Here is a 144,179-nt window from a genome sequence, read left to right on the forward strand (position 1 = left end):
AGACTAAGGTGTTAGATCACTATCATCATCAGCCAATAATTGAATACAGAGATTTACAATCTTTATTACATACCTTCTTTCCTGTAACCATTGTGTATGAGAGCCACCTTGTGGAAGATAGTAGACTGCAGTTATTTTCTATCTGGTTCCCAAACTGGTCTGAAGAGATGACTGGGCACAAGGGCTGGTGTTCTTAGTTCCAGCTGCTGCTAAGTGTCCATACAATTCACTGCAAAGAGCAGTCTCAAGGCCTTTTAAAAAAAGGCACCTGGAAATGAGTTACCTCTAATAAAGAATGCTACTACATTGGAGGAGAAGAGGGTATAGCAATTGCTGTTGTAGATAATACACCACCAAGAGGGACTAAAGTTAGTAGCGATCAGTACTTTCTAAAGAGGAGATGTGAACACAGTAAGCTGTGCTTCCCGATATGAACAAGTTTGAGAGCCCCTAGTCTAGACAAATGACCACTGGTAAGTTTTGCCTTCTCATAAACTGCATCAGAAATAGAAAAAGCATTACTAACACTATTGCATCTCAATGCAGTCTAGCTTATTTATACATGCATAATGGACTATTTAAATCCAAATGCTACAGCAGATTAACATTTTACTTACTAATTTGCAGCTACTGGTACTGAAGAATATCAGGTAGATGAGAATTAATCATTTAAAAAAAAAAAACAAAGTTGTCATGTTTTAGAATGTCACAAATCCTAAACATTTAGAATGACAAAACGTAACAGTTAATTTTCATTGAAATTCACAAAGCCTCAATTTACAATCATAATTTCACATGAATTTTGACTTCCTCTTCTATTTTAAATCTGAACTATTGCTTTTTCTTCGTTATTGCAAAAGATTTTTGCCAACCTGAGCAGATCTCAGCTTCTGTCACACATTGTAGGTAATATAATCAGTATATCTCACCTCTTTTTGCAGCAGATGATAATGAAATGAACTTAACCTTTACTCTCACACTTCTCTCTATCTGAGATACATTTTGTAAAAAGTATTTCACAGCCTTCTACAGTGGACAAATTCATAAAGTGTGTTGACCTGAGGAGATATTTACACAACTCTACATGTTACTGTAGCATAGCTGGTCTAAGGGGACAAGGAAAGAAACACAAATCTTGAGTTTTAACATTTGATCTTTATTACTTGGCTCAAAGATCACATGAAATTCATTTTGCCTAGAAGATTAAATTGAAGACCAGTCATGTCAGAAAGGTTAGTTTAATCCCATCCAATCACTGCAACATAAAACAAACATACTAGACCATACTTAGAAGTTACCCCCTCTGGATGATGACTCACTTTTCCGAAACAGATGGGAATATGTATACAGCTTTTAGATAGTAATGAGTAATTCTTGCAATATATTTCCAGAACTCTCAATTTTTACAGGAGAGATGGGGGTGATCATTTACTTATTTTTACATTCTAGTATTTTTCTTTTACTAACTAAGATACAGTCAATGACATTTGTAAATTAAAATAGAATTGACAGCTTCAGATTCTCCTTTTTATTTTCAAGTACTGACACAATTTATTCACAAAGTCTATAAAAATATCTACTATACATAAAACATTTAACCATATAGAATTTTACAGCACCTCTGAAAGTTCTGAGATTAAAAACCCATATAGGGAAACATTTCCCTTTTATAACCACGCTTCCTTTACCAGGACGAAGCTCAAAACTACAATAATCCAAACTCTATCTTGGTAAACCTCTGCTTTTCAAAGCACATTAAGAACATAATATTTGGGAATTTGCCTTGGATAACTATGGATAAAAGCTAGACTTCCTCAATTTACCATCATTAAACATAAATAATCCCTACTGTAGGTCGTGTGGCCCAGATCCAGAGGAAACAGGGCACCTTAGAGGATAGGGCTGTTCTTCTGAACTATGAACAAATAGGTTATCAGAAGGGAAACCACTATATAGCATCTCTTCCCTCTCCATAAGCATCTTTAGGGTTTGTTTTGCTGTGCATCAATAAATGTCTTAGCAGTGCTTTGTGCTATAACATTAGACAATAACTATTAATACAGCTAAATAAATATATATTTTTAAATGCATATTACTGGTTGCATGGATTACAGACAAAAAGCTTTTGATGCTAAGGTTCCAAGCAAGTGTTTTGATATCCTATGCATTCGTTTTCTGAAATGAAATCTAGCTATATGGCTTACTTCCAGTACATTGACTATATTGCTAAGACTAGCTTAATAAAACAAATCACAACAGCAGCACATATTAGAGTCCCCTGCCCTGCATAAAACAAAACAAAAAAACAATTTAGCCCTTGCCTGCAAGCTACTTTGACAGAACTCAATTCTCTGCACTGAAATCCAACTAAATGTATTAATGGATAAATGCAAGAGTTGGATTAACAGACATCAAAAAGATACTCCAATAAATTCTATCATCCAACAACACATGTGTGTGTGTGTTCCAAGCCTATATATATATATATATATATATATATAGGCTTGGAACAATGAAGGTAGTGAGTGGCCTTGACATGCATAGAAAATTCTATTACTTTTTAGCATTGGACATAAATGCACTTGCAATTTCACAGAAAGTTTAAAAAGATTTTAAAAACAAAATAGAGATGACATTTAAAAAAAAATCAATTTCCAAATTCACTCAAGTGTTTTTGTACTTATACAATTCTCAGGAGGCTAAAATCCTATTTTAACATTCTCCTCTATTTACTTAATGCTCCCACATAAAAAATCTTATACTTTTAGTGTGAAATTCACTCTATTAGAGCCCATTTAGGGTTTACATTGAAGTTTTCCTGCATTCAAGTGATGCATTGGGTCTTTTGAGGGCCCACTGAATGGGAGTATATTTCACCCTGAATGTGGAAGTTGTGTTCTCTCTTGGAAAGGTTGCTTAACCTGGACAGTACAGATATTCTGAAGGAGATCTGTCATCTTACCCTTTATAATCTCTTTCTAGGATAATTAGACTATTAACAAGCCAGCTATCTGTACTTAAAACCATCCTTCCATAACGATCAACTGTATAATAGTGCACCCCCACCATGGTAAAAATGCCATTTTGCACAGAGAAGATAAAGGAACTTACTGTGATAGCAAAGCCTCTCTCACTGTCAATATAATATAATATATAATATCAAATATTTTTTCTTGGCAAAGGGGAAATCATCCCTATTTCAAAAGACACACATATACGGTGCTTTGCAACACCTGAACTATGCTCAAACATAGATAGGGGATGGAAAAAAAGAGTACTTGAGAAACTTTTTCAGAGCAAGCCTCCAATATGAACTGGTTTTGTATCAAATGGAGCCTACAGAGCATTAAATGCAGAATTTCACATGTATTCAAAAAAAATATATATATACACACACTAAAAAAAAAAGTCATCTAATTCTAGACAGTCATTCACAGTAAAAATAAGAGGTACTCTTAGAAAAGCCATTATTGAAAAAAGTAAAAGTTCAGTTAAAACTTGACATTAAACTGATGAGCAATTAACAATCTTGCATGAGCCACAGGTGAAGAATAAAAACAGTTGAAAAACTGCATATTCACAGAAGAAAAATTAATAGCAACTTCACTGGGTTTCCCACAAATATTTCCAGTCTTGCACATTTCAACTTTCAGCATTAAGGGTCCTCCAGAATCATGGGTTTTCCCACAAGTCATTGAATCACATTCTAAAAGCCTTACAGTCAGAGGGAGTGTGTGCATGTGACACTGCTTGACCTCCTTGGATGTCTTCTCCAGTCTCATGTACCTGAGCTATTTCCTTAGTGCTTCTGTGGCAGGCAGGGGATATTGTCATGGTCCACGGGAGTTATAGATGATTAGGTACTGTCCTCAAGGCTTCCTCTCTCGAGCGATCCACACCTACATTCTGCAAGCCAAAGGCAGAAAGGGGATTTAAGCAAAGTTTCTTGCTGTTTTGCTGTAGGTTTTTACTCAGTCTATGGCACATCACAAAGGGCAAAAGACAGACAGAATTTGCTTTTCTTACACAGCACCTTGGACACATTTTCTCAGAAGACTTAATAAAATGAGACATAAGGCCCAACCTACACCTACACCAGCCAGTATATAGAGTTCAAAAACCATGATTAAAACTTCATGCCAGCTCTTAAGTTCTCTACAAAGCCAACTCTCTAATACCAGATCACAGGCCTTCTTTGCTGCCAATAAAAAAGCATCAGTTAGGACATCCATTATGCCAGCTGTTAAAACACTCTCATACTGTCCACTGAGCATGTGTCTTATTAAGTTTATCTTTAAAGATGCGGTTCCTTCTCCACACTATGCGCTATGCCAGTTTAGCTGGAACTGCACTCCTTGGACGAGCATAACCTCAGATACAGGCTTGCAAAGACTCCATAGGAAAATGAGGTAGCACTATGCACTTAGCAATAACTGTCACACACCTCTGGGCATTAGGCCCTGCTTGACTAAGATGAGGAACATGGGTCAGGTCCCCGAGTTATTCACTTACTCGTCCCCAAAATAGTAACTGTTCAGATTTCAAGTTTTATTAGCTACTAGCAGATTTTATATTAACTGAAATTGAGTGAATTCATTTTTACTGGTTTCTGCCGTCTTAGAGAAAGTGTTTTTCATTGACTATCTTCTCTGGTCTCACAAAACCAAGCACACAGGGCAAGACACTTACATTCAAGGTTATTTGCTGGATAAGCAAAATGTAAATAAAACTGAAGGATCTATCCTCCCCTCCCCACAAGCATACAATTACTGTTAGGGCATACAGATACTATCATTCATATTACGCAGATAGGTGCCAGTGGTTGGCATTTAGATGCGATTTTAAAACCACTTTTTCTACCATCTGACTGCAATACTGTTCCCAAAGCTGTTTGGATAGCATATAGTTTCTATACCACTCTAGTTTCACTCTGAAACCATATAAATTTTAACTGAGAAGTAACAAGTCTACAGAACTTGGGGAAGAAGATGGTTGCAGAAAAGTTTTGCATGCTTAGGGTTCTCTACTGCAGAGCCCTTTCTTTCAACCACTAACAAGAGGAAACCCCAGCTGCAAAGACCAATGATGTCACAGGAAAGACTCCCGCTGGCTTTGCATCAGGCCCATTATCAACGGATGGGAGATATAGCACCTATTGCTGACTTTGCCACAGACCATCTCCCTGTTCTGTGTTTTAACCACAAAATCACTCTCCTATAAACATTGTAAACTACCTTTACTGAAAATTCTGTCTGAACCTGCTTTTATTACTGCACTTCAGATTTTCATGAATTGCAAAAATTTCACCAGAAACACCCCCCCCTCCCCCCATGTTTCTATGTAGTCTCAAAAGATATTTGAACTTCTTTTCTGATTTTGTTTTGGTCTAAAGGGCAATGAGGGGGCAAAGCGATTGCAGTACAACTATTAAAAAATAAGAGCTGGCACTTTTAGTAAGTTTATCAAGCTCCTCCTCTACAGCACACATCCATCCAGGCAATGACTTGATTTAATGAAAAAATAAAAAAGTGAGTTGGAAAATTGATTTTGGGATGATAAGTTGCTTTATTATACTTAATGGGATACTATCAAGTTACTGGAAAACAATTTGTTTTCAAAAATAAGTTTAAACGTGTTTCAGGGTTCTACACCTGCCAATATGCCCAACAACCACAACTGCTAGTCAATTTTTGTGGTTTTATACTCATATTTGCCTTTAAAAAGATATTCTTGTTGATCTGTAAAAACCTACATTAATAAGACGACATACAATGACTTATACACAGCGGAAACGGCTGAACTGACTACACAGAGTACAGTCAAAAGCGCACAGAAAAGTAATTGAAAAACAGAGAAATCCATTTTTTCCTCTACCCTATTTCAGTGACAGAAATCTAGCTCTTACTTGTGAAAACGGTATGTAGAAAAAAGCCTGTGATTTTTCTTAAGTTGAGGGCACCCCCACTTTTTCTTTTTTAAAACCTCTCTATTTTAATTCATTCCCTTTATTTCAAATCAACATTTATAGCATTGGATAGACACAGAAATTATTTTCTCACACACACTGAAATAGCTAAGGTTTCTGAAAAAACTAACGCCGGAGCACTGATGAGTCGTTGCAGGCTTTTTGAGCTCCAGGCAGTGAATCTGTTCCTCTGCCCAGCAGAGAATCAAGACCAGAACCACCTTTCATTTCAGTAAAATTAGGTGACGGTCCTGTTCCTGGAAGACATTTCAGTACGTAATACCATCTTAAAACTGAGGAAGACAATGTGTGAGAGAGTGATAAGTGAGGACTGTTAGCTCCCTGACTCTCCTTGCTGAAACAGTAAACAAGCAGAACCTGAAGAGTTTACAGTCTAATCAGAGATGTGCCAATAGGCTCAAGGGAGTGGTTCCAATAATGTTATTAAAACTTAGGTTAAGACCCCAGACTAGGGCAATATATCTTACAGGAGATCTGAGTCTTGTGAGAGAATTATGGAAACACCACTCTGTGAAAGTTAAGTTACCTGCAAGCCTGAAACCAAACCTTGAAACCTACACTGCCATCAACTAAGCCCATATGGAATCCCTCCAGAGGAAATTCAAGAGGTCATTCTGATGACACTGAAAGCTGAGTTTTCTCTGGGCAGGCAGCAAATTCAGAATGTCTTTCAAACTCTTAATGGGATCAGGAGGTTCCAGGAGTTGAAGTGAGCCTTTATGATCTTTTCAGAGACTCCTTTTTCTTGAAGCAATAATCTCTTGTGCAACAAGCCAGCAGAGGCCAAATTCTGGAGAGAAGAGTGACTGTCCTGTTTTTGGGAGAGACTATAAGGGATTTGGAGTCAGCGCCTGTCTATGGATATTTGGCCTTTAGCAAGCCAATCTTTGAATGGCCACAAAGGAGCAATGATGATGGTATTTGTTCAATCTGTCCATATTTTTCAGAATAACTTGTGCAACACTTGGATCAAAATGACACATTCACCAGGCTCTTGGGACTAAGTTATTGAAGGGTTGTCTACGTGGGCTGCCTGAGAGCCCCAGTATTGGCTGCAGTATATGGAAGGCTGGGCATTTGCTGTTGATTCAAAAAGATGGAAGGCAAGAAGCCAAATTCCAGGAAATCCCAGGGAAAATAAGAGGAGATCAAGAAGTTGTTGGAGAAGACTATATGCCATAATAGATGGAGGCCTAAGAGAAAAAAGAGGGAGACATCTCTATCAGAAAGAGTGCAATGAGGGAGAAAGGATTTGGGAAGGGAGAGAAAGGATGGCGTAAGCTACATTGTTTGGTAATGAGAAGTTCTGGGCATAGTCCTAAGTCTTCCAGGGATTCATCTCAGATACCTATGGCAACCATGTCTGTGAGAGTAGATGGAACCAGGATGGGAGAGAGCTTAATAGTGGTTTTTTACTGGCAGGAATTGTGCAGCTCTTGAGACTGCCAAGATGGGCTTATGCCTGTCTCCAGGATATCCTTGGTTTGCAAGAAAAACAAGTCTGGAAGGAATGAAGTAGGGAGGACAGTATTTTTCAGAAAGAAGCCAGACAAGGAGTTGTTAAATACACTGAATGCAGACATGGCTAGTTTACTACACAAAAATAAAAATAAAAAAATACCAGACTCAATTTGTGAAAAGCTTTTACATCCAAAACCCAAAAGGTAAAATACATAAAAATAAATGAATAGATATTTTAAATCAGTGTGTTGTAGCAGCTTAGGTACTATAACTAGCTGATTTCCCTTGGAGCTCTGTACAAACAACGGTTAAAAATCCATTCTGTCCTCTACTAGGGTTTTCTCTAGTGCTACAATAACTGTAAGCGGTTTTTGAACCACTTACTCCATTGCCACATCCAGGCAGTTATACAGACTGAAAAAGACCTCTTAGAACTACTTACTGACTCTTACCTACACCTGCAGGATATAAGTATTACAGGCATCAGACAGCAGAAGCAGCTTTAAGTTAACTTTGAATATATATTTACTATTGCATGGGATTCTCCTTAGTAATGGGCCACACACACTCTCTCTCTCTCTCTCTCTCTCTCTCTCATTTACTCACTATCTTGTTACTTTTCCACATCTCTGGTTTACATAACTAACTTCCCTGCAAAGCTCTCAAGGATACCTACCCATGGCAGCAGCAGGAACAGAACCCAGGTCACTTGACTCCCAGTCTAATGTCCTACCCAGTGATACATGCTATCACTTGAAACTTCAAATTCTATACTAGGATTTTATCTGTACAATAGACTATTTACATGAGCCAGCTAGCTATCAATTAATCCCTATCACTATAGTATTTTGGAGCTCATAATGGGGTACATGACCTCAACAGAAATTATCAAAAAATGCAAATACTTAATTTCAACAAAATGCAAAATGTTTGTAAAAAATGTACAAGCTGGAGAAATAGACCTATTAACTGAACAAACAGTTTACACAACAAGGGATTTGTGCTATTCTTTTAGATGAAAAGCAATTGCTTAGAAAACAGCCTATTTTCCAAGATTCGATGCAATGAAAACAAAGCTGCCCCTGTTACTTGGACACCTCTAATTTTAATTTGGTCTCTATCCCCAAAAAACAGCAAGGTCGTGCTGCTACTCAACTTTCAAATGAGCTACAGTCTCTTTTTGTACAATGTGTAAAGGATTTTAGACACTGGCATGTTGCACTCTCTTGGTGAATAACTGCTTGACAATCCGTAGTAAACACGCCATCTTTCACACAAACGTTCTATTAATGCTTCGGGAGGTATGTGCACCCATTTTGGCCAGGAAAACCTCCAACCAATCTTTTTTTTTTTTTTTTTTTTTTTAAGTATAAGCTAAAATCTAGGTACAGACTAATCTGAAATGGCCATTGCCCGTTGTATTGTACCCAAGGTAAGCTCTGATAAGATGTATGCACTATTGAAGACTCAAAGGTGAAGACTCAAAGACTATGTGATAACTCAAAGGTCATCCACATATGCGCTAGGAGCAGCATACTACTAGGAGTAAGTGTGGCTGCTGCTTGCCAGACCATGAATAGGGAACTTTAAGATTCTGTGTTTCTTAATTCCTAAACAAAAGAAACCAAATGAAAATTGTTACTATGTGCCCAAAGAACTCTGCCATCTGCCCAATGCAGAAATATATTTTAAGAAAAATCGCACACATTAAACTACTCATATACTTCTCCTCATTATGTTTGAAGTCTGGAATAAAATAAGCTTCAACTTGCTAGCCTCCTCTCCAAATATACATCATTAAAGAGTTTGGTAATCTAGCAGATCTACCAGACTAGCACTATGGATCAGTAGAACTAAATGTTTTGCTAACTATGGAAATGTTATTTTCTGCTACATTTAACAGTCCAATCACTCCCAAGCCCAGGGAAACAAGTACTACTTGTGCCCAGCTTGTGCTTATCACACACAGTATGTTATGCATCGTAGCTTTCATACTTCAACTAAAGTCCAACAGTTACTGGACCTAAAAAAAATCAATTTAAAAATTAAAACTGCAAGATCACAGGATTATAGAAAGCTTTAAAAAAAAAAAAAAAAAAAAAGAACAGCAAACAGCAGCCAATTAAGGTTCAACTGAATTAGTATAATACAGTTTCACTATGCCTAGACAATTTTAGACGTTATGTGCTGTACAATGATTTAAATATTATTTTTGTAATTGATTTTAAAGTGATTGGAATGATTTTTTTTAAAGATGTATTTTAAAGTAATAGGATGAAAACAGCACCACACGTTTGATAGCTGAGCTGGACACGGGTTCACTGGTGAGCAGGGACTGTTACAAGGGCTTCCTCGGGAGGTCTGGAAATGTCTACATTCTGTATAATAATAAAAATACAGAGGAGAATATTTATCATGCAGCAATAAGCAGCAGTAAAATATCAATCAGCTTCCTTCACAAGTACACAGCTGCACTTCAACAAAAGATTTTTCACTCAGAAAATTCAGTGAAGTAACAGCTTTTTAATGCATTAGAACATATAGCAGCACAACTTATATAAAATAACCATCAATCCTACATAAATCTTATTGCTAACACTTCAGTTATTCACATGTAGAGGATTCCTATTATAGGCCCCAATCAGGAAAACTCTTAAGCATGTGCTTAAATCTATTCCTACCCAGGAAAACCACTGAGCACATACTTGATTTCAATAGGAGTTGAGTATATAAACTGGTTTCTCTGAATAGCAATACTTTTCTGAACTAGAGCCGTACACTGCATTTCCATAGCATGATCTTCACTTTACTTGTAATATAGCTAGTTTAGAATACAAAAACTACACCTGATGCGGTGAGTTATGACAAAATCCCTCCTCCAAGACTAAAACGGTACCTATGGGTAGACCTCTGATTATTTTGCAGAAGTTGTACAGTATTGCCCATGTTCAATGCAGCACGCGTTCAAAGGGTAGACAGTTTAGCTGATAAGCCTGATGTTGGCTGCACCCATGCAGCTCAAGTTGGTGGCCTACAACAGTATCACCAAATTCAAACAAAGTACCTGCTAACCTAGTACCCTACCTACTACTTTAAATAAAAACCAAATGATGTGCATTCAGGTTCAATTTGAAAGATCAATTCATTCTTCAAACCAAAGCCATTTCAATTCCAAAAATATATTTTCCATTTTAAAAAAAGGCTTTGGGCATTTGGGTTACATGTTTCTCTCTTTGTTCACTTCCCTGATTCTGTGTTAGGGTGAGCAAATTTCTCTTTTATTTTTATGATAAAAACTGAATTAACTGAAATAAATCTAAAATGAGTTTTTGCAGTGAATCTCTAATTTATAGACTAAGATATGTAGCAAAGGAAACAGATTTTCCTGCCATACAAAGGCATTAAACTTGCTTTCTGAAATAAAATCCAAAACATCAGAGAGAGAACTCAAATGATTATTGAAGTAGTTCCATAAGATTTATTATGGGAAAAAACAAAGATCACTCCTCCTTCATCCTATCCAGATTGAGACTGAAGTCATTACAAATCTGATGCTACTGTACATGACCAGTCAGATCTGCAGTCCAAATTCAGATAGATCATCTTTATTATAGAAAACACAGGAAAGTCAGTTATTCTACTCCTTTATATGTATTTTTGCAATGTAAAAATGACAGTCTTGAATTTTTCTTAGAGTACGTAAAGTATTTTAAAACAGTTTTTTCAACATCTGCTATGCACTATAGCATGCCTTATGTATTGATATGGAATTTATATCTAAGAGGCGCACACAGTACAATTATTAGGAAAGTATCTTGTTTGTAATGGTAATTTTTAAAAATTAAATACTATAGCTGTTCAGCTTTAATAAAGAGTATTTTAAAATTAGATTTTACAGTAGCAGTTACCATTTACACAGATAGCATAAAGGAAATATTTTATACTCTATACCACACTCTAATCCCAACCTAATCAACTTAGCCTTTCATCTTGCCTAGTTAGTTTAACTGTATACTACGAAGTTTACTCAGTGTGGGTCTTTCAGAAGACATCTCAAGTACAGGTCCCGTCTGTGACTCTCTATGGGTAATAAAATCCCCATGGGTCTTCCCTGAAAAAAAATTCAGGTTTACCCTACTATCTTTTGTCAAACTTTTCCACTAGTTTCACTACTGTACAGTTGTTGCCTGACTTCTGCCCTTCTCCCCAAACATGATTACATTTCAGCAGTACCAGATGTGTAGTTTGTCAAGCATTTCAGGTCAAAAGGTGCTACGTAACAGCATTAGGTGCTCAGGTAACCATAATTATAACATTTAGAGCTAATGCAGTGACTCAACAGATTCTCTTCCCAAATAAACGTTTTTAATAAGCTAACATCATAATAAATATTCCCAATAGCAATTTCCTGGAAATACGTGGCATGCTGTAAGACACTGGCAGACTGAGGTTAATCAGCAGCTCTTCATCTGAACTGAAGGAGACAGTCATTTGGATCATCACTGAAAAAGTCATGGCTTGAAAATAAGGATATTCATAAAGGGGCACATAAGGATGTCATTTTGGTGGTAAAGAACATGTTCAATTCGTCAGAATTGTTTAATATTCCATCTGATGGGTGAGGTGAAGTGTTTGCCAGAAAGCATCCCATTATTTACACTCTGTTCCTATTAAGTGGCTTTCAGCATAATATGCAAGCTGCATCAAGAAGAATAGATTAAAAATCTGGTAAAATGTAATACATGAAGGGAAAGAAGTAATGAAAGCAGTGAAGCCTAATCATGGTAAAAAACATCCATAATGAAAGCACTTGACTAGAATCGCTACTGAAACCAATGTTTTGTCAACTAGTGTAACTAAGATAATAAAACTTCTTGCAAAGCCCGGTAGCAAACAGCATGCAATAAACTGATTAGTCACAAAAAAGCCATATATACTCAAATATATAAATCATATTACACACACATCATTTCCATGCACACAAACATACAAAAACTCGTATTTTCACACACGTATGGCCCTGATCAATACCACAAATTCCAACTTCTCACTATAATATAAATTGACTATACTGCACTAATCCATTCGCCTCAACTCTACCCATATTATTCTTTGCAATGGTAGCCAATTTACTTCAAGGGAGACTTAAAGCATAGACACAAAAGCTAGTAGCATAAGCACCAGGCATATCAAGTTTGGGTAAGCTTTTATAATCCATCAATGGCAGAGCCTTTTGGGAGTAATATGGTCGATCCAAACTCATGTTACTATAGAATGCTATGGCACCACACAGCATCTCATACTCTGATTCAGCAAGAATGCAATAAGTTACCACAAGCCTGACTTCCTAACTCTGCTTACACATTACACACATACAAGACACTGGGGGGGTATACGGGTTGACCTTGACTAGCTACATCCACTGAGATATCTCAAGTTAGGTATCTCAGTGTAAACACACCCCTATCTTCTGCAGTGAAAAGATGAAGTCTCAGTTGGCTGGGCTTGCTTTGAGGTGGTCAAGATGACAGATATAAAAACACCCGTTCCTTCTCTGTGCTAGTGTTCCCACCATTGGCTAGCATTGCTAAAAATTCTCAGTATAGAAAAAGCCCTGTAATTGCAGTCAGCCTAAAGCAAGACAGACTTCATTATTCCCTACTATCAACAGTTCTTGCACGTTTTGGAAATGCATGGGGAACTATGCCAATTCCAAACTGGAAAAAGAGCTCAATCAAACTTTTCCTCTAATGTTTAAAATACATTATCATGCACTTGGAAAGTGAAATAGATGCATGATAAGTTAGTTCCTAACAGACTGAATAGCTTATTCATTGCTTTGATCATTACTAAGTCTTTGGCATTTGTGTTTTCTAACATAAAAATATAAAAGGCATTGACTTAGAAACACTATGTACACACAGTTGATATTTCTAAATGCAAGAGCCACAGTTTACCTTTATGTCTGAAATGTAAAATTTCTTTTCACAAACTTATCTAGAAAACAATACCCAGATGAGTAACGTACTGGTTACACAAAGTTGGTGTGTAAAGTTAAATATGCTCAGCAATTGTAGCAAATTAATTCTAAATCTGGATAATAGACTTTTTTTATGATAATCATCTCAGAAAATGCAATGTATTAAGGTATTTGTATTGAACACTTGTCCTACCTCTGGTTTATCTCTATGTGTGTTTACAGCTTCAATGTTCAGGAATATGGATTCCACCTTACAACCTGTTGAGAGAAATTAACCAGATAAGTAACTAATGTTTCTAAAACTGTGTTGCTTTTTAAAAAAAAGTTACAGTATATATGTGATCTAACTTTAAAAGATTATTCCCTGTCCTTCCCTCCACCTCTTGGCTTTCACTTGGAATTCCTTTGCTAAGTTCTGATTGTCCTTGGCCTCACAATGAACCAACCCCAGTGGATTTAGTATTTATCCCAGTTTGGTGATTAATCCAGTTCTCACTTTCTTCTTACTTTTAACAAGACTGGGAAACTAAGTAATTCACTTTGTTCAAAAACCCTCAAAAATGATGATAGGCATACACACAATCATAAAATTTCACATCCACTTCTGTTTTCTGGAATATTTTTAGCCTTAGCATCACATTGTAATGCAGAAGATAAATACTGACCTCAAACTCTTAATAACGGTGAATGTGACCGAATGCATGTATATTTCAGATTTTTAAAAGCCCACATTATTACTAAGGCTGTCACAGGCAAGGCTATTAAATTATTATTAAATTTACCTAACATTTTAACAATTTATATAAATGGAAATCTAAAGCTAACCTCTGGGGAGAAGCCAATTTTTTTTTCCATAGGATGAGCCAGCAAGCTCAGAGAAAGTAGGAAAGCCATATTTGTCTCATGCTGGGTTGGTTTTAACAGATGCCTCCAGCAAAAATTGATCCATTTACAGACTAGTGACTATCCAGTGCATTAAAAAAAAAAAATCTGCACTCTCCATAATTTGGTAGTCTGTCCTCACTCCTCAGCTATGTTTAATAACCAATGGCTGTAGTTCAGGTCTCATATTACTAAGACATCATTATTTTTATGAAATACACTACAAAATATGAATTAGTATATGCTCTGAAACCTCACACAACATTAAAGCAAAGTACCATTTGTGATGCATTATTATGTGTGTTCTAATTAGTCTGTTCACTTACTAATTACAGTGAATCAGAGAAGTTATAATGCATTTTTCCCCAAATGCAAGTCAAGCAGAAATCCACCCTACTTCCAAAAATTAAAGCTACATCAACAGTCAGGATGGTACAAATTTGTACCGTTCCTTAGAGGAGGATCTTTTTTGACTAAGGGTATGTCTACACTACGAAATTAGGTCGAATTTATAGAAGTCGATTTTTTAGAAATTGATTTTATACAGTCGATTGTGTGTACCCCCACTTAAGACCATTAACTCGGCGGAGTGCGTCCACAGTACCGAGGCTAGCGTCGACTTCCGGAGCATTGCACTGTGGGTAGCTATCCCACAGTCTCCACTGCCCATTGGAATTCCGGGTTGAGCTCCGAATGCCTGATGGGGCAAAAACATTGTCGCAGGTGGTTCTGGGTAAAAATTGTCAAACCCCCCCCCCCCCCCCCCTGAAAGCAATAGCAATACATCGTTTCTCGCCTTTTTTCCTGGGTTACCCATGCAGACGACATACCACGGCAAGCATGGAGCCCGCTCAGCTCACCGTCACCGTATGTCTCCTGGGTGCTGCCAGACATGGTACTGCATTGCTACACAGCAGCAGCTCATTGCCTTTTGGCAGCAGACGGTGCATTATGACTGGTAGCCGTCGTCGTCGTCGCCTGGGTGCTCTTTTAGCCGACCTGGGGCACCTGGGCAGATATGTGTGCTCCTGGCTGGCCTTGGTGAGGTCAGCTGGGGGCACCTGGACATAAATGGGAAACAACGATGCCCAGCAGTCGTACTGCACCATCTTCTGGCGAGCAGCCAGAAGACGACAATGGCTAGCAGTCGTACTGCACCGTCTGCTGCCAGCCTAAGATGTATAAGAGAGATGGAGTAGATCAAAACAATAGAGAGACCAGATTTGTTTTGTATTCATTTGTATTCATTTGCTCCCCCCTCCATGAATAGTGGGAGGAGGGATAGCTCAGTGGTTTGAGCATAAGCCATGTTGTCAGTCGCCCTTCCCTCCATCTGAGCAACAGCAGACAATCGTTTCGCGCCTTTTTTCAGCGCAGACGCCATAGCACGGCAAGCATGGAGCCTGCTCAGATCACCGCCGCAATTATGAGCACTGTAAACACCACGCGCATTATCCTGAAGTATATGCAGAACCAGAACCTGCAAAAGCAAAACCAAGGCGAGGAGGCAATGGCAGCGTGGTGACGAGAGTGATGAGGACATGGACACAGACTTCTCTCAAAGTACGGGCCCCGGCAATGTGGACATCATGGTGGTAATGGGGCAGGTTCATGCCGTGGAACGCCGATTCTGGGCCCAGGAAACAAGCAGAGACTGGTGGGACCGCATAGTGTTGCATGTCTGGGACAATTCCCAGTGGCTGCAAAACTTTCGCATGTGTAAGGGCACTTTCATGGAACTTTGTGACTTGCTTTCCCCTGCCCTGAAGCGCAAGAATACCAAGATGAGAGCAGCCCTCACAGTTCACAAGCGAGTGGCGATAGCCCTGTGGAAGCTTGCAACACCAGACAGCTACCGGTCAGTCGGGCATCAATTTGGAGTGGGAAAATCTACTGTGGGGGCTGCTGTGATCCAAGTAGCCAACACAATCAAAGAGCTGCTGATTATCAAGGGTAGTGACTCTGGGAAATGTGCAGGTCATAGTGGATGGCTTTGCTGAAATGGGATTCCCTAACTGTGGTGGGGCGATAGACGGAACCCATATCCCTATCTTGGCACCGGAGCACCAAGCCAGCGAGTACATAAACAGAAAGGGGTACTTTTCAATGGTGCTGCAAGCACTGGTGGATCACAAGGGACGTTTCACCAACATCAACGTGGGATGGCCGGGAAAGGTACATGACGCTCGCATCTTCAGGAACTCCGGTCTGCTTCAAAAGCTGCAGCAAGGGACTTTCTTCCCAGACCAGAAAATAACCGCTGGGGATGTTGAAATGCCTATAGTTATCCTTGGGGACCCAGCCTACCCCTTAATGCCATGGCTCATTAAGCCATACACAGGCAGCCTGAACAGTAGTCAGGAGCTGTTCAACTATAGGCTGAGCAAGTGCAGAATGGTGGTTGAATGACGCCACCTATCTTCTTAGGCCCGCCACTTATTATCTTCAGCCTGCCACCTGTCCTCACATTCATATTGTGCTTTCCTGGACTCTGACACTGTCTGCCTCCACGCATTCTGTGGGGCTCTTTCAGTGTGGGAGGACTGCATGAGCTCAGAGAACATTTCATCGTGAGTGCGTTTTTTTCACCTTCTAATCTTCGCTAGCCTCTAGGAAGGAGAAGATAGTGTGAGCGTTGAAACATTTGCAGCTGGTGGAGGGAAAAAAAGGGAGAGTGGTAGTTAAAAACACACATTTTAGAGGACAACGGGTAGACTCTTTCATGGTAAACCTTGCTGTTAACATTACATAGCACATGTGCTTTCGGTACAAGGTCGCATTTTGCCTCTTATTGAGGGTATGCCGGTTTGGTGTGAGAGACCTTTCATGCAGGGCCGGGCAACAGAATTTGGCTTGCAGGCAGCCATGGTAAGACACAGTCTTTTGGCTTCTTTAACCTTCATTACATGTGGGAATGATTTCAAACAGCAGCGCCCTCATTTCCCATACCAAGCAGCCGTTGGGTTGGCCATTTAAAAGGAGGAGGGGCTGCGGTTTCCAGGTTAACGTGCAGCACAAACCCAACTAAACCCCCTCCACACACACACCCAATTCTCTGGGATGATCGCTTCACCCCTCCCCCCACCGCGTGGCTAACAGCGGGGAACATTTCTGTTCAGCCACAGGCAAACAGCCCAGCAGGAACAGGCACCTCTGAATGTCCCCTTAATAAAAATCACACTATTTCAACCAGGTGACCAGGAATGATATCACTCTCTTGAGGAGAACACAGAGAGATAAAGAACGGATGCTGTTTGAATGCCAGCAAACACCGGGACCATACGCTGCCATGCTTTGTTATGCAATGATTCCAGACTACGTGCTACTGGCCTGGCGTGGTAAAGTGTCCTACCATGGAGGACAGAACAAGGCTGCCCTCCCCAGAAACCTTTTGCAAAGGTTTTGGGAGTACATCCAGGAGAGCTTTATGGTGATGTCCCTGGAGGATTTCCACTCCATCTCCAGACACGTTAACAGACTTTTCCAGTAGCTGTACCTACCGCGAAAGCCAGGGCAAATTAATCATTAAACACGCTTGCTTTTAAACCATGTATAATATTTACAAAGGTACACTCACCAGAGGTCCCTTCTCCGCCTGGCGGGTCCGGGAGGCAGCCTTGGGTGGGTTCGTGGGGTACTGACTCCAGGTCCAGGGTGAAAAACAGTTCCTGGCTGTCAGGGAAAACGGTTTCTCCGCTTCCTTGCTGTGAGCTATCTTCCTCATCCCCAAAACCTGCATCCCTGTTGCGTGCTACTCCATTGACGGAGTCAAAGCACAGGGGTGGTGTAGTGGTGGCTGCACCCCCTACCATGGCATGCAGCTCATCATAGAAGCGGCATGTCTGGGGCTCTGACCCGGAGCGGCCGTTTGTCTCTCTGGTTTTTTGGTAGGCTTGCCTGAGCTCCTTAAGTTTCACGCGGCACTGCTGCGGATCCCTGTTATAGCCTCTGTCCTTCATGCCCTTGGAGATTTTTTCAAATGTTTTGGCATTTCGTCTTTTGGAATGGAGTTCTGATAGTACGGATTTGTCTCCCCATACAGCGATCGGATCCCATACCTCCCGTTCAGTCCATGCTGGAGCTCTTTTGCAACTCCATCATGGTCACCTCTGCTGATGAAATCTGCACTCACCTGCAGATAGCCACGCTGGCCAAACAGGAAATGAGATTCAAAAGTTCGCGGGCCTTTTCCTGTCTACCTGGCCAGTGCATCGGAGTTGAGAGCGCTGTCCAGAGCGGTCACAATGGAGCACTCTGGGATAGCTCCCGGAGGCCAATACTGTCGAATTTGACCACACTACCCCAAATTCGACCCGGCAAGGTCGATTTCAGCGCTAATCCCCTTGTCGGGGGAGGAGTACCGAAATCGATTTGAACAGCCCTTTAAGTTGAAAATAACATCTTCGTCGTGTGGACGAGTGCAGGGTTAAATCAATCAAATGCTGCTAAATTCGACCTAAACTCGTAGTGTAGACCAGGGCTAATATTGAGAAACCCATTTGCAACTAGTAATGAGAGAATACACTCGGCCAGATGGCCATATCCTGCAGAAAAGCCCATTAAAAGGGCCTGGGGTGAACCCTATTAGTTTTTCCACTGGCACTCTCGTCCCCACACACAAGTAGCAAAGGGTTCAAACCCCTGATATTTTACTCCTGTGGGAATTCTGCACCACTGTGCACATGCTGAATACATGTTCCCCACAGAATTTTTTTCTCTGAAGAAAATACATTCTGCTGGAGAGGTGCTGCAGTTACACCTTTTGCCCACCAGGGGCTGCTCTGGCACCCGAACAGAGAGCAACTGATTCTGGGTGGGAGCAGCCCTCTGCCAATAGGGAGGAGACGAGGCTGTGTTCCACACAGCGCCCTACCCATGGGGCCAGGTGAGGAGGCACAGAACATGGAGGGGGATGGACAGAGCGAGGGTGCTGACAGACTGAGGTTCAGAAGGGCTAGTGGGGGGACAGACTGGGGCAGGGGCTGAATGGGAGTGAGGATGCAGGGGTACATGGGGATGGGAGAGGAATGGTGGCTGAGTGAGGGTGCAGACACACACGAGTTTGGGGCAGATGTGCCTGATTGAATGGGAAAAGTTAGGAGTCAGCCAGGGTCTGCATAGGTGAGGCTCCCCAACTCCCTAACAGTCCCTCCCCCCAAAAACCAAACTGCTCCATACTTCTCCCACCCATACCCAACAGCCCTCCAGGTTCACTCCCAGGCTTCTTTCCAGCAATTACTTCCCTCTTCCTTAGCTCCTCCATTACTCCTGACTCCCCCAAGCCTTTGCATTGCTTCTGAGGGGTGCAGGAAATACATTTCTGTATTGTAGTTTAAATGAATTATTACTTAAAGTTCTGTACTAATATAACTAGTAAGGAATCTATTTGTCAAAAACATTTTCTGGATTTTTGTTGTCTCTATTGTTACAGACATACTTGTTGACAGGTATTTTTAAATAAATTACCAAAATAATTGAAACTGGCTTGATTATATTGTGTTATTTTGACAAATAAAATACGCAGAATTTTAAAATATTGTGCACAGAATTTTTAATTTTGTTGGCACAAAATCCCCCCAGGAGTAATATGTGCAGCTGCTGGGGAACTGTTCGATTCTAAAACTATTTCCACAGAGGTTTCTGAGCCTTCTGCTCCCCTGCCATTAACTGAGAGATTCTCTCAAAGCCCCAGACTCCCTGCCTTGTCTCCTTAAGGGGGGTTCCAAAAGCGCAGAATTTTGTATAGAAGTTAATATAGCATCAGATGGTTAACTTTTAAGCAGATTCCTCGGAGTGGGTTGTAGGGGAGTGTTAAGATAATAAGCATAGCCCATCTGTCCATCCCCACTAGTCACTAGGGATGAACACACTGCCAAGTAGGATTCTTGGGGAATGATCTGACACATAGCAAGTACTTATGGGAACTAACATAGTACAATTACACACATAAGAAAGGGACTAAGACATGTTAAGTTCAAAGCACTAGGTAATGACAACTTACTAGGGGACAAAGGTTTCCCAAACACATGAAACACACATGGTTATTAAATATCTCATGCTTTTTCACATCTTGTCTCATGGAATCCAAGTGACATATCAATATTAGTTTCCCAGAAATGTTAACAAATTAAAATGTTTATATATTTTAACTTCTGAAGACAAATGTCATGGTTTCAGTTGGTGAAATTACTAAAAAGTAGGTTATGCTGCACCTATCAATCACACAAATACAAAAATCCATCCTCATAAGCACAGCCTTCCTCCTATTTTAGTCAATAGGAGCTAGAGGGGGTCTCATTGTTAATTCTGTTTTCCTATCTGGTATCTTAAAATACTGTTAATAACATTCAGGTCCAATGTCTAAATACAGACTACAAAGTACTCAAAATCACTAAACAGTTCAGTACAATTTCTATATGAAACACTAGAATAATTTGGGACTGGTAACTTGTACAAGATGCTTCCCTTCTCCTTTAAGATATTTTTAAATACCAGAACTCCCAGCACATCTGCCTTGCAACTTGTTATAAATGATTTTGGACACCAGGTGTCACTAAAGTGAAGAGTTCTCTTAGCTTGTTTAAAAAGCAAGAATATTTTAGATCATTGTTATGAAGTCTATAAAAATCTCTTTTTTTTCCAGATATGAATTCCCCTGATTTTTAACAACTATTTCCTTAATCTTACTTAGATCTGAACAGAAGCCAATTTGGGTTTGTTTTTGTTTAAACTGGATATATATATTGTTTAGCCTTTGCCATTTGAATTCCATCGTGTAGTTAAATTGTCAAATGGATTTTTTGGTAACTCGTTCCCAGATAAATTGTGAGAAATTTTTCTCCATCTACAATTAATCTTCTGAACAGTGATTAGCCATCACTGTGTACAATTAAACAATTATTCTAAGGACAATGTAATGAAGCACATTAAAATAAGACATGGCTGAATCAGGGTTGAGATGCACTTAATCTTAATAGTGATGAGTTTATGAACTGTGTCTGAAAAACCACTCTAGAATTTATTGAATTTTATTTCTTGTATTCTGTAGACTTCTGGTAAATCTAAGAGTTTAGATTTGCTGAAAAACAATCTAACAGTAATAATTGTTAAAGAAGAGTTTTACAAAAAGTGGGGACACAGCCAGGAAAAAAGAAAAATAAAATTTTTTAAAGAGAGACCATAAATAAATACCTCAGAAAAAGCAACCAGCAGACTCTTTGGGGGTAAAGTTTGACAATTACCAAACTCCCATTTTATGAGCAACCTTCAGAATTTCACTTGCTTATTTTTAATTAGCAGGGATATTAAATCAGTGCACAAAGGACCCAACCAGCATTGGGGTCCCCTAGAGCTGGCACAGTACAGACATAGTCAAGGTGTGCTTGCTGGTGAAGTTGGTGAAATATCATCTGGACTAAATTAATGAAATACACACAAGAAAGTGTACACACACACACACACACAAATTGGTATTTTCATATCTTCATTATTACACACTTTTCTGGTGTAATCAAAACACACAAATACATATATGCACACTCCCATTAATTTGGAAGGGAGTTATATGCATATATAAGGACAGAATTTGGCCCTCAGCATTTATAGATTTAACTATTTATTTTTCCAATAAAGGAAATTTGTAAAGATGTTTCACGAAAATGTGTTTTGACTAAATAATTTTATTGATATTGGGAAAGAAAATTAAATAAGGACTTTTCCCTAAAGTTATACTGGAAAGGACTTCACTTTATGTATCTTTATTTTAATAAAATCAAGGGTGGAATTTGATAATAGCATGTTTACAAAAAAAATGTTTTAACTTACCATAAGCCACTGGGGTTAGCTTTAAGACACTATGGAGTGGGCACTTGAGATAAGGCAGTTGTTCTGAGAAATTGAAAAACAAAAATACATATGAAACACTGGGAACAAGAAAATTCACTAAGCTGTAATGTTTGTTATATTAAAACTATTTAAAAAGCTTTTCTTCCTAAGTGACACTGAGACCTGTTTTTTGGTTGAGCAAAAAAATATTTGTGTATTCAAAGACAGGAATTGTTAAATATAAATCACACACCAGGCATGCAGAAAGGTAGGTCAGCCATGAAAAAAAATTCAACTTGCCTATTCACCCAGGGGAAGTAAATTATCACGTTAGAATTTGCTGTGACATTAACATCGCATCAAGGGAAGGGTGAGCTTTGTGCCTGGGCTGCATAAGTTGCCAAGACCATTTGCAAGGCTAAGGTGGACCCATTGTATTAAAACATCAATACTGATTAAGGGCATATACCTGCAGTCTTGTCCAGAAAGTAAGCAAGCAGACAGCGCATAACTGCTTGGTGACATATAACAAGCACATTTTCCTGCCTTTCCAGCTCCATGATTACTGGCTCCAATCTCTGAACGAGATCTTCATATGACTGGAAAACAAAAGCATATTGAGCAGTCAGAGGCTCACTTAGGCAGGAATTACTGCACAGTCAGAAGGAACAACTAATGCTAGTTGTTTTATAAACATTTTATTAAGACAGGATATTGACCAGAAAGGAGGTCCTACATCTATATAGTGCACTCCACGAAAGAAAAATAAAAAAAGTTTACAATTTTTTTTACTCTGTAGAGGAAGTGGTTTACTCATTTGCCATCATCTCTGAAGCCAAATTATCCCTCAACCCTCTCAAATATAGAATTTTACCATTAATATTTATCTGAAAATTCCCTCTATTTGCATGAACTTCTATACTTTGATGTACTCTTACTCATACTTTTTTGGTTAGTTTGTTTTTTAACTTCAGTTTCCCATTCATGGGCTATCCTGTGCTGGTAATTTATGGCCTGATCCTTCCAATGGGAAATACCAAACCTTTCGTTATTAATTTGGTTGCTAGGTTCTCTTCCATCTTACATTTTTTGACTCCAATTCAGAAAAGCACCTTTTTTCAGGACAGCATTTAAGCATGCCAACTTGAAGTCAATGCAACTTTAGCATGTGGTTAAATGCTGTACTGATCAGAGATTAACACTAACCACACACTAAGGAAGACTGACCAAAGTCAACGCATGTTTTTGTTTCTTTGTTATTTTCCTAGTTTCTGGATTACGCCTGCTCAATTAAACTAAAAATTAAAAATTAAAAAACCCTAAGCTTTGTCTCATCTTAGGCAATCTCTACACCAGCACTTTTGTCAGGAAAACTTTTGTTGGTCGGGGTATGAAAAAAACACACACCCCCATCCCCGGGCCCTGACCAACATAAATTTCACCGACAGAAGCGCCGACACAGCTACTGCTGCTTGTTGGGGGTGATTTAATTATCGTCAGCACAGAGCAGCTACACGGGAGAACTTACAGTGACGCAGCTGCAGCAGTACAGCTGTGCCACTGTTAAGGTCTCTAGTGTAGACATAGCCGTAGTCAGTTAACACCATAACCCTTCCTGTTTGGGTCATCTTAGCCACAATTATTTAACTTCTGCAAGAAGATCCTGAGGATGATAACATTTATGTAGCTGCTCTATATTGGCCTTTAAAAAAAAAAAAAAAAAAAAGGTTAGAGTCTGACCTTGATACAAAAGTGCCCCATGCCTAAATGATTATTTAAACAAAAACATATACCTTTTAAACCTGTAAGTTACCAGTGAGTAGTGACTAAGGCCCCATCTACAATGGCAAGTTTGTGCGCAGTAAAAATTTGAGCACTGTAATTCCTGAGGTGTACACACCACCAAGCCACTTAGTGCACAGAAACTGCGCAGATGCAACGCTCTAAAAAAAAAACAAAAACACCTCGATGAGAGGTGTAGCGCTTTCTGCGCCATGGCTACTGTGCTGCTGTGCCAGTGTAGACACCGTGGTGATTACAGCGTTGCGATTGGCCTCCAGGAGGTGTCCCGCAATCCCTGTTCTCATCTCACATCGGTTTGAACTTTACTGCCCTGCCCTCAGGTGACCAACCATCAGCCCCACCCCATACATTCCTTTGCAAATTTGAAAGTCCCCTTCCTGTTTGCTCGGTGATGCATGCAGTGGTCTCAGCGCATCTTTCCAGGTGGCCATGCCTGCTCCATGCACCAGGCGATCCCCCGCTTGGAGCAATGCTGAGCTGCTGGACCTCACTGGCATTTGGAGAGAGGAGGCTGTCCAGTCCCAGCTGCACTCCTGCTGTCGGCATTATGATACCTATGGACAGATTTCTAGATGCATGACAGAAAAGGGCCATGACCGGGACACATTGCAGTGCAGAATCAAAGTGAAGGAGCTGCGAAATGCCTACCACAAGGTGTGGGAGGCAAACCGCCACTCCGGTGCTGCGCCCACAAGCTGCCGATTCTACAAAGAGCTGGACGCAATACTCGGTGGTGACCCCACCTCCACTGTGAAGTCCCCTGTGGATACTTCGTTGGCTTCACTGCCAGTCAAGAGTGGACCGAACCAGGAGGAGGCAATCTTGGATGAAGCGGAGGTGGGGGAACCAGAGGCAGAGGATGACTCGGAGGCCAGAGATGCATGCAGTCAGGAGCTCTTTTCTACTCCGGAGGAGCCTAGCCAATCAGATCTTGGCAAAGCGCAAACAGGAGATGAGGCCCCTGATAAGTGGATCTGATTTGGTGAATTGCTGAAGCAAGTTGTTGGGGGCAGGAGGGTTGCAGAAAGCAGCTTGTCTCCCACCTCATGACTAGTTTGAGCAGTGGAACAGGCTGTTGATACACTCCTTCACTTCACGGGAATCTCCCTCAGAGATCTCCAGGAAACTCTCGTGGGAAATCCGCTCCCGCAGGTTCCTCGGCAGAGCTGCTTTGTTTCTTGCCCCATTAACTGTAACTTTCCTGCGCCACTGTGCCATCACGGGGGGGAAGGGGGCAGAAGGGGGGGAGGTATTGTTGCACACAGGCTAGCCGCACAGGTGTCAGAGGGCAGAAGCCACAGGCTTGGAGAAGACCCTCCCTTGATTCCCTGTTCACCTTCAGCAGTAAGATATCTTCCATAATGATCACCTCCTGTGGAAAGTGTGGGGACAGGAATGATTATCAGGCTCCCCCAACAGTGCTGGCTCTCCCCAAGTGCCCAAGAGCCACATGCCCAGTGTACAGCAGGGTCCGGGAAGAGTGATTTACCCTGCCCCTGCGGCTACTCACCATTTTGGGGGTCTTGTGACTTATGTGTGCTTGCCTGGGGTCAGCCAGTTAGTGACAGGTGTGAGTGTAGTGGCTGTGTTTTAAAGCACTGAAACGTTGTTGTCTGTGTTGCAAACAATACTGCTTCTGTAAAATGTTGCATTTAAACTTCACAGAGATGACTTTGGGAGCACAGCCTCCTTCTTTGTTATTGGCGGCAGAACGGTTGCAAAGAATTAGAAAGCGTCAAAGAGGAACTAAGGAGGACTTTATGCGTGAGCTTATGATGCACTCCACTGTCGAGAAAAAGGAATTGAAGCAGTGGCGGAACAGCGAGAAGAGGGAACGAAAGGAGAATGCGGCACACTAGAAAGAAGCCACAGAGCGGCTCTTAACAGTTATGGAATGGCCAAGCGGACACGCTCGAGGCAATACTAGCTCTTCAAACCGAGCAGCTCCGCACCTGCCCTCCCCTGCAGCCGCTGTCGCAAAACTCTTTCCCACACGCCCCACAGACACACCGCCAACATACTCTTATCAACCTCCTGGCTCCACTCTCTACCCGCAGCATTCCACTCCTCCCTCCTCACAGTCCAGCAGTGTGGACTCCCAATACTCACTGCACTCAACACCCATCCATCCACAGTTTGGCCCTGCTGAAGTACAGCACTCGCTGCATCGTACTCCAAAGGAGAAGGTTGGGTATGATCCCTGGACATACACAAATCAGTAGCCGTCCTAGGACCTCTCCCTCCTCTTGAGACCTTCCATTCCCCCATCCCCGCTGATAAATTTTTTTGTTTGATTCTCTCCTTTGGTTGTTGTCTTTCAATAAAAGAATTGTGTTGGTTTGAAAGCAATCTTTATTCTATTAAGTGAAAGCAAAAAGAGCACTGCAAAGCAGCATACAATAATGTTAAAGCCCTGTGGCGGGGCAACGACTCACAGGCACAGTGCCTCCTGCTGGTCGTCCAGGGAATTAGCGTTTCCAGCCTCCGGAGTGCCCTCTGCCGGCCAGTGTCCCGCTTGCCGCTGGGCCCGAGTCCCTCCTGGACCCCGGTGCCCCTTTCAGGCTGGGGTGCTGCCCCCTGACAGTACCCCCACAGATCTGGGTCTCCCCTCCCTGGGGAACCCCCACCCTCTATCCCCACCTCGCCTCAGACTATGGCTACTGCCAGTCTCGATCTAGCCCCTGTTCACTAGGACAGACTGCAGTGTAAATGCCACTCATCACTGGCAAGGGGGGCTTGGACCTGCTGCCTCTGCCTACCCTTGAGCTGCCCCTCTGCAATGAAAGTACTCTTTTCTGGCCTTTAACAAGGCCTGCAACCTGGGGGAGTTTCTAGGCTGGAGCTCCCCAGCTCCTCTGGCCTTCCCCCAGCCCTGCTCCAATCTTGGTAGCCTCTCAGCTTCCAGGCAGCCAGGCCCTTTCCTCTCTACTGCTAGAGAGAGAGAGAGAGAGAGAGAGAGACAGACACTCTGTGTGCTCCTGGCCCACTGCCCTCTTATAAAGGCCAGCTGGGCCCTGATTGGGGCGTAGCCGCATCTGTGGCTGGTTCCCCAATCAGCCGAGGCTTTCTTCACAGCCGCAGCCCTCACCAGGGCTGCTTTTAACCTCCGTTCCTCAGGAGTGGGGCAGCCGCCCCACTACAAGCTCCTTCTTGCATCATGTGCACCAATCACCTCCTAGCATTACAAGTACTGCAATCCCAAGCATAGCAACAAATATTAGTGGCTTTCAGCTTCAAATTGCTGCCTCAAAGCATCCCTGATCCTTATGGCCCTGCACTGTGCCCCTCTAATAGCCCTGGTCTCTGGCTGTTCAAACTCAGCCTCCAGGCACTGAGCCTCTGCGGTCCAGCCCTGAGTGAAGCTTTCACCCTTCCCTTCACAAATATTATGGAACTTACAGCACACGGCTATAAGCATAGGAATATTGTCATCGGCCATGTCCAGCTTCCCATACAGTCATCACCAGCGGGCTTTTAAACGGCCGAATGCACATTCCACAGTCATTCTGCACTTGCTTGGCCTGTTGTTGAACCGCTCCTTGCTGCGGTCAAGTTGCCCTGCGTATGGCTTCATGAGCCACGGCATTAAGGGGTAGGCGGGGTCTCCCACGATCACAATGGGCATTTCAGCTTCCCCTATGGTGATCTTCTGGTCCAGGAAGAAAGTCCCTGCTTGCAGCTTCCTGAACAGGCCAGTGTTCCGAAAGATGCGTGTGTCATGCACCTTTCCAGACCAGCCTGCGTTAATGTCTGTGAAACGCCCACGGTGATCCACAAGTGCTTAGAAAACCATTTAGAAATACCCCTTGCGATTAATGTACTCGGTGGCTAGGTGGTCTGGTGCCAGAATTGGAATGTGCATGCCATCTATCATCCCTCCGCAGTTAGGGAAACCCATTTGTGCAAAGCCATCCACAATCTCAGCACGTTGCCCAGAGTCACGGTCTTTCGGAGCAGGATGCAATTAATGGCCCTGCACACTTCCATCAATATGACTCCAACGGTCAACTCTCCCATTCCAAACTGGTTAGCACCCGATGGGTAGCAGTCTGGAGTAGCCAGCTTCCACAGTGCAATCGCCACGTGCTTCTCCAGTGACAGGGCAGCTCTCATTCTCATGTCCTTGCGCCACAGGGCTGATGCGAGCTCATCACACAGTCCCATGAATGTGGCTTTCCTCATGCGAAAGTTCCGCAGCCACTGCTCGTCATCCCAGACATGCATCACGATGTGATCCTACCACTCAGTACTTGTTTCCCAAGCCCAAAAGCGGCCTTCCACTGTGATCAGCACCTCCATGAATGCCACAAGCATTCTTGTGTCAGAGCTACTATGTGTGATGAGATCAATGTTGCACTCCTCTGGCCTTTGTAGTTTAAGGAATAACTCCACTGCCACTCGTGATGTGTTGGTCAGTGTGAGCAGTATTCTTGTCAACAGCTCGGGATCCATTCCTGCAGCCAGAAAGAGGCAGGGCAGGGTGCACAGTACACAAACCATTGAAAGATGACGCCAAATGTGGACGGAAGCACAAGGATTGCTGGGATGCGAAGCAACGCATCACGTGGCATTGGGACAGGACCCAGGATGCCCCGCAACCCCTTCCGCCTTCCCACAAGTCTTAGCAGCAAAAGAGAAAGAGGTGCTCTGTGGGATAGCTGCCCAGAGTGCACTGCTCTGAATAGCACCGCAAGTGTGAACACGCTGTTGCGCAGGCAGCTGTCAGCATGAACACACAACAGTGGTTTTCCTTTGGCGCTCTCTGAGCAGCGCTGTAACTTTGCCAGTGTAAACGTGCCCTAAAACTTGTTTTCATCTCATGTCCATTTGTTGATCTTCTACCCATATTACACACAAAAATAAATAATAATAAAAACAATTCAAAACAGTAAATTTACTTTACTATTAAAATAAGTCCCACTCTACTAAGACAACTGAATTTCACAGAGAGTGACAGCCCTAATTGTGCTTGTTGATTTGAACACTATAGAAAAGATAACATTCTCTATCAAACTCTATACACCTTTTTCACAGAAGCTACCCTGTCACCTCTAAAAGGTTGTCTCTCAAGTTGACTGTTACAAGCACACTGACAAGACACTATAAGGAAATTTTCATTGCCACCGCCCACTCTGTACCTGCTGCTTTCTCAAGCAATGAATTCACACACATAAATACCTTTAATAGTTCTTGCGTGTATGATAAAGCTAAAATATAAATGGCATGAACGTTCTACAACTTTATTTATTTTGATTTTGGCAACAGTAACACTGAATATATTCCAACCTGATAATATTGAATGACTCAGCTTTGCTGTTATCACCAACAAATACATTTATTTTGAGAAATTAACAAAATAGATTAATCACTAAAAGCAATGAGACAGTTTGAAATGTTTGTTAATCTTTCAGAGTAAGCACTGATGTAAAAAACCAACAGTCCTTGTTTGAGTAGATTAAAAACTTTTCAGTTTAGTGACTGTGTCATTACTAAATGGATTACTCACATCTAGAAGAAAACACTTTATCACAAACCTATTCTGGGCATGATGATCACTCAGACTATTGATGGAAGAGAGCACCAAAGCTTCATTTATGTACCAATGAAGTCCACTGCACTCTTCAGAAACATCACAACAGGTGTTCTAATTGCTGCCATGAATCCTAATCTTTAGCATACAAAGACAGACCATATGACTATCCATTAATTGCCTCCGTTTAATTATATTAGTCTCCTTATAAAAATGCTAGCAGGTTCATTTTTGTTTCTGAAGTGCAAGACTTGCTAGATTACAAGGGAAGCCAATGTGTCTACAGATTTACACAGTATTGAACCAAAAATGCACGTGATATGTGACATTTACCACACACAAAGATGACAATTATAAATAGTCTTGACAGCATATAGCTGCATGTCTAATAATAATAAAACCTGCTCAGCCACCTTGTGAAACAACCAAACTATCAATATAAAATTAATGGTAACATACGAAAATCCTTCCAGGCATATTTCCAAATATGGTATTTATTTTAAAACCAAAAAAACCCATAAATCTACATCAAGGGTGTATTCAACTAAAAGGTTTTGGCTAAATAAGATCTACAAGCTCCTATAGTCCTTCCACCTGGCAAGGAAAACAACATATTACTCAATTTTCTTCAAGATACCTAGTATCTTAGAAAACATGACGCTCTCTTAACTTTAAAAAAAAAAAAAAAAAAAAAAAAAAAAAAACAGCAGCATACCTCCCCCTTAGGGTATCTGTATCTGTATTTGTCTTGGTCTCTCAAAGCAAATTCAAGAGGATAGTTTTCCTGAATTTCTTCATATGTCATTTCTTCACAGACTCCCTAAGGGTAACAAAAACAAAAGGCACACAATATCCATGAGAGTCATCAGGCCCATGGGCATAACAGTAGATCTTTATCTCCCATACCCACAGTGGCAGACTTGGAGCTTCTATGTAATAATGTATTAATCCTATAGGTGACCTAGTCATTGACATAGACTGTGTCAATTTCACAGTCATATTGAGGTAGAAGAATATTTATTATCCACATATACTGCTTTTATTCAATGCAGGATGTCCTCAGAATGATGACAGTAACTCCCAGATAAGAACATCCCAGCACACACTTAACAGACAATTGGGAAAGCTACTAGTTTCAAGGATCCTACATGTGGTCTCCAAAGAAACTTCAAAATTTATAAGTATAAGTGCCTTACAATGGTAAACAAGTGACAAGTGCCAAATATTAAAATTTTCTCTCTCTTAAGAACACGCCTGAAATTTTGGACCTAGAATTATACTGAGTGTCCTTTTTATTAGCCTGGTCCAACACGCAACTTGATGGCACTTCTCTGCTTGCCTATAATGCAATAACCTTTGAATGTTGCATATGATCCACTGCAAAATTTCAGGCAACATTCTAGATATCAATGGGCAGAATGCTATTGATTTTGTGAAAAGTCAGAAAACCAGATGGGTGAAATGAGGGAACATACAGAGCTACTACCTGCAATCAAGTCTGCAATTGTCTACATATCGAAGAACTGGTTGATAGCAGCCACTATCACCTTTAACCTAACAATACTCTCCCTCCCCCATCTCAGCTCTGCTCATGGCCCCAATAAGAGTTTAAAATGCAGACACCCTAAATGACTTATCTCCCAGAAAGGGGGAGGGGAGGAAGACTTAAGAATGGTGAGGAGGAAAAGGGGACTTGAGCGGGGTGGGAGAGAGAAAAGAACACCACAGCGCCCCTAGCAGCAGAGAGGGAGCTTGTGAGGGTGGCGAAGGTGCCCATGCTCAGCCTACAGAAGAAATGAACTGTGTGACTGTTACGGGGTGCTCACCACACCCCGCTGGGTTCAGCCTCCTGGCCCCACTCCCCAGTGAGTCAGGACCACTTCAAGCTGGGGCAACAACCATGCTCTTTATTCCTGTGTCCGGTCCCGACCACCAAGCTCCAACTATTTACAGATTATTTACAGGTTTGGCCTAGCACAGGCCTCAGTGGCAACAAGGTAGCAGGCTCCTGGCTCCTTCTGAGCCTACTCTCCCCTCCTGGTCTCTGCCCCCTCCCCTCCAACTCACTTCCTCTCTAGCTTTTAGCCCCTGTTAACAAGGCTGGCAGGTGTGGCCAGTTTCCAGGCCAGTCCTAGCTAGTGGCCCAGCCCCAACCCATTTCCCCTGATTGGGGCTGGAGTGGCAGGAGCTGATTAGGGCTTCCCCTGTAGCGCCCTACCACAGTGACCCTTTAAGTTGCATACCGTTTAACCAAGACTAAGTCTAAATTCATTAGGGCACCTTTTACTAAAACATTTAACACTGTTAATGGGGAAAGGGCATAAGCCTTCTGATCTCCAGAACCATAATACTAATTACCTTCTAATCCACACAAACCCTATTACTGCACAATAAAGTACTCCCCCCTCTGAAACAAAACCGCTTTCTTGAATAGTTACAAAAAAGGAAACCCGGGAGAACTTACTGCATCTATTTCATTCAAAACCTTCCACTGTTCATAAGGCACTCCCAAAGCCTCTGCAGTCTGAATCGTCCTTTTCATCTGACTGGTCCAAACTTTCAGATCCTTGATGTTTTGCTCATTAATGAACTGCGCCAAGCTCTTGGCAAACTGAAAAAGACATTAGAGGTTGGATGAGGGATCAGTGCCAATATACTGTGCTCGAGTTGGAACCCAATCTGTTCTTGTCCCTTACTGCAAGTTCATTATGTTACTTTAAAAAGGCTCTTTAGACTTTTCCTAAGAATATGACAGTTCCTGTTCAGCAATGAAAAAATGATACAAAGATGACAACAATCCTATTTGGTACCCCACTCCAGCCCCAAAACAACTTCCTCTTCTATCTTTACCTTACAAAGGTTCACAGGTGTCCACCAACTAAGGAGCGCCACAGGTTTAAAAATCAAAACCCAACTTAAAATAAGGACTCCTTGAAAAGTGCTTTGAGCTCAAGGTTTATACAAGTGTATCAGAGAAGAATGAAAATAGAAGCCATATATGAAGACCTACCAGCAAACTACAATACAACTTGCCCACTCAAACCTCTTACCCACTTGCATGACATTACAGTCAAGGTAAAAGGGATATTTATGTTTGTTATAAGGAAAGGACAGAGGAAAGAAAGGAAGCTGTAAGAGATGGTCAACAACATAAGAACACCCATACTGGATCAGACTAATGGTCCACGTAACCGACTACCCTGTCTCTGACAGTGGCCAGTGACAGATGCTTTTAGAGTGAATGAACTGAACAGGGCAATTTCAAGTGATCTATCCCATCATCCAGTCCCAGCTTCTGGAAGTTGGAGGTTTAGGGACATCTGGAGCATTGGGTTGCATCCCTGACAACAGCCATTGATGGACCAATCCTCCATAAACAATAATTCCAACATCCACCCACACAAGGACACCATTTGTTTGAAGTCACTTAATAAAAATGATCTTACCTCTTTCCCCCTAAGGGACAGTCCAGTGTCTCCTCCTATCCTCCCTTTCAGATTCAGTTCACTTTCTCCATGTCGACAGAGGTAGATCGAGCGAGGAGTTACGTGGATATTCATGAGGTAGTAGACAATCCGGCTTTGGATATGGTCCATTACTCTATTCACAAGGTAACTCCTTCCAACATCCATGATTTTAATATAGGAAAGATCCCTTTCATGGTAAACAAATGAGACTCATAAATCATCATTTGGTTTCCTCTCTCCTCTAACTTGTACCAAGCCCCACGAACAAACATCACCACTCAAAAACAAAAAGGCAACTGCCAAAGAGACCACAAATTGAATAAATCTTCAGATATATGAAAATATATAATATCAGTTCAAAAGGGCTAATCTTCATTATAAATCCTCAGCCTTGATGCATGGCAGCAAAGTATTGTCAACAGAGGTGCAATGAACTCATGCAAACAATTAATTTTCTCCTCACATGTAAAACTCTTCTCTCTCTCATGTCACGCCATTCTATACCACTTCACTTGTGCACTGCCCCCCAGCTAGATCCTCAAAGGCAAAGCCCTTCATTGAAAGGAAGATTCAGGAGCAGTCCCAGGAGAAATTCTGACTTGCTCATGTAAGCCTGACACCATTCTGCAAATTGCAGCTGTTGCTCCCCACATCTAATAGATGTCCGGTACAGAAAGGGATTGGAGCCATGGTCACATCCACATGCCTCACTGACCCCTTCTAAAAAGGGTCACCAGAAGAGCTAGCAATCCCAGCCACCTTGTGGATGTCTCTTTGGCCAACCCCACTCCCACCCAAGTTCTACCCACTCACATTGGGTAAGGTACAATCTGACTCGTATTATCTATTTGTTTTCCTCTCCACTCCCATCTCCACCAACTTGTATAGCCGAGCTAACAATTTTGAGCAACATTCAGCTTAGCAAAAAAGCGTGTCAAGATTGGGGAGCCTAAAATTAGCCTTTTTGTGTTTTGCCCATTCAGTTGAGAAACCACATGATTTAAAAAAAAAAAGACAACCTATTATTAAATGCAGTAAGGAACAACCACTTAATCTCTGAAAGCATTTGCTGACGTTAATCGTTACTGATCTGCACAGGCACAAATATCATGGCGCTTAAAGACATGATATGCACAGATAGATCTGACAGAAGCAGCTTGTCACTGCTCACGGTCAATTACACTAAAATGATTTTTCAGCATGGCAACAGCCACAAAACAAACAATGAGAAATTTACTGAGAGGATGAGTTTATGAGTCTAGCATAAAACCCTAGGAAGACAGATTGAGTGCTGGTACTGGGATGTACCATGACAAAGTTCTTCCCACAGTTTCCAGAATCTACCTTAATCTCACAGTGTGTTAAATGTGAATGGTAAGTACACCTCATTTAAAACACTGAACAAATGAGTCTGGACGTCAAATTTCTTAAGACTAAGGTATTCAAAGTTGCCACAGGGATTTAAGAGTCAATGTGACTTGTGCTCTTAAATCACTTAGGCCTTGTCTACCTAGAGGAAACGGACCAGCAAAAATATTCCAGAATAACAATTCCACTATAGCTATCCTGGAATAATATAGCTATTCAGGAATAATTTCCCCATGTGGACACTATTCTGAAATAAAAGTGACTTTATTCTGATTATAGCAAATTGTGAGTGGAGTAATTATTCTGGAATAAAGCACAGGGATGGCTATGGTGGAATAGTTATACCTGTAAATTTCCCCATGTAGGCAAGCTGCTAGGGCCTTTGAAAAATCTCTCTCTAAATTGAGAACAGATGAGATAGTAAAACAGAGATAGTAAAACAAAAACAAAAAAACAAAAAAAGTGACATATTTCCATGACAATGAGATTGAGTACACATTCCCTAATGTAATGTCATGAAATAAAGTGGCTGTGACCACAGTATTATTCTGCCACTTACTTGTCCAGAGTTTCATCTAGCATCTCATATGTGTTCTTGTAGCACTCTATTCTTTTCATGAAGTCTTCTGTAGCTTCATCATTACTACAATCAACATAATCAGGACTGCCAAGTTTCACTTGCTATTTAAAGTAAAGATAAAAGAGCACATGCATTTTTTTCCCCATTTTCAGCAAAGTTTAAAGACATTTTAACCAAATGTGTGTAGCAATGGATGGCTGTTTTTAATTAAACCTAAATTCCGTACTTACTATATAAATGGGTAGGAAAACAAATCAAAAGGAAAAGGAGATAGATGATGTTTCTTTTCTTTTAGGAGTCCTGCTAAAATAAGCCAGTCAAAGAACAGCCTATTTAAAGGTAGATTAAAGAAAAAATAGAACCCATGTGAAGGGTGACCCAACTGCCAAATAATTTTTCCTTTTAAAATAAAATGAAAGGGTACAGTTTTATATTACTGCCATGAAATTACATTCTTGTTCTGTACTTCAGCAAGACCAATGTGAAAGGAGAGGGAAAATGAGACTAAATGAAAGGTCACATTAAAAAAAGTCATCATCATTTGGCTGATTTTAGAGACGCTACAGTGTCTCCCGGCTTCAAGCAATTCAAGAAAACTTTTCTATAACTCACCACAATATTTGCAGCAATGACCTCTGGATCTACACATACTGATTCAACAAAGAACGTCTTTAATCCAAACAGGAAATCACATGAAAGGAAGGAGGGAAGAAGGGAGAGACATTAGAACTGCTCCAGTAATTGACAACACAAACCCACAGTTTCCACCAGTTCATGTATCAAGTCTTGCTAATTATGCCATGCTTCAAATATTCCTATGTCGATTTAGGATTAGTCTTACAGGGTACTCAATGCCCCACTAAAAGTTGAGGGTGCTCTGCACTTTGCAGCATTAGGCTCTATAATTTTCCCAAGCACCTTTCAGTAACAGAGAGCTTCTGTAGCAAGAAAATTCAGATTGGCAAAGAAGCGGAAATGGAGAGTGGAAGAAAGTGAATCAGCACTCCTAAAGGTAATTGATACCTTTGAAATAAAAGCATTTTGGTGTTAAAAGGCTCTCTAACTAACAGAGCAGCTCTTACATATGAGATGTACATGACATGCTTTCCCAAAGATCTATGAAGAAGCTAGATCAGGGGGGAAAAACAGACTACTAGGAAAATGCTGAATGACAAAAAATCCTATACCCAAATAATACAGTCTGTTAAATAGAAACTTATCTGTATAAAACAAAACAGAAAACCTCTCTCCATTTATCAAAGTAACTAAAGGAAGGCAGTGACAGGACCTTGTTCAGAACAGAATCAGAACTGGGCTAATGACAACCATATTTGAAACAAGTATCAGGGGGTAGCCGTGTTAGTCTGCATCCACAGAAACAACAAGGAGTCCGGTGGCATCTTAAAGACTAACAGATTTATTTGGGCGTAAGTTTTCGTGGTTAAAAAACCTCACTTTTTTAGATGCATGGAGTGAAGAAGTGAGGTTTTTTTAACCACGAAAACGTACGCCCAAATAAATCTGTTAGTCTCTAAGGTGCCACCGGACTCCTTGCTGTTTATGTTTGAAATAGTTATTGCTAACATTTATATGAATAACATTCATCTGTTATAGGGAGCCAAAACATAAAACAGGGCTACTGATTAATTTCACCAGGATGTAAACAGCATTCTCGGGGGGGGGGGGGGGGGGACACGACACCTTTCTAAACTCGTCAGAAAAAAATGTGCTAGATTTCTACTGGCCAACATCATTTAAAAACTTAGTTGATGTTAGCACAATTCTCATCAGAATGTCACTAGAGCATAAGACAAAACCATGCATCCACATTAGTCAGATTAATATCCCAAGCATCTTAGCTATTGACTCACCTTATAGCCATTCTCCTCACCAAATCTGAAGATGGTTTCTCTGCGTTCTCGTGTTGTGTTTGTAGCATCAAAAACCTAAGACAAATGACAGAGACAACAGTATCATAGTAGAGTCAAAATATCGCCACATCTTGACAACAGCACTAAACGATCAATAAAAGTTTCCAAGTCCTTCAACTTAAAAAACAAACAAACAAACCCTATAAACAGGAATAAATCATTCCCAGGAACAATGGCAAAAACTTTGCTGGCACTAGATTATGGCCATAAGAATTCTGAACAAATAAAATAGCACCTGGGTTGAGAACCCACTTTTCTGAAGCATCTCTACCTGTCCTAGTAGTGAAAATGTCAACTTACATTTCTAAAGTGGCCTCCACTTTCAAAAAGTAAATGCCACACAGACACACACAATCTAGTTCAGTACTGCTGATGATTAAAGCTGGAATTTTTCAAAGGTGCCTAATTTAACATGCCACGCTTTTAGAAAATAAAAAGCCTCACAATATTATTCACTTCAAGAACAAACATGATGAGCATGATCTCATGGGATCCTGTTCTGCTCTCTTGTACTTATGCCATGTACCTCCCATACATTTCAATAGCCTACTCTTGTTTGAACAGTATACAAAGAGGTAAACTTATTGGATTTCCCTGTAGAAGTTTTCCAGCTGCCAAAAGCTTTCAGAAACTAGATAAGATGGGAAAACCTCCATAGAGAATGTGATTATCCATATAAAAACTGAAAAGCAAGTCTGATGTAAAGAGAGGTTCTGACTATAATAAATGGCATGAATTATACTCCATTTATAATGACTTTAGAAATCATATTCATAATTTTCCTATTCATAAGCAGAATGTACATGGTGAACATTATTGTGAGATAACTGCACACACCTTGGGTATATCGCAAAACGGGTGACTAAATGCAAAATATCTTCAGCCACATACATTCTATTATGCAAACTTTCATGTTTGTTGAGACTTCTATGAAATGGGTTGCATTTTGCAATTTATTTTGATTTTTAAAATTGAGCATAAAAAGTAAATAGCATGTCCTTATTTTTCAACACTCCAAATAGCAGGATAAAATTTAGCTTCTTCTAATTTTTTTTTTTTTAATACTAAGAAATAAAAAGATACCTGCATTACTATGAACTCACAGACAGACTGAGTTTTGAAATAAATTCATATTGCACATTTAGATCCTTACATGTTCTAATGGAAAAACTGTTTTAGCAGATAAGTATACACCTTATTATATAAACAATCACTACATTAGTCAAAACATTAAATGTACGGTAAAGTGTAATGATCAAAACAGAGAGCAGGTGCCTTGCACAACTTGTAAACCATACCCATGAATTGTAGGTTTTCCTACAATGAAACAGGCATCAATTTCTTCATAGGCAACATTTAAATAGTATATAAGATATAAAATGTTATTTTGAGTCCCAAATTATGGCTTAAATTTACAATAAAATGCTAGTTTGACTAACTCACTGAACACTGAGTGACAGCTGCACATGTCAACGGTCTCAAAAACAGAGTTCAAATTATGCAGAAACCTTAATAATCCCCCAGAGGAAACAAAATTAAAATGTCATTTGAATGAACAGCCCACGTTTTGAATCCTTTGCATATTACTGGCATTAGATGAGCAGAGATTCTAACAGCCAAATTTTACACTGAAGATTCAAATCTCAAAAACCAAGCCAATAAGTTACAACTTAGTAGAAAGTAAAAGCGTGTGTGCATGTGCATTCCCAAGTAGTTTTCCATTAACAGTTATATTAACTGTGTTCCAACAGGAGTTTGTGCCATCACTGATCAAACTGCCAGCAAAATTAAAAACACTATGTGCAACATTGGTGGCATTACCTTTAATTGACAACCCATTGAGTGTGGTCCACTGGGTTTTATTTTCACAAGGGAAGAAAATGTTCAGCAGGTTAAATGTAATTTTGTCCTACTTCTTCTCAGAGGCATTTTTAGAGTGTCAATAACACTAGTATTAAGTCACTTCTTTTAGGAAAAAAATTAAAACATTTTTACCTTTGATTTAAACATTGGAGTAGGATACCAAATGGTTCTGGATGCATCTATATTATGATTAAACAGGCTATTTTACCATATAAAAGCACAGGCACTTTCCTCAGCACTAGCACAGCTTGGTAGCATTAGACATCACCCACACATTTCTAAGGGAGGCTGTTTCAGGATTTAATTGCAGCAGCAACATAAATCCAGTTTCCATTTACAAAGAAAATGTAAGACACACAATGAAATGATTCTGGACTGAATCAGATTATGTATAATCCAGGACAGGTTGGTGATTTTGCAGAGACCACACTCCAAGAATTTGCCTTCAAGAAGACAGAAAACTTACAGCCACATGCCCATTTTCTTCACTGAGGTACTGCTGGACATCATTCAGAGCTGCTAAGGCACACTGTCTTAAAGGAAAAAAGACACATGCTAGTTTAACTAATTTAATTATCCATAATTATGCTTAGCACTACACAACTCTTTGCTTTCAAAGTGCTGAAGAAACATTAGTCAGTCATCAATATATTTGATATGTACTATCTCCACATTACGGGTGGGGAAATGGGCAGAGAGGTGAACTGACTCGCCCAAGGCCATAGATCACAGGCACGCAGCTTTGGACAAAAACGAAAGCAGACATCCTCTGGCAATCTGACACGTTGCACAGGTCAGCACATAACATACAGAATGTTCTACTGCCCAGCTTACAACCCTGGATCAATGTTCACAGATCCATAAAATAATACTATAATAAAAACGCCACTTAAGCTGAAAGATTCCTCCCTCTCCTCCCCCGAACACTTACCCATGGGCAGCTAACTCTTAATTTGGTTTTCTAGTAAGAAGACATGGTTGCTCAGTGTTTTGAGTTGTGGCCTCATTTTCTTAGGTTAAAATGAATAATTGTTACAGCTATTTTGTCTCAAGATATTTCTCAGTAGTCTACTTGCTTTGGACTTCTATGCTGGGTTTCTTATGGTTTTTCTCTTGTTTTTAGCATGCTCGACTCTCATTTTGTCTTAAATTTAGTGTGTATTCATTTTAATGTAAATTAACACAACCACAGCCACTAGTCTGAAACTGAATCACAAATGATACAATACAATATTTAGAGCTGGCTGGAAGTACACAGAAAACCCTGCAATTTTGATTTAAAATGGCTTAACGTTCAGATCAATTTTCTTCCACTCAATTATTTGACCAGATCTAGTAATAATCTCAAAATGAAATAAGATTTTCAATACCTAAATAATACTATGGATAATGACTGTTTACTCTTTGTGAAATGGACAATTTATCTACCAGGAAATGGGATTTCACATGAACCATCAGATAGCAACAATTTTTGCTAACAACCAACCTAAATGACATATGGTAGCTGCCAAACAGGCTGGATTTGGCTCAATATCCTACAATAGGTTTTATTGGCATTGCTTTTCTATTTTAGGTTCTGGAGTGAAATGTCTAGTTTTCCAAGTGTAACTGATATTCTGTGCTCTTGGTAAAAACTTTGTCTTAAAAGAAAAAAAGAGTGCTTTTTAATTCCAACAACTTTTACATTGCAAACATTTCTATTCCAACAGCTACTTGTTAATAGAGTTTGGAAGTTAAGATGCATCAATCAATCCTTCGATAACTAAATACACTTCCCATTCCCTTCGCAGCAAATGGGGCAGATTAGATCACGTGGCTTATCAATTACTGTAATTCCAGTCATTTAGTCTAATAAGCGTCATGGAGGCACATTAAGCTGAATTTTAGCTATAAGTAAAAGGTAGAGACTTAGGAGGCCAATGAAACGCATCTATCTCATGTCACAACCACACAGCAGGTTCTTCTGCAAATTGCCCTGTTCCTTGTATTAGTGATATTGCTTGTTGCAAGGGAAATACAAAATACTGAACAGAAGGTCTCAGTGATGGGGGGGGGGGGAGAAGACACAAATTTCAAATATTTGGTTTTGCATCACAATTCAGAGAGGATTTGGCTCCCTCTTGTCCTGCTGCCCATCTGCCTCCCTTATCTCTGCTTCTGTGATAGAGAAACTCTCTCCCCACTCCATACCAGTGGTTCTCTCACCATGACCAACAGACTTCCCTCCTCACAGTTTGGAGGAGTTCCATCTGCTTTCTTTGCTCGCAGTATTTACCACTGGTGCTCCGCTCCCTCCATCTAATTCCCAGGCATAGCAAACAGAGAGCTAATCAGTGCAATTCACCAGCAGACTTGACTGCATACAGAATACGAAGCAGTTCTCACGCTGTCAGACGAAGACAGTGCAGTTCCAGCTCCCCTGAAGCACTGATTGGAATATATTCAAATACACTTTAAATTAGAATAGAAATTCTAATATGAGCGGCAAAAGAGAAAAGATAGGTATGCACCCTTTTTGGCAGTGGGAAAAAGGGGACAAAGGGAGTCTACTTATTTACCACCTTAGAAATACTAGGAATGTCAAGTCTCATCTACTCTGTTTTTATTGGCAGTCTAACTTGAGGTACCTGTGAAATGGAATGGCAGCATTCACAGCCTGTTGAAGGGCCAAAGGTGATGAATCTTAAATAAAGCCAACTGTTTTAGTTGTTTGAGTTAAAACAAAGGTTAAACTAAATTTTAAACAGTCCAAACAAAAGACACTGCCCCTGCTCCTCTAAGTATCAGGGAGTAGCCGCGTTAGTCTGTATCCACAAAAACAATGAGGAGTCCGGTGGCACCTTCAAGACTAACAGATTTATTTGGGTTTAAGCTTTCATGGGTAAACTTATGCCCAAATAAATCTGTTAGTCTTGAAGGTGCCACCGGACTCCTCATTGTTTTTGCTCCTCTAAGATTTCATTTCTTTGGTATCTGATATAGTCCTACAGAGGTTTCCAGGGCATACAAAATCAGAATATACAGCGGTTCCCAATAGTACATTATAAAATATCATTAGAATTAAACTGGTATTGTGTAAAGCCAAAAATATTTCAACTTACTTTCTGATTTTCAAGCCCTCTTCATTGTCTGGCAAGAAGAACTCAAACGATTTGTATGTTTTTACCAAATCTCGACGGTACTGACCAACATTAAATTCTGTGGAGAAGAGTCACTATTAGTTGGGATTAATAATCCTGCAAGTAATTAGCATTAAAAATCACATTTAATGACAGTTCTGAAAAAATTCACCTCCAGGAACAGATCAGTCTAGTTTGTACCTGGACAACAAAACTAGTTATACTTCTCATTTCAGTAAAGAAAAGCCTTGTGGTTACAAAACAGGACCAAGTATGAGAAAATTTGGGTTCTATTCCACAGTCTTCTGCGCACCTTTGGGCAAATCACTTCACCTTTCTGTGCCTCCGTTTTCCCGCCTGTAAAATAGGTTAAGTTACTTCCTTCCTCACAGAAATGTTGAGTTAATTTAATTCATTTCTGTAAAGCACTTCAATAATCTTTTTTCCTTCCACAAATTATTTTAGTGAAATTGTATTTCCATAGCATCTAATATCCAAAGACTAACTATTACATAAAGAGAAAAGAGTTATATGTGGAATTAGTCAGCCTAGTTTTTGGCTAAATACACCTTACTCACTCCCCCCCCCCCCCCCGCCATGTACTGTATTATGTGAACACAACCTATTTATTTATATTCTATAAGAAGTAACAAGTGTATATACCATCCTGAAAAACCTCCTATAGGTTAAAAATATATAGAGGGGCACAAAGTGCAGTGCATTTATTGCACATATACTGAATGTCCCATCACTGATCAAAGGGCAACTGTCTTGTGTCTGGACAAAGGTCTATGCCAGCAGGAGTGTCACAGCACAGGTGATCAAAGCAAGGCACCAGTAACTTAGCAAACAAGGCAAATGGAATTGTACCATAATTAAGTTTATAAAATAGGGCTCTGAGTACAGCAACTAATGTTTATCTTCTTTTGTGTTTATGGGTTTTCTTTGCTGTACCTTGAGCATTTGTTTAAACTAACCTGGATTGAACATTCTGTTTGAGGAACTACTGTTACTTGCCAGTCTTCATTTCCAGAAGAAGGTAAAGAAATAGGGGAAATTAACTACTGAGCTGTTGTTCAGACTCTCCTGACAACAGCACTAAAAAGGGTCACAGACTAGGAAATTAATAGTAGTTTAATACTGGACAAAACATACTGTTGAACTTTAACAGTCATCACAATAAATTAGCTAGTATAGCCAATGAAAACTTTAGTATAACCAACTGAATGACATATATGTCCTGAGTGGCATCAGGACAATTTCCACACAAACTAGTCATCGTTTACGAACCCAGGAGAAGAATATGCAGAAGAGGGAAAGGAACTTTAAGAATGATTATTTTTTTAAGAAACAGACCTTTTCTACATGTCAAAGCCCTTTAAAATTAAGGACTACCGAAAAGTACAGTTTGCAAAATTAGCCATACATGAAATTCTTTCTAAAAGAAAAAAGATTCTATATTGCTTCTCCCTAGGGCACCCTTTTCCTTATGATTAGTATCTATTCAATACAGAAATCTCACTGAAGAAACCCAATTTAATTTAGCACCTTGTGGTCCAAATGTGGTACATAGTTTGGGATTATCCAAAAGAGCCTCCAAAAGGAAGTAGAATACCCAAATCTCACTGAAATTCAATTGAATTTGAGCACTTGGCTCCCTTAGGCTACTTGGATTTGATCGGAAAGGATAAAAGCAAGTGTCTAATTATTTTTTAAATAATTCTCATTATGGGAGCCTCAGGCTATTTGTCTCAATGTTCTTTATTTCATTCAACATGAGCTACGTGAGAAGATGCCACTCATCTGACCTCTGGATTTTTGATAATCTAGTAATTTTAATACCCACATCAAAGGCTATAAAATCTTACTATACTGAGTACATTCTGTTATTTTTAAATGACATTAAGAAACCTCAGAGTGAAAAAGAGTACAAGACCAGACATTTATTACACAAATATCATCCATCAAGTTAGCCTACGACAACAGAGTGACAGACAACGCAAGAGCTATCTATTCGATCAGAGGAAAGGTATTTTAAACTGATTCAGCTCTGATGAAATTGCATTCGTGATGACAAAATAACAAGCTGTTCCTCTGAAGCTAAAGATTAAATGCAAGATATATTTTCCAACTAGGGTGACCAGATGCCAAAGATGAAATATCGGGACGCTGGGGGGCGGAGCAAAAAAAAAAAAAAGCCGCCAGAGCGCCCCCCCCCAGTCCCGCCCCGCCGCAACCCTCTGCAGCCGCTGGCTGGGCCCCCCGGCTCTGCAATCAGAGATGCAGTGCTCGGCTGCTCCTCTGCCCTAAAAGCCAGCCTCCCTCCCGGCATGGGCTTGTCCCTCCTCCGCACACAAAGGCTGGTGCAGGAGGCAAAGTCCCGGGGGGTGGGGCAGGGAAGGCCGCAGGAGCAGGGGGCAGCGAGAACCCACCCGGGGCCAGGAGAGTCCCGCAAAGGAGGCACAGACCCCCCCTTCCCCACCCTGTAGCTGCCATAAGCTCCAGTGAACAAACCGGAGCGCTCCCCCCTTGGTGTGTGTGGGACTGCCGAGCCGAGCCGCTTCCTTCTTCCCCCGCCGCCTCCGCTCCACTCACGGGAGGTTTCGGGTTAGAGCGCCCGCACCCTGGACCCCCCACAGCCGCCGCGCCAAGAGAGGGGCGCGGACTCGGAGCAACTGCCCGACCCTCCTCCCTCCATCCCTCCTCCACACATCCCTCCTCCGCTGGCCTCCAGGCGCAGCTGCTGCACCGCACCACCTTCTTAATCTTCATGGCGGCCGCGCCACACATGCTAGTGTCCGGCCTCCCTCCAGCGCTTGCGCCGCCGCCATACAGCTGATCAGCGCGCAAGCGGTGTGCGTGGGGAAGAGGCGGGGCCAGGGCGGAGATTTGGGGAGCTATCCAATGGGGGAAGGAGAGGGAGGAGTCGGGGCAGTGGGGGTGGGGGGGGCGCGAGCCGGAGCGGAGGGCAAAAATTGCTTCTTTGTCCAGTGTCCCGACCAAACATCGGTCGGGACACGGGACAAACAAGTAAATATCGGGACTGTCCCGATAAAATCGGGACGTCTGGTCACCCTATTTCCAACAGCAGCAAGGAGGACTAGACTACAGGTCATATGACTGTAAATCCCCAGCAGCCATTATCAGGACAACCCTCACTGACAGCCTAGTCAGGAATTAGAAATAGCAACTGAACCATACAAATGGCAAGGTTTGTAATGGAGATGATACAGAAGGATTCCCTTCCTGAATATCCAGTTCATTTTAAAATTTTAATTTTTAAAACACAAACATTTAAATTTACAGACCTGTTATTGAAGTCTGTGGAACTTTTACCACAGTTCAAGCCAATCATCCCTGCCTACTGCAACTGATAAGCCAACCTCCCCCAGCACCTCCTGCCCGCCAGCAGCCCTGCCAATCAACTCCTCCCTCTCTCTCCCAGCGCCTCCTGCACACCATGGAACAGCTGTTCCATGGTGTGCAGGAGGCGCTGGGAGAGAGAGGGAGGAGCAGGGACCAGGCATGCTTGGAGGAGGGGACAGGAAGAGGCAGGGTGGGAAGAGGCGGGGTGGGGGTGCAGCATTGGGGGAAGGGATGGAGTGGGGATGGGGCAGGAAGAGGCGGAGCAGGGATTTACAGAAGAAGTGGAGTGGGGGCAGGGCCTGGGGCTGAGCAGGGGTTGAGCACCCCCCAGGACAACTGGAAGCCGGTGCCTGTGGATGAGACCCACAATCTACTCCCCCAATCTTGGACATGGACAGTGTCTTACGTATTGTCCAACATAGGATTTTTGCTTCGCAAAGTTGAGTGTGCAGGATTTATCTCTTTGAGCTCGATAACCACCCCCGATAAGCACGATAAGGCAGCAGAGGAATCCTGGCTACTATAATAGCTTGCTGAATTTAAAAGGATATTACACTTAGATACCTTTTTTTTTTTTTAAAAATTGTTAATAAAAGTCAATGTAATGGTTAAATTTGCCCCATCATCTGAATAGGACATGTCAACAGGTGGCACAGCCTTCTAAGTTATTTTTCTTAATGTGAAAGCAAGTTTTGAGTCTTGGGAGTCAAGTTTTGACTCTGTGGGGATGTTAATTTTGGTTAGAAGAAGCTTCAGGGGGAAGAGAGAGAGAGAGGAAACTGTGTGAGCAGCAGGAGAGTTTGCTCTCTGCCTTGGGCTCTGATTAGGAACCTTTCTTGACATAGAGCTCCTCCCTGAGAACTAGACAGCAGTGTTGGCCTGAGTTTCCTGTAAGAAGGCAATGGCCTGCATGACTATCTCATTTCATGACTGCTGCATGTGTTTAAAAAAAGCAGGTTACACTTTAAAAGGTATCCTGAATCTGAATCAGTGATTTCTCCTCCACTGGAAATCAAACTGCAAGGCCCTGGATTTTTGCTACCACTCGTCCGAGAGGACACTGGTGTCAGAACTGACAACAATATTTTGGAAATATTATATATACACCCCACTGTTCCACAAGAACACTGAGCATCTATCACCTACCAATAAGCTACATACCATTTCCAGAATCATCTACCCAATGCAAATAATGTTAGAGATTTATAAAATTATAAATAATTATTTTAAAAGTCCAATCCTAAACTTAATAGGAAGGGTCTGACAAAGTCAAATGGCAGTCTAAATACAGCCCAGAACACATTTTCCATATTCCTTTTTTTCCCCTTCAAAAGCAGTTAAGAAATGAGTGTCTGATCTCAATATATACAGTCAGAAGTTTGACCTTTCACATTAACTATGTTGTTTAACTGCATTATAGGTAGATATCTATAGTATTTATATGCCCCCCATTACTGTAGTAACATACTGAGTCTTCACACTTAGTAATGGGTTGGTTAAGTCTTCCAAACTTTAGATGTTTAGTCATCTCTAAAGATTCAGAGTCCCTGCCCACTCCACAAATAAACTATAACTTTATTTTTACTTAGTGCCTTTAATCGGGGCTCTCTAAGTGCTTTACCAACATTACCCAGTGAGCAACAATGAGATAGATACTATTACATCCATTTTATGTAATAAAGATAAAGAGTAGTACAGAGAAATTAAGAGATTTCCTCAAAGGTCACATAGGAAGGCAATGGTAAAGTTAGGAACTGATTCCAGGAGTGCTAACTCAGACCCCTCCAGTAAACAAAATCTCTTCTCAGATACCAAAACAAGTTAGTCAACTGTAAGAGTCAGTACATGGAAGATAAATGCAGAGAGTTCATTCAGGAATCTGTCTAGAAAAAGGGGGAAACTGATCAGACAAAACAGCTGATATACAGAATGAAATTTAAATGGAATAAAGAAAGTAAGTATGCACCGAATAAAGGACATTGACAAGAGGGTAAGAAGAAACAACAGGGAAATATATAAAAAAAAAAAAAGCTAACAGTCCCAAAAGAAACCTTGTGATGTAAACAAAAGCAGAACAAAACCTTTTGTAGGCACTCCAATCCAGTTTAAGTAGCGTGTCAGTTTCTTGGAGATGTACGTTTTCCCTCTGGCTGGGAGGCCCACCATGACAATCAGTGTAGGACAATTGGTCATACAGACTGAAAGAAAAAGAAATGTTTACAATTAACATGATGCCAAGCAAAGGCTCAAGTAAAAGCAGGAAATTATGGCGCGTAAGCCCCTAGGGAAGTGGCTGGTCAGACAGGTCACGCACTCAGTGGTTAGTCCATTCCAGCATTCCATTTACCCCACTTTCAACGTTTTCCCTAGCAAGTGCAGTGCAACTGGACTCTGTTCTAATTTGTGCACAGCTTTAGCAAAGTGAGTCAGTGGAAGCCATTCAACATTGGACATTTATTCGTGCTATGTGGATAATGAACAATAAACTTACACATCTGCACTCATTAAAAAACAACAGAGGTGTGTGTGTGTGTGTGTGATGAAGCCTTCTACTTCAGTTCTGCATTTACACTGAAAGGACACAGATGTTTGTCTCATTTTTAAAACTTTCAATTTTTAATGTCTTCTTAAAATGCAAGATTTCAGCCCTATTAATCATCTCCTTTTCTGTTTTTCAAGTGGAGATTAAACAAACATGACTGCTGCTGTTTAATACATCATGGAGTTCCCTATCATACCAAAACAGCACTCTCTTGTTCTTTCCAAACACTATTGATGTCACCACAGCTCTAGAAACAGTGCTTGTGTTAACTACTGTTGTCCAGCCAACAGAGGATAAGATAATAAAACATCACCACAACTATAATTCTCAATATATATGCTTAAAATTAGACAATTTCATGAAATTATACTTTAAAACAAGTTAAATTTGGGGTTTGAAAACCTTGGCAGTATTCCTTTCAAATGGCAAGTGTTTCAAATACTTTAAGTGGTAAAACAGTATGGATTCAACTACCTTCCTTCAATCCATCATGGCTACAAATGAAACTTTATAGTACAAGGCTGCCTAAAAGGAAAGAACATATGTAAATAGTCCAGGGCCTTTATAACAATAAAAAACAAACAGCCTAACAAAATAGATAGTTTTTTCCCCCCTGACTTAATTCAGACATTAATTTCCTTTCTCTATAGCGCTTTCACTATAGTGCTTCCCCGCTTCTGCCCCTCCCTCCCAGAAAGTCCTAAGCACCGCCAAACAGCTGTTTGGCAGCACTCAGGATTTTCTGGGAGGGAGGGGGAGGAGTGGAGACGCGGGACTTCCCTGCTCCTCCCCATCCCTCCCAGCACTTCGCGCTTAGGACTTTCTGGGAGGGAGGGGCAGGAGCGGGAAAGCCCTGCATCTCCGCTCCTCCCCCTCCCTCCCAGAAAGTCCTAAGCGCTGCCAAACAGCTGTTTAGCGGCACTTAGGATTTTCTGGGAGGGAGGGGGAGGAGTGGAGACACGGTGGGTGAAGAGCTGGGAGGGGAGGGAGAGGCGGAGAAGCAGAACTTGTGCAATGCTCCCTTGTAAAGTCGCTGCTCTTCCACAAAATCTTAGAAGCAGGCAGCCAAACGACGTTATAAGGGAGCACTGCACAACTTTAAACAAACATGTTCCCTAATTGACCAGAGACATAACATTGAAACAACGTTAAGTGGGACAATGTTAAATGAGTTACTGTACTGTATCAAGCAAAGGTTGCAGAAAACAAACTATTTTTCCAGGAAAATGGATGAATCAGAATAGAAATTTAAACTCCTTTTAGATTGTATGTTATTCTAAGACTCCAGAAAGACACTGGTAAAAACCTGTGCAGCTACCAAACCAAGCAGTACTGTCTGTGTACGGACGTTGACGTTCTTGTCAAGCCAGGACCATAATGTCTTCTGGTACATTTTTCCTCTCTCTCAATTCTGCGAACTGTAATTCCAAATAGCAAGGAGGGGGGATACAAGAAGTTTGTGAAATGGAAGAAGTATGGTATTTATTCTCCTTTCAGCTTTTCTCACAAGCTCCCTGAAAAATCCTAGATACGAGACATCATTGCCAGGAAAAATCGAAGTGACCCTAGAATGTCCAAGAGATGTATCATTATTTACATCTTGCAGATTTCATTTGAAATACTCAACTCGAATTTTGAACAGTTATCCAGAGAAAGCACTGGAATACAAGTTGTAGAAACTGACAATAAGCAATTGATTTGTATGCAACTGATGTGCTGAGAAAGCTCACAATGCTGCTTCGCTCAACATACTCTATATGGGGCCTGTGTAAACCAAAAAGATTTTTTACTTTCTGAACAGAATTTCCAGACTTTAACATGACATGTATGGCTAACATATATGACTTCAAAATTATTCTTACAATAAATACTGACATTTGCCTAGGGTGAGCAATGCAAATTCAACCTTCTTCCCACAGCAGTCATTTCACGGAACACTTACAAAGACTTGTAATATGGCATTACAATGGGACACCACTTTCCATATTGCTGAACTAGCACAGATTCCTATGGCACATCTACACAAGCACAAGCATGCCAAGCTAGGGTGTAAATCAACAGTGCTCCAGCATACTGTGCACTCTCCATGGGAACCCTGCTGAAGCACACTAAAAGTTCCCTAGTTTGAAAATGAACTTGGGAACTTCTAGTGCACATCTGCAGGGTACCCACGGGCAGTTAGTGCACAGCATGCTGGAACGCTGTACATTTACATCCCAGCTTGTCACACAGCAAGTGCTCATGTAAATATGCCCCAGTCTTCATGTTGCAGACCTACGGACTGTTCAGAACCATGCAGCACTATTACCTCTTTTAGATAATGTAATTCATTGACAAACATATGAATTGCCATTCTGATTAGACCAATGGCCCACATACCTCAGTGTCCCATCACAGACTAGTGCTAGATTCCGTAGAAGAAGCTGTAAAACCCACATCCATTATGCAGCGTGTCCATGAGGGACATTTTTTCTGAATGCCATGGATCTAGTGGCCAGGTTATATTCACAAATACATGGGCTGATAGCCCTTACACATTTTATTCCATAACTGTGAAGAGCAGTAGCATAAATATGACTAATGTTTTTTGCCTAACTATGCTTAAGACGGAGAATAACTCCCATAAGTACAATTTCACAAGGCTCCCTTTATTAGGAACCTATGCTCCTACTGTTTAATATATGTACCGAATCTGATGCTCTAATCACTATAGGCACAATTCTTTGGATATGTCACCCTACTACTAGAAAGCCAAGGGAATAATTTGCTGATCCCAATTACAACAGCAGCCCTGATTCCCACTCTCACTAAATACTTCAGTTATAAATGCCAAGTTGGTTGGGGGGATGCCTTCCATCTACAAAGAGACTGGTACCAATAAGCGACAGCTACTACATATGCAAGGGAAGAGGAACAAAACTAAATTCAGCCTTAGCCTTTAAGGCACTATAATCTCCAGTACTGTGTATTTACTTAACTCCACAGTCCTGCAACTAATACTGTAACTAACCTTAGAGGAAATACTCTATTACGCTTGAAATATTTCAGTAGTAAGGTAGCTTGAAGACAGATGTGCCCTCAGCAAGGACTAGCCACCTGGGAAGTTTAAACTTCTGAAGTTCAGACATTTGAGTTCAGCAGGAACAAATAAAGATTTTTACTTTTTCTCCCTGCAACAATCGCCTAAACAAAAAAACGGGTACACTAATTTTTCTCATTGGTTTCCAGGGGAGGAAAAGTCACATTTGGCTGAGACCAAGTATTAAATGTCAGAAAAAATGGGAGAACTTTTTGGGAAGTTTCAAATATACAGAAAAAGGAGATAGCAAAAGTTTTCACATAATCTTAACTATAGATTTCTCTCCTGACAAAGTACAACACATGTACAGAAACATTACTGTATGTATTCATTTAGTTCATAGCATGGAAAGTGCCAGTGTCCCAAGGGCTAAGGTGATGCAGCTTAAGAAATTCCACCATGCCATTGTAAACTGCTGAAAAATGTAAACCCTTTTTTTAAAAATAACTGAAACTTCCCTATTTTCACATCCCCCTGTGAACAATGCCACTTAGTATTGGAAGCTGAGCTTTGTTCCCTTCTCCATTTCCTGACAACTAGATGAGATCTTCCCCCCTTGGGCTTTAACGTCTTTCAATTTAATTAAGAGACAAGAAATAAAAATTTTATCTAATTAGTCTAGATGGCCTGTGCTCTTTAATTATTAGTGCACCCAACGAAAAGGAGGGAAGAAAGAGGTATAGGAAAAGGATAACTGTTATAAAACCTCAAACTATAAAATTATGTTTACAACACAAAATGTTTAAAGAGGAAATTGTAATACTACCACTAAAACATAGTGCAAGCATTACTTTAATACTATGGCAGTGATTAGCAGAATTGCCTCCAATGCATTCAGGGTATGCAAGGTCTACAATAATTCTTGCTTCCCAAAAGAAAAATACTACAAGAGTATTCTTAATAGAAGCTGACATTTCAAGAACACTATAATACCTTACTATATTCACTACCATGCAGAATGGCAAAAGGAATCTGGACTGCTACAATCCAGGACTTCATGACTGTATTGCATACTTTACTCAGTCTTGTTTTAGAAATATATGTAATGCATGCAAGCAAATAAGATTTTTTTAACCAAATAGTCATAAGCTTATAAAAGTAACCACATCAAGAAAAGTATTGTGTATTCACCCTGTCAAATCATTTTCCTATTACCAAGCAACAGACAGAAATTATCATATGGCCACAAGTTATAACACAATTGGGAAAAACAAATATAGTTTGTTATCCTGATGAAAATGTGACTATGTGAAATAGCATTGTTCATACCAACCTGGCACTCCATAGCAAATTTTTCATTTTAGATTCCATATGAATTTTGGAAAAGGAAAGGAAATAGGTTCCCCACAATAAAGTAAAGTTAGGCTTGTCTAGTAGCCTTTTAAAAGCAATAGTGAGCACAAAGGAGTTAAAATTATTAACTTCTGAAGACTGAGAAAAACCAAGTGATGTTTTTATTTCCTCCTACTTGCACTATTTCACAATAGATGTTCACATGCTGTGTCAATGTTTTGAAATCAGACCGGAATATTTAACAAGTGAACTTGTGAAACTTATGTCTTAAAAATATGTTAAGTTTACATACTGCCTAAAAATTATGTTTCACTTATGTGAGTGAAAATGTCCCTCCCCTTCCACATACTTAAAACTGATGAATAAATTTCTCATTTCTATTTGGTACTTAAATCAACTTTTATGGTCAGCAGAAGTATTAGGGTATCACTCAAAGCACACTGAAGACAACAAGAACCTTTCCATTAACTTCAGTGGACTTTGTATCAAGCCCTTAGTCTCTGAAATTAAAGCACTATTTAGCTCTTAGATAGGCCCACACCATCCTCTCTGACTAGAATAGACAGAGGGTTGAAAATACCTCCCTCCCAAATAAGATGGTTCTACATATTGTGTCCCATCCTATGTCCTGTCAAATTTAAATATTTTTGTTTCGGTGTTTTGCAAAAGCATGTTGATCTTGAAGACAAAGAAGAGCGCAGCAGTAACCCTGGCCTGATTCTCCTCCAATGACAGATAGCAGCTACATCTCTAACAAAGTGCTTAGAAAAGCAATTCAAAACTAGGAGTGCCCTACGGGTTGGAAGATGAGCCAGTGATGCAGCAAATTTTTATAAAATTGTACATACACACGTTGAAGCAACATCCATTTATGTTAATTCTGCCCAGCATTTCTAATGTATTACTTTGTCTTTGAAGCCATCCAGTTTCATTACCAGCACACTGAACGATAGGGTTACACTATGCTGCTCCTTCTCCTACCTTGCTCCCTCTCCCTTACCTATAGCAGCTTTCCCACCCTCAATTCTTTCCAGTCAGCACAGATACAAAAGTATCTTGACCAAGGAGACTAACAAACTAGTGAGGGGATGGAGCACTGCTCTGCCCTTGTTCTAGATCCATATGCAGTCTTTACACGGATGATTGTGGTCATCCTCCTTCATGCCTCTGGTTCTCCCCTTGCTTTACTGATCTACTTGCTTTACAGATTTACGCTCCTTATCTGTGGAAGCCTCTCAGGGTTCATTTGTGTGTTCTCTCCCTTTCATATCAAGTTCAATTACCACCTTCATGTAGGTGATTCCTAATTTACCTCTGCTCTCAAACTGGTCTTACATTTCCAACTCTTTGTCAGATATCTATCTCCTGGACATCCCAAACGCACTATATTTGATATGGAGCATCCTTGCTCACAATTCCTCTTCACAGCCTCTCTTTTCTGCCAGCATTGACTAATCCAGTACCCTCCTGGAACCAGCCTTGTAATCTTGGTATGATTTTCAACGCACCCATTCACATTCCTGTTCTTCTCAAATCCTGCTGCTTTTCCCTGTAAGACATCTTCCCTATCCCCAATGCTAAACTGCTCATCTAAAGTCACAGATTTACAGTTTATTACAATAATCTGTAACTCACTAACCATCCCTTTTTGTCTTGTGACTACAGGAGTGTTAATGGGCCACTTCACCTTGAATTGTCCCTTAGAATATGTGCTAACTACTTATGCTAAACTATCTGTTCAATCTTGTATTTAGCTGTGACACTCTCAGTACCTTTCCCAGACCTGAAAAAGAGCTCTGTGTAGCTCTAGTCTAAAGCTTGTATCGCTCACCAACAGAAGTTGGTACAATAAAGGAGATTACCACACCAACCTTGCCTCATCTTGGTCATCTAACATTTTATTACTGTAACCTTCCCTTCTCTGAGTTATCTGCCTTTCACTACTTTCTTTCCCCTCTTCTCACCTATCCAAAATACTGTTGTAGTCGTCATCTTCTACAGCTGCTCTGCCCACCATCGTCCCCTTCTCCCCATTTAAGCCCCTTCATCGTGTTATACAGATAACTGTATATAAAGGCCCTACAAGCTCTTAAAGTAAGCTCTCCAGGGCAGTGATCATGTCTGTCTTTATATTTTTGAAAGTGACCTAGTTTTACAGTGGTATATGAATCTCAAATTAAAAAAAAAAAAAAGTTACTCAACTTGTCAAATTCTATCTTTAAGAATAACTGATGTATACAGTTCCAGGAAAAACAGTTCCAGGAAAAACTATTTTAATTGCAGGAAACGTGGCCTTTATTTTTCACCTTTGTTCTATAATCTTCCCTCTCCCCCCAAAAAAATATTTAGCTTTAGTATATTTCACTGTTCTCAATTAAATCTCAGGCTTAGATTTGATTCCTAGATGCACAGAACTTAAAGCAACCCGACAGCTGAACCTGAAAGTAGCTTTGATCTAGGCCAATTATAGACATACCCAGTTGCACCCAAATAACCAGTTATAGAATGCTTTCAAGACAGACTACTGTAAAAGTTACGTGGGGATGTAAATAAAATTGACACTTAGCTGATTTTTAGTGAGTTTTATTCCCTTACTTCAGCTACAGTGTCATTTTGAACAATTTATTTTCACTTTACCTTAGTGAAGTCAATACACTTTTTAAAAGCCCTATATTTTCACACCAAGCTGTCTCAGATGGTACTTTGTTGTGCTTTTTACTGGTCCAAAATTATACAGATGTTTACTCCTGTTGGATTATCATGGTCAAGGCAGAATCTAAAAATATTAGTGTTTCATGTGTTCTAATTGTTTACTGAGATACCTAATATGGTTTCTTCCAACTCAGATAAGATCACTAAAGGTAACTGCATCCATGGAATCCACTAAGTATTATTCAGTCTCAATGTTAAAGAAAGTCCAATTAACCACAGGTATGCCATCGGAAGAGCCGAGCTACTTTAGAAATATATCAGGAAACAAACAGAAAGACAAGGAAAAGATAAACAGAAAATAATACAAGTAATTTAAAGGGACATTATCAAGACAAAAGAACTAAATCCTTACCTCTTAACTGCCACTTTAGATCAATTCAATTGAACATACTTAAAAAAAAAAAAAGTTTCCTTTCACCATTTATCTTGCTTTCTCTTCTTGCATTCTAAATAGCTTAGCCAATACCACCACACTGTTTGTAACCTTGATGTTAATCACCAGGTTTTGACACCCTTTCTCTGAATCATTTACTAACAAAGCCATGTGCCAACCATGCTGGTGTACAAACAACAGCCTCACTATTTACCCCCTATGCATAATGAGTGTATTCTATAAAAATCTGGGAAGGGATCCATCCACACAAACAGCAGTACGTATACTGTGTGAGCACAAAAATTTGGGAGGAAGGAGGACTGGGCAGTTACACAGACATAGTTATAGTATCCTGCCTACACCGTAAAACACCTGATTTACAGCCTGTTTACAGGAAAACAATCCCTGTTTCTGTCAAAGATGGTGGGACGCGTATAACACTCAGCATTATAGCTCCTAACAGAGTATTAACAACGTTGCATGTAGACATAGATTACATTTAGACCCAGCTAAATCACTTACTAGTTTCAACTAAAACCCACTTCACTGCAGCAGTCCACACAAGAGATTCACTTCCTGGACACTACAGTGCTAATAAGCGATGGTCACATAAACACCACCCTATACCGGAAACTTATTGACCGCTATACTTGTCTACATGCCTCCAGCTTTCATCCAGACCACATCACACAATCCACTGTCTACAGCCAAGCTCTAAGATACAACCGCATTTGCTCCAATCCCTCAGACAGAGACAAACACCTACAAGATCTCTATCAAGCGTTCTTAAAACTACAATACCCACCTGCTGAAGTGAAGAAACAGATTGACAGAACCAGAAGAATACCTAGAAGTCACCTACTCCAGGACAGGCCCAACAAAGAAAATAACAGAACGCCACTAGCCGTCACCTTCAGCCCCCAACTAAAACCTCTCCAGCGCATCATCAAGGATCTACAACCTATCCTGAAGGACGATCCCTCGCTCTCACAGATCTTGGGAGACAGGCCAAACCTCACTTACAGACAGCCCCACAACCTGAAGCAAATACTCACCAGCAACCACACAACAAAAACACTAACCCAGGAACCTATCCTTGCAACAAAGCCTGTTGCCAACTCTGTCCACATATCTATTCAAGGGACACCATCATAGGATCTAATCACATCAGCCACACCATCATAGGCTTGTTCACCTACACATCTACCAAACTGATATATGCCATCATGTGCCAGCAATGCCCCTCTGCCATGTACATTGGCCAAACCGGACAGTCTCTACGCAAAAGAATAAATGGACACAAAACAGATGTCAAGAATTATAACATTCAAAAACCAGTCGGAGAACACTTCAACCTCCCTGGTCACTCAATTACAGACCTAAAAGTCGCAATTCTCCAACAAAAAAACTTCAAAAACAGATTCCAACGAGAAACTGCAGAATTGGAATTAATTTGCAAACTGGACACCATTAAATTAGGCTTGAATAAAGACTGGGAGTGAATGGGTCATTACACAAAGTAAAAACTATTTCCCCATGCTAATTTTTCCCCTACTGTTACTCACACCTTCTTGTCAACTGTTGGAAATGGGCCATCCTGATTATCACTACAAACGTTTTTTTATTCCTGCTGATAATAGACCACCTTAATTGATTAGTCTTGTTAGAGTTGGTATGACAATACCCATTTTTTCATGCTCTGTGTGTGTGTGTATATATCTTCCTACTGTATTTTCCACTGCATGCATCCGATGAAGTGGGTTTTAGCCTACAAAAGCTAATGCTCAAATAAATTTGTTAGTCTCTAAGGTGCCAAAAGTACTCCTAGTTCTTTTTGCTGATACAGACTAACACGGCTGCCACTGTGAAACCTGTTACTAGTTTCAGACTCTGTTAAAAAACTGTAATGTAGACAGGAGCTAAAATAAACTAGTTAGTTTCATTTTCTGGTTCTGTGCCCCAGCACAGCATTAGCTTGGAGCTTACAACAATTAAAGGAGTGAAAGTTTTCATTGCAAACATACATTTTTTAAATTAATATAAACATTTATATGCATAATTAGGATTTATACTTATTTTTAAAAATAAAACCTTAAATCAGTTAAAAAAATAATACTGTAACAAACATAAAAGGTGAAAAAAGTAGGCCAATCTGGAAAAATGTGCATGAGCAGAAGAAAATATTTTAAGAATTCAAATTTATTTTTATGTTATCTAATGCTCTGTTGAAAAGGCTTCTCTATTTAAATAGGTATTGCCTGTGGAAGAGTTACAGAACTTTACCAAGAAACAGGACAGTCTAATAACAACAGTTAAAAGTCTAAGCTGGTTACTTGTTATTTATAACCATCAGAAGCCACTTATTTTTGTTTGAGAAGATTCATGCAGATAATCAGTTCACAGATTTCTAATACACATTTCCATTGTGTACATGAAATTTTAGTTTCTTCAGGCCTTCTTTTTAAGAAGCACTTTACCTATCTAAAAGCTGCCACTGTAACAAATTATCATCTATTGAAAACAGATACAAGTTTGGCTGAAGTAACTGTAAGTCTTCCAAAGTGTTTTTTGCAGTAGCAATTGATATTTAAGTAGTTTTCCATTTTTTCTATATTCTATTGCTCTTACACAATTTTTTTTAATTGAGTGATTTATTTCATATGCAAAAATTAGTTTCATAGTCTATCTGATAAATCAATCTTTAGGAGCATTTTTTAATGGATGGACCAAAGTGATACTTTAGATCAGTGGTCCCCAACCTTTTCCGTGGGGCGGGCGCCGGACGACCAGCCGCCAAGGACCGTGGCCGCCGGACAAGCAGACACTGAAATGCCGCCATGAAGCGGCAACGTCAAGAAGCGTCGCTGCCAAAATGCCGCCGTGAAGCAGTGTCATCAAGAGGCGTCACCACCGAAATGCCACCGAAATTCGGTGGCATTTCGGCGGTAGCACTTCTTGACATTGCTGCTTCATGGTGGCATTTCGGCAGCTGCTTCTCCGGCGGCCAGGAGGTGGGCGCACATGGATGCCCCGCACCGCGTTGGGGACCCCTGCTTTAGATCATGTAAACATGATCGTGGGTATTTGCCTTAAAAGACCACAATAACTGCAGTCCATCCACTACTGAATTCAGTACTATTGAAACCACTTGGCCCAATAAGGTTATCATGACTTAAGCGTGGTAGGGTTTTAATTAAACTGAGACAAAAGTTTCTGTGATGAAATCTCTTACAAAATTGACTACAACGTTACAAAACCTGAAACCATAAGTCCTAATGCCCAATAACTTGGTTGGCTAGACCTCAAAAAAAAAAAATCTATTAAGTGATATAACAGATGACCTAGTTAAACATTTCATTTTAAAAAATTAACTAATTTAGAATCATCTAAAAGCACCTGAAACATGTAGTTAAACTCCTTAGGCCAAATTTAGCTTTGGCCCAATGAGGTGCAACTCCATTAACTTCATACAATCAGATCTGCTTATACCAGGTCTGAGTTCAGCCCACTGTTTTAAGACATCTTGCAGTTAAAACAAACAAATGAACAAAACCATATCAGGTGAAAATGTACACACTTTTTATTTAACAGATCTGTTTTTGATGCAAATAAATCCTCCACGCAGCCTTAGCTACAGCTTTGTAAAAAGAGATAAATCCTGTGCTGAGCTAGAAATGATTTATGATATGGCAATACAATGAGTAAGTTAAACAGAAAGGAACTAAAAGGGAAACCAAAAGGATTTACTGCAGTCCAGCGGAAAGGGGAAAGGGTTTCATGTGAGAGGAAGGTCCTTTTACCATTTATGATCCTGTCTCAGAGCTATTGAGATCCACTAGTTGCTATAAGAATATTAATTTTCTTAACACCTTAACTTTACTTGGTTAATATGAAGTAAAAGAGACCAACACCACTAAAGTGCCTTTCCAGCCAGCATTCATTTACAGTATTTTTGGAAGAGCGACCTCACAGGGTTTTTTGTATGTTTTAAATACAAACTATTTAGATCTGGCCTATATTATTAAAACTACCACACTGTAACATGGTAGTACCATGTATGGTTCAGTCTTCCAAGTGTAGATGGAACCAAACCAAATTTTAATTGAGTTACCAAGTCATGCTGCAGAAGACACATGAAGTTCAAATTTACAGCAAGGTTCTGGAATGCAGTTTGGTCCCATCTACATAAGATCAATAGTTGACAAGGACTATCATGTTGTAACCAAGTCCCACAACACACTAGTTTTTCTAGTATAGATGGGACCTTAGTGCGAGCTGGAGAATTCCGAAGCCAACCAAATGTTCTTAAAATGTAAAAGGCACGAGACATCTCTGTCATTCAGATTTATTTACTGATTCTATAAGCACTAGCGTAGCAAAAAGTGCAAAGTACAAGAGGTTCTAAGCAACTCAGAGAGGGCTTTACTCAAAGGGCAAGTTGTATTTCCCTTCAGACTCCAGATTTCTACCTCAAGCCTCACAACTTCACCTCAAGGAAATATCCATACCACAGAACAAAGAGAACTTCCAGATGAATCACCTTATGCTTCCTAAAAAGAAAAATTACAGGAATCAGAGATTTTTCTCCATTTCTCAATGTGCCAAGTGTAGCTTACAATAAGAAACTTGAAGATCATGCCACGCTGTCCCTCACCATCAAAATTATACCCCCCTCCCAGCTCTTGCAATGTCTCCCAGTCCATACATTTTAACTCCTGCTCTGCCTCCACTGCCAAATCCCTTGCCCAAAACAACTCCTGTGTTGTCCCCCTTCCCCAAGCACCTAACCCACGCTAGCCCTGTGGCCCAAATATTCACAACAACAATTCTTGCACTCGTCCCCCAATCTCATCTTCGGGGCAGGTCTTGTTCTGCCCCCCAATTCCACCACCTCACCTCTTCCATGCATCTTCTCCACCAAGTCCTTTGCATCTCCCATGACCCACCAATTCCATCTCCATCTATTACCACCTCACCTGCATTGCCCCAACTCCAGATTTGCTCGAGACACTGTTGTCCCCTCCCCCCGATTTGTCCCCTAAACATGACCTCCTCCACTGCCTCCTATGTCGAGTCACATCTTGCACAGTCTCCCTCTATTTTGCCCCCCCAAAAAACATGCACTTCTCCCCCAAGGTCTCTCAGTCCCTGTTACCGTAAATCCTGTACTGCTATATATTGTATTTTACACACTCACACCCCCCTTAGATAAGCTGTTCCCTCTCCTGCCTTTCTGCTGCATACAACCCGCACTATACCTCCCCCAGACTATCCTGCTGGCCCAGTCCCCTATCCATCTGCTGAACCCTCAACCCCTTTGTGTCTCCTGCTCAGCTCCCCCAACCCCTTTGTGTCTTCTGTTCCTAGTTATAACGCAGCTCGCCCACTTCCCCCTGCGGATCCTGTCCCCCCGAGTGCTCACCCCCGCGCTGGGCGCTGTGCTTGGCCGGGAGCCCGTTGTTGTAGGGTTCCCAGATCTTCTGCAGCGGGTTCTGCGTGAGCTCCCGGGCCGGTGACGCCGCCATCCTTGCATGGGGCCCCGATCCACCGGCAGTAGTAGCAGCGGCTGCTGGGGAAAAGCCGGGCGCTCCGCAGCGGCAGCCGGCGGAGTGTAGCTGCAGCTCCGCCTCCTCGGCCCACCGAGGCCCGGAACAAGGAGCCGAGGAGGGACTGAGCAAACGCGCCCCCAGCGCCGGACTCGAACAGCGCAGGGGAGGCGAGGGAGCACCGTACAAACCCCGCCCCGGAGCCTTGCACCAGGGAGGGGCGGCTAGCTCCGAAGCCCCCACAAGCCGGGGCTACCCACCGACGCACACGAGGCGGAGGGGCGGGCTGGAAGCGCCCTACTGGCTGTCCATTCAGTTCGCATGCCTCTGGGAGAGATGGGAGGCCGAGAGAAACCGGAGTTCTTTGTTGCGGCACTTACAATGGTTCCAAGTGAGCAGCAAATAGGTTGAGGCCAAAATTCAAACCCTCTCAAAAAACGGTCTTAATCATATAGCAACCCTCCCCCCCCCCTTTTTTTTTTAAATATATGATTGGGTCAAACAAACAAAAATAAATAAATCAAACCTATTGCTCAACCTACAGAAACGTCAGTATCTTTTGCAATCCTTTTGCTGCTTACTACTTCCCATGGCTGTGCTAAAATCACTTACGTTGGTTAACCATTGCAAATAAATAAATACTTTAAAAAACAGACTGTACAGGAATCTCTAATTTTACTTCAGGTTTACAGGCTGACAATGTGTCTACCCTAGGGGTCAACAAAACTACATCTATGTAGTCAACTCAGTGCAGTTTTCCGTAATATAAGGAAGCCTTAGGAAATTGTTGGAGCTTAATTGTACACCGCCTAAACTGTTGGCTGAATTTGACCAGACAGCATCCCCATTATGCTATATAATAGGGGTTGGCAACCTTTGGCACGCAACCCGCCAGGGTAAGCATCCTGGCCGGCCGGGCCGGTTTGTTTACCTGCCGCGTCCGCAGGTTCGGCCGATCGCGGCTCCCACTGGCCGCAGTTCGCCGCTCCAGGCCAATGGGGGCGGCGGGAAGCAGCGCGGGCTGAGGGATGTGCTGGCCACCGCTTCCCACCGCCCCCATTGGCCTGGGACAGTGAACCGCAGCCAGTGGGAGCTGTGAGCGGCCAAACCTGCAGACGCGGCAGGTAAACAAACCGGCCCGCCAGGGTGCTTACCCTGGCAAGCCATGTGCCAAAGGTTGCCGACCCCTGCTATATAAATTTGACCAGAGTGTGTCTATACAGCTATATATATTTCTGCAGTTTGCAGGGGAAACTCTCTGCAAAGATTTCTAAGGTAGGTACTCCACACTTTCTGAACAATCAAGCTTCTTAAACGTGTCTCAAACTGGACATCCAGAAATGGAGGCACTGAAAACCTCTAGTCCCTTTTAAAAAAAGTAGGCAACATTTTTTTTTTAAATCAGTTTTTGTACCTTGGGTAAGGGAGGAAGTAGCAAGTACTTATTCCAGGGCTAGTCAAGAGCTAATTCTCCACCACCGTTTTTTACATTGATTACTGTGGTGAGGATACAAGTCTGTTTGCCTTTCTTGCTTGCATCTGTTCTGGAAAATGAGCCAGGTTTGAATCTCTATTCCAAACATGCCTCTTCTGCCATGAGCTACCCCGTACTGTAAATGACCTTTACTGCTGGCATAAAGAGGGACAAGTCTTATTTGATTCCTGATGCACAAGGAGATGGCAACCACACTTTGCTCTTTTCTGGAGCAGTTTGGCCTGTCTATATCAACTGCCAAACATAGTTATATCAGATATGGCCCCCCCCTTAAAAAGAGTCCAACTGCTTATTTTCGAGGACTCCACAGTTTCTTTTCGAAGCTCGCAAACAAGGATTCAACATGACCCCTTTAGCAACTGGGATTTATTCTAAGATTAAATGGCCAATTTAAAAAAATATTTGCATACACCTTTCTGCTTGCTTCTGAGGGGGTAATATATTTCAATTCACTGCATATGAAATTTGATTCTAGGCAGGAGGCTTTTGTTACAGTTTAATGCTCCTTATTACTCCATTATCACAGCCTCATGCTGTCCTGAGGCTGATCTGGGCTGAAGAGGCAATACATATAATATATTTTTATGTAGCATCTTTCATCCAAACCTCCACACACACTACCCAAAGGAAAAGAAGGCTTGAACACTAAAGCATAGGTGCTGGAACTAGGGGTGCTGTTGCACCCTCTGGCTTGAAGTGGTTTCCATTATATACAGCATTTACAGTTTGGTTCAATGGCTCTCAGCACCCCCACTGTACAAATTGTTCCAGCACCCTTGCACTAAAGGGATAAAGATACGAACACAAAATTACTTTCTGTACCCTAAATAATAATATGGTAATTTGTAGTTACACGGCAGACAGTACTCAATTAAAAAATAAGATTGCATTGTATTGCAGCCATTAACAATACACAAAATGTTATACACAAACACGGGGAAGTGTTCTCCTTTTCTGCAGATGGACTTGTTGTAAGCAAGTGCAATCAAACTCTGTTAGACTGTATACCTCAGAATATTCTTTAAAACCATATTAAAAATACTGCACATCTGCAGTATACAATACTAAAACAGTAATGAAGTTATTTCTTATCCATATTTCTTCAAATATGTGAATGTCATCTTCTGCACTAAAAGCTAAAACCATGCCAAGAGGTTAGTCTTTAAAAGGGACATTACACACCTAAGGGTTTTAATACAGGTTGTTTTCATAAAACTTTACATTTTGGGTAAAATTTAAGGTCACACAATTGGGCACAAAATCAAGCGAATACAGTTGTGTTCAAACAAACATATATCAAGGTTCTTATACTGTACTGGTGCTAATCACCCTAGTACCCAAGCATCTTCAGCATTTGAAACTTAAATATTTCGAACAATTTAGGACCTGACAGTGAATCTGAATATAAACAAAAGTTAAGCTAATTTCATTGTCCAAACTGAGAAAAATTCTACAAAGTAAATAAGACACATTCAAAATTCTTTCACTTATAATAATCTACATTCAATAAAATGCATTAAATATTCATTAAATCATTTTAACCTTTTCTATTTCCAATAAGTGTTCAGATGTTATGAGACTGACTTAAAAATTATGAGATTTAAAAATAAAAATAAATGGTGGGCCCTTTTTATTTGCCTTTAGGGGTTTTGAGCCTTTAGGGGTTATGTTTTCAAGCTTTTCTTCATAACCACAAAGGCTGGAAACTTACTTTTTAAAATGAAAGCTGAGATTCACACATAACCACAAAACTGGGGTTGTACGAAAAACACTATATATCACAAGACCCATGATACAACTGCAAAAGTTGGCAACGCTGCATATTTCTTTTCTCTCCCCTTAGCACTTCCATTTGCTTGGTTTCTCTCTCCCCTTCCATCTCATTTCCCCTCCTCTTGTTTAGTGTTCAGTGTTTCCCTGCAGGTCCATCGCATTCAGTATCATTCCCTCCCTGCAATTTTCTTTAACATTTGTCCTTGATCTTGTCTATCCAGGAGACTTGATAGCAATGGGAGAATGAGTTAAAATAGGTCACAAGAGTCAAGAAACTTAAAGCTGAGCAAGTGAGAGAGAAATGAATTTTTATACTGCTCAAAACTCTTAATTTATTTGTTAATATCCATTTAATTCCAGTGAGTAATCAACATTTTGGAAAAAATATACATCTTTGTGAAAGATTCAGCACCTCACCCCTTCAACTGATGTGCAAAATCTCACAATACACATCCTCCAAAACTGACAAATAGTCCTCCAGTAAAGCCAAGCATGTCCAGGTTTGACATTCCTGATATCTACAAGACTAAAATAAGCTGAAATAATATTTTTACTTACAAATAAAAACCACACCTGCTTTTCAGGCCTTCTTGACACTTAAAAGTATGAAATAGCAAAAAGTCAATTTCTCCCCCAGTTCTTTGCAATTCATCTCTGAAAACTGACTACGGAAAAGTAACACCTTCCCCTCAGCAGATTTGCTCCACACATGCATCCAGAGACACAGCTTGTTTTAGTGACAAAGGGCTAGATTTACAAAGGTATATTTAGGTTACTAAAAATGCACGTAGGTGAGTGCACTTTTGAAAACCCCAGCAGGCACCTATCAGAATCTTTAGTCACCTACATTTGTAAATGGAGCAACTTTAGATTGCTTTTGGCATTCACAGAGCAGGTGCATAGGTAGACCATCGCTTTTGGGCTCGTGAATCAGGCACTGAATGGTGGGATCATATCATTATGCAGGTGTGGGATGATGAGCAGTGGCTACAGAACTTTCAGATGTGGAAAGCCACCTTCCTGGATCTGTACACGGAGCTCGCCCCAGATCTGTGGCACAAGGACACCAGAATGAGAGCTGCCCCCTCAGTAGAGAAGCATGTAGCAATTGCTGTGTGGAAGCTGGCAACTCCAGACAGCTACCAGTCAGTCATGAATGAATTTGGAGTGGGGAAATCGACCGTTGGGGCTGTGTTAATGCAAATTTGCAGGGCAATAAATCACATCTTGCTACGAAGGACTGCGACGCTGGGAAATGTGCGTGAAATAGTGGACGGCTTTGCAGAAATGGGTTTCCCTAACTGTGGAAAGGTGACAGATGGCACACACATTCCAATTTTGGCACCAGAACACCTTGCGATGGAGTACATCAACAGGAAGAGGTATTTCTCCATGGTGTTGCAGGCACTTGTGGATCACTGTGGGTATTTCACTGACATCAACATGAGGTGCTCTGGGAAGGTGCACAATGCATGCATTTTCAGGAACACCGGCCTCAAAGGTGAAAGTAAGCCGGTACAGCGTACCGGCAAAAGCCAGTACACCATGCCGGACTGGACCGGCTTCCGTGGCGGTGATTTAAATGGTCCGGTGCTCCTGCCGCTGCGGGGAGCCCCGGGCCCTTTAAAGTGCCGCTGGAGCTCCGGCAGCCGGGCTCGGGCGGGGATTTAAAGGGCCTGGGGCTCCGGCCGCTGCGGGGAGCCCCAGGCCCTTTAATTCGTCCCGGGGCTCCCAGCTGTCTCTGCAGCTGGTAGCTCCGGGGTGATTTAAAGGCCCTGGGGCTCCCAGCCACAGCAGGAACCCCAGGGCCTTTAAATCTTGAAAGGCCCCGCCTCCTCCGGTTGAGGCCCCGCCTCTTCCAGTTGAGGCCACACCCCTGCTCAGGACTCCGGCACCGGTAAGTCCTTTAAGTTACTTTCACCCATGACCGGCCTGAACAGAAAGCTGCAAGCAGGGACTTTCCTTCCTAACCAGAAGATTACAGTGGGGGGTGTTGAAATGCCAATAGTGATCCTGGGGGACCCTGTGTATCCCTTACAGCCATTGCTCATGAAATCTTACACGGGACACCTGGACAGCAGTAATGAGTGGTTCAACAATAGGCTCAGTAGGTGCCGGATGACAGTTGAAAATGCCTTTTGCTTCAATGTTATATTACATGTAGTTTTCCTAGGGGGCAATGGTGACATTTGGGGCCTTATATTCCTGTAATAAAGTGATTAAAATGCCTGTGCATGTATTGGCAGTGCCTGCAATCTCACCTTGTAGAACAAAAATAAAGATGATTTACCATTATAAAAGTTTGCTTTTATTGCACAAGAAACAGCACACACAAACACAGAGATCCTTGGCGGTAAAGGATGAACCAGGAAATGGAATTTCAAAAATTCCCAGGGTTTCTAAGGGGGAGGGGCGGATAGTTGTTTGACTTGGTACCACACATTTTGATTAAAAACAGAATAATATAAAATTAAAATGGCACACATTAAATGGATTAAGAACTGGCTAACTGACAGACCTCAAAAGGTAACAGTAAACAGGGACTCCTCAAGCCGGTGTGTTTTTAGTGTGGTCCTGCAAGGATCAATTGTTGGCCCTATGGTATTTAACATTTTTATTAATGACCTAAAAAAACCCAAAATCATCACTAACGAAGTTTACAGATGATACAAAAATTGGGGGACTGGTACATAATGAAGGATAGGTCACTGATACAGAGTGATCTGGATCACTTGGTAAGCTGGGCACCAGCAAACAATAAGCATTTTAACATCGCCAAATGGAACGTCATACATCTAGAAACAAAGAATGTTGGCCATACTTACACGATGGGATGGGACTCTATCCTGGGAAGCATTGACTCTGAAAAAGATCTGGGGGTCGTGGTGGATAATCAGCTGAAAATAAATTTCCAAAACAAACAAAAATTGACTCTCTGCAAATTGGTTGACTAGAACTGGAGTGTATTTTATGGTATCAGGACTTCAGGTGTGCGTTGCATGACCTCAGAGCTAAGAATTTGACTTGGGGCTTTGGTAATCCATAAAGAGTAGGTTTACTAAGTGAGCTAAAAATCAAGTGTTTGGGAGCTATATTAAATGTTACATTTGCAAGTTACAGTCTGCTATTTGACATAAATCACAACTCCAAGCAGCACATGCTGAAATGTTTTTCATTTTCTGCACAAACAGCTTTTCTGATTTGAAAGTATCTTACTGAATCCTGGTGCAGGTCTCAGACTGTTACAGAGAGGTATGTTTGTGATGTCACAGAAGAGGTATAATTGAACAGAGATTAGAGAAAATCATTTCTAGGAATCCTTTCCCTTGACTTGGTACTGTATGACATTTTGATTAAGAAGTCAGAACACACATTAAATGGATTAAAAACCGTCGGAGAGGCCTCAAAATATAACTGTAAATGGGGAATCATCAAGAGATTGTTTTTAGTGGGGTCCTACAGGGATCAGTTGCTAGCCCTATGCTGTTTAACATTTTTATTAATGGCCTGGAAGAAAATATAAAATCATCACCAATAAAGTTTGCCAATGACACAAAAATTGAGGAACTGGAAAATAATGAAGAGGACAGATCACAGATGCAGAGTGATCTGGATCACTTGGTAAGCTGGGCAAACAATAAGCATTTTAATATGGCCAAATGGAAAGTCATACATCTAGAAACAAAGAATGTTGGCCGTACTTACAGGATGAGGGACTCTATCCTGGGAAGCGGGGACCAAAAAACCACTTGGGGGTCATGGTGGGCAGTCAGATGAACAGGAGCTCCCAGTGCAATGCTGTGGCCGAAAGGGCTAGTGCGATCCTTGCATGTATAAACCAGTTCTGGTGTGCACAATCCAAAGATGTTGATAAATTGGAGAGGGTTAGGAGAAGAGCCACAACAATGATTAAAGGATTAGAAAACATGCCTTATAGTGACAGACTCAAAGAGCTCAATCTATTTAGCTTAACAAGGAGAAGGTTAAGGGATGACTTGATCATAGTCTACAAGTATCTACATGGGTAACAAAAATTTGATAATAGAGGGCCTTCAGTCTAGCAGTGAAAGGTATAACATGATCCAATGTGTGTAAGATTAAACTAGACAATTTCAGACTGGAAATAAGGCTTTAATTTTTAACAGCCAGGGTAATTAACCACTGGAACAATTTACCAAGGATTGTGGTGGATTCTCCATCACTGGCATTTTTTAAACCAAATTTGGATTATTATTTTTTAAATATATGCTCTAGGAATTATTTTTGGAGACGTTAAATGCTCTGTGTTATACAGGAGGTTAGACTAGATGATCACAATTGTCCCTTCTGGCCTCGGAATCTATGAATCTGTGAAATTTTAGCTCTGCTGAGGAGTAATAATATTCTCTAGATACCTGATTTATTCATGAATTATGTATGTGTACAGCATGCACATGATCCAGGCACATACTCACATCATTACCTCCATTCTGCTGATCAGCTCCATATTTGCGAGTTTACAGTACTGGGCATTGAAAGGTACAAGAATTCAGATCCTTGGCAAGGAAGATTCTTGTATATATCAATATTGAAGGAAAGAGTGATGCTGCATGTACATGCCTACAGATCTAAAGAATCTCCTGACACAACAAGTAGTTACACCCATTTTTCTATTCAAAGTTCTACTTCACAAAATAAAAATGGAAGCACAGCATTTCTATGGTTCACAGTAACTCAAAGCATTATACACCTCTACTTCGATATAACGCTGTCCTCGGGAGCCAAAAAATCTTACCGTGTTATAGGTGAAACCACATTATAGCAAACTTGCTTTGATCCACCGGAGTGTGCAGCCCCCCCCCACCCCCCGGAGCACTGCTTTACCTCGTTATATCCGGTCGCGTTATATCGGGGTAGAGGTGTATATTCATTTTCCTCTTACCTCCACTCCTGTGTATTTTATCTTCCAATTCTCTTTTTGAATGCACATTATATATTAATACACTAAAAGCTAGCTCTGGTGTAATTTAGGGTATGTCCATATGACCTAATCGAATTTGGAAGAGGGTCAGGAAATAATTACATTACAATAATTACATCACTGTACTGTTTCTACCAATACCTTCCTGCTAGCTCCTTCACATCGAACACCACCTCCAAATACATACCATGCAATACTAGTTGCTGAAATGAAGCTGCAGAGAAGTAGGGAAGAGGAAAGCACTGATTACACATACCAAAGGAAGAAGTAGAGGAGCAAAAACCTCATTAGCTATTCTGAATAGAGACTCAGGACCAGCAGAGTCAATCCCTAGAGCTCAAAAATCAGGAGTTAGTGCCTCCTGCCCCTCCACCCTTCCCCCTGAAAGTTATCAATTGGCTTAAAAATCATGACTTTTTGAAAAAGGCAATAAATTATGGGGGTTTGTTTGCCTTTAGTTTTTAAAATCTTTTTCACTTGCATTTTCAAGTTTTTCTCTGCAACCATGAGAGCCTAGAAACTTACTCTTATTTTTTTTCCCCAAGTGAAAGCTAAGATATTTGAATGACATAACATGGGTCCTGGAGCTAAGGCTTTAAGAAAAAAACCCACCAGACACAGTGATAATTGTCAGCATTGAGCATCATATGAAGATACTATAGGAATGAGGAATTTTAACAAGGTTTTGCTGAGTTTAAAGAACTCATTTGTAGCAATACTATGGCATGTGGTGATCTGACTTGGTATTTGCAAACAAAACCACCTCTCAGTTATAGAAAGGCTACATTAACAACTCTTTACAAAAGAACTCCAATTCAGCAGTGGTGTGTAAGGCGGTCAACTAATGCAAGTCATTCTTGTCATCATGGCACATATCTCATGTGCCATGAGGTTGAAATGCAGTTCTCATTTCTGTCTTAAGAAATATAATGGGAGAGTTGTAAGCTGTAAACATTCTTAAAAAGCTGGGGGGATGGTCATAGTACTACAGCCAATGTGTCAATGCCGCTGCACATTGAAATGGCATCATTATAAATGGTCCTATGAGTGATTATAACCATTTTTGTTTTTTATTGAGAGAGATCAGCATCCAGGACACTACGGTTTTGCCAGTGTCTTCCCACCCCCTCCCTTATGGCTGTGGTATGACTGGAGGCTGGGGTTGGAGGCTACAGTTTGGATGTTAGGGTAGTTGTATAACCTACACCTTGAGCCCTGCACCCCTTTGTAGTGAGGGGAAATCCTGGGACCAATGCAGCCTGATACCTGCTTGAGGAGGATCCCTGACAGCAGACAGCAGCCCCTCTGCAGTGACTGAAGAGTCCAGCGTCATCTTCAAACCTGAAGATCATTCATGGAGTTCATCAGTGCACCGTCTTTTAGTTAGTTAGTCATGAAATTTGTTTTGGGGACCCCCTACTCCCTGAACTGTGTCCTCAAGCCAGGGAGTAAGGGTTTGAGGATTTTATAACCTGCTGCTTATTATACCTGTGGAGGGATTCACCACCTCCTCCCACTTGTGGGTCCTTTGGGCTGTACTGAACCCAGTCAGCCACACTGCTAAACCACTGCAGAGAATTGAATAGGTCATCAAGGGCCCCAGCAAAGTATGCGTACCAATAGGACACTAATTTTACACTTGTTACATCAAGTCACGGGTATTTTCAGTGTGGGCACCGGTGACCCTAAAAATAGTGTTTCACCCTGTTATCTTGTATTTGTTGCCTGTTTAATATAATTATTGTGTTGAATATATTTTTGTGTGTTGTGTTATTTCTTGGAAGTCTCCAACTATCTGGCAAGTAAGTGGGGATTACTCTGTAGTTAGAATTTTCCACCCAAGCTGCCCTGGTGACCCTGCCAGGAAGGAGCGAGGGGGGTGGAGGCACCACCAAATAATTTCATAGAAAAGAAAAAACAAGAAAACAGATTCATCCTGCTGAGTGAGTGGCGGGATCCAAAAGAACCCAGACCTTTCCATCAAAACCTGTAAGCGGATTGCCATTAAAGGAGGTAACCAGGTGGAGAAGGGCATTACATTGGAGTCACCGCTGGGATCCCGTCTTTTAAACTCAGACCTTATATACACCCCTGCTGTCTTCCTGGGAAATTAAGTAAATTCCCAGTATGGATTACCAGAAGAGGCTTGTGACTTGGTGTGAGCTGAAGGGGGCTGACCCCGAACGCCACTTCCTGCTCCCGAATGTACCCACTGAATGGGAAGTTAGACAAATTGAAGATGAGATTGCTAATGTTAAAGAACGGGGAACCTGTGTGGTTCAGAGTCAAATGCAAGCAAAAGGGGAAGCTACTTTATCCCTTCTTGTAGAGAGCAAGATTATACTGTCTACTGTGGTGACTCCCCATGTAATTCTGCCAGATGGAGAGAAGGATGGATGGAAGGTGACCATACAAGCACAATCATGTTTTCCCTCCCCACCTGCCCCACCATCTGAAACTATCAATTTTCAGTCCAAATTGTGGGACTTTCTTAGGCAGGAAGGGAAGACCATGACTGAATTAAGGACTCTTTTGGGAAGTAGTCCTGTGCCTCCCCCCAGTTCTATGGACCAAATAATTTTTGCTATGGGACAAGCAATAGGGGAGTCCATAAAGACAGCATATGATTCGGTCCCTTACAGAAAGCTGACGTTCTTTTCAAGTATTAAACCAGTGCCTGTAGGGGAAGATGACTATGACACTTGGAGGCATCAACTAAATCAGGTGATGCAGGAATGGCAATGTAGTGAGGCTGAAAAAAGGAAACGTGTGGCAGAAAGCCTGTGAGGACCTGCAGGGAATGTAATCTGTACATTAAAAGCCAGCAAGCCTGTTGCCACTGTTGATGACTATCTCTCGGCGATGGAGGATGCCTTTGGGAGCCTAGAGACAGGGGAAGACCTCTACTTTCAATTTCGTTCCTGTTACCAACAGCCAGGTGAAAAACTATCTTCACAGATTGGAACCATCCCTTCAACTGTGCATCCACCGTAAAGGCACTGAGAGGAGCAAGGAACACCAAGTACGACTAGAACAGGTCATATGAGGTGCCATTTATGATGACTTTCTAATTATGAAATTGAAACTTGCAGACCGATTGGACAGTCCTCCAGAATTCCATCAATTGCTGTGAGAAGTCCGGGAGGAGGAGGAAAAGAGAACTGTTAGAGAAAGGAATAAGATCTCAGTGAGCAGGACCGTTGCTCCTAACAAACTGAAGGAAGATCCTTGTCTGTCCACCACTGAGGACCTCCATCAACAGCTTAAAACCCTGACAGCACAGCTCACTGAATTTATGACGAGTAAGATGCCTCGGGGGTCACCTAGAGAAATTCTTCCACCAACTTTGACAGAAAGGAAGTACCCTCCTTTTCGCCCAGGGAGCAGAGACCCCAACAGAGAACCTGTAAAGAAAACCTTGGCGACCCTCCCAAGGAACAAGAGATTCTGCTACCGATGTGGTGAGGATGGGCACATTTCCACCCAGTGTGACAACCCGAGGAATGAAGAGAGGGTAGCACAACGAAAAAGGGAGCTACAGGGAAACTCCCAAGGGTCCCAGTAATGGAGCATACTGGGAGCCATCACAGGCAGAGCTCCACTAAGTTGTGTTATGAACAGCCTTCCTGGAGCCCATTCCCAGAGGGATTGATAGGCCCAGCCACGGTAGTTAATGTGATGGTGGAAGGGATTCCTTTTAGGGCCCTGCTGGACAGTGGATCTCAGGTCACCATCATTACTAGAGAATTCCATCAGCAATTCCTGCCTCAAGTGAATATCTATCCTCTAGAGGGATTGACAATATGGGGACTTAGCAATGCTAGTTACCCGTACGATGGGTATGTACTAGTGACTCTAAGTTTTCCTGCAGAACTGGCTGGATGTCTCCAGGATTGTGATACTCTGGCTTTGATTTGTCCTGAGACGCAAAATTCTGATGGCATTCCCATATTGATTGGAACCAATAGCAACATGTTCCAGTCTTTGGCCACTCTTTGTGGTCGTTTGGGCCAGAAGACCCCAGGCCTGGTTCGCCCTCCATGGCGAGGGCCAACCCTGGGCTCATCCACGATGCATTATGACCATGATAGCTCTGTTGATGAGTCAATAGGGAAAGTTGTAAGAGTATCCAAAGCTGTTTTGTCCATACCCCCACATGGCGAGATTGACTTGAGAGGAACACTTGAGAAGCACAGTCGCAGCCTTCCTCCCACAGTGATGATGGAGCCGTCTGATGGAGATAACCTCCCTAGTGGTCTGATGGTTCAGAGAGGTTTATTATCCTTACCACAGATGGAGGAAGCTGGCATTATGGTAAGAGTAAGAAACGAAACCAACCATCCCATAGCCACCAGGAAAGGAATGGTGTTGGCATGATTGTATAGGGTAGAGAGTGTCGTGATCCCTGCAACTGCAGCCAGAAAGACCTGTAAGGCATTGGATCCTGATCTTTTTAATTTTGGTGATTCTCCTGTATCTCCCAGTTGGAAAGATCGATTGAAAAAACAGCTAAGTGAGAGACCTAATGTGTTTTTCACTGAGGAATGGGATGTGGGGTGTGCCATTAACGTGGAACAAACCATTCGTTTGGCAGATGGCAGGCCTTTTAGGAAGAGGTCCCGAAGACTGGCACCTGCAGACACTAAGGATGTGAGAAAGCATATCCACGAACTATTGGAAGCAGGAATAATTTCTGAATCCCGCAGCCCCTATGCATCCCCCATTGTGGTGGTGCGGAAGAAAAATGGGACTGTGCGCATCTGTGTGGACTATCGCACACTGAATAAAAGGACCATCCCAGATCAATACACTGTACCCAGGTAGATGATGCCTTAGCTTGCCTAGCAGGAAGCAGATGGTTCTCGGTCTTAGATTTACGAAGCGGCTACTACCAGATCCCGATGAGCTCTGAAGACAAAGAGAAAACGGCTTTCATTTGCCCTTTGGGATTCTACTAGTTTAAGAGGATGCCCCAAGGTATCTCGGGAGCTCCTGCTACATTCCAGCGTTTGATGGAAAAGACAGTGGGGGATATGAATTTGTTAGAAATGCTGGTGTATTTTGCTGACTTAATTGTTTTTGGGAAGACTCTGGAAGAGCATGAAGCTCGACTAATGAAAGTGTTAGACCGCCTGGAAGCTAGTGGGTTGAAACTGTCACTTGATAAATGTCAATTTTGTCAGACCCGAGTAAAATATGTAGGCCATATTGTGTCAGCAGAAGGTGTGGCGACTGACTCAGAGAAGATTGAGGCATTAACCACCTGGCCTATACCCAAAGACCTGAAAGCTTTACAGTCTTTCCTAGGCTTCTGTGGATATTACCGCCGATTTGTAAAAAATTACTCTTCCATTGTGAGACCGCTCACCAATCTGACAAGGGGCTACCCCCCAACGTGGAAGAGATCACCCCAACATAAGCTTGCGAGTCCTCCTGAGAGGTATTTCAAGGTGAATGAGCCCTTTGGGGACCGTTGGACCGAGGAATGCAACAACGCTTTCCATACCCTTATTGAGAAACTCACTACTGCACCAGTGTTAACCTTTGCAGACCCTACCAAGCCCTATGAACTTCACATAGATGCCAGTCTTGATGGATTAGGAGCAGTTCTCTATCAAAATTATGAGAATCAATGGAAACCCGTGGCCTTTGTCAGCCGAGGGCTGACTTCATTGGAAAGACACTATCCCGTGCACAAACTTGAGTTTTTAGCTCTCAAATGGGCTGTTGTGGACAAACTTCATGATTATCTGTACGGCGCGACCTTTGTAGTAAAAACCGATAATAACCCACTTATTTATGTGCAGACCACAGCTAAACTAGATACTACTGGTCAGCGATGGATGGCTGCCTTGGCTGCTTATGACTTTAAGCTGCAGTACCATTCGGGTCAAACCGATGCAGATGCATTGTCCCGTCGCCCTCATAACCCACTTGAGAAAAAGTCTGAGTGGATGGAAATACCTTCTCCTGCTATTCGTGCCACCTGCAAGACCATAATAGGAAAACTGCAGTCCCCTTATGTAAATGAGGAAAGATATGCTGATACACTGGGGGTATCTGACAAGGCTATACCTACAATTTATGCCAACCTCGTTGGGCTAAAGACTTTTGAATTGCCCCAGTTAACTCTGACTGAATTGAGAAGAGCTCAGTGGAAAGATTCAGACATTGGGCCTGTGCTGGAAGCTGTGGAAAAGGGTGAAAAACCCATCTCCAAGGCTAACTTTCCCCCCGGCACAATTCTTCTCTTAAAAGAGTGAGATCGTTTAGTGATCAACAAAGGCTTGTTATTCCGGACCATCCAGACCATAAGGGGCCATGTGCGAAAATAACTGGTCTTACCCCGAGAAGGTGTTGAAGTCTTTGCACAATGACCATGGTCACTTGGGGGTAGACAAGACTTTGGAATTGGTCAGAGACCGGTTTTATTGGCCCAAAATGACAGCATCTGTGGAAAACCACTGCAACCGGTGCTCTCGGTGTGTTAAGCGGAAGACCCTGCCAAAAAGGGCAGCGTCTATGGTGAACATCACTACAGATGCACCCCTGCAATTGGTGTGCATTGACTTTTTGTCGTTGGAGCCTGATAGAAAAAACCACTCCAGTATACTGGTAGTTACTGACCATTTTACAAGGTATTCCCAAGCATATCCCACAAAAGACCAAAAAGCCAGTACAGTGGCCAAAATTTTATGGGACAAATTCTTTATACATTATGGTTTACCTGCCCGAATCCATTCTGACCAGGGAAGAAATTTTGAAAGCAAACTAATTCACGAGCTGACAAAAACCCTGGGAATAAGGAAGTCCAGAACCACTCCTTACCATCCTCAGGGAGATCCACAACCGGAGAGATTCAACCGGACTTTGCTAAACATGTTGGGAACTCTGCATCCATCCCAAAAGACCAGTTGGAGTGAGCATGTCAGTTACCTTGTGCATGCTTATAACTGCACTAAAAATAAGTCTACTGGATTTTCGCCTTATTATTTAATGTTTGGTAGAGAAGCAAGGCTACCAATTGACTTATGTTTTGGGATATCCTCTGATGACACTAGCGAAACAACTTATCTCCAGTACATTCAAAGTCTTAGACGTGACTTGCGGGAAGCTTACAAACTGGCCTCCCAATTAGCCAGGAAAAGCAACCTTGCCAACAAGCAGAGATATGATAGTCGGGTCCGTGAACAGGATCTGCAGGTAGGAGACAGAGTCTTAATCCGAAACCTAGGTCTCACTGGAAAGCACAAATTAGCTGACCGGGGGAATGCAGACTCCTACATAGTGGTTGATAAGCTACCAGACTTGCCTGTATACCACCTTAGGATGGAAAATGGAACAAATGTTTGTAAGACTATTCACCGAAACCACCTCTTGCCAGTGGGGCAGTTAATAGGTGAAGAAAATAATAGTGAATGTGGTCCCTCCCGGTGACCCATTACTCGTTCTAGACTCAGGAAGCAAGTTCCTGCAGAAAGAAGCCTTACTGCACAACTTGAATCTGCTGAGGAGGCAGACAGCGAGTCTTTAACCTCCCCTGGAGAAAATGATCCTCATTCACAGAGTAGCAGTGAGGAGGAATTCTTCCCCTATTATCCAACACCTCCTATGCTTCATGAGCTATTACCTGAGGTAGAAACTATTAAAGAGGGAGAATCTGGGCCTCCTCTAGCTCAAATACTTAACCCTGAAGCTGCACCATTTGTCCATCAGTCAACAATACAGCATGATAACCCCTGCCTGCTGGCACCGCCTGAAGAGGCAAGTGGTTTACCAGCTAGTACGGTTCCACCTCTAGAGGATGTGGGAGAAGCCATGCAACCTGCAGAGAGGGAAATCATTGATTGTCCTGCAGCCATTACTGCTGAGAGCCCTGAGAATGAAGAAGCTCCTGTACTTCGACGTTCAGAACGAGAGCGAAAACTTGTACAGAAACTCACTTATGACGTTCCAGGGACCTCCACCTCTGTCACTTTGCACTTAGTAAACAGATGGGTGTGGATGGCCTATTATTGTTTGTGTCTGATAGTTAACAATGGAGACTCCAAGGTTAAGTCATTTATTTCAATATAGTAAGAATGTTATTAATGTACACTGAATAACAATTTAATGTTATTTTAAATTAATATTGTATGTGGACATGGCAATACCTACTTGTTGGTAAATGACATTTATTGTCCACTAAGCAATGACTATTATTACCTGATGAAGACGGACCTTGCATGCTGTGTTGCGGTTAAATGACCCTTGCCGAGGACGGCAAGGACTTTCGCCCAGGGAGAGTGTAACCCCCAAGGAGATTACATAGATTCCTGGAGCTCTGTCTGCTAGCAGCTCAGGGAGGAGGAGCCAAGGCAAACTCAGAGTCTGCCCGGCAACTAATAGGGAGTGAGATGCCACTCCCAGGGAATGAGGAATTTTAACAAGGTTTTGCTGAGTTTAAAGAACTCATTCCTAGCAGTACTATGGCATGTGGTCATCTGATTTGGTATTTGCAAACAAAACCACCTCTCAGTTATAGAAAAGCTACATTAACAACTCTTTACAAAAGAACTCCAATTCAGCAGTGGTGTGTAAGGCAGTCAAGTCATTCTTGTTATCATGGCACATATCTCACAGGTTGAAATGCAGTTCTCATTTCTGTCTTAAGAAATATAATGGGAGTGTTGCAAGCTGTAAACATTCTTTAAAAACTGGGGGGATGGTCATAGTACTACAGCCAATATGTCAATGCCGCTGCACATTGAAATGGCATCATTATAAATGGTCCTATGAGTGATTATAACCATTTTTGTTTTTTATTGAGAGATCGGCATCCAGAACACTACGGTTTTGCCAGTGTCTTCCCACCCCCTCCCTTATGGCCGTGTTTTGTTTTTTTTCTTTTTTCTGTTTAAATTCAAAGAAAATACAGAATCTTAAAACTCCCGCTCTCACCCAAATATGGAGCAAAGTCTATTTGGTTTTATGAAAGCTTGACTTCTCTCACACTAATGCACTTCCCAAGTGTAACCCCCAAGGAGATTACATAGATTCCTGGAGCTCTGTCTGCTGGCAGCTCAGGGAGGAGGAGCCAAGGCAAACTCAGAATCTGCCCGGCAACCAATAGGGAGTGAGATGCCCCTCCCAGGGAATTCAGGAGAGGGGAGAAGCCATTTTGGAGAGGCCTGAGCCAGCTAGGGCAAAGGCAGGACTGGTTGTGTGGGGAGCTGGTGAGTCCCAGGCCTGCAAGCAGGGTTCCCCCTGAGAACTGGTCTCTAGGGACCTCACAGCCGATCCCTCACCTGGGTTTTCTTTCCCCACGGATGAGTCCCAATTGGTAGTGTTTGCTGAGAAATTTCCCCAGCCAGGCTGGGTTCACCTCCAGCTCCCTAGGTGAGACTAGTCACCACATGGTCAGCTCTGCTAGTCCAGGGAAGCTGCCTGCTGAGTGTATGACTGGAGGCTGGGGTTGGAGGCTACAGTTTGGATGTTAGGGTAGTTGTATAACCTACACCTTGAGCCCTGCACCCCTTTGTAGTGAGGGGAAATCCTGGGACCAACGCAGCCTGATACCTGCTTGAGGAGGATCCCTGACAGCAGACAGCAGCCCCTCTGCAGTGACTGAAGAGTCCAGCGTCATCTTCAAACCTGAAGATCATTCATGGAGTTCATCAGTGCACCGTCTTTTAGTTAGTTAGTCATGGAATTTGTTTTGGGGACCCCCTACTCCCTGAACTGTGTCCTCAATCCAGGGAGTAAGGGTTTGAGGATTTTATAACCTGCTGCTTATTATACCTGTGGAGGGATTCACCACCTCCTCCCACTTGTGGGTCCTTTGGGCTGTACTGAACCCAGTCAGCCACACTGCTAAACCACTGCAGAGAATTGAATAGGTCATCAAGGGCCCCAGCAAAGTACGCGTACCAATAGGACACTAATTTTACACTTGTTACATCAAGTCACGGGTATTTTCAGTGTGGGCACCGGTGACCCTAAAAATAGTGTTTCACCCTGTTATCTTGTATTTGTTGCCTGTTTAATATAATTATTGTGTTGAATATATTTTTGTGTGTTGTGTTATTTCTTGGAAGTCTCCAACTATCTGGCAAGTAAGTGGGGATTACTCTGTAGTTAGAATTTTCCACCCAAGCTGCCCTGGTGACCCTGCCAGGAAGGAGCGAGGGGGGTGGAGGCACCGCCAAATAATTTCATAGAAAAAAAAAAAATAAGAATAAAGATTCACCCTGCTGAGTGGGTGGCGGGATCCAAAAGAACCCAGACCTGTCCATCAAAACCTGTAAGCGGATTGCCATTAAAGGAGGTAACCAGGTGGAGAGGGGCGCTACACAAGTCTTATGAACACTTGCATAAGTGCTTAACCAAGAAGCTCAGTAGCACATGCTTAAATATGCACGTTTAAGTGGGTGCAGGATTGGGACCTTGAAGTCCACCTTCTGGCCTAGAGGCAAGTTTAAAAGTTAGTTATAAAATCATAGTTATATGATCAGACAATAGTACCTAACAGTTAAATTGACAAGACTGCTGGAATGAAGTTTGTTTGTTTGTTTTTAATTACACACATGCACACACACAAAGTGTGTGTATGGTAAGCAAATGTCTTAAGAATGACAAGGAGAATAAAAGCCAAGATGCAACCTATATGTGAGGGTGAAACATTGCTAAATAGATTACATCTACACACACACACACAGACACACACACACACACACACACACCAAAGATTAACAACTTTTATTCTTGTAAGGGAAGTGTTAAGATATCCAGATATAAAAATACTTTTTACTGATCAGCTTGCATTGCAGTGTGAACAATTACTTGAGTTCTGAAAATGGGAAAAATTATATTATAAAAAACTGTTTTGGGAAGAACACTGCCCAACAGATGGCACTACTGCTACTTTTTCATCTTGCAAGAGTGCATAAGAAGCAGAACCTGACAAACCAAGCTATGTTACATTAGCGCTCTATACTTTATTTTAAAAAACCCCACTATCCTGCAGAATATTTCAGTCTTTCAATGCTTTACATATAAGGCTGGACTATTTCTTTAAATATAAAATATAGCTGTATAATACACACACTTTATTAAAGGTTCCAGACCAAATGCTACATTCAAAGAAGCCTTTTGAAGGTTGTTAATATGTTGCCAACTGAGGATCAGAACACAAACCTGACTGTATAATTATATTAGATTAACATATATTCTGATGTTCTACGCACAACAATTACAAAGTTTTAAGAAAAGTAGTTCCTAAGCATACAGACCAGTATCATGTGGATGCTGCACAAACACTTTGAGAGAGATTCAGAATCAAAGACACGTAATTCACCATTATATAAAAACATCACCACACTAATAAACACGTTAATGCTCTACAAAAGACAGTCTCATCAGCAGATTTCTAATTGACCTGATTAGCTTTCTAAAGAAATATTTTAACTATGTAATTCCGACTGGTTGGTATCTTTACTTCCTTTCATGTTTTCACTTCACAAGTCACTTACAATTAGTTTCACATAGGACAGAAAACTGGACACAAACCAAACCTGGGGCAATGATTGGGAGGGAGGGAGACAGAGAAAGAGACAGAGACAGAGACAGAGAATTTTATTTACTTAAATCCCAATGCTGCAGACATTTGCATGCAAGTAACTTTAGAGGTTACTTGTGTGTAACTGTTTGCAGCATTGGGGCCAACAAGATACCAAGTTCAGCCCTTTTAAACCTTCACAAAATGTTAGCATTAAAATGTAACTGCCACAGATACTGGAACTTATTCTAAGTCTCCCATGACTACCTAGTTCATACAGCATTGTGTGTTTAATACACCCAATTTCAAGTACAATAGACATGGGATTATACAAGTCTTGTTTCCTGGAAAACAAGACAAATCAATTCCTCTGGACTTTACCCAAGTAAGTCCCATAGACAATCTATTAATCCCATTCAATTTGCTAAACCATTCCATCGCAGTAGTAAACTCATGTAATAATTTTTTTTTTTACCATTCTGTTCAATTTATTGACAAAAGTAGATGATCGCTGTTATACACACACATCCTAAGAGGGGCTGAGTATGCCAGTCTCTCAAAATGTCAAATACTAATTTATCAGGTTTATTCATTACATTTAGCCTGAGCAATTCTGTTTCTCTGAAGCAATTCATTTTCTGCTCTGTCACAAGATCAAATAAAAAATGAATCCCTGCAGTATCAACCATACGTTAATTTGAAAAGGAGGTCAGAATAGCTGATGTCTTTAAATCTTGCAGTCCTCAAACACACACACACACACACACTTGAGATAACACACTAAGCGTGTGTACCTAGTGAAAATACAGACTCAAATCCTCATTACTTTCCAAAACAACTAAAGACAGACTTATTTTTCACTTTCAAACCAGGGTATCACCAGTTAGTTTAAATAATCCTTTCCTGTAATGCACTTATTTCCATAGATTTCAACTGAAAAGAGTCCAAGTTTCAGAACCTTTAAAATGAACACACTATACACCAGGATAATATTTTATATTAAAAAATTATATGAAACCAAATTCCAAAAGAGCCTCTTCAAACAGGTAAAATAATGCAAGGTGTTTTTTTTAAAGGATGTGAGAGATATTAAATAAAAATACATAATTCATATATAGCATTAAAGAAATTTACAAATATAAGCATGTTCTTCAATGCATGCTCTAACATACTACTTAGCTGAAGATCTGCCCTACCTTTAAGCCACATTATTTGCATATACTGCCAAGGGAGCAAAGGAAATCTCTGATGGTTCCTCACTAGTAAAACAAAACTCAAAAAGCTCCTCAAAGCTGTGGCAGATCCTTAGATGGCCAGCTGACTGCCTTGGGTGTGCTAGCTGGCCAACACTCAGCATGAAAATATAAGTCACTATCCTTCTGACTGGCCAATGCTACAACATTCTCAACAGAGAAAGGAAAATTGTGATTGATAAAGATTTTTTTTTTTTTAATTTGCATGGAGAAAACCACACTCTAAATTTCAAGATTTGGATCTGGGGATAGAATGACAAGGTGCAAAAACCACTACACACAAAAACAAACATAACAAAGCAGGTTACCCACCCCTCCATGTTTAACTTTAAAATACAATCTCTAGATAGCCATCTGCCAGGTCCAATTTAGGTCAGAGGGGGCAGAGGAAAGACATGCTCCCCTTACCAGCATCTTCACATAAGGTTCCGTCATGAAAGAAACATTCTTGCCCATGTTTGCGGGAAATGGGGAGCCCAGATTATGTTCCTCTCTCTCGTGTTTAAGAGATGCATGTGGCTAATGCATCACCACAAATGCACCTCACAAACACAGATGTAGAAGCAGCTGCTGATCAAGAACTGTGAACTGAATGACAACATTCCATCAAGGCAGAAGAAAGGTAACCAAGATAACAAATGAGACAACCACAGAGAGAAGTGCTGATGCTGAAAAGACTGAACACAAAAGAGAGAATCCAACAGGAAATGATTTTAGTAATAAACATGCAGCTACACTAAACCTTGCTATGTTGCCATATTTTATAAAGTAAGGAGCCAGATTAGGGCTTGGAGGGGAAATCCAAGTAAATCCCAGGAACTGAAGGAAGGAAATGATATTGGTGATTCAATAGGTGGCTCTCTTCCCTGTGGGTTAGCACTGAACCAACACTCTTGCACAAGACAAAGCACACTGTACTTAGGGAAATGCCATCTTTCAGAGGATATAAAAACATAAAGGTCCATTTATTCATTACCATATTACAGAGATTCACACTGAGAGAATGAGACAGGTTCCGTGCCCTCAAGAGCTTCAAAAGAAGAGAATGAGGAATGAGAGAAATGGATGCAACAAGCAGCAAAGTAACACAGTTTAAGTTCAGTGCGTGTCTTCTTTGTTCCATTTCTGCAATTGTTTTGATTATATAAAACTATTTCCCTTCTTCCCAAACATTCTGCTGCCCTAATCTGCACCCCACCATTTGAAATGCCTTCCTTTGTTCCTCCACTTATTTAGCCCAATCCCTACCTGTAGTGGGGCAGCTGCCCCACTCCTGCTGGAAAGGGGTTAAAAGCAGCTCTGGAGAGGGCTGCAGCTGGAAATAAGGGGAGTGAGAACAGCTGGGGGAAGCTGACTATGTTGACCACAGGTGTGGCCAGCTCAATCAGGGCCCAGCTGGCCCTGATAAGAGGGCTGTAGAATAGGAACTGGAAGGAGACACACTCTCTCCAGCTTCTGAGAGAGAAGGACCTGGCTGCCTGGGAGCTGAGGAGAGTACCTAGGGTGGAGCAGTGCTGGGGAAGGGCAGAGGGAGCTGGGGAGCTCCAGCCTAGTAGAACCCCAGGCTGCAGGCCTTGGTGAAGGCCTACAAAGGTACTGGGGCTGCAGAGGGGCAGCCTGGGAATAGGCAAAGGCAGCAGGTCCTAACCCCCTTGCTGATGATGAGTGGTTTACAGACTGCAGTCGGCCCCAGTGAGTGGGGGCTAGATGGTACTGGCAGTAGCCACTAAGGCAAGGTGGGGATAGAGGGTTGGGGGTTCCCCTGGGTGGGGAAATCAAGATTGTGGTTTACTGCTGGGGAAGAACCCTGACGTAGAGGGGCACCGGGGGAGGAACACAGGGGGCCAGCGGCAGGCGAGACACCGGCCTGCAGAGGGCGCTCCAGGCTGGAAGAGCTAATTCCCAGGACAACCAGCAGGAGGCACCGTGCCGGTGAGTCTCATCCCGCCACACTACCCAACAGTCTCTCCACCGGAATTGAGAAAACAGTAAAACAAAGTACCCCAACACTTTAAGCATCCAGAGCTACCAACACGGCAAGGTAAGCAATTCAGCCGGGTCACCTGAAGACCTTTCCCCTGGTAGTTCCTTCAAAGCCAACTGAAGTTAATGGGAGTTATGCATCAGGCCCTTATTTACGCTGAAGAGTGTGGAAACTTAGGATCCTGAGCACCTTTAACAATCAGACCCTTAATATAATATTCTGTTTTAAACAGGTGAGCGCAATATTGCTACCATTAGTTCTTTATTATGTCTTCTAGAGAGAGAGAAAAAAACCTCCATGTGTTGGCAGCACAATTATCTTTATTTCAAAGGTTGGTTCATGTTAACACATGAACATCAAAAGCCTAGCCATACATGAGTCAGTGTATGAAAAAATAAGCTTTTTGTAATTCATATTTTTTTAAAATGATTTCATTTTAAAAATGTACACTTTATGGTTAAGTTTCCTAGCTGTAGGCCAGACTATTGCAGAGGTGAATCAACAAGACAAATTATTTGAGAATGAGCAACAGTTAAAAAAAGAATTGTTCAGTGCTAAACAAATCAGAAATAAAGTAGCAGCTTAGATCCTACACATAAACAAAGCTGTGCAAATGCATAATGTAAGGAGAGTTTCCCCAACCTGTGTTATAATAGTACTGCTTCATACATCTAAATCCCCTCAGTTTTCAGACAATTTAAAGGCAAGATAGTGTTCTAGTTCTCAGTCTGCACTGTTAGCAAGTACATCAAGTGAGAAACTAATTCACATCCGTATTAATAAAACTAATCTGATTAAGTAAAAGAATTGATAGGGTTTAGTCATCCAGTTACCTCATCCCAACATCTCTTTTGTGGGAGAGAAAGTAAATACCAAATGAATTTGCATTTATGTTGTTTCCCAGAATCATTCACTGAAACATCCCAACATATCTTGCCCAGACAATGAATTACCAGCCATGGATGTGTAGCCCTTAGAGGAGCATTTGTGAATGTCTGGGTTGATTCTCACGGTTAGGTGCAGAATAATAAATTACATAGTGATGATCTGAGCTAATGGTAACCGGATATTGGAATATTCACTGCGTCTACAGTTTTGAAGATTTGCTTAGTGTTATTACAGAAGAAAATTATGCTAATACACATTGGAAATGCCCATTTGGAGCATATGCTTCTCTCAGGAGCACACATAATCTATAAGATAGCATTATAAATTAATTAATATGATTGGGGTACATCTTATCAGAGAAGAGTAATATCACAACAGCCTACATATTATATATGGACCTACCAAATTCACGTCTGTGAAAAATGCGTCATGGACCATGAAATCTGGTCTCCTCTGTGAAATCTGGTCTTTTGTGACTTTTATCCTATACTATACAGATTTCACGGAGGAGACCAGCGTTTCTCAAACTAGGGGCCCTGACCCAAAAGGGGGTCGACTGGATATTGTAGGGGGGTTGTGGTATTACCACCCTTACTTCTGTGCTGCCTTCAGAGCTGGGTGGCTGGAGAGCGGCAGTGCTGGCCAGGCATCCAGCTCTGAAGGCAGCGCCCTGCCAGCAGCAGCACATAAGTATGGGTGGAAATATCATACCAAACCACCCTTACTTCTGCACTGCTGCTGGCGGTGGCACTACCTTAAGAACTGGGTGCCCGGCCAGCAGAGCTGGATGCCTGGCCAGCAGCTGCTGCTCTCCAGCCATCCAGCTCTGAAGGCAGCACAGAAGCAAGGATGGCAATACCATGACCACCACCCCCCACACACAATAACTTTGCACTGTCCCCCACAACCACCTTTTGTATCAGGACCCCTACAGTTACAACATAGTGAAATTTCCGATTTAAATATCTGAAATCATGAAATATACTATTTTAAAAATCCTATGACCATGAAATTGACCAAAATGGACTGTGAATTTGGTAGGGCCCTATAATATGAGAATCCCAAGCATAGCCAAATGGTTGAAACACAACACAGCAAAGAATATTTTCGTTTGCTAAAGAGATGAACAGTCACTCATTGCTATACTATCACAATCATTTCCTCCTTTGTTACCCTTATGAAAACCCAAACCCATTCTCAGAAGCTTGATCTTAAGTGAAGCTTTACTCCCCCCTCTTTTAATATATGAAGAAGTCAGTTAATCAGCACTCTGGTTAACCAGGTTCAGAGAGTTGTATGAAATACCACTTATACGGAAACAGAACAAAATAATATTGGGGGGATGGGGAAGTACACCAATTAGCTGCTGATGCACTCATGTAAAAATACCCTAGTTTTAATGTTTACAATGGCCTAAGATAGTGTACAGACCTATGCTGGTCCACTTTAGCTCACCTCCTCTTCCTTTAGAGTTGAAATATTGTTAGAATAACAGCTATTTTGCACACTAGTCAGGCAACCCCCCTCTCCCCCCCAAAAAACAACCCCTGTACAACATTATAACAACTTCATACACAATGAGGAAACAATGGTCCAGATCCTCAACTGATTTCCATTTTCTCCAGATGAGTGTCTAGCACAATATCTTTAACAATTTCTGTTTTAAACCTGCCAATTATAGGGTAAGGATAGACCGATGCACATGCCGATTAAAAGAATTTCATTGTGTACGTTTTCAGAAACATACACAATGAAATTCTTTTAATCAGCAAGTGTTTAAATCCTGTAACTTTGTACAGACTTGGGCGTTCAAACTAAATATGGGGGTGTGGGAGATATGTGCGCCTGTCCGTCTCTGGGGATATGCATAGAGAGAAGTACCAACATACAGTAAAGAGAAATGACACAGCATCTACAGAAGTTACCCAATTTCTTTAAAGGACCCAGAGGTGTAACTGAAAACACCCTCCATTTCCAACATGGTAAATTTATTGAGGACTGTCATGTCTATGCCTTGTTCTGGTAGCAACCAATGATGTTACTACAGCAACAGCACGTACTATATTACGCAATCTCTCGGCTGTCTGTGGGTGTGTTGTGAAACATTTACAACATTCTTTGTCCTTCCTGGAATTATGATACAGCACTGTCAATTTCACTTGCAAGTGGATTCAGCTGTTTGGAAATTGTGATGCAAGTCAGAAGGCCTGATGCTTAAAAGCATTCAGAATATTTGAGGAGGAAAGGGCAGGGGGAAAGGAGGAATCTCCTAGTCACTGTGATGTTTCCATCATCTTTTCTGGGCAGATTAAAATGACAACAGTGACTCCCATGTCCTGGAAAATGTTCTTAATATTCCGTTCTCTTAAGGTAAGTTTGATACAACAGCTTTGCACAATTCACAGTTTGGTTTTGCTTGTGTGGAAGCAAAGATACAGTTAAAGAAACACTGAAGGGAAAAAAATGTACAGCTTTTTAAACAAATCCTTATCTGTGTTAACACCACTTGACTTTTTTTCAATTTACAAATTATTTCATATATTCATCATATGCTCTGTTTACTCCTTACATTTACAGCATCTTGACTGAATGAAAAGTAAGATGCCATCACAAAAAAGTAGTAGTAATGGAGGTTACTTACCTGTAACTGGAGAGTCTTCAAGATGTGTAGTCCCTATCTGTTTTCCACCTGTGGGTACGTATGTGCACCACATGCCTGAGTCCTGAGTGGAGTGGGGTTTGTTTTTCTTTTTGATTTTTACAAGCAGTGTCCATTGGCCCACACATGTACTGTAGCTCTCCTTGTACTCCGAACCGAGGGTGGTGCGGGTCAACGCCTCTACAATTTACCATTATTACTGCAGCTCAAACAATCCGCAGCAGAGGGGATGAAGGGCGGGTAGAGGAATACAGATAGGACCATGCATCTCGAAGAACCTCCAGGCGAGTAACTTCCATTTCTTCTTTTTCCAGTCATGGTCCCTATGTGTATTTCACACCTGGGAGATTAACAAGCAGTAGTCAAACAGGCAGAGGCGACGTGGGGGGACATGCAGGGTCACATCCCTCCCCCCCCCAGATTTGCTACTCGGCTCAAATGGACTGAGCATGCTAACACTGCTAAAGCTGACCTCCCCCCCCAAGTTGGCAAGCACAGGTCATCTCTGCAAACAGGAGTTGGGTGTGAGGATATCAAAGTGATAGCTAACTGTAGTACTGCTGTCTCTGCAGCTGTAGCCACAGTGGATGACTGCACCAGAGTGCAACATCTCATGAAGGCATGCAAAGAACTTCAAGCAACTGCTCAACCTATCTCTAGTAGAGGTATGTCTCTCAGAGATGAAGATGAAGCAGCTTTCCCTCCAGTGGAAATGAGCCCACACGTCTTCCAGGGGTGGGGGGAAATGCAAGCTAGTTGATAACGGGTAATACAACCGAGATCCATTTAGGAAGTCTCTGCACCAATACAGCTTGACTCCTTAATCGCTCTGCTATGGAAACAACTAGTTTAGGTATCTTTCTAATGTCTTTTGTAGATAAAAGGCCAAAGACCTTTGGATATCCAGAGAACACATCCTTCTCTCTACCTCCAAGGCATGCAGTTGAGGGGAAAAAATTACCTGACTCTCATGAATCTCAAAACTACTTTAGGGATTAATTTGGGGTGGGAGCATAATGAGACCTTTTCTTATAGAAGGTAATATATAGCAGGTAAACCATGAGCACCCCCAGCTCACTGATATTATAGCTGTTAGAAAGGCCACCTGCACAGACAGATGGGCCATAGAACATGTGGTTAGAGGCTCAAAGGGAGAACTGAGCATGAGACCCAAAGACTTCAGATTAAGTACATACTCTAAGATAGCAGGGATCCCAGCAGATTCTGAAGACAAGGGAGAAGTGTTTCCATTTTGCTGAGTAACAGCTCCTCAGAGTTCTTTTTGCTTTAGTTTAGATTGCATCCTTCTGGAACATGAGTGCTCTATTTCCAGTGCCTATCCAAATAACAGGCTCTGAGTTGCAGTGGTCCCGGACAGGGGTGCCTGAACCTGCCCCTGTGCTGTGTTAGAAGGTCCAGAAATGGGGTGACGTTCATGGGTGGTCAAAGCAAGAGCTTAAGTAGATCTGCAAAACCAGAAGTATCTGGGCCAGTTGAACACAATCGGGATGACCCAAACTCGGTCTTGGTGGATCTTCATAGAACTTGTGGTATCAATAGATTGGGAGGGAAGGCATACTCCAGGTGATCCTTCCATGACATCAGGAGGGCATCTATTGAGCCTTGCAGTACAAAGGAAATTTCCTGTTCACCCGCAAGATGAAAAGGTTCAAGCTCGGCATTCACCATTGGGCAAAGATATTGTCAAGAACCAAATTGTGTATCCTCCACTTGTGATTTGTGGGAAAATGTCTATTCAGGCTGTCTGCTAGGAAGTTTTGCAACCCAGGTAAGTATGCTGCTGATGGTGCATCAGCCATCACATAACCTTAAGTCCAGAGGGTGACTGCCTCTATGCATAGAAGGAGAGATCTTGTTGTCCCCTGGTTGATTATATATTATATTTTTGTCATGTTGTCCAACATTATTTGGACATGTCTGGATTGGATGAGTGGGAGGAAGGCACTGCAGGCACAACAGACCACTAGTAAACATATGTATTCTAAACTCCCACAGGGTCCAGACACCTTGTACCATTTGCCTGTAGTTAGGGCCCTCCAGTTTTTGGCAAATTGGGCAAGGTGTCCTTCAAATATCTGAGGAGGGGAATGAAGAAGCATCAATAAAAGGACACACGTCTCGAAAGTGCCATCCAAAGAAACTGTCTGGAGGGTCAGAGTACGATTTGGTAGTGGATGTTGCAGAGGCTGGGGTTCTGGGTTTATAAATCCTTTATCTCTTACATGGTGGCTCCTGGGGACACTGGTGATATAAAGGCTGAGAAGGCAGTCTTGCCCTACACCCTAGTCTATGGGTCCAAGTCCTCGAGGTAGTGGAGAGACTCATCTGTCTTCTTGTGGAATAGCTTGACTGGATCAAAGGACAGATCTTGGATAGTATTCTACACCTCTCTAGGGAAACCTGAGGATTGCAGCCATGAGTCTCTCCTCATAAAAAATAGTTGTTGCATCCCCCTAAATGCAGTATCTGCTGCATCCATCACCGCCTGGAGGAAGTTTTGGCCACCAATCTGCCCTCATCCACCTTAGTGAGGGTTCTAGCCTCCTCAGGGAGACTGTCCTTAATCCATAAACTTAGCATAATTGGCCAAATCAAAAGGGCCTGATAGTTAAAAATCCTGAACTGGAGGGAGGTGGAAGAGAAGACCTTTCTCCACAGGAGGTCGAACCACTTGAGTACCTTATCAGAAGGAGCAGACTTTGGGTGTTGTCGCTTAGATTGCTCTGCAGCCACCTGCACCACCAAGAAGTAGGTGGTGGGTAATGGAACAAAGTAACACTGCTCAGGTCTCTTAGAGCTGGGAGCACAAGAAGCAGGAGCGTGCCAAACTGTCTTTGCTGGGTCCAGATGGCCTTGATGGAGACAACTACTTAACTAGGACCAGAAAGCTGCAGAATGTCTAGTAATCTGTGCTGAGGCTCCTGGTCTTCCTCAAGCTGAATCTGTAGCTCTGTCACCACCCTGCTCATGAGTTCTTCATATTGTTTAAAATCTTCTAGCAGAGACAGAGAAGTAGTAACTGCTTCATCTGGTGATGAAGAAATTTCCCCCAGGACTGTCAAAGCCTTTGGATCAGCGCACCCTCCTCCAAATATTCCAACAGGGCCAGTTGTGGATGGCCAGGTGATGGCAAATACGGCTAATGCTCTGATCCTGGGTGTCTAGGGTTGGACTCCCCACTCCCCCCTTCCGCTCCCAATATAGGCAGTAAGATGGATCGACTGGCAGGCGAGGACCACATGGCACAGGGTACCATCTGTTTCTTGGCCAGTCATGTTTGGTTGGAGGCCAAAAGCCTGATCTTCTGGGGCTTGTCCCATGTCACCTCCACCTGATACCGCAAAGACTTCTGTGGGGCCTCTGCTTCATCCAAAAAGAAAGTTGGATCCCATACTACCCATGAGAACAGACAGTGCCGATGGCTGTGTAGTAAGAGGAGGCCCTAAGATATAAACCCTTATCAGAGGCCCAATATGAGGCCTGAACTAAAGTAATGGTCAAGATTTTGCTAACATAAAGCAAAGTTAAGCTGTGAGCCAGAGGCAGGCCCTGCTCACAGAAGCTGGCAAGGAAAGGGCTGATGCTGCAAAAAAATACATACCTAAAAAGTACTGAACACTAAATATCAGAACACTCCAATACTTGTACATTCCACACATAACAAGGAACAAGCTGACCCATCCCAATGACAGGGCCAAAAGGGGAATACGATGGATGGAGTTGTTTTGTTCGAACCAACATGTACAAGGTGAGAGGCGGCACCTTACTACGTAGTGGGGTTGTACCTTGCTGTGTGGAGGGGTTGCACCTCAATACGTCAGGAGTGATGTGTAACTTGTTTGTAGCTGTGTATAAGAATGCATCCCTGAGTGGATATCTTTGTCCGGCCGAGGGGGTAGTGGAAAGTCCCGCCACTAACTGAGCCGGGTCCATTGCCAAGAGGCACCTATTAGTAGTATGCCCGGTAGACTAAGTAATCTACGGGGAACTGCAATTGTGTCCAAGGTCGCAATAAACCTAGTCAACGTGACTTTGCATCTTACTAGACTCTGTGGTTATTGGGGGTTCTCGTCGGGTTTGCTGTGTCAGCTATCTGCGCAGAGCTGGGACAGCACACAGAGGGAACACACGCACGCAGCCAAGTGATATCAGCATTGGAGAAAGCAGAGCACCCTACTGGTAGCATCTGACAACAGGCTGCACCTCGTGGTTGGCAGGTGTGATGGGAGAACGGCACTTTTGGGAAAGTCTCTTCTTCAGTGTACAATGGAATAGAGACAATCCCGATAGAAGGGATGAATGAAGATAGGGAAGAGCAAAGATATCCTCCAGGGAGACATTGTTTTTAGACCGCTGTATGGTACGAGTCCATTGACAGGGCTGTCAGAGATGGACCTTCCTTGGTCACCATGGAAGTTGGCACCTTCTGGGACCCTATTGCTATCAGTACTGCATCAGCTCTAGAAGTGGATGGGCGCACTAGGAGCTGTTTATTTTGAGACTTCACCATCAAAGCTGACGTCGGAACCCTCGGAGCCATACGCTGCCTCCTCCTGCCAAGAAGATTTACTCTGACGTAAGTCCCTAGTGCCCATGTGCGCAGGCTCTCCCGACTGACGGGGTTGGTGAGGGATCCTCTCTCTTTGGGGAAGTTGTAGACAAAGCTGATTTGTCCATATGCCTATGAGAGTGCCCCTACTCTTCTGTAAAGCCTTTTCCTAAGGCTTACCAGTCTTAGCCTCCATTCCCAAACTAGTACTCGGAAAGGGACTGCTTGCTTGCTGAAACTGATGTATGGAGGGAGAGGGGGATCCCCAAGCCAGATATGATTGGGGTCTCATTGCCTTCTCCATCAGATATTTTTTAAGTCTCAGTTCCCAACCCTCACAAGTTTGGGGATGGGGAGGGGGGAAGAGAGAGAGCAAGATGCTGCACTTAGCAGAGATGCAAGCCTCAGCCAGGTCGCAGAGGCAACATTGATGTTCATGGCTGACAGAAAAGGAGCAAGGGCATAATGCCAGACTTCTCAGCGAGGGGAAAAAAGTCACCTGGTGTGGAAGAAAGGGGGGGGGGAAACACTATCTATAGTATGCTAGACTAAACTATAAAAACTACTAAAAAATTCACTATATACAATATCTTTACAAAAATGATCCCATAGAAAGGAGCTGAGGACACTAAAGATTCCAACTCAGCAATAAGAAGGTACTGGAGAGGTGTCAGTCACACCACCCTTTATGCCCTTAGTTCGGAGCACGAAGAGAGCTAGGAGGGGATGTACAGGCCAATGGACACTGCTTGTAAAAAATTCTAGACTCAGGTGCAAAGTGTGCATGCATACCCACTTGTGGAATACACATAGGGACCATCACTCAAAGAAGGCTTAGTTGTTGACAAACTGTTTTGAGATCCTTGTATAGAAGGAACTACAGAAGAGCAGAGTTTTATCATAATGGAGTCAGAAAATATAGCTAATCCCCTCCTAACTAAACCCTACCTAAAGAATTAATAACTTCCCCCAAAATTGAATATAGTATTTGCAAACCACTCTGCTCACCAACTCTATGCTGTATCCTTCACCCTACCCTTTGATTTTTTCCATTGAGACTGTTACCTCTTCAGGGGAGAGACCACCTCTTATTCTCTGTTTGTGAAGTGCCTAACATACAATAGCATCACATTCTCAGTTGGCTCCTAAGCACTGCTCTAATAAAAATAAAAGAATTTCACAAAAATGATTGACATCAAATAAATTTTAAAAATGCTAAAAACAAATATTTTTGAAACCTAAAGTTATAACAGATTCTAGAAGTAGAGCTACTAAAGTTAATACATTAAGGAATTTAATGTAAGTTGAGAATTCAGTTCAAGATCAGCAAAATAATGAATACGCTTAATTTAGGGAGAAATTAAAAGTTGTTGAATGCTTTCATCTCTCACTGATTTCTATTTGAAACCACACAGCAGCTTGTATTATGGGGCCCAGATTTCAGATTTTGTAGCACTACAACTTTTCCCATCCCCAACATGGAAACCTCACACATGAATAAAGCCAAAAAAATATGGAAAGATGCTTGCTTAATACAAGAGGGAAAATTCATCTCTTGGTCACCAAAAATGATAGTTTCAAGAAAAAAAACTGTAGATAGCTATCTTATAGATGGTAGAGTAAGACAGTCTTATTTATTACATTATTCAGTGGCATGGGTGTAGTTTAATGCAAGTACAAACATGGCCAAATTTATTTTTTGGCAAACTAGCAATTTTTCAAGTAAAGTGGAAAATTCATCTATTAAGTAGAGGTAAATTGTTATTATGTGGTCTTTGAATTCCATTCACATGGTCTTCTCAAAACAACCCTTTGTAAAGAAAACAAGCTGTGACCAGTAATTTGAGTGACAGTTAGGATTTATTACATGTATTTGGACCAGGAACAGGAAGTAACATTGTACCTCAGCAACAAGACAAAGATGAGAAATTAGCCTTAGCTACACCACACTTTTTAGCCCCATAGATCATAGGGCAAAACATATATGCTGCTGGTGGTGCACAGACCAGTCCAGAGTTAAGCCCAGCTGGGAAGGTGGGGGGCATAGAGAGAGAGACCCCGACCTATTCAGGACATATGTGAAGATGTAATTAAATAACAAGCCGTTACCTCCAGGATAATATCAAAGACATGACAGTCTACATTACCAACCTGTGAAATAGAAGGTCTGCACTAGGGTGGAAGTTAATGTTTTTTGTGGCAAGCCCCCGATTTTATATCTAGGTGCTTTACAGACTGATATGAAGACAAAGTCCCTATACACACCCCAAACACAGCTGCTATTACTTCTAAAAATAAAATAACACTTCAAAAAGGTGGAAAGGCATATGGAACTTGTAGAAAAATCAAATCAGAACTCGGACTCTATTTGACTGGATTTCCTGCTGACCAGGAAGGAGAAAATTAATTTACCTTTCTGAAACAAAACAAAGAAACGCTGGGACTTAATTTAGCCGAGGAACTTTGTTTTGTTTATATAGAAAGATTATTTTAAATTTGCATCTGACCCACTGGTAAAAAGATCTAGCATGAGCAGCATTTTGATTTTTCACACTGATGTCTGCTGCAGGGCTGAGATATTTTGACGGGGCTTAACTTTTCCACCCTCTCGTCCCAACAAAAAAATCTGGATCTCTGTCCAGTTGCTTAACATAAAAGAATAGAAACATAAAAGAAGAGAACATCTTTCTTCTGCATTTCATTGGCATTTACAGGGAAGTGAAGGTGGGAGGCTATTTTCAACCTTCTTTCAGTCACAGAGGTCAGTCAGCATTTATAAGCTAAGATCAGCAGCTTTTGTGGAGGGCAGTGAAATAACTGCAGTTCACTTGCCTACATTCCCAGCCTGTTCAACAAGAGGATTTCTCCTAGTTTGTCCAGATGCAACAAGATCTACAAAGAAAAAGAAACTGTAGAACTAGCTCACAGTTCATCCGCTACTAATCAAGAGTGTGACAACTATTAGAATATTATTATACTGTTTACTAGCCCAACTTCTCAAAGTTTAATACATGTCACTGACAAATATCTAGTCACTGAGAGTTCTCACTTGTGAACAAGGTATCTGAAAGTAATACCAAAAATGTTAATACAAGTTATATTCTAGAAATTGTTAATCTGTTTCTATATGTGATAAGGAATCTCAGTTGAGGAAATCTCCAATTCCTGCTATTATTATTGAGCAAATAACTTTTTCCCTTCCTCCGCACCCCCCACAGCATAATTAAATGTTTTATCGATCAGATTCTGGTCCGTGTGGCCCCTTTAACTTTTTCCATTGTAAGTGGACTGAACTCTGCAATTTAAAATTTAAATTCTGTCCTTGGATTTAACATAACAGAACTCTACTGTAAAAACAACTGGATATGAGCAAGACTCCTCTCCAGCCCCTTTGATAATTCTCATTGAAAGAGCATTACCATCCAGATCCATAGACAAGTGAGTTCCCAAACCAGGCACATGCAATTGGAGACTAATTCTTTCAAAGATACAAAACAAGTTCTACTAGCCATATTAGCATCATGGTAGGCAATTTGTAGCCCTAATCAATTTTACCACAACCTAACATACTTCATCTACAAACCAAAAAGTTGTGAAATAATTTCCTATTTTTGTTGACAATCTGTTTCTAACAACTGAAGCTGGGATTTTCAAAGTAGCCTAAGAGAACTGGGTGCCTAACTCCTATTGAAACTGAATACGACTGGGTATGTAACTACCTTAGGCTCCTTTGAAAATCCAATGCTGAATGTACCACAGATTAGTATGAACAAGGGACAAACGTCAGCACCCACAAGAAATGGCATTCAAAAAGATCTGATTCATATAAGTGAAAAATCCTTGAGTCAGACTCCATTGTATGTTCTATACAGAACCTTGCATGATGTGTCTGTTGTTTCCAGCACTCCACTTATAAGATGTCATGACCTCATCCGACAACACGACAAGCTGTACTCATAACACTTTGTATATGTTGTACCATTGCAAAAACAAGAGTTCTATTTTCTCACAGGTTTTTATTTTGATTAATCATTTTTTTCCAAATTCACTTAGGATTTTACAATATAGATTGTAAAAAGGAATGTGAAACTGTCAGTTTGAAAAACAAATCCAACATAAATATTTACACCTGGCACATAAGGCCAACACAGTACTCTACTTTTCTGAACATCAACTGCTTTTGAAGAAAAAGAATCAATGTCCAATTATATCAAGTTCACACCTCTAAGGTGAGCAGAGAAGAGGGCAGCTCAGTTTTACTGCTGCTGCTGTTCAGTTGCACAGTTTTCAATCGTATTGGGTCCCATCCTGCAAATGCTAGCCACTATATAGTCTGGATAGTATTTGTAAGACGGGGCCTATATTTATAGCTACTTAACATAAATCATTTGTACATATCTATCATTCCTGTTAGTAACTTCTTTGGTGATCAAAATCTGTGAAAACACCTGTTACAAAAAAAAATCACTCCCTCAAAGTTCTGACATAGCAAGAATCAGAGTGTTTTTAATATCCTATTTTTTCTCCATTTGCGTCTTGGCAAGTATCACTCGCTGAGATATTGTAGGCTGGCAGCACTTCATTCTACAGCCTATTCTTTGGACTTCTGTACCTCCTTACTGAGGAAGAAGCACTGAGTCGATTACTGATTGGGATTGTCTATACATGCCTTAGAGGAATCACTTATACAGACTGATCAAGAAACCATCATTAACCATCAGGCCAAATATTATCCTATACCTAAAGCTTCTATTTCTGGACATTACTGTTGAAAAGGTTGTGATGAGACAAATCCATCCTAAATGGAAACTGGGCTTAAAAAAAAAAAAAAAAAAAAATCACACATCAGCCAAAATTTAAATACTTTTTTCACTTCAGCTAGAATGAGGAGATTAGGATAGTTATTGAAATCTGCACTCTACACTCTCAATACACCGTAGGTTCTTCTACACATTTTTAAAAAAAATATTTTTCAAACTTCCTACTGCTCAACCTGCTCAACTCCATTGGCTTTACCAGCAATGAAAGCCTTACGGTTGACAGGCCACAAGATTCACAGATTGCAAGGCCAGAAGGGACCATTGTTATCATCTCGTCTGACTTCCTGTACAACACAGCCCATAGAACTTCCCCATAATTAGAAAAACATCCAATCTTGATTTAAAAATTACCAGTGATGGAGAATCCACCGCGACTCTTGGCAAATTTTTCCAATGGTTAATTACTCTCAACATAATAAATGTATGCATTATTTCTTGGCTGAATTTGTCTAGCTTCAACTTCCAGACTTTGAATAGTGTTATACCTTTCTCTGCTTGACTAAAGGTATGTCTACACAGCAAAGAAAAACCTATCCCTTGCCAGCCAACTCAGGCTCACAGGGCTTGGGCTTCAGGGCAAGTTTTATGGATGTGTAGACTTCCATGCTTGGGCTTGAGCCCAAGCTCTAGGACCCTCCCACCCTGCAGGGTCCTAGAGCTCAGATTCCAGCTCGAGCCCGGAAGTCTATACAGCCATGAAACAGCCCTGCAGCCCGAGTCCCATGTTGGCTGGCACGGGCCTGCCACGGGTTTTTCTTTGCTGTGCAGACATACCCTTAAAGGCCCTTTATCATCAAATTTTTGTTCCCCATGCAGACATTTAAGGACTGTAATCAAGTCACTCTTTAAGCCTTCTCTTTGTTAAACTAAATAGATTGAGCTCTTTGAGTGTCACTATAAGGCATGTTTTCTAATCCTTTAATCATTGTTGTGGTTCTTCTCTGAACCCTCTCCAATTTATCAACATCTTTAGATTGTGCACACCAGAACTGGACACAGTATTCCAGAAACAGTCACATCAGTGCCAAATACAGAGGTAAAATAACCTCTACTCCTACTTGAGATTCCCTGGTTTATACATGCAAGGATCGCATTAGCCCTTTTGGCCACAGCATCGCACTGGGAGCTCCTGTTCAGCTGACTGCCCACCACAACCCCCAAATCTTTTTCAGAGTCATTGCTTTCTAGGATAGTCCCCCATCCTGTAAGTACGGCCAACATCCTTTGTTTCTAGACGTATGACTTTCCATTTGGCCATATTAAAATGCTTATTGTTTGCTTGTGCCCAGCTTACCAAGTGATCCAGATCGCTCTGCATCAGTGATCTGTCCTCTTCATTATTTTTCAATTCCCTGATCTTTGTGTCATTGGCAAACTTTAGTGGTGATGATTTTATGTTTTCTTCCAGGTCATTATTAAAAATGCTAAACAGCATTAGGCCAACAACTGATCCTTGCAAGACCCCACTAAAAACACACCCCCTTGATGAGTCCCCATTTACAATTATATTTTGAGGCCTAACAGCCAGTTTTTCATCAATTTAATGTCTGCTACGTTACATGTAGTGGGATCAGGCCTTATATCGTGTGCTATATATATGCTATGTTATATCGTTCTAGTTTCTTAATCAAAGTGTCATACAGTACCAAGTCAAGGGAAATGATTCTCTTTAATCTCTGTTCAATTATACCTCTTCTATGACATCACAAATAAACATCTCTGTAACAGTCTAAGACCTGCACCAGGCTTCAGTAAGATTCTTTCAAACCAGAAAAGCTGTTTGTGCAGAAAATATAAAACATTTCAGCATGTGCTGCTTGGAGTTATCAAAAGCAGACTAACTTCCAAATGTAACACACTTAATGTACCTCCCGAACACTTGATTTTAGCTCACCTGGTAAATGTACTATTTATGGATTACCAAAGACCGAAGTCGAATCCTAGCTCTGGGGTCATGCAACAGATACCTGAAGTCCTGATACAATATACACTCCAATTCTAGTCAACCAATTCACAAAGGGTTTTTTTGTTGTTGTTTTTACAGTAAAAGACATTCTCTTTTATTAAAATGAATTGTGACTAATTAGGGGAAAAAAGCTTCAGGAGGAAGGAAATGTGGCCTAAGTGGCATTATGGTTCACCAAAAAAAATTAATTTAAGAGTGAACACATCTAAACCAAGAATACAGACTGCATGCAAGTCCAGAAGGAGGCACATTCCTCCTTTCATAGTAACATTCTATCTGTAGGTCTTTTCCGAATGAAAGAAAGTTGATAAAGCGCATCCATTTTACAATTGCTATTAAACCCAATTTGAAAATAAAGAATTTTGCATTGCTTCCCGAATTAAAATTCTAATTATTTATGGTGGTGGTGTGTTATGTATTTGATACTTTCTAGACCAACAAGCTCCCCAAGGAGATGACAATCTAGGAACAGGCAGGGAAGTAAACTGAGCTGAGGGGAAACTGGAAGTAAAGTATGCTGCTTTTTACTTAATATGTATGTCAAGATTTAATGTAGTCAGCATGGCAGAAATGGATCTTCAAGGAGGACTTTTAATATGCTGAGAGTAGAGCCTTAGGATACCATACTATACAAAGGGAGCAGCACTGAAAAAAGTATAGAAATGACTGAGACAGTCAAGGGTGGACATACTGAAAGAGCAGAGTATGATGCATAAAAGGACAAGTTCATATAAGGAGGAAGGGACAGAATTATATAAAGCTTTAAGGGTAACAAGAAGCTGGAACGGGATGCAATAGTCGATGAGGCACAAGTGGAGGGATGAAGAAGGGGAGTGACATGACCAAAACAAAAGCAAGGAAGAGGACTTTTGGATGGACTGAAAATGATAATGTGGGCTTTAAGGATGCTAGAAAGACTATAACGTGGGCCTAAGAGAGAGAATATGCTGGATGTATGCAAGAAAGGGAACATGAGGAGGAGGAAGAAGATGCAGGACTCTGACACGGCCTGGATGTGTGGAGCAAGCTAAAGGGAAGAGTGAAGAATAACCCCCAGATCGGAGGTCCGAATGCCAGAGAGAAGGAAGCAGAGTAGGGAGGATTTAGGAAAGAAGATAATATGTCTGAAACCAAACTCCTTAAGTTAAATCTGATGATGGGACATGCAAGAAAAGATGCTGAAGAGACTGTGCAAGATGCAGGACTGGATGGAAGGAGACAGACCAGGATGGACTCTAAATCTGGGAGTCATTAGAATAGAATGGAAGTTAAAGCCATGTGAATGAATTTGATAGCCAGGAGATAAGATATAAAGAGAGAACAGAAGGGGGACAAAGTCAAACAATGAGACAGTAGAGTAGGAAAAAGTACAGGAGTACTTGTGGCACCTTAGCCCTGGTCTACACTATGCATTTAGGTCGAATTTAGCAGCGTTAGATCGATTTAACCCTGCACCCGTCCACACAATGAAGCCATTTTTGTCGACTTAAAGGGCTCTTAAAATCGATTTCTGTACTCCTCCCCGACGAGGGGATTAGCGCTGAAATCGACCCTGCTGGGTCAAATTTGGGGTAGTGTGGACGCAATTCGACGGTATTGGCCTCCGGGAGCTATCCCAGAGTGCTCCATTGTGACCGCTCTGGACAGCACTCTCAACTCAGATGCACTGGCCAAGTAGACAGGAAAAGCCCCGCGAACTTTTGAATTTCATTTCCTGTTTGGCCAGCGTAGCGAGCTGATCAGCACAGGTGACCATGCAGAGCTCATCAGCACAGGTGACCATGGAGTCCCAGAATCGCAAAAGAGCTCCAGCATGGACTGAACGGGAGGTACTGCATCTGATCGCTGTATGGGGAGATGAATCCATGCTATCCGAACTCCGTTCCAAAAGACAAAATGCCGGAATATTTGAAAAAATCTCCAAGGGCATGAAGGACAGAGGTTATAACAGGGACTCACAGCAGTGCCACGTGAAGCCTACCAGAGAGGCAAATGGCCGCTCCGGGTCAGAGCCCCAGACATGCCGCTTCTATGATGAGCTGCATGCCATTCTAGGGGGTGCCCCTACAACTACCCCACCCTTGTGTTTCCCTCCTCCCCCACCCCTCCTGGGCTACCTTGGCAGTTATCCCATTTGTGTGACGAATTAATAAAGAATGCATGAATTTGAAACAACAATGACTTTATTGCCTCTGCAAGCAGAGATCAAAGGGGGGGGGGGGCGGTTGGCTTACAGAGAAGTAGAGTGAACTTTCACACCGTAGCCTGGCGAGTCATGAAACTGGTTTTCAAAGCTTCTCTGATGCACAGCGTGCCCTGCTGTGCTCTTCTAACTGTCCTGGTGTCTGGCTGCGCGTAATCAGCGTCCAGGCGATTTGCCTCAACCTCCCACCCCGCCATAAATGTCTCCCCCTTACTCTCACAGATATTGTGGAGCACACAGCAAGCAGTAATAACGATAGGAATATTGGTTTCGCTGAGGTCTAACCTACTCAGCAAACTGCGCCAGTGAGCTTTTTAAATGTCCAAAGGCACATTCTACCACCATTATGCACTTGCTCAGCCTGTAGTTGAACTGCTCCTTACTACTGTCCAGGCTTCATAAGCCATGGGAGCAAGGGGTAGGCTGGGGTAGGTGCGACCGCGCGGTGCTGCCGACTGGGAGAGCAGCCTGAGGCAGAAGCCTCCAGCTGGCATGATATTCCAGGCAGGACTGAATCTCCATTAAACGAAACTTAAAGAAGAGAATGACCTGGAGTCATTCTCATTTTTGTCCAGGCGCCCCCGACCGACCTCACCGAGGCCGGCCAGGAGCACCCATGTCTGCCCAGGCGCCCCTGACCAACCTAACCGAGGTCGGCCAGGAGCACCCACGGGACGACGATGACAACTAGCAGTCGTATTGCACCATCTGCCTTTCACAAGGCAAGGCAAGGGGATGCTACTGTGTAGCACTGCAGTACCGCGTCTGCCAGCAGTACCCAGGAGACATACAGTGACAGTGAGCTGAGCGGGCTCCATGCTTGCCGTGGTATGTCGTCTGCATGGGTAACCCAGGAAAAAAGGCGAGAAACAATTTTTTGCCATTGTTTTCAGGGAGGGAGGGAGGGGGGCCTGACAACATGTACCCAGAACCACCCGCAAAAATGTTTTTGCCCCATCAGGCATTGGGAGCTCAACCCAGAATTCCAATGGGCGGCAGAGACTGCGGGAACTGTGGGATAGCTACCACAGTGCAACGCTCTGAAAGTCAATGCTAGCCTCGGTTCTGTGGACGCAAACTGCCTACTTAATGCACTTAGTGGGGACACACACAATCGACTTATCTAATCTATTTCTAAAAAATCAACTTCTATTAAATTGACCTAATTTCGTAGTGTAGACATACCCTTAGAGACTAACAAATTTATTTGAGCATAAGCTTTCGTGGGCTACAGCCCACTTCATCGGATGCATAGAATGGAACATATAGTAAGGAGATATATATATATACACATACCGAGTAGGAAAGAGAGGATTGTATCATGAAAGCCCAATGACAGACTATCAAGGAGGTGAGGATGACTGACAGTGCAAAATGCAGTACAGAGAGGACAAGCATAAGAATGGAGCATAGGTTTTTGTGAAAGCAGTTTCAGCAAGAGCAGGCTTCCTTGGAGATAATGGAAACCAAATTGGAAGGGATCCAAGATAGTCTTGGAGAAGGAGAAACTGAGGTACACACTATACTCAATAAAGAAGAGGAGGGAGATGGAGAGGCAGGTGATTTCAAAGGAAGAGTATTAGAGGGCAGACTACACCATGACATATTGGTATTGTATGGGGAAGGTGCCAGAGGACAGCAAGAAGTTGAGGAAAGGAGTGAGCCTGGGACAATGGAAGTACAGAAGTGTGAAAGGATCCGATCACTGGGATAGTTGATCATCAGGTGCATCTTAGGTGCATACCTGTAGACTATCTTTGATGTAGAGCAAATATTATGTATACCCCCAAGAAGCTGAGACAGAAAGATGGCTTCTGTTTTTAAGGCTGACTTTTTGTAGTCTGTTACTTAGTTATTTTAATAATAGGTAAGCCATGAAAGAAAAGTCACCGAGAAAGTAACATGAGTGGGCTTCTGTGGACATATTTAAAAAAAATAAGTTAAAGGAAAAAATAAGCAATTTATGCACATAGGAATAATAATTTTAAAAACCCTTATATTAAAAACACAGCAGTCAGAAAACCATTTCTATAGAACCCCTTTCTAAAATCTGAAGAGAAGTTAAACTAATCTGAATTTAGAGAAGTGTAATGCTAATATGTATATCAGGGGTCAGCAACCTTTCAGAAGTGGTGTGCCAAGTCTTCATTTATTCACTCTAATTTAAGGTTTCGCGTGCCAGTAATACATTTTAACGTTTTTAGAAGGTCTCTCTCTATAAGTCTATATTATATAACTAAACTATTGTTGTATGTAAAGTAAACAAGGTTTTTAAAATGTTTAAGAAGCTTCATTTAAAATTAAATTAAAATGCAGAGCCCCCCCGGACCGGTAGCCACGACCCGGGCAGTGTGAGTGCCACTGAAAATCAGTTCATGTGTTGTCTTCGGCACCCGTGCCACAGGTTGCCTACCCCTAATGTATATTATGTTAACACCTAGTTCACAAGGAACAAGTATGACTGGACAGACAGCTGCTGAGATGCCATGATCTGATATGGAATCTTGTTCCCATGGCCTTTAGGGTAGATTTTTCATCTTCCTGCATTTGGAAGCCTGGCTAGATAGTTTGTGGGCTTTCTGAAAATCTTCAAGAACAAAACATAGGTGGTGAATAAACTTAATGACGATGTATAATAAAATTACAACATCCAAAATAATCTAATTTATCAAACACAGATAAACTAACCAGGAGCAATAACATGAGCAAAGAGAGCTGTGATAAATGCAAATATTTACCCAATGAGATACTTGCATTAAAAATAAACCTAAAACCAAAAAAAATTAGACAAAGATTTTACTAGCAGTAATATCCCTGTATTTTTTTCACTATTATTACTGAAGACATTTTTGTTTGAATACGAGATTTAGCCCTAGGAACCAAATTTTCATTTTGCTTAGGCTGTTACAGAGGTCATAACCTTGCATGCCTCTATGGAACATGGAAGGGACTGCAATATCACAAGTTATAATGCACAAATTCAAGATAAGATAGAATAGCAGACCTATATGGCTCAGGTGACAAAGAAATGAATATGGCATTCTGAAAACAGTAGACAAACCATTATTTAATGCTATAATTAGAACAAGTTATTTTTGATGGTACGTTATTCAAGCAGAATGGAAAATGGTAGCTCGTACACACACAAAATTGGTACAAAAAAGACTGTAACAACACTACATAGGCTCCTTCGAAAACTCCAGTCTAAGAGGGTTACATGTCCATTATCCAATCTCAGCCACAGTGATTCTGACTAGCCCAGGAATGCTGCTTATGTACAATATACACACACATACACCAGATGAGCATTTGCACCACTATGTGTAAATTGTCATAGGCTCATTGACTTCAAGTTAATGGGCCTATGACAATCCACACAACCTTAAGATCTGCCCTAGTTTGTTTATATATACGCACATTACACACACACCAGGTTCACAGTGTTAATGTAAACTATGTGCTTTTCAGTTAACTGGCTCCTTTCAATGAAACATGAGTTTATTGGGATGTTATTTAAATTTTCCTTCTCCAATACAATAGAGGAACTGTTTCTCAGCTATATGAACAGCCACACTGCTCTACAGTGAAAAATGGGCATGGATGTGGGTCAGGGTAACTGCAAGTGCAAACAGGAATATTTCACTCAGACAGAGATGTGTTGCTGTATTTTTCACCAGCCTGGTTCTCACGGGACTGCTCTTACAGGCCCACTTGGAACTTTTTAATTGAGAAAGGTCATGAACCCCTGTAAAACTCCCCATTGTCTTGGGAAGATTTGTTTCACACTAATGATGGAAAAACTGTGAACGCTCTTCTACTTTTTTTTTTCCTCTCCTCCCCCCCCAAATAACACAGAAGAAAAATGCCATGAAATTCTCTAACTTCAAGGAATGGAAAGGACAAAAATCAGGATTCCCATGAACTACAAACTTAGCATGTGTTACATTAACCGCATCAACTAAGTCTTCAGGGAAATCTGAGCATGAGAGAATTTAAGAGGAAGAGTGAGACAGTCCTAAATCCAAATATCATGTTGGGCAATGATAACTGATGGAAGTATATTTCAAGCCTATTAAAATCCTCCAGTCATTTGAGCTCAACAGAGAATTAGTATGTAAGAAGAGTTCATGTACCATATGGAAGCTTGGCTTTAGCAACTAAAAATACATCACCACAAATATTCCATGCTTTGTGTCTTGCACATGATTTGAGCTACACATTCATAGACTGTATGTAATCCGCAGGAGGGCAGAAATTCTCTCATTACCTAATGGAAGTTATCCTGAACTAACTATCTAGATTCTAGAATACATCCCAGACCAAATCATTCCTGGTGCAACTCAAATGAAATCAATGGAGTTACATCAGGGATTAACCTAAACACAAAGTTTGTATTCATCTGCAAGCAGGCACTGGCTCGCTCCAGTGAAACTGAAGGCCTGATCCCACTACATATTTTAACCCATTTCAAAGGAAAGTAATACCACTTTTAAAACGACTAATACGGCTGTGTCCACAGTATGCATCTCTAAATTGCTTTTCAATGACATTACAGAACTATGTACAAACACTGCAAGAAATTAGTAGCTAGCATCTGCTGTAACTATTTTAGTTGCAAGAAGAGTTATGCATACCCCTGATTGTTGGTTTTCCCAGGTAATCTGGCAATTCATTATGCCAACTATAAGAGTGAAGAACAGTTACTTTCCAGAGTAAGAAACTAAGTGAAATGTATGATACTGTATAGTGAGTGTGGAAAAAAAAACTTATCTTGAAAACAGTTTTTTAGAAATGGGTCAGACAGCTAAACAGTCAACTATCTAATGAGACCAGGAAATGGGGACCTGAGAAACCAGTCTAATACACCTCTTATTTACTATAGTTACATATGAAATGCCTGATCACCATACAGGGGCTTAGCATCCTGACTTTTCTAGAGACCAATGCTGTGTCATCATCTCAACTGTATGATTCACCTGTGTCATAACTATAAAGGGAAGGGTAACAGCTCTCCTGTGTACAGTACTATAAAATCCCTCCTGGCCAGAGACTCCAAAATCCTTTTACCTGTAAAGGGTTAAGAAGCTCGGGTAACCTGACTGACACCTGACCCAAAGGACCAATAAGGGGACAAGATACTTTCAAATCTTGGGGGGAGGGGGGGAAGACTTTTGTTTGTGCTCTTTGTTTTGGGGGTTGTTCGCTCTTGGGACTGAGAGGGACCAGACATCAATCCAGGTTCTCCACATCTTTCTAAACAAGTCTCTCATATTTCAAACTTGTAAGTTTAAGCCTTGTAAACAGCCAGGCAAGGCGAGTTAGTTTTACTTTGTTTTCTCAACTTGTAAATGTACCTTTTACTAGAGTGTTTATCTTTGTTTGCTATACTTTGAACCTGAGGCTAGAGGAAGGTCCTCTGAGCTCTTTAAGTTTGATTACCCTGTAAAGTTATTTTCCATCCTGATTTTACAGAGATGATTTTTACCTTTTTCTTTAATTAAAAGCCTTCTTTTTAAGAACCTGATTAATTTTTCCTTGTTTTTAGATCCAAGGGGGTTGGATCTGTATTCACCAGAAAATTGGTGAATGTCTCTCAAGGCTATCCAGGGAAGGGAATTAGCTTTGGGATGGTGGCAGCGGACCAGATCTAAGCTGGTAGTTAAGCTTAGAAGTTTTCATGCAGGCCCCCACATTTGTACCCTAAAGTTCAAAGTGGGGAAGCAGCCTTGACAACCTGTAGCACCAAAAACTAAATACAGCTGTGAATAAAAGCTGCTAACAAAAATACAATATATTCCATGGGGGAAGCCATGTAGCATTCTTCCTACTGTGTATATACAAACTAACAACATGAGAAAAACCACTTTAACTGTCACACAATTCTATGTGCTCCAGAACACATCTGAACGGGTTCCTGGAAGAGTACTATGCAGGTTCTAGCATCCGGGTTAGAGCACTTAGTATGGTTATGCAATTGAAACTATGTTAAAGTGTTCTCTAAAACAGTTACCATTTGTGTCTAGCATGCACTAGGCCTGGTATGTTTGTAAAGGTTTTGATACCAATTTCAGTTTGCTGATTCAGATGCTTGGTCCTTGAAATTACTGAAGATAGTATTGGGAGTTATTTTGCAACTTCTTAACTCAGACAGGGCTAATGGGCTTAGCTGAAATTAAAACTCATAAAGGCTGTCAATATTGGTGTTCCATCACATGTGTAATTTGTAACTATAGCATTTGCAATACATTTTCCACAAAAAATGAAATTGATTTCTTATTTTAGTATGATACACATTTACAAGCAAATCATATTAAATGTTTTTAAAAAGTCACTTCACTTTAAAAAACAGCCAAATACATCAGTTTAGGTACATACTGATATTCAATTACAAAAAAGTGATTAATATTCATCTGAATATGTATTAAAACAAGTTTTAAGACCTGCATTCATATTAATATGCGACAGACACATTTAGGCCCATGTTCTTGTAGGTGCCCAGAAACAACAATAAATATATATTAATATATATTATTAATATAATAATAATTAATAATAATCAACCAAGCAAAATGTCGTCAAAGACTATCTGAAACTAGGCCAGTAGTTCTCAAACTTTTGTACTGGTGACCCCTTTTACACAGCAAGCCTCCGAGTGCGACCCCCTCCCCCCCTTATAAATTAAAAATACTTTTTTATATATTTAACCCCATTATAAATGCTGGATGCAAAGCGGGGCTTGGAGTGGAGGCTGACAGCACGTGACCCCGAGGGGTCCCGATCCCCAGTTTGAGAACCCCTGAACTAGGCCCATGCACAGTCTACTCCTACTTTTTAAGAAGTTCACAACCTTCAAGAATAACATTATGATTTCCTTGTGTTATAGGCTATTATATGGTGTTCATCCCAGTAATATCCCAGCACTTCACAGAAATGGGCTAAAAACAAAATGTGAAACTGGCTAGTCTATTTTCAGTGGCCAAATTGATGAAGGGTCCAGTTACACAAAAAGCCCAACCAGCAGACTCTCAGAGCTTTAATTCCCCCAGAGATAGTCAGACAACTACTATGTTTGTTCACTTTTATCACTGTTTGTTACACTAATTTATCTGAAATGGGAAAAATCTTGTGATAAAAACAAAAGAAAAAAATGAATGTGAGATTTGTCCCTTTTATTTCTTTAATCATATTTTCTTTTCATAATTTTTGATCTTTTCACAAGCATCCTGTGAATTCTCCTAAGAAGCACAGAGTCATAGAATTTAAGGCCAGAAGGGACCACCACATCATCTAGTCTGACCTCCAGAACATCACACACCACCACCTCACACCCACACACTATACCCAACAACTGAAATTAGGCCGAAGTATTACAGCGCACAGGAGACTAAACTATTGTGTACCACAGGCAGAGAACAGTAACGACCACAGTGCATCAGTATCTGTGGCTCCCATAATTGCAGGGAAATGATTGAGTCCTTTCTGATCCCTGCAGATGGTCAGCTGAAACTCTTAACTATGAGTTTCTAGGAACATACGACAAACCATAAGTAAGCCCCAGAGCTGCTGAGCCCTGCCCCCTACCATCACAAGCAACCCCATCATAGAATCACACTCATATTGACTACTCCACGTCTGAAAGCATAGGCTCACATTAGATTCCTCAACTGAAATCTCTTTTTTTTCCCCCAGAAGTGTCAAAATGAGAACCCTCCCATAAAAGGAGCTGTTACTTTATTTTAGAAGAAAATTGAAATACTCAAAACAAACAAAAAAGAGTCAGAACTTTACAACCTCTTGATTTCTGAAAAGGGGAACAGAGTCAGCAGACAAAATGTTTTATGATCATCCTGACCACAGAAGAGAAAAAAAAATACACACACACACACACACACACACACACACACCATCGCATATGGAAAATGTAAACCCCAAAGAAACAGTAAATGTCAAAAGCAAGCTCTCATTGCAATATTAGTAAGTGGTTATATACACACTTTTATTGCTTTGCCAACAATTAAAGACAATTACTGAATTACTTCAAGATATTAATTCTGAAGTGGTCTTAGATTTACTATAAATATAGGACCTGAGTCTGCAAACAGTTACACACAGGACTAACTATCACTCCATGATTAGTCCTATTTGAGCATATGCCTCTTTCCAGGATTGAGGCCTTATACAAATTGTGTGCATAAATAAATGCAGTAATAGCTTTGTTCAAGCTTTTATTATTTTTCATTTACATTAAATCACTAATTTTAATTGCAACTATAATTAAGGTAGCATCTAACAACTGAGTAAGACCACATTTGCAATTTTTTTTGGAAAAAATTGGAACTGCTCAATAGTATATTGAAGTGTGGTTTGAAGCCTGATAATCATTATTATTCAATTCCATTTTTAGCTTTTTACATAAGCATAGCACTGTAAAAACAAGTGACCATACCATGGGATACCTCTCAAATTACCCTAGTTTTGTCCCACACTAACTTGCTTGTTAGTATTTAACCCAAATTGTTCACATGCAATACACATGCAAGGAGCTAAAAACAAGGATCACAGAAAACATTTATATTAAAAAAGCATGAGTCTCTCAAGACTTTAAGTTTCCTGCATTATTATATCATCTACCAAGATCTTTATATCACCCTTATCATTAGGATATACAATCTCCTTGGGTCCCTCATTTTGGGTTGATGTCCAGTTAGGCCTTAACAGGTTGAGAATTATGATACAGGTGGACGGTCTATACTATTCAAATCTATTCTCACCCTTTCACCAAAGTAAGAGATGATTTTTTGGGATATCTATAGGACACCCTTTTCCTTAAAAAGGCTTAATCAGCTGGGCTGATTCACTGAACCAGCATTCAAAATGTTCAGTATCTTTTAAATAAATTACATTTCTGGGGCACCTTTCATTCTGAATTGTTACTCATAATACTTTATCAGTACACTGAGCACTTAATGCATTACTGAAATTCAGCCCTTTCTGGGGTAGACCACCTCCTAGTAGCCCTACATAGCTGGTTAAGACAGAAAGTTAAGAACAGCTTCTCTTTGTGAGAGTAGAAAAACACAAAAGATAACAGTTGGCTTCCTAACAATTTACCAGAACACTGCAGTTAACAACCTGCCCTTGGCAAAATGTTTATAGCGACCACAAGTAAACATTTCATTCCAAAGATCTCACCTCCAGCAGCAAAACACCCCAGTAAGGAAGCAATATTAAAAATTAGTTTGGAACAAGTCACAGACTCTGGCATTCTAATACATTTTTGTACATCATGCCTTTTTCCCACTTCACAATCTCTCCTCAGGCTTCTGGCACCCTGACTTGCTCCAGTTCTCCCAGTGTAAGTCAAAGTTTCCATTTCCCATCTGACAACCTGCTGTGGTATCTGGGTCGTAATTTCCCTTCAGACACCAAGCCTAACACCAGCCCTTGGATGACTGCCTGGAGTGGGAAGAACCTGGAAATACTTTAAAAATTTCCAGGTTCTATTTACATGTTTGTACAATACCAAGCTCAAAAATACCCTTAGGCATTACAACAGAAACACCACCTATTGGAGAATTAATTGCTGGTTTTAAAAAGATACCAATGACTATAGGTTTGATATTCTGCAGTTTGGCTGTGTATTTAGCTTGTTCACATTCCAAGAGAGTCTGTGCTTATCTTTTCCCCCTTTTTATCAAGGAGTTTTCCAACCCCCCAAAAACAGGGATGGGCAGGGGAACAGGAATGGGTCATCTCCAATAGCATTTCAGCCAGTGCTACTCTGCACCATGATGCCACTTCATATCCTGTGGTTTCTAGGTGCTATGCCATGAGGAGTGGGTAAATTCACTTCATGGGTAAATTCAATTCCTGTACCCTCCAAAGGGATGCTAGAAATGAAGCAACCCTCCCTCTCCCTCTAAGGGATCACAGGGGAAAGGAACCAAAGCTTGGGAGGTCAGAGGAAGATTGACACCTTGTACCCCAGAGGCATTGACCTATGTCCTCCCAGAACCCTAAGCTGAGGAACTAGCTCAGCCCTGACTCAGGAGGAAGGCGGCTCCTTACTGAATCACCAGCACCACTTCCTCCTATAGCGCGACCTGGGGCTCGAGGCTGGAAAGGGCCTGGCTTCACAAACCATTGACCCATCTCAGCCAAGCCTCCGTGACAGCAGCACACGGCAGACGGGAATCAAAGCAGCAGCTCCAGACCTGCCCCTCCCCCCAGTGAGGTGCCTGGTAAACAAACGGCAGCTCAGCGGCGGGGAGAAGTCGCCCAAGCCAAGGCAGGCACCGCGAGGGAAAGGAGCCAGAGAGGGGAAGGGGAGCGCCCCACGCCTCGGGAAGGCCCCCCGAGCTCTGGCAACTGCAGGAGCCCTAGGCGCAGCAGGGAAGAGAGCAGTTCCCCGCCCCAGATGCGGGGGGGGGGAGGACTCTCCAACCTGGGAAGGAGGCGGCTCCCCCCGCGAGGGGCTAGGGAGGAAGCGGCTCCGTACTCCAAGGGCGCAGGGGGAGCGCGACAGCGCAGACAGGAGAGGAAGGGGGAAGCCCCCCTGCAGAGCAAAGGGGTAACTCCTCATGCCAGTGGGAACCAGGGCAAGCGGCAGCCCCAGTCCGGCTCCGGAGCCCGCGGGCATGAGGAGCGGGGGACCGGGCGAGACCGAGGCAAAGAGGCCCCCAGGCAGGCAGCGAGCAGCCGGCCGGGCTGGGCCGAAGGAGGAGAAACGCCTCCACAGCCGCCCGGGGGGCGGAGTGCCGCGGGTCCTGCCCTCCGGCAGTGTGTGTACGTGAACGCAGCCGGGCCCCTTCCCCGGGGACGCTGCCGCCGCCCTCACCTTTCCAGTCCCGCCTTTGCGGCCGCCCCTGACAGCCGCCGCTGCTGCACCTGGAGACCGACATCTGCGCCCGGGCGGGGAGGCACCCGCGTCCCCTTCTGCAAGCTGAGCCAGGCAAGGGGGCGCCCAAACCCGCTGACCGGGCTCGGCAGCGTCCGAGGGGCGCCCAGACCCGCCGCGTTGGCTGGCTGGAAGGAGCAGGGTCCGGGGACGTCCAGTCCCGCTCACTGCGCCGGGCTTAGGTGAAGGAGACGGGTCGGTAACGCAGCCGGGCGCGGCGACATCCCGCTGAGGGCGCAGAGCCCTGGAGAGGGTCCCCCAGCGCTGGAAGCGGGTGTGCGCTCCCGCTGCACAGGGCACCGGCCGCTCCCGCAACGCCGGCACGGTGATTGGAGAGGTTGGGCAGGCGGGGTGGAGAAGGAGGCGGAGGGATGATATAATAATAACCAGCGCAGCGCCCCTTCGTTCCGAGGGATCTCAAAGCGCTTCATAGGCGGGAGAAAGAAAGGACCGCCCGTAGGGGACTAGGAGCCAGGACGGCCAGCTTTTATCCCCAGCTCTTAAATATAGCATACCTATCTAGGGCAGAGATGTTTGAGGAGGCTTAATGTTTTACACACTGGATCAACTAGAGACCCTCGAATAAGTGTGAATCAAAATATACAGATTGGAGGCAGGTATCATTCTCTCACCATCACCCCCACACTACCCAATCTCAGCTCCTAGGGCTACCCCCAAAATATCCCGAAGTTCATTGTCACCTGGGGCACAGTACCTCTGAACATGATATTGAGCAAAGGGAGTCTGCATCATCTCCAGGCAGCTTAGAAAGGGACACTTCTTATATGGGTGAGACCCACTTGTCTCCAGGCTCATCACTGCAACTAGGGGATATTTTGTTTTCCTACAGCCAGAGACATACACACATATATGAAGGCCATAGAAGGATGGTATCCCCCAAGAGGAAGATCACTAGCTTTTCCATTTCTAAAGTGAGCATCCCCAACAAGGGGTAGTCAGAAGGATCAGAGTTTGGGAGGGACTGAGTTTTCTCTCCTACCCAGACACACTACTGCCTCTTTTTAGGCAATGGTCAGCCCCACCCCCTTCCTGAAACATCTCATCCTGCCTATTCTTAGGCACAAGCATGCATGGCATGGGGACAAGTTTATTAATAAACCATCTGCCCAGCTAAGGACCCATCCAAGGTGATTTGCAGGACTACATTAATGTTGATTTACAATGGTGGCTCAGGGCCCACTAGAGAAAGCGGCACACTGTGTACCAGTAGCTGTCACGCAGTCTTCCCCAGTTGCTGCAGCAGAGGGAACATGAGGTGCAAGTTGGATTCAGACTTTATATTACCCTGTCAGCTGCACTGTAGACACCACTGATAAAAGCACATGGGCCCTACCTATGCACATGTTCCCTCTGCTAGTAGCCCAGCTCTGACTCTGGGTTCCCCTTCCCCTCCACGATTTCCTCCTCCTGGCTCAGTCCACTCTCAACTGGCACGCGAGCCACTAAAGTATTCACAGTAGCCTTTGCAGTGGAGGTGGGGTCAGGGCCAGCCTTAGCAAGAGCGGGGCCCGATTCCTGGGGGCGGGGCATCGGGCCGCACTCCAGCCGGGGTCGCGGGGTTTGGGGCCGGGCCGGAGCCACTGGGGCCAGGGCCGGGGGTGCTCGACTGGGGCCGGGGCTGGGGCCGGGCCAGCGTGGACGCCCCGGGGCCTGAGCCAGAGGTGCTCGGGCCGGGGCCAGTGCCCTGGGGCCCGAGCTGGGCCGGAGCTGGAGCTGCCGGGGCCGGGGGTGCTGGGCCGGGAGTGCTGGGCCGGGACTGGGCATACCTGCTGCTGCCCGCCTGCCCGCCCCTGCTTCTTTTCAGACTTCCCGCAAACATCTGATTCGCGGGAAGCAGGGGAGGGGGAGGAGCAGGGGGGCAGAGCATTCAGGGGAGGGGAGGATGGGGAAGTGAGCTGGGGGCAGGGGCGGGGTGGACAGCTGCAGGGCCCTCTTAGGCGTGGGGCCCGATTCAGCCGAATCGGCCTATAGCCGGCCCTGGGTGGGGTTGCCCCTGAGTATCATGTCCAGTTCTTTGTAGAACCAGCAGCTCATGGGCGCAGTACCAGAATGGTGGTTTGCCTTCTGCACCTTGTGGTAGGTGTTCTGCAGCTCCTTCATTTTGACCCTGCACTGCAGTGTGTCCTGGTCATGGCCCCTTTCCGTCATGCATCGTGAAATCTGTCCATAGGTATCATAATTCCTATGACTGAAGTGCAGCCAGGAGTGGACACCTTCCTCTCCCCAAATGCTGATGAGGTCCAGAAGCTCAGCATTGCTCCAAGCAGGGGAGCACCTGGTGCATGGAGCAGGCATGGCTACCTGTAAAGATGCACTGAGACCACTGCACACATCACCGCGCAAACAGGAAGGCGACTTTCAAAATTCCAAAGGAATTTATGGGGTGGGCTGATGGTTGGTCACCTGAGGGCAGGGCAGTAGAGTTCAAACCGATGACCAGAGAGGCAAGAACAGGCATTGTAGAACGCCTCCCAGCGGCCAATCGCAACGCTGTAATCGACCATGGTGTCTACATTGGCACTGCAGTGCTGTAACCCCAGCGCTGAAAGCTGTACGCCTCTCGTGGGGGTGGTTTTTTAAAGTGCTACAACTGTGCAGTTTCTGCACCCTAAGTGGCTTGGCAGTGTGTACACCTCGGGAGTTACAATGCAGAAAGCTGCTTTACTACGCAGAAACTTGCCAGTATAGACAAGACCTGAGAGAAGTGTGCTTATGGTGCCTGTGACGTCAGAGAGCGGACCACTTCCAGGCATGGACAAAGCTTCCTCACAGTAAGGGCAGCTGGTAGCAAGGTACCTCATGACCCTGCCTTACCTCAGGAAGCAGCCCAGGTCCAAACAGCTGTACATTGAGTTACTGGAACATAATGCAACTGATGGTAGACCCTGTTCAGTGGATCAAGACAAGTGCCATTACTCATGAAGTAGATAAGACAATGCACATGAGTAACAGCTTGTTGGGATGGATAGAAATTTTAAATGCGGTTATTGCCTCCCTGTCACAGTTTAGTATGGTCAGTAGCCATAAATTTTTCTATGTCCCGTTCACCCTATTGTATAGTTTTAAAACATTGAGCTATTCTCTCTTTCAGGTGGGATCATTTGCAGTTACCTGAACTAGAATGTAACCAATTGAAAGGGTTTCATTTTCTAACAGACTGTTGAGGAGAAGGGTAAGGCAAACTACATTTGTAAAACACTTAAAAATCTCTTTGGATTTGTTTTAGACATTTGTTTCTAATTTAACTAGATTTAGGGGTCCCTGCTTTATTGCTTAGCGTTTGAATACCAAAATGTAAAGGAAAAAACGGTGATAGCTTACCACTACAATTTAAAAAAATAAACTGTTCATTCCAATAAAGAGCAATCAACTTCTTTTGTTGGGGGTGGGTGAGAAGGAAGAGATCAAGCTGATTCTCTCATTAAAAGAGAAAGCAAGTTATGTAAATTAACTTCACCAAAACTATTCTGGAATGAATTGCAAGAGCCCACCTAAAAGATGATTGAGAATCAACTGCCAACAGCGATGAAGGCAACCCAGGATATGAAAGGAATATTTTGTAAATGCACCTCCTAAAAAAAAACCAAACAGTATAAGTCTACTAATCATATCTGTTACTTAGTATATGCACTTTAGTCTGAAGTCCCAGTTCTCCAGTTGTATCAAAAGGTACAAATAGAGAGGCATGTTTGGTTAAGAGCACCTCAGGCAGCAGCATCTACTAAATTAGGAGATAGTAGGTGACAGGCACATTAGAAGTATCTAGATAAACACTTTGCTTGGCCTGCCTCCTGTTGACATAGATGCTTAACTCCACAGAAGCACAAGGAGCTATGGCATACAGTTCTAATAGACCTAAAGGGAAGAGACACATTGTGTGAGAGATATACACCAAAGAGGAAGTGTGGTGTGATACAAGTCTTGCCAGTTTGATACTGGAATATACCGTAAAACCCAGCTGGCAAAGCCTCAAGAGATGCAAGTCTTCCCAAAACGGTCATTTAACATTTTGGGATACTAGGCCACCCTGTACTGATATAAATTCAGTAAAGAATTTTACAAATGCTTTAAGGTTGAATTTAGCTATTCCTCAATATGCCATACAACAGTGCTTCTCAAAGCCGGTCCGCCGCTTGTTCAGGGAAAGCCCCTGGCGGTCCAGGCTGGTTTGTTTACCTGCCGCGTCCGCAAGTTTGGCCGATCGCGGCTCCCACTGGCCGCGGTTCACCACTCCAGGCCAATGGGGGCTGCGGGAAGTGGCGCGGGCCGAGGGATGTGCTGGCCACCCTTCCCACAGCCCCCATTGGCCTGGAGCGGCGAACCGCGGCCAGTGGGAGCCGCGATCGGCCAAACCTGCGGACGCGGCAGGTAAACAAACCAGCCTGGACCGCCAGGGGCTTTCCCTGAACAAGCGGCGGACCGGCTTTGAGAAGCACTGCCATACAAGATACCTACCACCGAGTCCATATGCACCAGAGTCAGAAGAGACAAAATGTCTAAAAGTGGCTTCAGGAAACAACGAGCTTCTCTATATTTATGCAGTCACGACTGAAGTACATCATCATCTGCACACCTTCCCCTCCCATTTCTAGCCCTGCAAAAACACTACACTCAAGATGGAAGCAGTGACACTTGTTTGTAGAATTGCTGTCATTTGCCCTTAAATGTATCTTGCCTTTCTTGGCTCGTTAGCAGGTGTGGCTTGGGACAAATTCTCCATTTAAGAGGTGGCAACATATAGGGAATTTTTGTTGTGTTTTTAAGAGTGGTAGTTTGAAGCTATTCAGAGTTTAAGAACATTAGCATAAATCCAAGGGCCACAGATAAGTGGACACAGGTGAATGAAATTTATCACCAGCTTTGCAATTTCATATTGCTATCACTTCTACAGATAGAGTGCATGTAAGTAGATGAACACTTTTCCAAGTTCTGTGTTACTCTACCCTACTAACGCCCATCCCCTGCATTTTAAAGAACAGTCTCTGTATTTTAATGTTAAAATTAAAAAGTTGTACTAAGCTTCTTTTATCACTTTTTTCCTAATGATTTTCCTTATTAATCCCCACCCACCCTTTCCTTCTCCTCCCCTTTTCTGAACTCCAGTAAATGGGCCTAACTCATGCTGGCAAGTGTTTACAGAATCAGGGCATAAGCTTGTGGTACCACAAGCAAAATCTTGAGCTTGAAGGCAACAGATCCAGGTCTTAGCCAATAGTCCACAGAGCCTTTTTGCAGGGTGCTTCACATTTTATTTAGGAAACCATATAAATCTGGCTAATGCTTATTCACCTTTGTAAAGTGCTTAAGTTTCCCCAGGTGAAAGGGCAGTGTTGAAGTGCCCAACATTAGCCCCCATATCATATGGAGAAAACTAAGGCACAAAGGTTTAGTTAGATGGCTAAGGCTACTGTGACCTAATGGATTAGGAACTGCCTGTGGAAAGAGGCCTACTGATAGATTCTTCTTGTGGTAAGTATTCAATTTGTTATTGCATGTTCACATGAGGCAGCTCCTTAATAAAGTGATAATCCTGTTGAATAGTAATTGGGTACTACTATCTGGACCAGGTTTTCAACAACCCTTTAAATTAAGAGTTCTCTGCTGTAATTTACCACAGCAACTTTCAAAGTAAAATTAAGCAGTTTTAAGTGACCTGTTGTACTGCTCATTACTAAACTTAGTTTTTGCTGTATGAGGCAGTATAAACCCTTAAGTTTCCTATGTCCTAAGGGACATTGGGAGAATCTGTTTGTAGGAGACATAGAAACCTAGCTATTTCACTGCTTTTTGTCACTAGCCCCCATAGTACTTTCCACAGCAAAATTTTGCCAACTATAAAGCCTCCACTGGTTAGTTTATATAGTAATTTTTTTCCCCTCCCTGCTCAACTGTTGAGTTGCATTTTCAGTTCTGGGTAATGTGTTAGCTAGAGGACGCTCTTTAGTATTCTTCAAGTTCCCAGGTATTTTAAGTTTAGTGTTCAACAGCTTGCTGAATACTTTGCTATAATTTAGGGCTAAATTCCGCACCCATTGAAGACAGTGGAAAGCATCCACTTACTTCAATGGAAGCAGAAAATAGCCCTTAGAAGTTTAAGTGAAGAGTTTGTTCGTTCCCCCTCCTCCTTTTTTACAGATCCATTGCCTGGATGTTCATCATGTCTAATTTTATGGACCTACCTAAGGTATCTATTTTGAAGTATAAATATTTGAAGTAAATAATTTAAAGGTTAGTTTTCTAGGAGTTTTCGGTACTGTATTTTAATCATGTAGTAAAAAGCAGGTCTTCATTACATTTTTGACCACTTGCAAATGTGAAGTAGTATTTCCTAATAAGCACAAACTTTTTTTTAAAAAGTTTATTTTATACACCCCATACTAACAACACATTTGAAAGTTGGTGGTTTAAAATCCATCTACATTGAGATTTTAGTAGGTAGTATTTACATTAAAGCAACTGGAGAGTTCAAGTTTTTCCTACGGGGGTGGGGGGGGAGGGAGAGAAAGAAAGGGGGAGTACCCAAGTTTGCTTGTAATTTTCTTATACCTCAAGGAAAAAGAAAACCTTTAGTCTTTCCATTCTTCTTCGTTCTCTGACCCAGTCTCCTCACCTGCAAAATGAGTTTTAGAATATAAGTGTCCCATACTAGGCAAAAGATTTTTAAGAACTTCCCTATCATAGATTCACTAGAAGTGCTAGCTGATTTGTATTGTAAGCTAGACAGGCATATGTTTCATTATTGCTGTTTCCTAAGACTTAAATTACAATACATAGCTCTTTATTTAGTAACTGCTTATAAAAATTATTGATGTGAGAGCGATGTAGGGCCTTCAGGACTACAAGGGTTTCAAGTTTATCTTCAGATGATTCTTCCTGTAAATCAGTCAGCCTAAAAGTTAACAAGTCAGATCACAGGGCACAGTGGCAGTCCATGGAATTAAATGTAATACATGAGCAGGGCCGGTGCAAGGATATTTTGCACCCTAGGCGAAACTTCCACCTTGCGCCCTCCCCCTCCATCCCCCCCCCGCACATCGGTTCATTGAGGGGCAAATCCCAACGAGCCTTTATAGACCCCAAGGGCCAGGTTCCCCCCATCCCCTGAACTCCCCTGGAGGGTGCACAGCCCCCCCGCAAGCCCTCCCCACCCTACCCCGCTGGCCTCCGCCCAGAGTCCACTCACTGGCTTTGCCGGGCTTGGGCCACTGCAGCAGCTCGACAGGGAAGAGCCGCCTTCCGGAGGCACCAGAGAGCCAGAGCATCCCGCTTGTGGCGGCAGCGAGCCCCAGCCATAGAGGAGCCTCCCCCCCGGGAGGGGCAGCAGCAGTTCACACACCCAGGAGCTGCAGAGCCCAAGCGTGGCCAGGGGAGAGCCGGGGGGCGCACAGGGACCTCACAGGGGCCACTGACCGCATGCATCTGCTGCGGCCTACAGGAGCCCCGGGGGGAGGGGCAGGGGCGCAGCTGCTCCCCACCAGCGGTGCCGCCGCCTTTGCAGGGCTGCTGCACCCCTGCGCCATGCCGGCTCCTCCATGGCTGGGGCTCGCCGCCCCCGCAAGCCAACGCTCTGGCTCTCCGGTGCCTCCAGAAGGCGGCTTCTCCCTGCTGAGCCAGGGCACCGCTTTTTTAGCGTTACCATATTTCAACAATCAAAAAAGAGGATGGGGTGGGAGAGCCCCACCCCCATCCACTCCCTCCCACTTCCCGCCCCCTTCAGAACCTCCAACCCCCCCTCCCCCCGCTCCTTGTCCCCTGACTGCCTCCTCCTGGGACCCCTGCCCCTAACTGCCCCTCAGGACCTCACCCCCTACCTAAGCCTCTATGCTCCTTGTCCCCTGACTGCCCTCTCCTGAGACCCCCCCCCCACACTAACTGCCCCCCCTAGGACCCTGCCCCCTACCTGTCCCATGACTGCTCCAACCCTTATCCATACCCCCACCCCCAGACAGACCCCCAGGACTCCCACGCCCCATCCAACCACTCCCCACCCCCTGACAGCCCCCCCCCAGAACTCCCAACCCATCCAACCCTCCCCCCCACCCCCTGACAGCCCCTCAGGACTCCCCTTACCACCATGCCGCTCAAGCCGCTGGCTCCACGTGGAGCCAAACCAAACAGGCTGCCGAGCGCAGAGCCCCTCCCCCGCAGAATGCCGGTGATGCGGCGCTGAGGCAGTGGGAGGAGGAGAGGGATTCTGGCTGCTGGAGGCCAATGGGAGCGGCTCAATCTGGCCCAGGCGCCCAATCAGCCGCGTTGCACTCTGCATGGGGGGAAAATCCCAGACCTTTCTACCAATTCCTCTAGGATGGCTATTTAAAGACAAAAAAGGACATATCCGGGGAAATACGGAGGGAGCTTTTTGGCGCCCCCAATCACTTGGTGCCCTAGGCGACCGCCTAGTGGTTGCACCGGCCCTGTACATGAATAATTTTACAAGCTAACTCAGTATCAAAATTACCAATCCAAAAGTCAGGCAGGGAGGAGGGTAAGCAAGCATGAATTGGGATACTAATTTACGGAGGCCTTTCTACAAGTAGTCTATTTTCAGGTCAGATGCAGTAGTTCTCAATTACTTGCACCAGCCTTTTTGGATTCAAAACGCATGTTTCCCTCTATAGGTCAGATTAATACTTGCGACCTCTCTGCATTCTCAAATTAACACACCTAACACCCGCTATTGCCACTATTAAGGACCTAGGTGGTGGAGGAGAGACTATCAACCTGAGTAACCCCATTATTCATAGTGCTGGAACTAGGGGTGCTGGGGAGCTGCAGCACCCCCTGGCTTGAAGTGATTTCTATCATATATAGGGGTTGCAGTTTGGTTCAATGGCTCTCAGCACTCCCATTATACAAATTGTTCCAGCACCCATGGCATTATATGAGGGACAGATGCAGGGGGAAAGAATAGTCAGTAGGAGATTTGAAAACATTTCTAACGCCTCTCTGCATAGGAGAAGTACAACTTTATCATACAGTGATCACAACAGCAGCCTTGGGGGCATAACAATATGTAAGAGGCGGTTACTCACCCTGTGCAGTAACTGACATTCTTAGAGATGACTGTGGGTGCTCCACTTCAGGTGTTGGTGCGTCCCTGCGCCTTCGCTCGGAGATTTTTGTAGCAGTACTCGTACCGGCCATGCATGCGCATAGCCTGCCCCCCCGCTCTGAGTCTACCTTAATAGTACACATGCGCAGCCGGTCTCCTCAGTTCCTTCTCTACAACGGAGGCTACCCCAACTCCGAAGTAGAGGGGAGGAGGGTGGGTAGTGGAGCACCCACAGGGACACTCATCTCGAAGAACGTCAGTTACTGCACAGGGTGAGTAACTGCCTCTTCTTCTTCGAGAAATGTCCCTGTGGGTGCTCCACTACAGGTGACTTAAAAGCAGTATGTCTCAAGAAGGTAGGGACTTCGGATCTGATAGGAATGCAGTAGCTAATACAGCCCTGCCCAATTGTGTATCAGAGTGAGGGCCCTGAGTAAGGGCATAGTGTTTAACAAATGTGTGTTCAGAGGACCAAGTGGCCGCTTTACAGATGTCAGCTAGGGGACCTTTGTGTAAGAAAGCCACCAAGGTAGCCAGAGATCTAGTGGAGTGAGTTCTGATGCCAGCTGGAGGTGTAACTTTCTTTATTTGATAACACAATCGGATGCACTCAGAAATCCAGTTTGAAAGTCTCTGGGTAGAAATAGGTGTTCCTTTGGAATAGTCCACGATGGAGACAAAAAGTCTAGAAGAGTTTCTAAAAGGTTTGGTTCTATCCAAATAGAAGGACAAGGCCCTGCGTACATCTAACGTAGGCATTGTGGCTTCGAAAGAGTTCGCATGTGGTTTCGGAAAGAAGATTGGTAGGTGTATCGGCTCATTAATGTGGAATGGGGAATGCACCTTTGTAAGGAATTTGGGATGTAATCTAAGGGTAACCTTGTCCTTGAAAAATATCGTATATGGTGGATCTGCCATAAGAGCTGCTATTTCTCCTGCCGATCTGGCGGAGGTAATTGCCACTAAAAATGCTGTTTTCATCGAAAGGTGTAAAAGGGGGCAAGTGGCTAGGGGCTCAAATGGTTGTTGAGTTAGGCAGGATAGTACTAAATGAAGGTCCCACAGAGGGGTAGGCGGTTTAATGTCTGGGTATAGGGCTTGGAGTCCCTTGAGGAAACGCTTGGTGATTGGATGAGCAAAAACAGAGGTATCGTCGGTTCTGTCATGGAAGGTTGTAATAGCAGCTAAATGGACTCCGATGGAGCTGAAAGAATGCTGTTGTTCGGGGACCTCCTCCAAGTTAATTGTCAATTCACTGGCAACTTTTAAAAAGGTCTTGAAATTTCGAGAAGTCATCCGAAGATGTTGGGAGAGGGGGGAAAATAAGGCTTCTTCAGGCGTTACCTCTGGCTCTACTAGAATAGGATCAGGATGGGATTGATCCTGCAAGTGTGACAGTGCTGCCTGGTGTCTTGTGTCAGTGGCAGGTTCGTCAGGTGGTGGTGCTAGGCAGGTGTTGCGCCTGGTTGAGGTGGAGTAGCGCGTGTGTTCTCGAGGATACGATGCCCATGGGGCCCAATATTGCCATGGTGGTGGGAAGGGCATTGGTGGTGCCATCCAGGGGTTCACACACCAGGTGGCAGGATCCTGAGAATAGGATAAGGTAATTTTTTTATGACCTCTGTTGACTGGGGTCTGAGGATGGAAGTCTTGATACAGTGAAAAATCCCCCTGCAGTCCGGCTTCCTCCTCACTAGAGGAAGGCTGTTCAGACCCTGATTCAGCCATTGGAGAGAAGCAGGCATTCAGCAGGGGTGACTGCAGGATAGGTGACACGAGCAGATCTCTTGACTGAGTAAATTGCAGTGCTGAGGCTCCTGTGTGAGGTGAAGGATGTGCAGGAGGAAGCTGCTGTGAGGAGAAATTCCTCTGCACTGGTGTTTTGAGCCTGGGCTCACTGCCAGTCAGCTCAGCAGGTGTTGGTGCCAGAAGATCAATATCAACCTGCAGGGGGTCAGGCAGGTTGTGATATGTCAGCACCACATCCGTTGCGGTGCCGAATGGTGCCAGAAGAGAGGCAGGCAACTGGAAGCCTGAAGCCTCAGCACCGGAGTTTTGCGCCACCGCCACAGGCGGGTTTCACGCGGTGCCGGAGGAGCCCGGCGCGTCAAATGTGCTCAAGCGGGGAAGCACAGGGAGGGAAGTGGTAGATCTGCCCAGAGAAATCTTGTCTCGCAGGGTTTCCTTTGTGGATGACAAAAGGTGCCCTTTTTTTGAAGTTTTCTTGTTCTTCTTTGAGGTGGGGGGCTGTGGCAGTCAGCGGAGCTGGAATCAGCGCCTGGGTCTGAAGCTGCGCCTAGGGATTTCTGAAGGAGGAGCAGTTTCAATCTAAGCTCCCTGTCCTTCCGTGCCCTGGAGTTAAGTTTACTGCAGTGGGCACATCTTTGGGGGATGTGGGTGTGACGTTGTGCAGTCTACATGGTTTTATAAAAACATGATAATAAGTGAATATAATGTAACTGGAATAGTTTTATTAAAAATTTGATAATAAGTGACTATAATGCAAATGGGATATGCTTTGTGCAAAAGGTCTCTTGTAAGGTATCATTACAAAGCTGATAAGCTACTGAGTGTGATCATCCTATTTGTAGAAATGTACCACTCTTGTATCTAAAACTAGAAATATAAAATGTAACTCTGAGGGCCTATTGTAATTATGTAAAGTGTGGGCCATTAATGATGGTTTGGAATCTTGATGACTCCCATTGTCTGCAGATGGCTGTTTACCTGTGAGTCTCCCTGTATATGTGTGTGCTGGCAAGTGAGTAATGAAGTCTTGCAGTGACATGTGATCATGTCACCTGAACTGGAATCCATCTTTAACCTGGTGCTTTTCCAGTGAGGGGAGGGGGTGGAAACCCAGAGGAACAAAGGGTTCCCGCCTTATGCAAAAGATATATAAAGGGGTGGAAGAGAACAGAGAGAGAGAGAGGAGCCATCATGAAGAATCCCCTAGCGATCACGTGAGCTGCAACAAGAGCTGTACCAGGGGAAAGAATTGTGCCCAGGCCTGGAAGGTGTCCAGTCTGAGAAAAACTTTCTGAAGCATTTCTGAGGGTGAGATTATCTGTATTCAGTTTGATTAGGCATAGATTTGCGCATTTTATTTTATTTTGCTTGTGACTTACTTTGTTCTGTCTGTTACTACTTGGAACCACTTAAATCCTACTGTCTGTATTTAATAAAATCACTTTTTATTTAGTAATTTACTCAGAGTATGTATTAATACCTGGGGGAGCAAACAACTGTGCATATCTCTCTATCAGTGTTATAGAGGGAGAACAATTTATGAGTTTGCCCTGCATAAGCTTTATGCAGGGTAAAACAGATTTATCTGGGTTTAGACCCCATTGGGAGTTGGGCATCTGAGTGCTAAAGACAAGCACACTCCTGTGAGCTGTTTTTGGGTAAACTTGCAGCTTTGGGACAAGTGATTCAGACCCTGAGCCTTTGTTAGAGCAGACTGGAGTGTCTGGCTCAGCAAGACAGGGTGCTGGAATCCTGAGCTGGCAGGGAAAACAGAAGCAGGGGTAGTCTTTGCACATCGGGTGGCAGCTCCCAAGGGGGTTTCTGTGATCCAACCCGTCACAGTGGGTCTCCTCCAAACATTTTATACGTTGTGAGTGGCCATCTGACAGGGGGATAGGCTCCTTGCAGGTAGAGCAGCGATTAAAGCCTGTGGAGCCAGGCATGTCAGAAGCGGCTGCGGTTGACAGGAACGAAGAAAAAAAATTTTTAAAGAAAAAGATAGAAATGGTATCTAACTATGACTAACAACAAACTAACTAACTAGAAGGGTAATTGTAACAAGAGGAAAGAAGTTCTTAACGAGTCTGCTGAGCTCCGTCTCAGGCCGGGGACGGTAGAGAAAGACCGGCCGCGCATGCGTACTATTAAGGTAAACTCAGAGCGGGGGGCAGGCTATGCGCATGCATGGCCAGTACGAGTACTGCTACAAAAATCTCTGAGCGAAGGCGCAGGGACGCACCAACACCTGGAGTGGAGCACCCACAGGGACATCTCTCGAAGAAGAACCATCTCTAACTTTTGGGTATCAGTAAGTGGAACAATTAAACCTGTATGCAAGTGTGATTGCAGGTACTAAGTGACTAGATCAGAGGTGGGCAAATTACGGCCTGTGGGCCACATCCGGCCCCTGGGACCCTCCTGCTTGGCCCCTGAGCTCCTGGCCCACGAGGCTAGCACCCAGCCCCTCCCCGGCTGTTTCCCCTTCCCCGCAGCCTCTGCTCGCCCCACCGCCAGTGCAATGCTCTGGGTGGCAGGCCTGCGAGCTCCTGGGGCAGCGCCGCTGCAGAGCCTGGCCTGACCTGGTGCTTTGTGCTGTGTGGCTGTAGCACCGCCAGCCACCAGTGCTCCAGGCAGCGCGGTTAGTGGGGCAGGGAGCGGGGGGGGAGGGTTGGATAGAGGGCAGGGGAGTTCAGGGGTGTGGATAGGGATCAGGGTGGTCTGAGGGTGGGGAACAGGGGGGTTGGATGGGGCAAAGGTCCAGCGGGGCAGTCAGGGACAGAGGTTCCAGGGGCGGTCAGGGGATGGGGGGGGTGGATGGGGCAGGGGTCCTGGGGGTGGGCTGTCAGGGGGCAAGAAGCAGGGGGGCCAGGCCACGTCCCCCTCCCCTAACCGGCCCTCCATACAATTTCCAAAACCCGATGCGGCCCGCAGGCCAAAACGTTTGCCCATCCCTTGACTAGATGATCCAGACTACAAAAAGAACAGGAGCTGTGGTGAAAGAAAGATATACTGTTTATTTATATTTTTACACACACACACACACACACACACACACACACACACACACACACACACACACACACACACACAGCTACTAATATTGCTATATGCGTAGCCTCACTAGGTCAATCGGGAGTTTTCATTAGACTCTTTTTAGAACTTACTCATCTCTGCTCAGCTATCTTTTAAAAAGCTACCTAAATAGACTTGAAACAAAATATTAAATTTGGTACAACTAATTATTTGCTTTAGTGTTGCAGCCCTTCCTTCTCCTTTGCCTATACAATACTTGGTTGATGTACTTGGTTTTGATCACTTTCCTTATAAACATGTAAGCTAGCAGTTCTCAAACTGTGGGTCAGGACCCAAAGTGGGTCACAACCCTGTTTTAATGGGGTGTCAGGCTGGCTTAGACTTGCTGGGGCCTGGATCAAAGCCAAAGCCCGAGCCCCACTGCCTTGGGGGGGAGAGCAAGCCCAAGACCAAAGGCTTCAGCCCTGGGTGGTGGGGCGCAGGTTACAGCCCCCATGTCTGGGGCTGAAGCCCTTGGTCTTGCTCTCCCCCCCGGGGCAGTGGGGGTTGGGGTTTGGCTTTGCCCCCTCCCCCGGGGCAGCGGGGCTTGGGTGGGCTCAGGTTTCACTCCACCCTCCTGGGGTTGTGTAGTAATTTTTATTGTCATAAGGGGGTCAAGGTGCAATGAAGTTTGAAACCCCCTGATGTAAGCTATCATACCTCAAGAATGCTATTCCAGCAACACTTATTTTTTTGCAATTACTTAGTAGGTATTACTCACCAGTTTAGGAAGTAGCCTCTGTAATAGATACTGGACTACTATTTTAAATTTTGCATTAACTCTTGTCTACAGGTAATTCCCCAAATCCATGCCCACTTCTGTCAGAAATCCAGAATAAATGGAGACAGTGAACCTTTTAGAACCAAGCTGGAGGAACACTACTGCACTCAGTCTAACTACTATACCAATAGACACTGGTAAAATTTCCTAATTTTAGAGAAAAGCACAATACTAAAGTTTTCTAAGCAAAGAGAAAAGATTTAAAGCCTACCTGAAGAGTAAAGGGCCTTATATCTCTTCTGAACAACATCCTTAAGAGCAGCTACTATTCCTCCGTCGTTGGGTGACTGTGGTGATGTTGGACTTGGAGTCACCTGTTTAAATAGGAGTGATCATTTAGACTTGTATAATGGAGCTATTAAGACCAGAAATATGGAGTTATGTTTAAGTTACTATTTATTAAGTTAGGCAAGAATGTATTTAATAAAGATTCAACATGTTCTTTAAGTGTATTATATGATGATTAATTGGTTGGCCAAAATAAGAAATAAAATTTGTTTTAGTTCAATAACACTGTATAAACTGACCCAAAGTTAATGCAGAATTTGGGACAGTTACAGCTAGAAACCACATACCCTATTTCAAGCCAGTCTGATAGCTGTACCATGAAGCTACTGGTCTTTGATTGGGTGGTGGACGTGCAGGTTGGTGTTCTATGTCCCTAGTTATTCCCTACTTCAACTTTGTTCCAGGTCAAAAGCCAGGCAGAACTAGTTCTTACCCAGTATAGCTGATCTGTACTCAGTGCTTTCAGTTCAGCTTCAGATGTATGCATCCTTAGAAGGCAGCCTAGGATTGAATATATCCCAAATTGCTTCCTCCTGTCCTAGAGTGGCTAACTAAGCTTAGCTGGAGTGCCTGGAGCAACTGCAGCTCTTTCAGAGATAAAAGGTTGTCTCTGATGCTCCAAGCCTCATCTTCACTGGTTTTGAACATGAACAGTCTACAAAACTAGGTGGTTTCCCATAAATGTCTTGCCTCCTGGGAGGAGTTGTTCCTTCCCTACAAAAGGCTTTGTAATACACAGAGGGGTGATAACTTCACTATAAATGCAAATACACCAAGCCTATCTGCCCTCCTACTGCCTGTTCTGTGGTAAGAGGACTTAAGTCTTTCTGACACCTTACATGGAGCACAGACTTCACTCAGAGCTACACAGTTTAGGAGATTTTCAATCAGTCATCCACCATAAAGACCTGGAATCATGGTGACATCATGGACGTTGGATGAAGAACCTGGACACTGGCAAGAGATACTGAATTCCAGGTTAGGACCTGGCAAGGCTGCACTTTCCATCCACAATACCATGTGGTGTTCACATTCCAGTCTCCATTTTACAGACAGCCCTTGATACTGTCACTGAACGAGACAAGTGAAACTTTGAAACAGAAGCCACTGCAACTCCTAGCTTTTTGTTGTCCTTTCTGACCTATTTGTAATACGTGCTACTAACAGCGATCATGAAAGATGTTCATTTTACTAGGCAGTGACTACATAGACATGAACAAATGCTTTATACGAAGGGTTTTGAAGGCCTTGGAACAAACTATTTGTAAGAGTTTCCAAATTAGATTAGCATAGTTCTGCCAAAAATACCTCGCAGGATTATATCAATAAACTAGCACTGAGGATTATGGCTATTAGACTCTGTTACTTAACTAGGAATTATGATTAACAATCTGTTGAAGCAAAACTCCTCCCTGAAGAAATCTTAAACATTAGAAATTCCACTCCAGATATGAGGTGGGAATATTACTATTAAAGTTATTTTTAGAAAGTAATTATGCTATTATCCAATGTTTACTTTAAAATATTACCAGAATGAAAAACCTGACCAAACAAACATCAATAATGATGCACATATGAGCATTTGGAATCACTGTTTATTTAGTTTTAGGCTAAACAACTCATGGGAAATGAATTAATTTGGAAGAGATGCTTTAAGTGAACTGACTGAAGCTTTACAAGACCCAACCCTGACCTTTTTCAAAGTAGGGATGAAACTGCCACTTAGTTATTAGGATAAGACCACAGTTTGTCCAATTTTAACCTCAGGATGGAAAATAGCTAGTACACACACTTTTCCCAGATTTGAGCAGTAGACTCGTACTTTGCCTTTAAGAACTTGTGAATTGCCTCAAATAGAGATTCAAGTATTTCCTAAATACAAGAAAATACTGCAGATAGAGAGGTAATAAGAGGGACACTTCTGCTTTCAGATAGGCTTGGTGTACTTGCATTTATAGTGAAATTATCAACCCTCCCTGTATTACAAAGCCTTTTGTAGGGAAGGAACAATTCCTCCCAGGAGGGAAGATGTTTAGGAGAAACCACCTAGTTTTGTAGACTGTTAATGTTCAAAACCAGTGAAGATGAGGCTTGGAGCATCAGAGAATGCCTGGAGCAACTGCAGGTTGTCTAACTAAACTGAGTTAGACAGCTTTTTCCTGGCTTCAAGGAAGCAGCTGTGATAGTTGCCCAGCCACTAGGCTTTAGTAGGACTTATTTTTATTTTTATTTTTTTTAAGCACAAGAGAATCAAAACAAGCTTCCACATGCCAAGGCATTTTTGCTCGTGTAACTGTTAGAGCTTAAGCATCAGAGCTCACTACTTACAGTTTCCTTAGACATTTCTCAGTAAGCATCAGCAGTAAAGTTAAAAAGGGTAATGTCACCAATGTATGTTTTGTTAATGCAAATTTTCCAACAGAGGTTTTCAGTCTTGACATACACGAATTTGTACAGTACTGTTTCATCAGTTCTCTGCAACTGCGGGATTAGTTATTTCTGTCAAAGTCAAAACAAAGCCATAGTCTATGGTCCAGTTTAACTTCCCTCCATATTTCCTAAAAATAGCAATACAAGAACATAACAGATCACAACTGCATGATTTTTAAATGCAAAACCCACCCAAAAAAGCAAAATCTATAAGAAAGTACCATCTCCATCTATTGTTAGTTGGAGACTGGAAGGGTGCAGAGTAACACTTAAGGATGAATAGAATTATTGTAGCATTTAAAGAGCCCCAAAGGACTCCACCTCCATACGCAGAGTTTTTGCAAGGTCAATCCAGAAGTTACATGGCTCCCCACCTACATTCCAATACAGGTAGCAAGCTGTGGTTCAAAGCATTACTCAAAAGAAAAGGAACTAAAGCTTGGAGCACAGCCAGACAAGCATTAGCAGCTTTTAATGGAGTATTCCATTGCTAACGCTGTATTTTTCTATTACCCACAGTAATGGAAAATAGTATGCTCACCACACAGAAGGAGGCAAGGACATATGATATGGCTTTTAATCAGGCTGCAACTTTATTCATCAAATTGCAACCAAGGTTCCCACTGGACAGCCCAGCACAGTCACTCACACTCCATTGACCTTTGCCAATTCCTAGGGGAGGCAGTCATCACACTGGGATGGTCTCTAGGAACCTACACTTGCCCACTAGCATCCCTTCCCATTCCAGGGGTTGTGGTTGGAGGGGACCTTGATCCCCCAGCCAGCACCACATTCAAGTGCATTAGCGGGATGGTCCCCCAGACAACCGCAGCCCCTGATTCACCTTTCCTCTGGGGGTTAGACACAATGCCCCCTCTCATATAGATTGCCCTCACAATGTTCACTATGTTACCTTTTTGTATCTGGAGCCTAAATCAGTGAGTTCCTGCCCTGGGCACCTGTCACAAGGAGGCACTAGGATCAGCTTGGGTGCCTCCACCCCACGCTGCACAGGCTGCCTAGAAGTTCGGCCAACCCAATACTGAGATCATCCAGGAACAAATCAGCACCTATATCAGAAGTGCATTCAGTCCCCTTGATAAATCTCAGCTGCACTGTAATCTGATACCTCAGCTACCTTGGGACTCCAGCCATGTTGATTCTTTCAAACTGGCTTTCCTCTGGGCCCTATCCACCCTTTTTGTGGATAGACAGCAGTCCACCAAATCCTGTGGGCTAGAATGTCCAACCATACTATCCTCACACCAGGAAACCAAGTCAACCAGTAATCCAATAACCCACTTAGCCTCCCAGATCAGTTGGAGCCCATGGCACATTCCCAGGTCATCCTAGGTGGATAACAAGCCTGATGGAGCACCAGGCTATTCAAAAGATCCATGGGCTGATCCCACCACATGCCCATCTGCTGTGCCAAACACAACTCCATCCAGCCCAGTACCCAGCTGCAAGGCCCTTGCTGAATTATATGCTTTCTTGTAAACCCAGTGCACAATGCTGTGCCCCCAAATCCATATCCACAGCTGTAGGCATGCATGGATACATTCTGTATGATAGACATGGGGAAGGAAGCAGACACTGTGAAAGCCTGTGGTGATTATGGCCCATCAACTCCATCAGCTTCCCCTCAGGCAACCACATAAAGAACTTCGAGCCTAAATCATCTATAGCCTGGACCTCTCACGCACCCAAGTCCAACTGGGTAGCTGCTGTTGAGGCCCCTGTATGGAAGAAGTGGGAGCCATAATCTCCCAGTGGCAAGCTTAAGAATGACAGCACCTTCTTACACACTCCCACAAACTGGAATTTGAGCAGGGGACCCTCACCAGATGGCCATTGAGCCACATATGCCTGCAATGCCCATATAGGACACAGGTCACCCTCACCAACCCCAATTTGATCAGTTTGTGATCTGTGCACCTTAAGTTGTACAGACTCACCTCTCCACTGCATGTCCTGTAGTTCAAGAGCCCGCCCCAAACTTTGATCGCTCCCCCAGGTGAGTAAGAAGGCGCCAAGAAATTGACAAGGCACCACTTGTGCTCAGTGGGGGAGCGGCCGTTGCCCTGCTCCCCCCCTAGCTACACTACTGCTCCAAAGAGTCTCCTTTGGCACAAGGGAAATAACTTACTGACCCAGAAGGCCCTGAAGAAAACCAACAGAAAGGTTGCTTTAAACAGTGCAGCCTCACCCCCCTAAATGGCAAACCCGAGGAAGAGCCTGAATTAATTGCCTAAGGATCTGCAAGGTCACTGGCTTCCTGACATTGCTCCAAGTCCCAGCAGGCTGGGTTCAACTCTCCTGCATCCTGTGACTTATGAATCCCCAGAACGGGGTCCGGATGACCTGCAGTGAGACCACCACAGATAACCAGTTACCTAAAGCAAGACTATGAAGCTCCAAATTTGGGGATTCTGGTATAGGCAAGTCCCTAGTAGACCTTCACCCCGCCTCCCTGCCACACACACACAAACAAAACAAACAAACGCCATTGTGTAAGCTAAAAAGGTGCATGATGAACATGCTCCCTTGGCTGTGGATACTGTTTCTAGCAACCAAGATTCCATAGAGCTGCCCACCTCTGTTCTGGCACTTCCTTGGCTTCCAGTGCTAGTGCTCTGAATCTGCTGTCTGCAATTGAGAGAGCAGCTATACTGCTGTTAAGCCCAGGCACATGCTTGGCAGTGAAATGAATATTGCATACAGATTTCTGTTTGGTAGTGTTAATTGTTAAACGTCTCTAGACAGAAAAGAGTGTTTTGAGAGCCTTAGTCACAAAGAATTCCATGCAGATGGAGTCACTCCTTCCCTTCCCTGTGAAGGGCTGCTGTGCCCCGAGAGAAGGAAAATTGTCTTTTCCATAGGGCTGTGAGTGACACACAACAAAATATGTCCTGCTCTTAAATCATTCCAGCAAGAGTGGAGTTAAGTGCATTCCAGCTCCTATCAGGCAAGACAGAGGAGACAGACCAGCCTCTGTTCAGAGCACAATGCACACGTTTCAAAAGCATGGACTATTTGGGGCAAGTAGGACTCCATCCCAGAGGTGGCTCTGCTCATCTCAGAACCTGATCTGCATTCCCCGTGCCACCTGAGTGCACACAAGGAGAGATATAAAAGACATTCCAAAGCTGAACCATTTCCCCCAAGTTTCAGAAAACCAGTAGAGTGTGTTCAGTTCATCTAGCAAGTGACTGGTGCACTCACACTGTAGCCAGTCTGTGGGTTCATGAAACACCCAACTGACTGGAAGAATTCTGCACTGTCACTGACTGACATGCTTGAGCAGGACTGCTATGCAAGGACAGAGACAAACACTCAAAGCCATTCAAGCCATAATCTAATAATCCAGAGATGGGATAGTGGGTTAAGCTTCCACCTACACCAACACCTGGTTTTCTGGCCCCAGTTAGAACATGGGGTTCAGGGAAGCGGTCTTCAGATTCTCCCATTTAATAGACCAGACTGTAGCCCTGCAAACCTGAAGGCTGCACCATGCTTTGGGGATCTGGCTCAGTCTCATGAGCCCTGAGACAGAGGTACATCAGGGGCTACCATGTTTATCCATATCCACAATATGATTCTAGCGTAGAGGTGGCTTCTAACTTAAGAAGAGTCACTTTAGCTTTAGAAGCAAGGGTTCATTGAGAGGAATAGCACCAGTGAAACATTACACCAGCCAAAATAAGCTAACAACAATATCAGTTCTGTACAGCCTCTCATACAAGCGCCTTCCCAGAGTCCATATCACGGTCTGCTCAATGTATGGTTATCACAGGGCTTTTCAAGCACCTTTCGTTAGATGACCTATTCGTATCCTCATTGTCTTGGCTTCCCTTGGGAAAGTTGGGGCTCAGGAAGGTGTGGGAGTAGTCATTTGCCTTCCAACTGCAGAGGATTGTCCTCCCTCAGCTTGTAGTGTACATTAGAATTTAAAAGACTGCATTCTCATGGACGAAGTTTCCAGAGCCCAGGATGGAATGGGAGTGAGGCATCTTTTATAACTTCTATTCTGTAAATGTTGCAGGGACAGTGAGGTTTATGGGCACTGACAGCCAAGTTCACTAGAATGCAGTGGAAAATTCTAACAGTATGCTTAGAAGTGAAAATTTCTCATCTTCGGGTTGGGACAGATGATACAGTCTCTGCAGTCTACATTAAGGAAGTTTGCCTTAAGTGTGCAAACCCCTAACTGAAATGCTTTAGCCCATTAAACTGCTGCAGAAAAAGACCTTGAGTCTAGAAAAGGACACTCCTCAATAGGTATCTGATTAGATCAGTCTTGCAGACCACATCTCACAGGGACAAAGTCACCAGCAGCAATACCAGATATACTGTCTATTGCTAGCGATTGAGTTTCCCTTTTCACTTCCAAAAATGCCAGTTTCTATGTTGTGCATAGGTTTAGGCTGCAAGCATGACTAGTCCACAGGAGATTAGGGATAGACAAGCATAAAGGAATGCTTGAATAGAATGGGTCTCTGCACCAGGAACAAGAACCAAGCCAGGAAGCATCAGACCTAGTCCCAGATCAGAGCCATCAACCCAGCCACCACACTGCCCTGCCAAAGCAGTGATGGGACCCAGGTAAGAACCAACTAGACTAGCAAAGCAAGGCACAATCACCGCTAAAATCCACCTCGTGTGTGTGTGGGGGGGGGGGGAAGAGGGGCCTCATTCAAGTGACACAAGGCAGCAAGCAGCTCTTCATAGGCATGTCCCACAGCCAGAGGCAGCCAGGATTCCCCACTAGGGTTCTGCCCAGGCTATGGGGCTCAGCCCTGGCCCCTGTCCTCCCTAGGAATTCCTAACTCCCACTGTCCTAGCACCTTGAGCCCTGCAGGGCCCACAGGGGAGGTAAGGCAGCCCTTACATTGGGCCAGGACCTGGCCGATGAACAGGTCCAGATGGGGCACCATGAAAGTGAATCGCTCTGAAGTAAACCCATCTGGGCATGTTCTCACCATCTTGCATAGCTGCTGGCCCACCTGCAGCAGCATGAGGCAAAGCCTAGGGAAGCTTCCCTGTTGTGGCCCTATCCAGGTGGGCCAAGGAGTGAGGTTGGGTTAACTACTGGAAACCAGGAAGTAACTCTGACCACATGGCTGTTATGGCTCCAAATCATGTGTCAAATCCTATGAGACCTCAAGCCTACCCCAAATGTCCTGTAAAGACTGGAAATCTCACAGGACCCAGCTTGTCTTGTCCTTTTTGCCCTCTCCCATTGCAGGAGCCAGCAACACACACTTCTTATGAGACTCAGGGCCCTCTTCAGGTTGGAGAAGTGCACTCAAGCTACTTCATTGTTTGGAAAGAGAGTTTTTTCATGCCTTCCTGTTAGAGAGTATCTCTTTTACAGTCACTGAGCGTGCTTTCTCTGCTATCAGATTTCATAGGCTCTCAGATTTTTGTCTGTGGAAGCCACTTTTCTCTGTGGTTAACTATCCCAACTAAAAGACTTCTGATAACATTTTAATTGCACCCAAAGGGTCTTCTTCCATGACAGCTGTAAAAGAAAGCTACTATAAATAGCTTCCTAAACCCACCCTAGAGAGTACCAGCATTATTTTATCATTGAAACCTATGCTCAAAATAAAATGGGTCCCTTCTACTTATTTTGATGCTGTACTCCCTCCTCAGATCTAGGCCATTATATGACACACGGCTGTGGGATAAACTCAGTTTCCCATATATCAAGAGCTTCATAAGCAAATACTACAAACATATGGAGCGGGTACTACTGACACTTGTTGGGTCTATTTCACATTCCCAGCACTAGTGTCTGCATTACTTTTACAACTGAAGTCCAACCTTCAAGTTATTCCATCTGCAATTAACCAGATCCAGTTAGATTGTTATGACAGAACATAATCATGTTTATATGGGATAGGATAAAGAACTGTAGCAAGAGGCAGTGTTCAGCTAGATGAGGGATATGCTACAATAATGGTCAGCATCTGGAGAACCCATGCTGTTGAGAAAATACAGCTATGTCCCTTAACCTCCCCCCAGAGACTCTTGAAACAGATATGAAGCAAATGAGAATGCTTTTGAGACCCATCTGGTAGCTTCTAGCACAGAAAGTTGCAGGAAAGAGGCTGATAAATAGCATATTTTGAGCACAACTATACTAAATATTATAGTTAGTACAGCTGGGCTAAATGATTACAGTACCTATAGATGATGCAGCAGCTGTTCCAAAACTCAACCTCTTGATTTCTCATGTTATTTTTCAAGTTTAACTACGTTAGCAGTTCCAAATAAAATTCTGTTGTTCACTGTACTGTATGTGCATGTTTTCTAAGCATAGAGCTCCAGTTGGTCTTTTTATCCAGACATCAGGGTGCCTGGAATTTCCCAAAGAGGGTGGTATTTTTCTGTTTACAACAACCATTCATGTGATTTCACAGGATCTAAGAACTCAGGCTATGTCTACACTACCACTTATGTCATTATAAGTTTTGTCACTCAGGGGTATGACTATGCCACCCCCAAGTGACAAATTACACCAACCTAAATGCTGGAGTGGACAATACTACATCAATGGGAGAGCTTTTCCCACTGATATAGCTACCGCCACTCCTTGTGGGGTGGATTAATTAAGTTGATGGGAGAGCTCACTCCAATCGGCTTTGAGTGGCTACACTAGAGAGTTTACAGCACTGCAGCTGCACTGCTGTAAGCTCTCTAGTATAGCCAGAGCCTCAGACTTGAGGTTTTTTTGGCAGTTTGGGATACAGGTCATGAGTACAGAATAAAACTTCACCAGAAGCACCAACAGAAAGCCTAGTCTTGCAAGATTTCCACTCTAACAGCTTTGGAAATGCATCTCAACTTTAGATCAAAGCAGAAAAAGAATTTGGACTCTTTATTCTATTTAGTTCTGCCTCACCGTGTACCTTTACAAGTCAGCCTACCTACCTAACATTTAAGTGCTTTGGGATTCTCCCAATGACTGATGGTACACAAGTCCACATACCACTAATTTATGCATTTAGCAGAGAAAAGGCAAGTCTCAAGTCTTGCTATTAGTTTTAAGCCATATTTAGGAAAGATTCCTTTCTAGGCTATTTTATGTGCAATTTTACAAGAGGAGGAAGTTTAATGTGCTCATCCAGACTGGCTAGTATGAACCTTGTTTGATCTTTTTGATCAACCTGAGTGTTACTTTAAGTAGCAGAACTCTACAGGTGAAGTGACAGTTCACTACTTAACTACCCTGACAGTTCTCGAATAAGAGTTTTGATACTATATTGATCATTTTCACTTTATAAATTAGAGTTATTTGAAAGAAACATATTAGTTGTTTAACTTTATATTTCTGCCTAAGATACCTTTTAAACACATTCATTTATTGCTTAAATCATGTTTTGAAGAGTCACTGCTTTCCTTACTCCAAGGTAAGTTACAGCACCTTCCATGCAAGTTCCACTTAGCGGCAAACATTGGGGAAGTGACCCATCCAAGCGCAGGGGGGCATTTTACTCTGAAGTTGCTTATTCTCAGTTTTCACATTCTTGTTGTCTGTATCTTGACAATAAGATACCCTTTAAAAAAAAATCTTCTAGAGTTACGTTTACATTGTACCATAGTCAGCTTTCTAGCTGCAGCACAACTGTGCAATAGGAATACAGGCCTACACCAAGTATTAAATTGCACCCTTAGATTCCACACTCTCCTTTGCTCCAGTTGGGATGTATTATTAGTTATACTTAGCTTTTCTTATTGCTGAGAAGTCATATGCTCACTAGTATGAATTAGTACTGGTTAAAAAAAAAAAAATACTTGCCGATTTCAGCTGGATTCCCTTTCTGATCTGACCCATTATATCATTTTGATGCAAAGTAATTGGGGTCTTTTCAGTCTTTATTTTATGCAGCTGCGGTCCTCTCAGGCTGAGAGTCGGTTTATGTAGACCCATTGGTGATGCCCTTTTAGAAGGAGACAAAGGAGGTGGCATTGGAGGTGCTGGTGCAATGACAACTGAAGGGACATTCCATGTAGGTAACAGCACTTTTGATGTAGAGGGAGGTGCTAGTAGAATTGCTTTGAGTCCATCATCTGCTCTTAGAACTGGGGAGTTTAGTTCAATACTAGGACTGATGGTTGAACTTCGCTCTGAAGATGATGTAGAATGAAGCAGAGGATGAGAACTGTATCTTGAAGATGTGGCTGTAGAAAAATAAAGTTATGCTCTTAGGTTTAATGTATATCTGTCTCAGATTGATTTCCTACCCAATCAACCTCAGCACCTACCCTTTGTTTGGCAATGTTTTTCACTTATCAGAAATCTTAAAGAAGCAGAATTCCGAGGCACTTATCCCATATTATGTTGTACAATACAAAGGGGTAGGGATGAGACATTATACGGCACTAGAGAAAGTGTCAGCTATCTAGCTAATAATACTCTTAATATAGCTAGCCTACTAAGTGTGCCTAGAGCAAAACCTCTGGATGTGAACACCCCTGAATTTTAGGAAAGCTCAAATCCAACCTTTGAGGCTTGCATGGCCCTCACCCCATGCACACTATCAATATGCCTCTAAACAGATTCTCTATTAAATATGGAAAGAAGCTTCAGTTACCTCAGCCTTATATCATCTATGAAGTCACGTTTTACTTGCTTTTGTAAAAAGGCAAGCTTGTAGAGCCTACTTCAATCCAGTATATTACTGTAATGAGATGAATGCTAAAATACTGGCAAAGTGGTATCTTACTTAAGCTGTATCTAAATTTAATTTGCACTAATGAATTAGTACCTCTTATCTGGACCTCTTTCCGTACAGCTTCTATTCCTCCTTTCCTCTCAATTGTTTTAAAGATCTTTTCAGAGGTTCTCTTGTTTTTTAGATGATCCTCTGTTACACCAGCCTGAATAAATAGCTTCTTCAGATCTGAATCCAAGATAGTCTACAAGATGATCAGTAAGAGTCAAGTTAAGCTAGTCATGTGACAGAGAACTAATCTCAGATCTTTTTCCCACTCATTGACCTTAAACAGTGCAATACTAATGTATTTGTGTTTCCCCTTCCTGAGGCTGCATGGGAAGGAGTATAATGGAGGAGACAATTTCAGCAACACTATTGGAGACAAGCTATCCGTTGCTTTAGATTCCAGAACATTTCTTAAAATTTAAGCCAATTAACCAAAAAAGTTGGGGAGCTAACTGGTAAAAAACCTGGCTTTTCAAACTGAGTATTCCCATTAGTCTCCAGATTACACTGAATGCAATACAAGTTTGTGAAAGCCTTCACTAAATGAAATCAGTTTACATTCCACTATCTTACTTTAAGATGATTAATAAGTGTAGCTATATGCTGAAGCAAGTTCATGTTTCTTGTTAGTTCCTTGGGGGAAGTTCAACTATTTTATCCTAGAAAAAGTTCAAGTGACTATTCAGTCTTGAAGAGACCTTTAATAAAAACCATGAGAAATAAGCTATTCTTAGAATATGTTGCTAAGAAGAGTTTTAAGTTTAAAGCTCTTATCCACCCAATTTTAAGTGGATTGGCTTTCTTTAACAATATACCCTCATTATTCCATTTTGGCCACTCTTCAGCAAGACAGAAGAGGCCTTTCCATTTCATTTCCCCCCCACACCTTTCCTTACAGGTGTTGAAGAAAGTTTCATACAAGTTTTAACTCAAGGAATGCCAAGTTGCAATCCAGTGCAATTTTTAGCTCATGATCACAATACTGAACTATTAAGAGTTAATAGAAGTTAACTCTTGATTCTAAAACTGTTCCACACAAGCTGAAGCATTAGGAGTTAGGTTTGATAGTTGTATTGGTAAATACTTACAGCAAATCCAGTTAGTGGATTCCATCCCACATGGCCCAAGTGCCTAGGGAGAAAATATTTGTTCATTTTAGCACCACACACTGCAGACATAGGATTCAAGATTAGTAACAGTTGTAAGTAAATTAGTCAAGTCACCACCATATACACCTTATTTGAGACATATTGAAAATATACTAGAAGTCAGTTGCACTCAAATTCTAGAATGTCATGGGTAACAGTTGTATTTGAAGTGATCATGGAAACTCCACCACAGGGCCCTTGCATAGAAAATAAGAGTCCTTATCATATGATGTACATACGCTGCCTCAGGAATAGCTGAAGAATAAGTTTAGATTATGTGTGTATATCCCCATTTTGTCTAGTAGACTTTTAGTAGCAACATTTGTTTTGGAGTCTAGCAAGTCCACTTTTTTTTTTTTTTTTTTTTTTTATTAAAGTAAGTGGATTCATTTTAACATTATGGAGGGACTTCAAGAGTAACATTCACAAGCGATGGTACGTTACAGTAGTCCTAGAAAGAGCCACAGAATATTAAGTCCTTCTGTGCTACCTATAGAAGTTGCCACAGCTAACAGTCTCTTTATTAACTCCTTCCATCTTTAGTCATCTTTCATAGACTACAAAAGAAATCAAGACAAATTGACAGATTTCTAGTCCCCCCTCCCAAAGTCTCAAAACACAGTGTCAGGCAACAAAGAACAATTCAGATGTGTCAGGAGCTTTTGGGTCTCTTTAGTGGTGTCCCTTTATTTGACTAGCTTAGGGTGACTTTTTTTTAAGAGGTTTGTCCCGATTTTTTTTTTTTTTTTTTTTTTTTTGCTCGGCCGGCAGCACTCAGCTTTTTTTTTTTGCTCCACTGGCAGACCCCCGGTGGCCTGATATTTTCTTCCTCTCATCTGGTTACCCTAGACTAGCTATAACTAAGAAATGTCCACTTCAATCATCTGGCCAAGAGAAAACTGACACTACCCACTTTTTGTTCTCTTTCCTCATGCTTTCCATTGTAGAAGCCTTCTACAGCATGAGTCATCCAAAATCCTTGGACAAACAGCCCAGTCCTTCATGTACCATGGTATTTGCTCATTCTGGTATTCAATACTATGCAAAGCCCATACTTGCAAACTGTTGCAACTTTAGAGACGCCACATATAATGATTCAAAACAGCCACAGTAACTTCAGCCCTGTTCTCCCTCTCAGAACAAGGTGGGGTTTAACAGCAGTTTTCTAGGATCTATGAAGTATAGCTCAAGTAAATATTCTCTTTTAGAAGAAATAGATGCTCAGTATCTCCCAAGTCAGTATTGGTCCTATAGGGGGTTCTCATTAGTGAGCCAGGGAAGGACTTAAAGGGTAGTAGTAGTCTGCAGTAACAACTGTATCACTCCTCAACTGGTATTTAGGGAATCATCTGACAAATCAGAAGTAAACAGAAACAGACATATTATTTGCTATCCACCATTTAAAGTAAGTAAAGCCAACAAAAGTTTGAGGATGAAAGAAAAAGACTGATTTATTGACCTTTAAATTATGGTAGTTTATTTTCTACAAGTGGCAAGACAAGCTTGACCAAATTCATATATCCTTGTAACTTCAGCTTCTCCACTACCTAATATATCTGTAGCTTCAGACATGTACAAGAAGAAAAGGTTAACAAGGGTTTAAGCATATTCTCTAAAAGAAAGAGCTTTGTATTATAGGCTATATTTGATCTTCCAGTTAACTTCCCCACTTTGCCTTCTATTGAGAAAATGATATTACTTCATGTCTGATCAGAACTAATTCAGGGCCAAAATTCTCAAAAGCAACTATAGATTTTGGGTGCCCAACCTGATAAGCCATAAAGGGGCCCAATTCTCAGATGGTCCACCTCTTGGAAAATTGTGGCCAAGGAGTCCTAGAGTCTAGTCCCACCTCTGCCATTAACTCATTGTGTCTCTTTACATCATGACTCCATGCAGTAGTTTGCCATCTGTACAATGTGTGCATTATTTACTTAACAGCACTTTCATAAACACCCATAACAACAGTCTGAGGCACTCTGTAAGGGCCAAGTATTTTACCTGAAAAGCTCATGTTCACTGTTATGCAGAGATTGCGTGTGTTTCAGTTGGAGTAGACATTGGGTGCTAGTAAGTACAATGCACATTTATCTATTGGCAGCCAGCTTAAAGTACCTGAAAATTTGGAAGTCTAGTTCCTAGTCCTTCCCTAGGATACAATAAGGCCAGTACTGAATAAGAAAAAGCAATTCTGGATATTTATTAATAGTGCAGAAAATGTTGAAAAACAATTGCTAGATTTGTTAAATAACTTTTTGATACCCAAACAATTTGCAAGCTAGATACATATTTTTGTCCCACTGGATATGACACTGACCAACATAAGCCAATTTAGTATTTCATCCACAAATAAGAGCTCTTTCCTCACTTACTTGAAGTTGCTTGGATAACTAATGTCATCTTTATTTATTTTGTTTCTTTTGGGTTTTCCTTTCCATTTAATCCTCTCTTTTGTTGTTTGAGAAACATAAAATGGAGGTGGTGAAATTCCAGGATTAGGAGAAGTTAGACTTGTCTGAGGCACAGGTAACGGTGAAGGCATCTCAAACACAGGTACTGAAACAATGGAAGAAAAGTTAGTGGATGTGTTTGTATAGAATAAATATTTGCCTCTTGTAATTTCAGGAGTTTTCATTAATTTTAACAATCCCTGCTAAGTCTGTTTAAGGAATGATTATATTTGTGACACATTGAGAGCATATTACCCAGTGCAGGTTTACTATTATCTGTTAACAGGTTAAAGACTACCTCCAAGTTTGAAATAACAGGATTATCTGTGCTGAATTTTCAACTCTTCCCTTCTACATACTCCTTTAGGTATAAGTTTGAAAAGTATAATTGTTAATATAATTAGTTTTCAGTTGCCCAGTTCGAGGCAGGGACACCACCTACATTTTGATGGTAGTAAAGGTCTGCTTTCAACAAGACTACACAATTTTCAGTATTTGAAAAGTATAAAAAAAAACCCAAAACCTCAAAATTAACCAGTTACTAATAATAGCCAACTATATTTTTGGTTTATAGTAGTTTACTATACATCTAATAATAGAAGGGAATTCACACATACAAGAAATTAGAAGTCTAGCACTGTTCCCCTTCCCCTTACCAAAGGTTTTTGTTTTTATAGAGGACAAAAAGCACCTCCCTTTTCTTAACATAAACTCAGTTTAAATACAACACACTTGTTAGAGACAGCAACTACTCAACAAGAAAAGACTGCTGGTAGTTCTTAACCATATATTTCTCCACACAGCACAAAGTAAAGTCTTGACTATAGACTCAGTAACTAATGCTAGTTTCAAACACAAGACTAAAATATATGTTCTTCTTATTATCAATTATCCTAGTTAAGAACACAGAATGAGTCACTATCTTATTTTTTTTAATTACCAGAAAAAGCAACATTTCTTAAAAATGCCATGTTCATAAAATCAAATCTACACTAATGGTCTCTAAAACCCTTATTTTCACTTTTCTATATTACTAACACACTTTATTACCCAATTTTCATTATATAGAAAAATCTAAACAAGATAACCTGTCAATTTCCTGTAATAACCAATCTCTGTCCATTGTTAATGTAGGACCTAATCTTGCAATCACTTACACATGTACTTAATTATAAGCATGTGAAGAGTTCACAGAAGTCAAAGGGATTACTCACGTGCTTAAAGTTGAGCATCTGCATAAGTGTTTGCAGGACTGAAGCCTTAGTGTATCCCATATTGGAGTGAAGAGTAAAACACACCTTTGAAAAGAGGTTAACTAATATGTGCAATTGATGCAAACTACATATGCACAAGTGGATTCCATTTAGAGAATCAATAAATTAGTGTGGCATAAAGTATTAGGTGCATGGACAAAATATTTGTTCTCTGGGGCTTATGTCATAATAACCAGTATACTCTGACTTTCAATCACACTTTTAGAACCTAATCTAAAAGTACTACAGTATTCTATTGTAATGGTCTGTGCTTAACTTTACTCTTATAAATAGGCCTATTGACATGCATAAATATTTATATTCATGTGCTGGATATCACACATATCTCCAAGTATGTAGATGTCAACCAGTGACAGGTATGGTGGGTATGCTAAACAGGGCTGGCTCCAGGCACCAGCTAAAGAAGCAGGTGCTTGGGGTGACCAATACCAAGGGGCAGCACTCCGGCTGCTATTGGGGTGGCACGTCCGGGTCTTCGGCGGCGGGTCCCTCAGTCCCTCTCGGAGCGAAGGACTTGCTGCCGAATTACCGCCGAAGAGTGGAGCGGCGTGATGGCGCTGCCGCAGCTTTTTTTTCTTGGGGTGGCAGAAAACCTGGAGCCGGCCCTGCTGCTAAACCCAGGGTTGTGAGTTCAATCCTTGAGGGGGCCATTTGGGGCAAAAATCCGTCTAGGGATTGGTCCTGCTCTGAGCAGGGGGTTGGACTAGATGATCTCCTGAGGTCCCTTCCAACCCCAAAATTCTATGATATATGGACTGGTTCAGTTTGCAAGCCATGTCTGAAGCTTCATATCAGTTACATATGGATCACTTGTTTGATTTCTTAGCAATTATTGTTATTATTTATTTTACAGAGGGCCATTTCCATGTACCATAGCACATTAGAACAATAACATTCAAAAAGCATCCTGAACAACCCAAACTAAGACCCAGTCCTGCAAACTCTTCCAAGAGTAATCCCAATGAAGTCAATGGAAGAACACACATATGCATAAATGTTTGGAAGATCAGGGCCCAAATGTTCAAAAAAGGACACTGATCTTGTGATCCTCAGTTTATGGGTGCCCAACATAAGACAGCTTGTGACTGATTATCAGAAGTACTGAGAACCTGTAGCTTCCTTTGACTTCAATATATAAATGTCTAATCACATATAATTTGTATATGGCCGAGTGGCCTTCAGGAAGCATTTACAACAGTTCAGAGATCAAAGTAAAAACAAGATCTAAATTGTGAAAGTACTCAAATAAGTAGTTTAGTAAATAATTAAAACAATAGAGAGGAAAAGATCTCTTTATTTGTATAGGAGGAATAAAAAACAAGTAAATTCCTGATTCTACAAACATTTAGACACAAACACAGGATTAACTTTAAGCATGAGACCAAGTTCTTTGTGCTAACAAATTACAAAAAAAATCCAGCACCTTGATTTACAACATCTCATACAAAAAGCTATTGAGTTTAATGGATAACA

At 42.4% G+C, this 144,179-nt stretch overlaps 1 protein-coding gene across 4 annotated transcripts; it reads right to left on the reverse strand.

Moving 5' to 3' along the window:
* Positions 1 to 3,846: 3,846 nt before the first annotated feature.
* Positions 3,847 to 60,684, reverse strand: PFKFB4 (6-phosphofructo-2-kinase/fructose-2,6-biphosphatase 4). Of its 4 annotated transcripts, none has more exons than XM_065407324.1 (14): positions 60,582 to 60,684; positions 47,242 to 47,358; positions 41,777 to 41,873; positions 39,142 to 39,208; positions 36,753 to 36,827; positions 35,494 to 35,550; positions 34,861 to 34,982; positions 32,913 to 33,120; positions 31,931 to 32,077; positions 30,182 to 30,286; positions 22,603 to 22,732; positions 22,134 to 22,196; positions 13,621 to 13,685; positions 3,847 to 3,906 (listed from the first exon to the last, which is right to left on the reverse strand). In XM_065407324.1, exons 1-14 carry the CDS (start codon positions 60,682 to 60,684, stop codon positions 3,847 to 3,849), a joined length of 1,416 nt encoding a protein of 471 aa, XP_065263396.1. The 4 variants fall into 4 exon arrangements, with proteins under 4 accessions (XP_065263396.1, XP_065263395.1, XP_065263393.1 ...); XM_065407323.1 differs by lacking the exon at positions 3,847 to 3,906 and adding an exon at positions 9,766 to 9,825; XM_065407321.1 differs by lacking the exon at positions 3,847 to 3,906 and adding an exon at positions 11,475 to 11,558.
* Between the last annotated feature and the right edge of the window lie 83,495 nt (positions 60,685 to 144,179).

Source organism: Emys orbicularis, chromosome 7 (assembly GCF_028017835.1).
Source record: "Emys orbicularis isolate rEmyOrb1 chromosome 7, rEmyOrb1.hap1, whole genome shotgun sequence".
Classification (NCBI taxonomy): domain Eukaryota; kingdom Metazoa; phylum Chordata; order Testudines; family Emydidae; genus Emys; species Emys orbicularis.

What these genes read in the sequence shown, in the direction of transcription:
- PFKFB4 (XM_065407321.1), bottom strand. Translation starts at nt 60,684, where the DNA reads ATGGCGGCGTCACCGGCCCGGGAGCTCACGCAGAACCCGCTGCAGAAG. An exon ending in GTGAGGAGAATGGCTATAAG is followed by an intron (nt 35,551 to 36,752) that starts GTGAGTCAATAG and finishes TTTGGATTAAAG; the next exon opens with ACGTTCTTTGTTGAATCAGT. An exon ending in ACAGATACCCTAAGGGGGAG is followed by an intron (nt 22,733 to 30,181) that starts GTATGCTGCTGT and finishes TTTGTTTTCCAG; the next exon opens with TCATATGAAGATCTCGTTCA.